The following is a 144179-nucleotide window of genomic DNA, read 5'->3' on the forward strand; positions in this document are numbered from 1 at the left end:
GACGCTGCGCGGAGCTGCCTGAAGTATAAAAGCAACACGCGTACTCTCGTGCCGACTCCCCGCTTCAATTTTCCGCACATCACGTTCGTGCGGCAAGCATAAACCAGCCGTTACAGTCAACCCAGATGTCCCATCAGCAGTGCCATCTTCATTGGACATCATACCAGTATCATATCAGTACCATTAGTGCTGCACTGTGAGGTTGACAGAGTAGTAGAGTGTGGTGTTTGTGATAGGTTAAGATTAAATACAGATTCTTATACGTCTTACCATCTTCCTTCTACGTCTGCTTTCATGGCTTCTGCCTGGGCTGCAAGATGCGGTTGGCTGTATGTGTAGTTCCATCTGTTGCTGACTGTTATGTCTTACAGGCCGCTGGAATTAAAATATACAAGTTAGGAAGAGTTTAAAAAAAAAAATAGATGCATGGGATTATAACAACAAAGGAGCAAAACACAAAAAACTATTAAAGTTACTTAATCAACAGGACTTCATTTTCTACTCCATTCAAGCCTGGACTTAGAGCTAGAGCTGCCATTAAATGAGAAGTCACTGCTTCATTGTGGGGTGAGCTCAGTCTGTGAAAACAAAATAGAAATAGTTCAGAAAGGCATACATTTACTTCTATAGAGCAGAATGGATCCAGGCTCCTTCGAATCTTACCCTTGCTCCAGTTCATACCGTCTGTTGTTTCCTTCACTGTTATGCAGAAGGCGCACAGCTTCCTAAAAAAATACAAGACAAAAAATGAGTCACTTTGGGGAAGAAATACCTCCAGGTTAAAGCAGGTCAATGTGACAGATTCATTACTTTAATCAGTTCTGTAAGTAAAACTACACTATCATACATTGTGCAATTAACTAAGAAAGTCACACAAAGATAAAATTCTTACCCAAATAGCACACATCTAATAATTTATTGAATATGTACTTAATGCGATTTTTGGATTGTGCACAAGCTTATTTTGGTTCTTGTCCACAGCCACAGTCTTGTCGGTCATCCAGCAGTGTCTGCTTGGCATTCTCCACTCACCTCCACTGTAAACTGCTTAAACTGTGTTGTGTATGACTCGGATTTGCATTTGTATACCTCACAGCAGGTCCGAAAACCTCACATAGTCCAAGGGGCTCTAAACCAGAGGTTGGGAATTCACTGCGATTCCAAGCAGTTGGAGAGAATTTTATGTGCTGACTTTAAATTCCCACTAATAGGTGTTAATTTGAAGTGCCAAAGCAATTTACAGTGACGTTAACTAATGAAAACCCCACTTTTAATGCAGTGTCTGTCATTGTTTTATGTTGGGAACTTTGAAAAATCCACAAATCACTGGAGTCTTGTCAGACCAATTTCTGCTGAGCCTAAATGTAAACCAGGAACTAGTCAGACATTTTAGGTAGGGCTGACTTTAACTTGCACAAACCTGTGCGCATCATTAACATTGTCTAACTAAGATGATGCATTTCCATGGTGTCAGGTGCGTGTCCGTATCCTCCCTGGTTCAGAGCAGCAGATGCTCTATAACTATTACCCACTGATGGCTGGTTACCAAACACTACCACAGCTCAGCATCAACCTGCCCCGCTGCTCCACCACCAACGCGCACTCACTGAGACGCTTCCTGCCCCAACGTATCTTTGTCAAGGTAACACTTACAGAGTTACCCCTCACTCAGTTCCCTTAACGTGAACAAATAAAAATGTCATCTGTGTCCTTGTCCTCAGCCTCAAGGTCGACAGCTGGATGATGCCTCCATCGCTGCAGCATGAGAAGAACACCAGTTATTTAAACCTGTAAACATGAGAACAAAGTAACACTACATAGGCTGTTCTCAGTGTGTGATTCTTGCAACAGTTCACTGTTGATATTGTTAACACTATTTGTTTCACATTGTTCTGTAAAAAAACAGCAAACAGAAGGATACATTTGATTCCAGCATTTTTTTTCTTCTCCTGACTGAATGCGATGTGTAAATTTGTGTAAAACAGAAATTTGATGAATGACCTGGTACTTTGATGTCCATTCCAATATTGAAAATCATGTGTAAGTTTGATGCAAACTACGTCGATGAGTGTGATTGAAGTTTAATTAAACTGAACTAATGTAGATTTGCTGTGTTCCAGATGTGTTTTGTTTACAACATCCATTACTAGTGTTAATCCAGTCACAGTGGAGGTATGACCAAATACCTCACACTTAAGATCAGGGGTCTCAAACTCATTTTCTTTTAGGGGCCACATTCAGCCTGATTTGATCTCCAAGCGACCCCCGTGACCCTAGTGAGGATAAAGCGGGTTCAGAAAATGAATGAATGAATGAATTTTAATCAATCTTTAAATTGTACAAAAACCAATGAACAAAACGTTGCAAATGAGTCCACAGAACCAATTTCAGTGTCCTAACAGTATGAATGTCCTCAGTGCAGGTTAAGGCTAAAGACGTTCATTTTTTCTTCTGTTTATGTAATTATACTTCTCTTTTTTCTTTTGTTCAGACAAGGTATTAGCTTTCTTTAGATGTCACCTGCTTGACAGTTTCGACTGTGACTCCAGTCTTCCTCAGAAGCATCATCCGACATGCTGCTGATGTGTCATTTATCAGCTGGTTGGCTCGACGGACCAATCATTAACTGGGACGAGGGTGCGTACACCCTCTCTCACACCTGGGATTCCTCCAGAGACCACCTAAGGTGGAGGAGGCACGGTCGGCTCGACGGGCTCTGATTGGTCCGTCGAGCCGACCAGCTGACAAATGACACATCAGCAGCACATCGGATGACGCTTCTGAGGAAGACTGGAGTCACAGTCGAAACTGTCAAGCAGGTAACATCTAAAAAAAGCTCAGTGCAGGTTGTCATTACAAAAACTCAGATGTCTAAGCTTGGATTCCTTCTATATGTGAGTATCTGCCCTGTTATCCAGAAGATTCTCTCAAAAGGAACAGATGTTTCCAGAATACAGTCTCACCTCCATCACCTTCAACAGGCATGGGAAGACTGAGGCATTGGCCTGACACCAGTTAGAACGGCTCTACTGCTGGTTGGATGAGGGGTTCCTCAGGATAAGATCTCATCTTGGCCCCATAGCCACCATGCTCACTGAGAGTGAGTGCTGAGCAGTGAAAGGACAAAAAAAATGGTCCTGTAGTGCAGTGGTATATTTAAGATGTTAATTGGCATTCATTTGACCTTTCAAGGTCAAAGGTCATGGCACCAAATGAAAGCCCATATGTTACTTCCTATCTATTGCCAATAGTAATTATATCAATATCTTCAACTGTTTTCAAGTTACAGCACTTTGAAATTTATCCCAGTATTATCCAATGGTGATTTTTAAAATTTAAAAAATTCATGTGAATTTCAAAAATCAATATTTCTCAATCCTTTGAACAAACGTGGTAGACCTTGCCCCAAGGAACCTCTGCTATGAATTTCAGTTGATTCTGGCTGACAGTTTTGGAGGAAAAGTTTGTAGAAGTCTGGGCATAGATGACCTCAGGTTTGATCTTTCAGGGTCACTCAATGTCAAAGGTCATGGCACCAAATGAAAGCTCATATGTGACTTCCTATCTATTGCCGATAGTAATTATACCAATATCCTCAACTGTTTTCAAGTTATAGCTCTTTGAAATGTGTCGCATTAAAAACCAATAGGGATTTTAAGAATTTCAAAAATTCATAAAAAATTGAAAAATCTATATTTCCCAATTCTTTGAATAAAATTGGTAGACCTTACCCCAAAGATGTTTCAAAACAAATATCAAGTAATTCTGACTGACAGTTTTGGAGAAGAATATTCTTTAAAACTTGTTGATGGACGGATGGATGGACGGACGACAGACAGATGCCAAGTGATACCAATAGTCCATCGGACCCTTCGGGCCATTGGACTAAAAAGGGGAGTGGGCTTTCACTCGATGAGTATCGGCTCTTCTGATTCACTACAAAACATCGGCTCTTAGAGCTGCATCTTTTGAGCAAGACACATCACTACTCCACATACATCAACTCTGGCTACAGATGTGGTTAGGTTGTCATGTGGTGTATGTCAGATGTTTCAAGTGGGTAGAAAAAGAAAATCCTGGCTTTCTTGTCTTGAACCAAAAAATGTATCAGAATATCAGCACTACGCTTACACAACAATATCATATCATCAGGTCAGAAAGTGGGACAAAGATGGAGGTCAATACCACCTGCATCTAACCCCACTAATGCCGACTGTGGGCTGAGTGGGAGGTGCTTTACCCTGGTGATGAAAGAGGTCACAGTGCCTGACGACCTGTATTAATGACAAAAAGTCTAATCTGTTACTCCTGTCAGAAGAAACGAGTCTTCTAATGGCCATGAAAGGCCTTGGCTCATGCTGGTAGGTGACACTGGAGCTGCACTGGTCCAAAACAACAACACACTTTATATTGATGTTTTTTCAACTTTTAAACGATGAAGTAATACAAAGTACAAAATAAGAATGCATCTTTCAATCCAACATGACAATATAACAGCAGAAGGATTCAGTAAAGGTCCAATATAGAGTCCTTAAACACATCATTGTGTCCAAGTAAGCACATAGGTAAATGGTAAATACAGTGTAAACAATAAACATCATGTACAGTTTTGTGCCTTTTATGTATAGAATTGACATTCTCTTGGAGCTGTTGTGTCTCTGACCGTATCCATTTGGCTTTAAGCCATCATGCCTTAGTGGTGCTCATTTCTGCTCCAGTCCTGGATTTCATTAAGAACCAACTGCAATACTATGGACAGCTTCACGGGTATAGAAGGATGTACGCCAAATGCAGAGAATGTTGACTATGGCTGAGGAAAGAGGATGTGAGATTGGCATTAAAGGAACTGTACATCCATCTATACCCGTGAAGCTGTCTGGAGTATTGCAGTTGGTTCTTAATGAAATCCAGGAACGCAAGATCCAAATACACTTTGCGACAAGACAGTCCTTCTCGCTGAAGAATCTTTTAGATGCCTCTCTCATCTAACCATTCTTAAGTGATTTATCAGCATTTATTTATAATTAGGGACCGAGCAGAAAGGTGAGGCCCTATTGTATTTTGTTTGTTTTTATACTATTATTTTTCTGTGACGATTTAAACATGAATTTGACCCCCTAAACATACTCAAACACTCACTAAATTTGGCACGCCCATCAGGTCTGGCGAAAAATTTAATAAAATGCAAAAATTAGCCCAGTAGGTGCCAAAATGTGCTCTCTAGCACCACTGATGTAAAAAAAAAAAAAAAGAAAAAAGCAAACTACCCAAGTGGCCAATAGGAATGCTGTACAGACATGAAGCCAACGCCAAAATTGTTTGATGATGCACGAGAGTAAACCCTTCTCAAAAAGTGATCTCGCAACTTTGTAATTATTGCCTTTTTTTTTTCAGAAGACCAGAAAGTTGCGACATCTGGAACTCATTTTTCACTTCGGACTTTTGGCCCATTTGTTATATATCTATATGTTCAAAGGACTCACCACAACTCTTGTGTAAAAATTTTTGACATAGGATGTACGGTTATGGATTTATTGAAAAAAAATTTTTTTAAATACTTTTTCCACTTTAAACTGCCATTTGACCCCCTTAACGTGCTCAAAAACACACCAAATTTGGCATACATGTCATGTCTGGCAAACAGTTTGATATACTATCAAAATTAACCCCTTGGGTGCCAAAATGGGCTCTGTAGCACCACCTATGTACTAAAAAACACACAAAAACGCCCCTAGTGGCCAGTAGGAATGTTGTAGAGACATGAAAGAAATGCCAAAATATTGGTCTGATTGAGCCCCACAAATCATATACTGACACCCCTGAACTCCAACAGGAAGTTGGAAATCTGCCTTTCAAAGTGACTCCACGTTCCCGCAATTACTGCTTGTTCATTTTGGAGTTTTTTTCACAGAGTACGTTTTTTCAAAATAAAAGCCTTATTAAAAATACTAAATAATGAGTATTAAATAACTTATGTTCATTTTTATGCCAAACGCTCAACTGTTTCTACAATTTTAGTTCATTAAAAATTATTCTCTCACAGACACACACACACGCACACATAATAGGGTTTTTCAAAATAAAAGCCTTAAATGTGGTAAATCATGAGTTTTACTCTCAACTGTTTGTATATTTTCAATTCATTCAGACTGATTCTGTCTCTCTCTCTCACACACGCACATACACACACATACACACTAGGGTTTTTCAAGATAAAAGCCTCATTAAAAGGTAATGGTGGTTTCAGCAGAGGTGGGCTGGTGTTCTGTAGGGATATAAAGAGGATGGACACAAAAGGGTGGGGGCTAGTGTCAGGACAGAGGTGTGAATAGAACTAAGGTAACGATGGTCACAGGAGGCAGAATGTGCGGGAGGCGGAAAGCGCGGTGCAAGGTCCCGCCCAATGCTACTTGCAGCTTTAATTTTATATACTTTTTCCAATTTAAACAGCCATTTGACCCCCTCAACATGCACAAAAACTCACCAAATTTGGCATGCACATCATGGCTGGCAAACTGTCTGAGACAATATCAAAATTAACCCCTTGGGTGAAAAAAATGGGCTCTGTAGCACCACCTGCGTACAAAAAAAATCACAAAAAGCAGCCAGTAGGAATATCACAGACACATGAAACAAACACCAAAATGCTGGTCTCATTGAGCCCGACTAATCATACACTGACACCTATGAGCTAACTCCAACAGGAAATTGGCAGTTTGCCTTTCAAAGTGACTCCACGTTCCCGTGTTACTGCTTATTCATTTCAGACTTTTTTCACACTTGTTATACGTTCACAAGAGTCTGCAGAAGTCAACTGCGAAAGACTTTTTGAGATAGGACATGCGGTTATGGACTAATTGCAGTCTATTTGAAGAGTACTTTTACTTTTGATTGTAACTTTGACAAATTCACATCTTTGTTAAAAAAGTCTACTAATCAGCTGGTAGCTATCAGACTGGTTAGGGTAATGGTTAGCTAAGAGGACTGTCACATAGAGGACCGGGGTACAATTTCCTGGTGGGGTTGACTTTTTTCCCCTTTATATTCATAAACAGAGGTTTGCTGCATTTCACTGTGGGTATGTCACAATTTGCGCACAGAGGAAAGAGTACACACAGTATGTTTTTTCAAAATAAAAACCTTATTAAAAATTATACATTATGAGTATTAAATAACTTCTTTTCATTTTTATGACCAAACGCTTGACTGTTTGTACAGTTTTTCTTCATTAAAAATTATTCTTTCTCACAGACACACAATAGGGTTTTTCAAAATAAAAGTCTTAAATGTGGTAAATCATGAGTTTATGCTCAATTATTCAGACAATTTCAATTCATTATTCAAACTGATTCTGTCTCTCTCTCTCTCACACACACACACATGCACATACACACAGTAGGGTTTTTCAAAATAAAAGCCTCATTAAAAAGTGATGGTGGTTTCAACAGAAAGGCTCAGTTGTTCTGTAGGGATGAAAGGAGAATGGACGCCAAAGGGAGGGGGCTGTTGCAGAGACGGAGAGGTGTGAGTGGAGCTGAGGTATCAACGGTCACGGGAGGTGGAACGCACGGTGCGAGGTCCTGCACAATGCTGCTTGCAGCTTTAATATGATACTTTGTATTTTGTGAATATAAATAAGGTATTCTCCTGTATTTAATTCACTGATCATGTAGATGTTCAGAAACGCTCAGATTAAAGTTGAGGGTTATTATTAGTTAAACAGTAAAACAGAGAAAACTGCAGAAAAAGTGACTTTTTCAGTCAAATATATTGTAATAGCCCTGCAGTCGATGACACCCAAGACAGAGTACAGTTCCAATGCTTTCAGGCTTTATTAATGGACTGAGCAGACAGGAACAAAAGTTGTTTTCACAGCCACAACTTACGCTGCAGAACTTCTCACCCAAACAACATAGCCGTAGCTCTCTTTTCTCCCACTCTCTCTTTGCACATGTGCACAAAAGGCCAAGGCACGGGAGCAAAACAGTCACTGCATTAACACGAATACTCACGTAATGCAGAAACACAAAAACAGTTTACATCCTTAACACAGGTTATCATAATATCATTAACTGACCCAGTGTGTCCATCCACTGTCACTGATCCAACTCCATGGGTTTTACTCGTGAATCAATGTTGTTGAAGATGACGGTGTTTCCACAGTAACTACAGAGCCTCTGAACGTCTAAATGGGTCATATCTGATGACCATGAAAAGATGAAGAACTGTATTATATACCAATTATTGACATGAATTAGTGGATCAATAGGTATTGAACAGTTTAGATCAGTAGATGATTTTGGTCGGTGATGGATGTTTGGGTCTTTATGGGTTAACTGAAATACTCTAGACCTTCTTCCTCCTTCATGGGTATAGATGGATGTACAGTTTCTTTAATGCCAATCTCACATCCTCTTTCCTCACCCGTAGTCCGCATTCTCTGCATTTTGCGTAGATCCATCTATATTCGTGAAGCTGTACGGAGTATTGCATTTGGTTCTTAATGAAATCAACCAGGACTGCAAGATCCAAATACGCTTTGCCATGGGGCAGTCCTCACCCCCTGAAGAATCGTGTTAGATGTCTCTACTGCGAAACACTGTTTTAATATCTTTGTATTTTAGGCTCAGGTCAAAATAAAACTCAATAAACTTCTCCTACTCCATTGTCATGTCTGCTTTGTTTTCGTTCTGAGCATGGATGACCTGGAAGAACATTACTCTCAATAAAAGCAGTTTTGCAAGATCTCGCAAAAGTATTGCGTAATCTCGCAAAAGGTATTGCAAGACCTCATAAAAGTATTGTGAGATCTCACAAAATCTTGCAAACTTGACCATATCTTTTAGTTTTTTAGTTTTTTTTCCCCCTCAATGTCCCCTAATGGGCTCCGTACTTTTTTAGGCATATAAAATTTTATGTTTTCAAACACTCTTTTTTTTTTTTTTTTTTTTTTTTTTTTTGGATAAATATCATTTTTGATGTTGCACAATTTTATTTTGAGACCTTTTTTGTGTCTTTTTTTTTTGTTTTTTTTGAGGAGATTATTTTATTTTTTAAAAAATCATACAGGTTTATTTTATTACTACGGAAGCGTATTGTACGGAAGCGTATTGCATTCACAAAAAAAAATAATTTCGGCTCTGTTTTTCTGAATTAATGAGATAATTATCTCATAATTACGAGAAAAAATAAGTTAAAAAAAAAAATCGGCGCTGTTTTTCTGAGTTTATGAGATACTGTTTCCTGAAAAAAAAAAAAAGCTCTGTTTTTCTGAGTTTATGAGATACTGTTTCCTGAAAAAAAAAAAAAAAAAAAAGCTCTGTTTTTCTGAGTTTATGAGATACTGTTTGCTGAAAAAAAGCTCTGTTTTTATGAGTTTACGAGATACTGTTTTCCGAAAAAAAAAAAAAAAACCTCTGTTTTTATGAGTTTACGAGATACTGTTTTCCGAAAAAAAAAAAAAAAAAAAAAGCTCTGTTTTTATGAGTTTACGAGATACTGTTTTCCGGGGAAAAAAAGCTCTGTTTTTATGAGTTTACGAGATACTGTTTTCCGAAAAAAAAAAAAAAAAAAAAAAAAAGCTCTGTTTTTATGAGTTTACGAGATACTGTTTTCTGAAAAAAAAAAAAAAATGTGGCTGTGTTTCTCTGTCAGTGGGACAGTGGTCCCTGGTCCAGGCAGGAGCTCCTTCTATCTGTGCTTCTGAAAGCCTCGCGGGGGAGCGTGAAGTTGTTTCCGTTCTCGTAACCGGTTCCGATTACGGATCATGGAACTAGTTTCGTTCACAGAAATCAGAACCAAGCCCCGCTTCGTGCACGGATCAAGCCCTTCAAGCACACCGGCGCTCAGAGCCTGTAACCCTGCTTCCTGACAGGGCACGACCGCGGTGATGGGAGTTGGCATTAATGAAGTCAAATAAAATGACATTCACCAGCATTAAAGAAAATATACACAGCAGAAGAGTGCAAATGTGTATTCATTTATTTGTCGGACCTGATGGAAAGCATTAGTCAGAACTAGATCCATGGAGGAGCGGCTTGGTGTACCGGTTCGTCCCCCCTCCAATAACTTTCCATCAGGTCCAGGTGGACAGCTATCCGCTCCCCGGTGTGTAAGCCGGACTGGAGCGGGTGGACGGAGCAGCTCAACTCCACAGAACCCCGGCGCTCGGAGCCTGTAGCCCGGCTTCCTGACAGGACAGGACGCGGTGATGGGAGTTGGCATTAATGACTACCACTACTACTAGGACTCCTGCCATGGGGCGGGTGTCCTGTCCCGGTGCATTGGGCCGACCAGGTGAACCAGTGTTTTCCATGGCTGGTGGTCCTGTGCCAGCTGCTCTGCGTCCTCCATGGTAACTCCATGTTGTTGGAGGTCGCCTGCAATGACGTCGAGCCATCGGGTGCGGGACTTGCCTTGTGGTCGTTTCCAGTCTGCGGCCTTTGGGTCAAACTGAAGGATGGCTCTTGTTGGATGGTCAGGAGGGAGGCGGAGGACATGACCGAACCAGCGGGGGCGACGTTGCGCGGCCAGGCTGGATGCTTTGGGCTGGCGTGTGCGGGCTCAACTCGACAGAACAGCGGCGCTCGGAGCCTGTAGCCCGGCTTCCTGACAGGACAGGACGCGGTGATGGGAGTTGGCATTAATGAAGTCAAATAAAATGACATTCACCATGATTAAAGAAAATATGCGTCCATAGCATCCAGCCTGGCCGCGCAACGTCGCCCCCGCTGGTTCGGTCATGTCCTCCGCCTCCCTCCTGACAATCCACATTTGCACTCTTCTGCTGTGTATATTTTCTTTAATGCTGGTGAATGTCATTTTATTTGACTTCATTAATGCCAACTCCCATCACCGCGGTCGTGCCCTGTCAGGAAGCAGGGTTACAGGCTCTGAGCGCCGGTGTGCTTGAAGGGCTTGATCCGTGCACGAAGCGGGGCTTGGTTCTGATTTCTGTGAACGAAACTAGTTCCATGATCCGTAATCGGAACCGGTTACGAGAACGGAAACAACTTCACGCTCCCCCGCGAGGCTTTCAGCGGCACAGATAGAAGGAGCTCCTGCCTGGACCAGGGACCACTGTCCCACTGACAGAGAAACACAGCCACATTTTATTTTTTTTCAGAAAACAGTATCTCGTAAACTCATAAAAACAGAGCTTTTTTTTTTTTTTTTTTTTTTTCCGGAAAACAGTATCTCGTAAACTCATAAAAACAGAGCTTTTTTTTTTTTTTTTTTTTTCGGGAAACAGTATCTCGTAAACTCATAAAAACAGAGCTTTTTTTTTTTTTTTTTTTTTTTTTTTTTTTTTCGGAAAACAGTATCTCTTAAACTCATAAAAACAGAGCTTTTTTTTTAATTCTTTTTTTTTTCGGAAAACAGTATCTCGTAAACTCATAAAACAGAGCTTTTTTTTTTTTTTTTCGGAAAACATTATCTCGTAAACTCATAAAAACAGAGCTTTTTTTTTTTCAGGAAACAGTATCTCATAAACTCAGAAAAACAGAGCTTTTTTTTTTTCAGGAAACAGTATCTCATAGACTCAGAAAAACAGCGCCGATTTTTTTTTTAACTTATTTTTTCTCGTAATTATGAGATAATTATCTCATTAATTCAGAAAAACAGAGCCGAAATTATTTTTTTTTGTGAATGCAATACGCTTCCGTATATTTCTTTGTACAAATTAATTTTTTATTAAATGTTTTTTTAGGAGGTAGATTTTTTTTCCATGCAAGTGTGTTTTTATTTAAGGGGTGCATTTCTTTTTTTTCAAATACTTCTTCTTATCTAAATCACAATCTCTTTTTTAGCTTACCGGCCGAGAAGCTGTAAGCTATTGTTGTCATGCGGCGTCCGTCGTCGTCGTCTGTCATCGTCTGTCGTTGTCTGTCGTTGTCTGTCGTCGTCTGTCGTTGTCTGTTGTCCGTTACAAAAATTTCAATTGTCTTCTTCTCCAAAACTACAATTCCGATTGACTTCAAACTTGGTATACAGCTTCTTTATGATGATGTCGACAAAAGTTAGTGAAATTATTTGGATCCAGAGCTGATTCTGGATTTGGTGTGACTTTGAAAACTTTCCCCATTATAAGAGATAGGAAGTGGATCAATGCAATAACTCAGTAAATATAAATGATATCAAGTTGAAATTTCTACTCTACAGTCCTGATGGGGAGATGACCAAGACATAATGGCCACATGCTGATCAGGATCTTCTTCTGGATCCAGGAACTTATGGAAAATTTAACATGGGCTCTTATGGGGAAAAAATTTCTATCGTCTTCTTCTCCGAAGCTACAGTTCTGATTGACTTCAAACTTGGTATACAGTTGAGGACAAAATTATTAGCCCCCCATGAAATTTTAAGTTTCTTCAAGATTTCCCTAAGTACTTTTTTAACAGAGCAAGGAATTTTCAACATAGCATTTCTGAACATACTAGTTTTCTTTAGAAGGCACAAATTATTTATATTTGCACAGCAAAACAGCATTATTTAGAAAAAAACTAAAATAACCAGGGACATTATTATTAGCCCCCTTTAAGAAATGACCCTTTATTAAGTCATGGCACAAACCACTTTTGTGCAATGATGTGCTGTAACTTCACAGGTGATGTGTTTAAAAGTAATCAGGTGAATCAAGTGATTTCACTTAACATTTAAGTTAAAACATGGTATAAAAGCCTCAGTATGGCTCATTGAGCTGTCAGTTGAGAAAGCACCATGCCCAAAACTAGAGAAATCCGTTTGGACCCAAGAAAAATGATTATTGATGTAGACAAAGCAGGAGAGGGGTGCACAAAGCAATCCAAGCATTTCCAAGTGTCAAGAACTGGAGTGAGAAGTATAATCCAGAAATTCAAAAACAGCCACACAGTACAGAACAAGCCTTGCAGAGATAGGAAGTGAAAGATTTCAAAGACCCTGGAAAGAAAACTAATGAGAGATGGGTCTAAAGACCCCAGAACAACTGCCAAGACACTGGTGAATGACTTGGCCACATCAGGAATCATAGTCTCTAAGAAGACAGTCACTATAGCTCTGAACTGGAATGGACTGAGAGGATGCAGACCAAGAAAAACTCCACTTTTGAAGAAGAGACACCTTTAAGCCAGACTTAAATATGCTCAGGACAACCTGGAGAAACATTATGCATACTGGAAGTGTGTCCTATGGTCTGATGAGACAAAACTAGAGCTCTTTGGCCATAGAGGCAGTGTTTATGTTTGGAGAAAAAAGGGAGAGGCATAGAACCCAAAGAACACTGTCCCTACAGTGAAACATGGTGGTGGGAGTATTGTGTTGTGGGGATGCTATAGTGCATCTGGAACTAGAAATCTGGTCAAGGTGGAAGGAATCATGAACAAAGAAAGATGTGGAGATTTTGAAAGAAAACCTTAAGCAGTCAGCAGTAACACTGGGTCTGGGTCATTGCTTCATCTTCCAATATGACAACAATCCAAAACATACATCTCTCTTGGTGAAGAGCTATCTTCAGAAGACCAAAGTGAATGTAACTGAGTGGCCTGCACAGAGCCCTGACTTAAATTTCATTGAAAATATTCGGGGTGACCTAAAAAAGAACATCCATTCCAGAAGGCCACCAAATCTGGAGGAGCTGGAAAGATTTGCCAAAGAAGAATGGGCTGGGATTCCTCAAAAAAAGTGTCAGAGACTTGTAATAAAAAAAATACTATGACTGCAGGCTTTTATCCAGCAAAAAGGATACACAATTGACTATTAGGATCAGGGGGGCTAATAATTTTGACCCTGGTACTTTTTGTTTTTTGTGGAATATTTTCATTTCTGTGTGCCAACTAAAATCATGTAAGCATCCAAAATAAAACTAGGATATCTAAAAACGCTGTGTTAAAAATGTATTGCTCTGTGTAAAAGCACACAGGAAATACCTTTAAAACAATGACATTTTTGTAGGGGGGCTAATAATTTTGTCCTCGACTGTATAGCTTCTTTATGATGACGTCAACACAAGGTATTGAAATTATTTCCATCCGGATCTGATTCTGGATTTGGTGCGACTTTGAAAAATTTTCCCATTATAACAGATAGGAAGTGGATTGATACAATAAATCAGTAAGTATCAGTGATATCACATTGGAATTTGAATTTTTTACAGATCTGATTGGAATATGGCCAAAACATGGGCTCTTTCTGTAACATAATAAATACACATAACTGAGTGATAATAAATGGCATCTGGATACATTTCCCAAAGCTTTTAATTTGGCCGGTAAACTACAGGGCCATTGATTCTATTTTTTTTCTTAAAGTGGATAATTTTTTGGGCTGTCGCACCTCTTGGCCACCGCACTGACCAGAGGGAGGCGCTAAAGTTTCGTTTCAGCAAAGTCGCTATTTCATAAAAGAAGAAGAGCCATAGCAACGACCAAACAAAGATGGCAGCTCCATCGGCCATGTTTCGGTCTGTGCTTTTACACATTTTCTGGATATTATCCGATGCGGCCGCTACTGAAAATACTACGAGCTACGGGTTTAATACAACTGTATTTGCTGATCAGAATGACATGTATAATTTTACGGATAATTACACAACCACGGAGAACACACCATTTGGGTCCACCACCCCCACACCGAGCTCCGGCACCGCGGAGCCGCCAGTTCTGAGCCTACCCGTCGAACCGCTGCCCGTCTCCGGACGCCTGCTGCCTTCAGTCACCGACGGTAACAAAAAAAAAAAAAAAAAAAAAAAGCACAAACGAAATGAAGAAAATGATGAACCGATATCAACTAACTCTGCTTCTGTATTAGCAAGAACAACGAATAGCACGGAGAAAATGCGAATGTAAAGAATAGCCTCTAATGTGCTGAATTTGGCCTAATTGACTAGAGTGGACGTTCACTTTAAACTGAGTCAAGTGTAAATCTGAGGTGTCTTTAGTTAGATAGCACTTTCTTAGCCTTAAGCCAGCACATATACATATGCACAGCAGATATTAGGGCTGCAACTAATGACTATTTTAATAGTTGACTAGTCATCGACTACTGTAACAAGTAGTTGACTAGACACTTTATGAACTGCGAAAAACAAACAAAACGAACTATGGCTCTTATTTATTGCAGCAATAAAATACATCTTCTTTCCTTTAACAAGAGCATTTGGTGCACAACAATTAGAATATATTATAAAGTTTCTTAAACAAATATTCAATTCGATATTTAACAGATATTGCAATTGGCAATAAAATACTCTTTTCCCTTAAACAAAATTACGTTTCGTGCAGAACAGTTCCAGTGCCTAACAAACTTTGTTAAACAACTAAATACTCAAGTAAGAAGTTAATATCAGTGACAAAATAAAGTGCTGTCCTTAAATAAAGTGCATGACATCACTAACAACCTGTCAACTACAAAGGTTAAAATATGTCAGTCATGTACAGGGTGGGGAAGCAAAATTTACAATGAACATTTAGTTGTTTTTTCTCAGCAGGCACTACGTCAATTGTTTTGAAACCAAACATATATTGATGTCATAATCATACCTAACACTATTATCCATACCTTTTCAGAAACTTTTGCCCACATGAGTAATCGGGAAAGCAAACGTCAAAGAGTGTGTGATTTGCTGAATGCACTCGTCACACCAAAGGAGATTTCAAAAATAGTTGGAGTGTCCATAAAGACTGTTTATAATGGAAAGAAGAGAATGACTATGAGCAAAACTATTACGAGAAAGTCTGGAAGATACTATTAAAGAAGAATGGGAGAAGTTGTCACCCGAATATTTGAGGAACACTTGCGCAAGTTTCAGGAAGTGTGTGAAGGCAGTTATTGAGAAAGAAGGAGGACACATAGAATAAGAACATTTTCTATTATGTAAATTTTCTTGTGGCAAATAAATTCTCATGACTTTCAATAAACTAATTGGTCATACACTGTCTTTCAATCCCTGCCTCAAAATATTGTAAATTTTGCTTCCCCACCCTGTATACTACACTAACCTCCTGGTACAAAGTATGGACATGGATTACAGCTATACATAGGCTACATAAACACATGTACAGTATACACTGGGTCAGTCTGTGTCCTGGATTTTCTTTAAAAACTCATGTGAAAACCTATGTTAGTTGATGGGACCGTGGAAAATCTCAAAGCTGTTAATGATTAGTATGTATATTGTAAGTGTCCCTAGTTGCATATTTTCTATTAGCTTGAAACTTAAAGTTTCAAAATTTAAGGGTAAAAAAATATTTTTTGCCTGGGTAAGTAATATTTCAGTCAGCTTGGTGATATGGTAAAAATGTTTTTACAATAAACATTTCCATATCAGTCTGCATCTATCAATATCACAGTAATATCAAATCATTTTTACGCTTTAAAGGCTGATTTTTGGATTTGACTGACTGCTATTGGCAAAAGATACAGCACGATAGAGTCAATCTAAAATGCATGTGTCAGCCTAGTACTCAATGCTAACAAAACAAATTTTCAGATTTTTTTTAGAGCAAGATGTTTTAAACAGTCTACATTTTTCCACATTGGAGAAATATTAAGAAAGTTATATAGTATAAATATCTTATATTGAACATTTAACATCATAATGAGAAAACTTCATGTTTTTACAAAAAGAGATCAAATTGTCCTCTTAATTGTTATAATAGGAGCTGTCCCTCTCTCAGTCTTAGACTAGAGGAACAGAATCTAGAATCTTATCCCCTAAAGCCTCTTGACTCAGTTCACTATTCTGCTCTCAGTTTCCTTACTGAATCCGTATGACATTCAATTCTGTATTTTGTACGAAGTTGTTAGAAGGGCCTCTAACACACAGACCTTTGTCTTTTCATCTATACTTCTCTTATTGGACACTTATCTTCTTCGTGGTCATTACATGACAAACACTTAGGGTTAGGGTTAAGGTTTGGGTTAGGGTTAAGGTAATCCCAAAAATCAGAGCATTTTACTAATTCAGAGAAAGACCATTCAAAACTATTAAAATGATATGAATGAAGTATTTGTTCAAAATTAACATTTTATATGAGTAAAATTAAGTAAACAGAGCAACATACAGAGAAATGTTGTGTATACCCAGACTAAATTGTGGATGTCTTTCTAACTTGGGCCTTCCTCTGTTTCCTCTGTTTGTGTGTCAGTTGTGATCTTGTGTCCCTGTAATGACCACCAGGATGTGTGTGATGCCAACTGTTGCTGTGACAGACAGTGTAGTGAAGAGGTGGCTCTGTTCACGGGCTGCTCTGTCCACAGTGTCAGGTGAGTCCCACAGCTTTATGATCCTGCACATCAGTATTTCTGTCTCTTTGGCATGTTTACAACAGAACAGTACTCCTCAGTCACTCCAGGCAAATCACATGTTTTCCATGAACTGACAGTAAGTTTCTACAGTACAAATAACAGTTAGCTTTTCTGATTATTGTGAGGCAAACTCTGGCGCGCTGATCGACGTCATACTCATCAATAGACCTGACGGGTACACATCTGGAGTGTTCTGTCAAAGCCTTAGTGACCACTGTAGCATAGCTTGTGTTCGCAAATACTTCAAGACACCCACCACGGATTGTTTTCAAACACCTGCTGAGACACATAATGAACAGGCTTTTCTGTATGATCTAGCAGTCATACAGTGGCACAGAATAAGTCTCATCCCTGATGTTGAATTTGCTTGGTCTCACTTTACAACTTTGTTTACTGCTATTCTCAACAAACATGCTCCTTTTAAGAAACTTAGAGTTAAAAATTGCCTCAGCCCCTGGATCGTTCCTCATCTATCAGAGCTTATTCATCAGAAACATCAACTATTGCGAAGAGCTAGGACCTCTAACAAAACATCCGACTGGCAGGTATACAGGACATTTAGAGACAGATGCACCCAGTCTATAAGATAAGCTAAAACTAGTTATTTCAAACAGCAGCTGCTCACCAATGGTACAAATCCAAAAAATTTTTTGATAACTTTCCAGATGCTTGAAAACAAAACCTTACCCTCAAATCTCCCCTCTGTAATTAAATCAGGTGGTATAATTGTCACTGACAAAACTAAAATGGTTCAGTGCTTCAACAAATATTTGTCAAAGCTGGACGTACATACATTGCTAATACACCTCCTCTGATGGATTCTCTGGTCATCTCAGGATCTGTGACTCATCCACCTGGCTCTGGACCTACTCCTTTCTCTTTTTAACCCATACATGACACTGATGTACTGACTGAACTGCTCAGCCTGGACACCCAAAAATCTGCCAGATGTGACCCTTCTTGAAAATTGGAGCTTACGTTATTGCAGCTCCCATCTGTGGTTTGTTCAACCTATCACTGCAGTCTCGAGCATTCCCCCAAAACTGGAAATCTGCTGCAGTCATCCCACTTTTTAAAGGAGGTGATAACTTTGACTTGAACTGTTGCGGACCCATTTCTCTTCTGCCTTCCCTTTCCAAAAATTTTGAAAAACTGATCAATCAACAGCTCATAGACCATCTGGAGACCCATAATGTCTCTAACCCCTTGCAGTCTGGTTTTAGATCTGGGCACAGCTACATTTCTGCCACACTTAAAGTTGTGAATGATATTATGTGTGCTAGGGGTGTAACGGTGCACTCATTTGTACCAAACCGTTTCGGTACAAACACATGTAGCCTATGTGAAGAATGCAAACACTTGCCTTAAGTTTCCACATGAACCTTGAAGCGGAATGCACACAGTATGAGCAGGATGGTCACAAGTGGAACCCATGTGCAATATTTGATATCCTAGACGGACGTCTAAGCAGTACACACACCATACACATGCTGAATGTGAACCAGCATGGCAGGTCAGAGCAGCGTCACAGGTATTTAGCCAGAGTTGTAAGACCCTCTGTTGTCTCTAAGGTGTCTAGTTTGGGAGCATTTCGGATTCCCTGTCAGTTAAGTAAATGGAGAGAGAAGTCGACAAAACAAGAGCGGTGTGCCGGCATTGTTTTGTGAGAATCGGTCATATTTAAAGTTTTTTTTTTTTTTTTTTTAATGAAATCGGTCTCCTTCACTGTACTGAAAACATATTGAAAATGCATTGAACCAAAAACCCCTGTACCGAAAACATACCAAACCGAAATTTTTCTGTACCGTTACACACCTAGTGTGTGCTGTTGACAACAGAAAATATTGTGCTGCTGTTTTTGTAGACATGGCTAGGGCATTTGACCTCTGTCAACCACTTCATATTATTGGAAAGGTTACGAAATATTGGTCTTTCTGAATTGATGGTTCAAAAGCTTTTGTTCTGAGCGCATGCAGTCAGTGAGGGTGGAGGGTCTTCTCTCAGACCCCTTGCAAATTCATAAAGGTGTCCCGCAAGGTTCAATACTTGGTCCAACACTCTTTAACATTTACATCAACAATATAACCCATGCTGTAAACAACTTTCATAGCCAAATGTATGCCGATGACACCATTGTCTATACATCCAGCTCCTCCCTCCACACTGCCCTGACTGTACTACAGATTAGCTTCAGTAACAGTCAACATGCTTTTTCTGATCTTCATTTGTCATTAAACATAAGCAAAACTAATTATATGGTCTTCAACAGAAACCTCCCACAAATTGAATGTCCAGTCAAACTTCTCTCACTTAACGGCTCTGTGATTCAGTTCGTGTCCTGTTACAAGTACCTGGGAATTTGGCTTGACTGTTCACTCTCATTCCAAACACACATCAGTTCTCTCCTGTCCAAAGTTAAAAGTAGAATCGGCTTTCTCTATCACAATAAATCTTCATTTACTCAATACTCACTCCGCCAAGCTCCTTCTTGTTAAAATGACAGTCCTTCCACTCTTTGATTATGGCGATGTGATATACAGAGCAGTTTCAAAAATACTTCTCCATAAATTAGACACCATTTACCACGCTGCCATCCGCTTTGCTACCGGAGTTCCCTACAACACTCACCACTGCAGTCTATCCTCACTGGTGAACTGGTCCTCTCTTCTCTCCCACAGACAATTACATTGGTGTCTGTACATCTACAAAAACCCTCATTGCTAAAACACCACCTTATCTGCGTTCACTACTCACCATTCATAACTCCACCCACACTCTTCATTTCAGCGGTTTCATTAACCTCCACATTGCCCGTACCACTCTTGGTCATCCTCATTCCAGTTTTCTGCCACTGATTGGAATTCTTTACTACAATCCCTAAAACTCACCTCATTCATACTGCTCTCATTTCAAAGGTCAATGAGAGTTACACTTCAGGACCACTGCACCCGTTTTTAGCCTTTGTATTTGCTATATGACATTATATGATTTGTTGTACATATAATCTGTTCTGTTGTCCATCCTATCCTATTTGTTTGTTTGTTTGTTTGTTGTACATGTAAACTGTTCTGTTGTTCATTCTGTTTGCATCTATCTCTTGGCCAGGTTGTTATTTAAAATGAGAATCAGTTGTCGACTAACTTACCTGGTTAAATAAAGGTTAAATAAAATAAAATAAAAACACATTTCTAAACTAAATTTTTTTGTTTTGTGTTTATGTACCATAGTATTATTCCATCCATCCATCCATCTATCCATCTGTGGCTGGGTGACAGCCATAAATGTTACCACAATAAAACTCTTCAGTCAGGCAACATCAATAATAAACAACTAAGAATTATAAATTCATTGTAGGGCTGCGCAATGAATTGATTTTAAATTGAAAATGGATTTTTTAAGTAGGACGATTTTTGAAAGGGAAATTGTCAAATTGATTTAATCTCTCTCGTGTCACCGGGCCTCCGGGCTACCGTAGACTCCTCCTTTTAACTCTGAAAATGGTCTTTCACAGAATTCTGTGTAATGACCATGGACATTAAATCTCTGATGGGTCTGCAGTAGTGATACCAATGTAAGCTGTGGTTTCACACACGGATCCCCAAATTCAAATATAACTGCATGGGGATCACTCATCTTATGTTGTCCACACACAGATTCGTATTGTCTTCGTCTGATCCGGGTCTGGGTCGTGAGGGCAGCAGTCTCAGCAGAGAAGCCCAGAAAGCCCTCTCCCCAGCCACATCCACCAGCTCCAGGGGAATCCCGAGGCCTTCCCAGGCCAGCCCACAGATATAATCCTTCCAGCGTGTCCTGGGTCGGTCTCCTCCATGCACAGATCCCCCAATTTTAATATAACCATATGGGGATCACTCATCTTACGTGGTCCACGCATGTATGACTGATGGCTATCACTGACTTACATTGGTATCACTTCTGTGGGCCCATCCATGATACCTTCACAGATTTGAGGTAGGGAGCAGTGCCTTGCATTGCAGGCGGCTCATGAAAATGACATGCCGATCTCTGTTGTCTTTTGTAGTTTTACCCAAATATCGGAATCGAAAATCGAATTTTTAGAGGAAAAAATCTGGATTTTATTTTTTTCCAAAATCGTGCAGCCCTAGTTCATTGTTTCGTTCAAGTTGAAATGTCTGACTTTTGGTCCGTAGTGAAAGCTGAAGAAACCAGACAGTTATTTGTGTCTTTGTATGCCACCATGCTTTTGATCATGATATAGTTGTCATTTTGTTTATTTAAATCTTCACCACATTAAATTATAATGAACAAAGTGAACATAATTTGAGTTTTTATCTATCAAGATGTAAACAACAAAACGTATATTATTATTGAAGTTATTTGTGGTTTTATCTGTTTTATTTTGTTGTCAGAATATGGCGATTACTTACCAAGAACAAAACAGAAATGTAGAGGTAGAATATTTAACACTAGAATAAAATCTTATCTCAACATCCAAATATACAATTAAATTCAGTTAACTTATGTTTATATTATGCATTTTAACAAATGTACCTCAAAGGAAACATCAAATTTTCATAGTTTTATATGTTAATTATTTTGTTAATTCACTAATTACTTGTTTGGTCTATAGAAAGACAGGAAGTGATGTCCTCTAAAGACCTCTTTCATATAGAATTCAAAAATGCCAAAGATATTCAGTTGATTGTCACAGAGGAGGAAGGAAACCAGAAAACAGTAAACGTTTACTTAACAAATTACTCATACTGATCATCAATTACTGTAGACTGTCAAATATTCTAGTTGTTAATTAATTGAATAGTTGACAGTTACTTGATTAAATGTTGAGGCTTGACATTAAAATTGGTGCTATGTGGTTCCAAGAATTTCCATTACGTTTCCATAGCGATGTGTCCTGCCAGTCGGCGGTGATGTTCATTATATAATTTTGTGTATGTACTTGTGTGTTTGCAGTGGCAGTGGGCAGCTGTGCAGCCGTGATGTGGCGTCTTATGCTTTAAGGAGTAAAGTTGATGGCTACTCAGAGCTGCAGTCATCTGTCCAGAAAGAGACCAAATATGATGCCTTCTGCATTCAATCCCAGAACCGTAAGCCTTTAAAACCATTCATCTGGATTAGAAAGGATGAACCATGTCTGCATCTATTAGAACTGATTACCTATGGATATCTGGCACTGATTGATCAGTCACTTTGATACGTTTACTTTTAATGCTGAATTAAAAGAACTGTCTAGTTGTATACCTTTCTGTCTGTCAGTATAATTTAATAAATAAATAAATAAAAACCCTCAGTGTTTTGATTAAATATTTAGTGTGCAGGATTGCGTGGCATCTCAGTGGAAAACAGCAGTGACATCAAATTACATAAATGATGAAATGATGAAAACAACATTAAAGATATAAGACAAAAATAATGTTCAAAACACAATAAGACTGCCGCTGAAAGAAAACAGAGTAAAGGAAAGAAATAGCCAAAATTCTGATAGTTGTTCCATGAAATTGAATTGATTTATTCCCAATAGACTATTCTCTTCATTTCTTAGTGTTTCTCTTGGCTTCACTGCTTCCAGTGCGTGTCTGTGGATGTACGATAATTTGTCAATTTCAGTCTTTGTGTTGCCAGTGTTAATCTAATCTAATCTAATCTAATCTAATCTAATCTAATCTGCCCTGGGCCTTCAAAATTAATAGTGTTGGCCCATGTAATTTAAACTGTATAGAACTGGGACTGTTTCTTTAACCAATCAGATTTTGATTTCACCTCACAGGGCCCGCTAGCTGGACCACAGTGTCTTCAGCATTTTTCTTTTCTCTGATTGGATTGTAAAAGCAAAACTTATGTGATATAGCTTTGGCTATATTCTTTTTGATTCATGCCAATAAAGCTAATTTGATTTGAACTGAACTATTAATACATTTTAGGTAGAATTCTTTACACCCACAATGGCTGGTCTGGGAGAGGAAAATTATTTGGTCTTAAATACTTAAAGGTCCATTTTCAAGGCTGACTTTTCCAACAAAGCTGAACATCATGAGGAAAGGTCGGCCAACCCTGATGCTAGCAGCTGGTTGAGCAGACATTCTCTGCCCTTGAGAATAAAAAGTTATGCCAGGAATAGGACTGGACAGAGGCGACTCACAGCCTAGGCCTCCATGGCTTCGAAAAGGCTAGAAAAGGATTTATTGATGGAACTGAAAAGCAGAGATAACCTCTATGACGGAGTTCATTGAAGTTTTCCTGCTCAAAAAAAAGGTGGATGGATTTTGTAAATAAATAATGAACATCTCTGGTGAGTATGATATGATTAGATAAATATTTATTCTGAACTGCTCCAGATGATGTACATGGTTGTGGTTGTAGTGCATAACTTTGGGGTTGTCTTACCTGGGTTTCTTGCTTTAGTAACAATGGTATTTCACCCTTAATACATGCAATGTATCTTTCTGTCTCTGTAATGCCACACCTTGTTAAATTGCATTTTTTGTAAGGTATTAATGGAAGATCTCCTTTGGGACAATTGATGGAAGCTAGCCATTAGCTAAAATCTGGAGAGCTTACATTCATGTATGAGAGCTTACATTCATGTATGTTCATTAATGCTCACTGTCCCGTTCAAACAAATAAATTGAATTGAATTGAGTTTCTGTAATTGTGATGTCATAGTGGTGGTATTAATGCTGCATTTCAGGTAACCCGTAACCACAACCCGTGTTTTTCCAACCTTCTACCAGTGAAAATGCACTGGAATGGCAGTCAAACCTGTGACTTCCCACCCGTGAACTCATACTAGATTGATGCACTCCCAGTTCCACGTTCTGACATCACATTGCCCGTGAAACAACAATGGCAGCCCCCAGGGATGCGGTGTTTATGCAAATTGTTTATTACCCCACCCCCCAAAGGAGAGGCAAGGGGTATTGTTTTTGGTTCAGTTTGTTTGTTTCTTTGTTTGTTAACACTTTAGCAGCAAAACTATTGGTTGAATTCATACCAAATTGGGTTTATAGATTGCCAGTGGCCCAGAATACATCTCATTACATTTTGGGAATCCCCCCCCCCCATTTACTTAGAATGGGCGCAATTTCAATGTCTGTAGCAGCAAAACTGTTTGTTAAATTCATACTGAATTGGGTTTATAGATTGCCAGTGACCCAGAACAGATGTGGTTACATTTTGGGAAGAGTGGGTCAAAGTTAACATTTTTTTATGAATTTGTGAAATCTTTTTTCTTCTCCCATTTACTTATAATGGGTGAAATTTCAAATGTCTATAAAAACATCCTCTTTGTTTCAATTTATTTCAAACTTGGCACATATATAGAGGCAATTGATATGCTGACATCAGCACACACATAAACATGATGGCATCAGCTGGATCTATGCTACAATACATGCAAGGGGTGGGGTTTGTTGTGCCTGGCACCATTTGTTTCTTTGTTTTTTGTTTGTTAACACTCTAGCAGCAAAACTATTGGTTGAATTTATACCAAATTGGGTTTATAGATTGCCAGTGACCCAGAATAGATCTGATTACATTTTGGGGAAAGTAGGTCAAAGGTAAAATTTTTAATGAATTTTTAAAATGTTTTTTTACCCATTTATTTATAATGGACGAATATTCAAATGTCTGTACCAGCAAAACTATTGGTTGAATTCATACCACATTGGGTTTATACATTGCCAGTGACCGAGAATAGATATCATTACATTTTGGGAAAAATTGGTTTAAGTTCAAATTTTTTATGAATTTTTATTAAAACAAGGTATTGTTCTAATGTTATTTATTCGCAAATGTTCTGCATAGTTTTCAGTCCGTTGAGTGCAAGAATAAATTAATACCAAATTCGTATCCAAATAATGTAACATAAAACATATAACAGCTTCTCTTTGCCTTATGCACTGCTTTTCCTCCTCTGTTTCCCTCAAATAAGTATGGAGTAAGCACCTCTGGTGATAGAAATGACTGTAAATGAGCATAAGCCCCATACAGTCCACCATGCTGTTTTTTTACACCTTGCTACCACAATTCCTTGCCCTCAGGCAGTTTGGCGTGACTTGCCTGGAACGCTACAAAGTCGTGAGTTGTGGCTTGAAGTTGTGATTTATGGGCTCAAAAACCTGCCTGGAATGCAGCATAAATCCACCTCGCCCCCACTGAAGGCACAGGTACCAAATACATGGCCTGCCACAGGAAAGAAATGTAAAAAAAAAAGACAAAAACTCACCTATAGTCCCAGATTTTTCCTGATTCCATGGTTGTTTTGTCATGTTTTTATTTTGATTTAAAGGATACATTGTCTGAAATTATATTCAGCAAGGCCAAATCAAATTAAATCTATTTAAAAGATGGTTTTGGGTTTTCAGTCGTATGTAATAATACATCTTCACACTGTGATCTGTCATAAAACAGGAAATCTTAATCAGAGAACATTCCTGTACACATCTGACAGCCCTGTTCAACCTCCTAAAACTGTCAAATGTCCTAATTCAGAAAGTTGGACATTCTTCCTGGATTTAGACATTTTGAGAATTAAGACACAAAATTCTTATTCAACCTGTCATTTGCTGGTGAAGCCCTGCCTTGTACTACAGACATAAATCTTTAAAATCCACTGTCATATATTGTGCCTAGGTTCTTTGTGAAAGGCTCAGTCTTTTCCAACAGAAGCTGGGTAATGTAGTTTTTAGTAAACCTTACCCAAAGTATGGAAGCTGTGACTTGGTGTTACTATATGTGGGGCTGAGTCTGCTCTGAAATCCCTGATGAAGCCTCTCCTTTCTGTCCAGGTGTTGATGGACTAGCTCATCCTTCACCTGCTCTCCCAACTGACACAAACTTTGAGTGGCTCTTTCAACAATTTAGCAGCTTTGTTTTAGGGTCAGAGAAGGATGATGCTCAGGTTCCTGCTGCACAACCCCAGGCTTCGTCTGGGTATCAGGTGAGTGTGTATTCTGATTCTGAACTTCAGTACTTCTACAGAATCAATCCAGTTCCTCAGATTATTATCATCGCAGTATTAAAAATGTCTGGTATTGGATGGTCAGATACAAAATTTTCAGTATTTCACAGTTGGTAAATAGGTTTGTTTCTGATCTAAAAATTTGATGTTGGAAAAAAAAAAGATGAGAAATAGTTATGGAAGCCACGGTATCAATATTGGTGGTGATATTGATCATTTTTCAATGAAACCCAACCCTAGGTTCCAGATGACAGCTTTTCCACTGATTAATGTTTTTTCAATGCACCTGGGTGTGTATGCATCTCATACTTTTGCCTGTTCCCTGATTCCGTCCATGTGCTGTGTCCTGTGTGTTTCAGTATGGAGATGTTCTAGAGAGGATATCAGACAGCGGACAGAGGGAGATCTTCTCTCTGCCGGCTTCTGCTGTGACTGCTGAGTGTGTGGATAACAATGCTGCAGGTATGAAGGTTTTTTGGTCTTTGTGCATTTTTATGTATGTATGTGTTTTGCACAATTTCCTCTTTTATTAATAATTTAAAACCACAAATAACCATCTAGTTTCTTCAGCTTTCACTTTGAACCTAACTAAACAAATACAACCTGATTTGACATTTATCCTGATAAATACTGAATTAACTATAATTACTGAAAATTCATATTGCTTAGTTGTGGCAATATGTAATACAGTCCAGTGTACTGCATTGTTTTGGAATCATTGGGAAGAAAATGTCAGTTAGCTTTCAGCATACTGTAATCAAATGGTCTCAAAGAAACAAGAATTTCACCCCCCTTCTACACAGAGGAGGGTAAATTTCTGTAAAATGTCTACCCTGTGACAGAAGAGAAGTAGGAGGTTAACACATAATTGACAGCTGTAATCAGTAGGCGTTGCTCACAATCAGTCAAGACTCTCCTTTTCTACTCTGTGGAACGACACAGAAACAGATGTCTTCCTTTTTCCACTGCAACATGAAATGATGTCAGGTCTGTTCCTTTTTATATTTGATCATTTATTTGGACACAGAAGAGAGAGCTGCAGAGTTAAGGGTTAGCTACTGAAAAACCAAATGAAGTTAATGGTGTTTATTAAAGCAATGAAAACACAGTTATTTAGGTACTCTAGACTTCATGTTTTCAAATGGAGAAATTGTCCAAATTGTACAAATGCAGACAGTATATTTTAACGCCTGAACATGAGTGTGGAAAAAAACCTCTGTTGCAAACATGGCAACAAAAGCTAAACTGCTTCGATTTAGCCCATGTTTTACTATGGAGACACAGTGCACTAGAGGGGTCTTTTTTGTCACTTTGCATACACCTGACATGTGACTCTGCACACATGCAGAACAAGTGAAAGGAAGCAAAAGCAATTTCTCAGATTCAAGAAAACGAGCCAGATCGCTACAACGTAAAATTATACAGTCCACCAGGGTTGTTTTAAAGAATGAGTGTAGCTGGTGGATGGAGTTAAAGCCAACATTTGGGTTCAGCACTCATGAAGAGACAGCGAACTTGCTACTATGAGGAATTCCCATTCTCACAATGCACTTAGTGTCAAAATTTACGAAAAGGCCCAAGTGAGTTGTTTTTTTTTTTTTTTTTTAAATTAATGATACAGTTGATACTGATACAGTTAAAGAGACAAGTAGAAAGAAAAACAACAAATAAACAAAAGACAAATCAAGCAAATAAACAAACGAAGAAAATAATGACAAACAACAATGACAACATCATATTACAATGAAAAAGATAATAAACGTAAAGAGCAACTAAGCAATATGGATTGATTAGGGGCGACAGGGAAAAGGGAAGGGGGGGTAAGTGAATGGAAGTGACAAAGGGGAGAGAGAGAGGGGGGAGAAAGAAAAAGTGAGAGAGCTAATAATTATTATAATAATTATAATAATGATAATAACAACAACACAATAATATATAGTAATAATGCTGATAGTCTTGTTTGTTAGTTTTACTGTGGCGGCAGTGGCAAGGCAAGGCAAATTTATTTGTTTAGCACAATTCATACACAGGGCAATTCACAGTGGCAGAGGCAGCCACAATAATAGTAAAAATTGGTTAAATAATTAGATTTTTAAATCAATTTATGTCAATTTCAGTTTATATTAATTAATTTAAATTAATATGGCTATGGGGGGTGGAGCCAAACACACAGAGCCCGAGGAGGGGAGGACACCATCACCTTCTCATACGAAAGCCAGCCACCCCACCCCCACCCCTCCAGCCCCGGGACCAGACGAGCTAAGACCAGCTAAGGGGTATTCCTCCTATATTGTTTGTTTGTTTTCCTTCTTTCCCCATTCTCCCCCTCTCTGTCTTATAATTAGTATTTTTTCCCTTTTTGTTTGTTTTTGTTTTGAAGATGGCCCAAATCTTGTCTACTTGATAGTTAGACCACTCTCAGACCATTTTGGAGAGAGTCTGTCCAATGGCAAGGGACTATTTTTGTTAGTTAGTTAGTTAGTTAGTTAGTTAGTTAATTCATCCATTCATTCATTCATTAACTTTTTTTTCATTTTTACAATATGAGAGATAGGGATGGAGGTACCCAAGTCAGCTACCTCCTGCCCTCGCCAAAGACTGTGGCCACACCACTAGGGGGCAAAGAGGCAGGCGTCCCCCAGCCCCACGCCCCACACCCCACACCCACCCCACACCCACCCCACACTCACCCCACACTGCCCCCCCCTCCCACCCCACCACCACCACCACTGCCTTGCAAGTATGATATTACCCAGGCTCTGGCTTTGGTTACTGATTTGGATTGGATTCTGGGTGGTTTAGGTGATTTATGAAGATGTTCCATGTTTCCTGAAAGGCTGATGTATTGTTTCTTTTACAAGCTGTTATTTTTTCTATTGAGTTGTGTTCTGAGAGTAAATTGATCCAGTGAGTGATATGGCAGGAATGTTTGGATTTCTAGTTTTGAAAAATTATTTTCTCTGCAATAGTTAGAGAAATCAGTAACAGGTTTTTGTGTTTAGTTGGAATTGTGATGTGTGTCTAGTCTCCCAGCAAGCAGAGTGATGGGGATGCTGAGATTCTGCAGCCCAAGATGCACAAGAGTTTTCCTGTAACTGTTGTCCAAAATGAAATAACTGGCTGGCAAGACCAGATGGCGTGAAGATAATCATCTCTGTGACCCAAGGTCAGAGGTGTCAAAAGTATTCCCATTCATTACTCAGGTAAAAGTATAGATACTAGGGTTTAAAAAGACTTCTGTAGAAATTGAAGAATCATCTCAAGCTTTTTACTCAAGTAAATGTGGAAAAGTACTGGTTTCAAAACTACTTAAAGTACATAAGTAAATGTGAGGGAGAAAAAATGCCATTAGGACAAAAGCTTACGCTGTACCACACGGGCCTATAGTGCACTACCCCACCTCCCCTAAAAACCTTTTTCTAAAGGCCATAATTACTATAATGTTATATTAAAATTAGGAATGCACCGATACAGGTACGAGTATCGCATCGGCTCCAATACTCAGTGTGTGTACTCGTACTCATAAAAGATATCCGATACAAATGCGCCGATACCACTTACAGCCGTTTGACATTCACAGTTCAGTGCAGCAGGTGGAATAATGTGTGGGGAGTGTGAAGAGTGTGGGTATTTTTCAAAATAAATGACAGTGATAAAAGTAACACTGACTGCAAGTAACGTTAAAGACACAGATAGATACAGACGCAGCGTTCTGTCCGTCCTCTGCGTACGTTCGATCCGTTTTCCAGGTGCTGGCGAATGCATACCCAGAATGAGAATACCAGCGGGAGTACGGAGCGGTGCGGACCCCCGCCAACGGAAGTGAAAACGAAACTTATCACTCATTTCTCTTTTCTCTACCTGCTGAAGCTAAGCTGTTAAACCTTACCAGCGAAAACGCTGCAATATTAGTATCACATTAGTGTTGCTTCTGTCACCTCCATGTTTGTTATTACTGACTTTCTTGTTCTTCTCAAAAAACTTCACTCTTCTTTGTAGTATTTGTCCAGTATGGTTAATTAAGAGCGGCGCCCCCTGGTGGATTAATTGAGAAACGCTCATTCCAACACATTAAATGTCAATAGCAGCCCTTTTTTCCAGTCAGACTAATGACAACGACAATAAAACACATTTACAAAAGGAACTAAGAACTGGAATGGGATTTTTAAGTACTTGTATCGGTACTCGGTATTGGCAAGTACTCAAATGTAAGTACTTGTACTTGTACTTGTACTCGTACTCGGTCTGGAAAAAAGTGGTATCGGTGCATCCCTAATTAAAATGTTAATGTTGAAAAATTTGGGACGCACTAGGCTACCTGATTCGTATAAGCCCATTGAAAATAAACGCACTTTAGTCCAATGCAAATGTATTAAAGAACCATATATGTGTCCTAACGAGCATGTGCTTCATGGAGTGGAAGATATGATGACTAGTTGAATATAGGTATTGGAATGGTGCAAAAAGTCAGGTGCGATGGATTGCGTACAAACCAATAGTGTGTCAGAATGATATATGTTTATACCTCTCATCCAACCACAATCAAATTCACTCTGTCTGGATGACGCTATTTATCTGGATATTTTTTTTTATTTGAATGACAACAAGATGGATTGAAATAGGAGTAACAAGGCTATTTTCAAATGTAAGGGGTAGAAAGTACAGATAATTGTGTAAAAATGTAAGGCGTAGAGGTAAAAACTTGTCTGAAAAATAATTACCCCAGTAAAGTGTAGATAACCAAAATTTCTACTGAAGTAAGGTCACTTACTTGACACCTCTGCCCAAGGTGCATTGTGAACAGATGTCTGTATTAGTCAGTCCCACTTTAAACGTTTTCCCTTGAGTGATGTGTATTCTGTGGATTGTTTCATATTCTATTAGTTGTACATTTGTATTGGCAATCATGGAAAAGACGTTTCAGTTTGTTCTGTAAACAAGCAAACTGTGTTTATGATGGAGTAATCTTCAAAGTTGTTCACCGTGAGGGAAGTGATTCAGATGTGAAGGCATGGAAAGACTAATGGATTAGTGATAATTACGTTATCACTCAGGTTTTACAAATTAAAAAAAAAAAATGTGGTGAAAGTCAAATGCTGCTTTAAGAATAATAAAGAACAAGGTGGAAAAAACCCAAAATGTTCTGTTCTTATTAGTAATTTCCAATTGCCAATTTTATTTATTGATTTATTATCTTAAAAATGTGATTCACTACTCAGAAACAAGCCCTTTCACTTTATTGAAGTACCATATTTCTGGTGTATAAACAGTGAGTTAAGATTGGGAGAGGCCATGTGACATGACTGCTATTGTAACACACAGGGTGCAAAGAGCAGCAGAAATAAAAGTGGAAGAGTGTTGTTTAGCCTGCAGCACTGTCCTACAAAAAGTGTGTGTGTGTGCGCGCACTTGTGCATGTGCATGTGTGTTTACATCACTGAATTATTTTGTTTTTATTTCAAAAAAAGAAAGAGAACACAAGAAAAGATATATATTAGGAGTGTAACAGTGCACTCATTTGTACTGAACCGTTTCGGTTCGGGGCCTTTAATACAATACGGAGGTTTACTGAACAAATACATGTAGCCTATGTGAAGAACGCAAACACTCAGGAAGCAGGGTGACTGTAAGCAGAACCCATGTGCAGGATTTCCCTATACACATTCTGCAGCAGTACCGCGGTGCTGCAAAAAACTCAAAAAAACCCTACTTTATTCTGAGGCTGGGGTGCCGATAAGGGGGTTAAACATGACATGACAACAGAGAGTATAACAGAGGCACAGAAGCTGGGTGGGACGTTCGAAGAGTGTTAAGTTTCACTTTCGGTTTTCTGTAGTTATGCAGCGCACACTCCATTCCCTGAACTGAGGGAACTGAGATTTTTCTGTACCATTACACCCCTCATATATATATATATATATATATATATATATATATATATATATATATATATATATATATATATATATATGCAAAACTACACACCAGACTGGCAAAAAAATTAACATTTCTTGCAAAAGCAAATTCTGTAAATTCTTCAAATGCTTTGCAAAACTTACATTTTGGCTGGTATTTGCTGATATCACTCAACATGGTATTGATGTCTGAAGCCAATATTTATCTTATGTGTTTTATTTATATATATATATATATATGGGTCATTCCAGAATTGGAGGACATTTGGGCTTCAAAATTCTTGAAAAATAAACCTTCACTTTTCTAATTTTCCATTATATATTCATCAATAATAGGTAATAAACTATCAAAGGCTTGATTGGCTCAGCTTACACATCAATGGTACAATTTTTATTACATGATTTATTTGGTGTTTGTAATACTTGGTGCAACCCTGTTACCAACACTAAGGAACCTGAAAAAAGTACATTAATTAATTTCTTAAATGTAATTCCTTTTCCATTAAGTAAAGAAAGTAACATTCTCTCTGAATAACCATTTGGTTTCACATATGACTTGATTTAAATTAATTTTAGCAACTTTCAAAATCTGCCTCGGCCAACTTTTCAATAGTGGCATGTTTCACTTTAACAATTTCAGGATTTATTTTACAATATTTACTCTGACACATGTTGCATATAATTACATAAACTCTTTAAAGGGCAATGGGTTGAACACTTTTGAGCTGAGAAAGTAATTTATGATTATTTTCAATTAAAATGATATGGTAACAGGGTTGAAAGTAGGGTAACAGGGTTGCATAAAGTAACAAGAATGTCTAGCTACATTATTTCTGATTATAGATCATTATATAAAAGTGACAAATGCTCAAGACACCAGAGTATTCTTTGAATAACTTTTAATACTTTCTGTCAGCACTGTTTCTCAAATAACACAACACAAAAAAAACAAACAAAAAAACAAAACAATAATAATAATAATGGGGGGGCTTATTTCAAGAAATTTTTCAGATTCAACTTTTGCCCTGATTTTCTGATGCAACAAAATGTTCTAAGCACTCCTGTGTATTTTTTTAAATTTTTTTTAAATTTTCATCCAAAAACCACCCCCTACCCCGAAAATTACTTTTTCAGCCCTGAAAACATGGGGTTTTTGGAAACTTTCAAACCTTCTTCACTTTTGATGAAATACAATGTAACAATCTGCTCATGCTGGGCCTTAGATGTTTTTTGTGAGACATGTGATGTCTTCAGAGTGCTTTGCACTAAAAAAGGTGTAGTGTAAAGGGTCAAATTATAGGTCAAAGGTCACCCAAATGGTCCAAATGCATATTTCATGGAATGAAGCTGTTAATGTGGGTTCTTCCAAATGTTGGGCTCAGGTTCTCTCCTCAGAACACATCTACTGACCACAAACAACTTCCATTCAATAAGACACATTAAACAGAACTATTCACTCATGTATTCTCCATACAGACATGTCAAAAAGAACAAACGGTAGTTTTATATGACTTTGACATTTACATGTATATGTCCTGTTGTGGGTGGTGCAGTGGATAGACCTGGTGCCTCACAGACAGAAGGTCCTGGGTTCCATTCCAACACCAGTCGATGGGGGTGGGACCTTTCTGTGTGAAGTTTGCATGTTCTCTCCGGGTACTCTGGCTCCTCCCACCATCCAAACACATGCTCTGATAGGTTAACTGGCTAATCTAAATCACCCGTAGGTGTGAATGTGACAGTGGTTGTCTCTTATATGTTCAGTCTGTGATGAACTGGCGAAATGTCCAGGGTGAACCCCGCCTTCGCCCATCAGTAGCTGGGATAGGCTCCAAGTGACCCCTGTGACCCTAGTGAGGATAAAGTGGGTTCAGAAAATTAATGAATGAATGAAGTGTTGGTGATTCCTTCCTAAATGTGTGCTAGTGTTTCCCGTCACGCTAATGGCGGCAAATTCAAATGTAAAGTACATGTTTTAATATTTAGTCTCTAATGTGTCTTTGAAAGGGCCAAAGGCCTGGGGGGGTCCCACCAGGAAACCAGAGGGAACAGAACTTAGGACAGATTTGATAAAATGTCAGAATGGTATGAATTTTTGAAAAAAACTAGGCATTTTGGTGACCTTTAACCTATAACATGACCTTGACATTAGACATTTCACTGTACAAAATACTCTTACGATACAATATGGCACTTATAAGATCATTAAATGGCCCATCATGAACAGATTTATGACTGCACTGGACAAAAGAGTGAAGAAGCTGTGAAAGTTGTAATTTTCAGAGTTAAAAAGTAATTTTCAGGGTAGGGGGGGGTTTTGGATGAAAATTTTAAAAAAAATGACACAGGAGTGCTTAGAACATCTTGTTGCATCAGAAAATCAGGGCTAATATGGTATTTGATATTAAGCCCCCCCCCCATTATTAACCCTTCAGGTAACGTTCTCCTGGCTTTACTCCTCTTATAAGCCTCTCTCCACTTTTTTTGTTGGGCACGCAGTCCCCTCTCACTGCGGTCTTTTTGAAGCAACTTCTTTCCTGTTTCTCCATCTTTCCTCCATTTCTGTCTTTCTTTTAGTAAACACTGTTGTCTCCTCTGTACATCAGCATCACACTTGGCACGGTGGCATCTCTGCTTTTCAGCAGCACTCAATGGTGGGCCACACTGTAAGAAAAAAATTATCTAACTTAATTTAGTGTCCCCTATTATGAATTGTAACTCATTGTTTATATATAGTTTGATTTATGTCGAGTTAATAATCCCATCAAGGTAGCTGCTGCAACCATAATCCATTTGGACTACCATTAGGAAATGAAAGGAAACAATACAGTCTGGAAAATTCAGGAATGTGTTTACAAGATGTAGATGAACTAAATTCTATCTCAGATAATGTAAATTATTGACTTGAACCATAAATAATAGTTTGTAAAGTCTGAGTAAACTGGAGGAGATGCAACCCTATTAATGTAGTGCAACCATGTTACTCTAATCACAGTAACAGGGTTGCGAGTAACAGGGTTGCAAATCCAGACTAATGTTATCTTTTTCTCAGGCATAGAAGCTAGCTACTTAGCTAGCTGTTACTGCTGACCAAGAGGACACACTTACTTATGTAAATAAGTAAAGAAAAAATCAAAAAGAATTTGTCTTATTCTATTAATATGGGTAACAGGGTTGCGTGAAGTAGAGTGAGACGTTCAATCAAGGCTCACAATCTTATGAAAATATGAAAAATAGAAGAGAGGACATACCTTTGCTCTACCCATTCTTTTGGAAGACTGTTTGATGATGTCAATTCCAGCATATCATGCGATTCACTGCTTTCTTCTTCTTCTACCATGCTAAAAGGTTATGGGTAACAGGGTATGTTGTGGGACACAGGTTCCATGCATAATAATTATTATTTAAAATATTATGTTTATTAAAAAAAATGTTCCCGCAATTACAAGAGACAGCAATGAAACAAGTCATACCAAAAAAAAGAGATTTAAATTTCATTTTAACTGTTTTATTTGAGATTCAATTTGGTCATCAGGGGGTTGGGACAAGAGAAAAATGGCATTTTAGGGGGTACTCCAGACTTATTTGGTATTTTTAAAACTATTTACAAACATTCTTTTCTCCCAGTTTTTTTAGATTTGGTCTCAGGACGAGTAAATTTACACAGAAACTCCATGTTTTAGTATTTTGTACATGAATTATTTAAAATTTGATGGGTGGGACGGGACGTCAAATATCCTCCAATTCTGGAATAACCCATATATATATATATACATATATATATATAAATATGTATATGTGTGTGTGTGTGTGTGTGTGTGTGTACACACACAGGGGTTGGACAAAATAATGGAAAAACCTAACACTGTGGCATCATAGAAGGTGTTTCCATTATTTTGTCCAACCCCTGTATGTATATATATATATATATATATATATATATATATATATATATATATATACAGTACAGGCCAAAAGTTTGGACACACCTTCTCATTCTTTGCATTTTCTTTATTTTCATGACTATTTACATTGTAGATTCTCACTGAAGGCATCAAAACTATGAATGAACACATGTGGAATTATGTACTTAACAAAAAAGTGTGAAATAACTGAAAACATATCTTATATTCTAGTTTCTTCAAAGTAGCCACCCTTAGCTCTGATGACTGCTTTGCACACTCTTGGCATTCTCTTGATGAGCTTCAAGAGGTAGTCACCTGAAATGGTTTCCTAACAGTCTTGAAGAAGTTCCCAGAGATGCTTAGCACTTGTTGGCCCTTTTGCCTTCACTCTGCGGTCCAGCTCACCCCAAACCATCTCGATTGGGTTCAGGTTCGGTGACTGTGGAGGCCAGGTCATCTGGCGCAGCACTCCATCACTCTCCTTCTTGGTCAAATATCCCTCACACAGCCTGGAGGTGTGTTTGGGGTCATTGTCCTGTTGAAACATAAATGATGGTCCAACTAAACGCAAACCGGATGGAATGGCATGTCACTTCAGGATGCTGTGGTAGCCATGCTGATTCAGGTTGCCTTCAATCTTGAATAAATCCCCAACAGCGTCACCAGCAAAGCACCCCCACACCATCACACCTCCCCCTCCATGCTTCACGGTGGGAACCAGGCATGTAGCATCCATCCGTTCACCTTTTCTGCGTCGCACAAAGACACGGCGGTTGGATCCAAAGATCTCAAATTTGGACTCATCAGACCAAAGCACAGATTTCCACTGGTCTAATGTCCATTCCTTGGGTTTCTTGGCCCAAATAAATCTCTTCTGTTTGTTGCCTCTCCTGAGCAGTGGTTTCCTAGCAGCTGTTTGACCATGAAGGCCTGATTCACGCAGTCTCCTCTTAACAGTTTTTGTAGAGATGTGTCTGCTGCTAGAGCTCTGTGTGGTATTCATCTGGTCTCTAATCTGAGCTGCTGTTAATTTGCGATTTCTGAGGCTGGTGACTCAGATGAACTTATCTTCAGCATCAGAGGTGACTCTTGGTCTTCCTTTCCTGGGGCGGTCCTCATGTGAGCCAGTTTCGTTGGAGTGCTTGATGGTTTTTGCGACTGCACTTGGGGACACATTCAAAGTTTTTGAAATTTTCTAGACTGACTGACCTTCATTTCTTAAAGTAATGATGGCCACTCGTTTGTCTTTACTTAGCTGATTGGTTCTCGCCATAATATGCATTCTAACAGTTGTCCAATAGGGCTGTCAGCTGTGCATCAACCTGACTTCTGCACAACACAACTGATGGTCCCAACCCCATCAATAAGGCAAGAAATTCCACGAAGTAACCCTGACAAGGCACAGCTATGAAGTGAAAGCCATTTCAGGTGACTACCTCTTGATGCTCATCAAGAGAATGCCAAGGGTGTGCAAGGCAGTCATCAGAGCTAAGGGTGGCTACTTTGAAGAAACTAGAATATAAGATATGTTTTCAGTTATTTCACACTTTTTTGTTAAGTACATAATTCCACATGTGTTCATTCATAGTTTTGATGCCTTCAGTGAGAATCTACAATGTAAATAGTCATGAAAATAAAGAAAATGCGAAGAATGAGAAGGTGTGTCCAAACTTTTGGCCTGTACTGTGTGTGTGTGTATATATATATATATATATATATATATATATATATATATATATATATATATATATATATATATATATATATATATATATATATATATATATATATATTTATTTATTTATTTATTTATTTATTTATTTATTTTATTTTATTTTTTATACATTTGTATTTTTGAGTTTTCTGCTCTTTCAAATACTGTGTGTATATGCAGTATAATGAAGACGTCATTTGACAGAAGGGGAGATAAATGTCAAACTAAATAGAGAATGCCATCTACTGGCCAAATTGTGGTTTTTAATTTCAGTATTGGCCCAAAATTGCACCCAGATTACATCCCTTCCATAAAGAAATAACACACCTGAAGTAGAAGAGCACCACTGGCTTTTGCATTTTTTTCTGAAGTATTGAAGTTCATTCACAACTTAAGAAATGGAGCTTATTCATTTGTTTCACTGTTCATGCAATAAAGGCACAATAGAAGAAGAAATTAACAGAAAATAGTAGGTTAAATTTTGGCACAAGACTTATCCATCACATGTACAGTTTTGATTGAAGTGTGATTAAATGAGTAACTAAATGTAAAGAGGGTAAATGCAAGTGAAAATAGATGATAGAATCACTGTTAGTGTTTAAGTGTTCAGTTGAAACTGCAGTAAGTAGATAAGATCACTGACAGAATTGTCAGCTCTGTGCTTTCAGTACCAAGCAGATCTATGATGGGTGAAGTGTAGCTTAGCTTAGCAGACTGGAAGTGATAGAAAAAACTGCTGGCTATACTCTTCCAAAGCACAAAAAAGAAAAGAATTCCAATAGTTAGTGCAAAGGTGGACAAATGTTAATAGGTTAGTGAAGTTAAAATCACCAGAGCTGACATCAGGGGAAAATACAACAGAATTAGAGAATACTAACCTTCCTTCATCAGCACGCATCTACTCACGGGCCATTTTATTAGGTACACTCAGTAGTAACAAGGAGTACCCGATAAAATACTTCTATGTGAAACTATAGAGTATAGCAGCATATGTGCGTCTGACGCCAGGTTAACACCTATCAGAAATTAATGCTGTTGGTCACATTTTCAACTTCCCTACACTCCTGAAAATACCCATTATCAATCAAAATCTTACATCATGGGGTATATTTTCTACAGCCTGTAGAGAATAGAGTGATGAAGAGATGCAGAAGTCTTGTTTCCTCCTGAAAGAGGAGAAGTTATTTGAATTTTTGTACATAAAATTGTAGTAGTTGATTGGAAGTTAATGTTTACATAAATGTATGTATTGTTGAGCGAAAGTGTCTTGCATGACACTAATGTCAAATGAATTACTCTTCCAAGACATTTGTCTGTGGCTGAGGTATTACTGATGTAGTTGTGGTGTTGCTTCACAGCATTCCTGATGGAGCAGAGCAGTCGGTGTTTCCGTAGTGTGGACCTGCAGCAGGACTGCAGGCGTCTGCCACCCCTCAGCGTGGACGCCTACACTAACATCCAGCTGCTGGCCGTGAGTCCACATTTACTCCAACACAAACTGTTCATGTAAGCATCTAGGGCCAGATTTACTAACACTCTGATAATTCATTTTACTAAAGAGGCACAGACTAATGTTAGCTCTGGAAAGGTGTGGAGAGAGTTATTTTTGCACCAGGCATATTTATCAGAGTTTACCTTTCAGAGCACGATATTCAGGAAAAGAGAGTTGTTCAGTGATTCATGCAATCTGATTTACTTTTGTTTATAAGAGCTAATTTACTACCCATTGTAACATTATTTAGCACATAAAAACTTATCTTAAACCATTTATACACAGAGGAGGCACTGCCAAGAACAGGAAGGTTCAAAGAGAGATTATTCAATCCACTTTTTTCACATTTATTTGGAATGATAGAGGAAGGCCTTAGCAGAGCAGGTCTATTCCTAAACAGTCCGCATATGCATAACGTTGCCAGATATCCAAGAAATCACACATGGGTTTAATGAAGTGTGGCTTTCATATGGTGTCAGTGCTATCTTTACATCATGTCACCTTATTTCATTTCCTCAGTTGTGAGCTTTTCAGCAGTTCCCTCTGTGTCCACGTGTCTTCGGACAAAGTGGGGATAAAAGTATTTTAAGGTTCTGAAATAGTTATTTTCATCCTGTTCTACTGCAGAATATTTCTCCTTTTACAGCCTCTCCTTGGTCTGCATTGATGTTTCCTGAGAAAAACAAATGCATAAGACTTCCATGTATATTTGTCACATTACTGTAGTAAGCTGTCTGTGTGATTACAATCCCCAGGTGGTCAACAGGTATGTAACTGTACAATTTGGTGCTGTGCTAATTTTCATTGCTCTTGGTTGTTAATGAAATGAATTGGCTGCATCTGTGTGCATAAATCTGTAAATTAGATCACCTGCAGACATGCTGACTCTCATTAGTGCCTTTTCTGAACTATGCCCTTATACCAGTGTACACTGCTTACTAAATCTTGCCCTAGATATATACTTTTAACACACTACAGAACTTTGAAATATGCACAAAGCATCTGCAAATATAGTTAAAATGACTAAATGTGTTTTCACTCCACAGGGGAAGAACAAAGATGCAGTGGTGAGTACAACTCTTTATTAAAGGTGTGGGAAACATTCGTGACCAATTTTTCATCAAATCTGTAAAACCTCAGTCATATTCTCAGTATCATGAATCTTTAAGTCTTTCTGTGATTACTCACCTGAATGTCTTGCATATGCACAGAGGGAAGGGAGCTCCTGCTGTTTCCGCGTCGTGTCTTTAGCAGCTGCCACTGGGAGGCAGCTGCGTAAAACTCTGTTTCCCACAATGCACGTCGCGACAAAATTCCTCAGATGCCCGAGTTTCCTCTGTTTGTAAACACATGGTTTGTTTCTGGTGGATGACACTTCAAAATTGTTCACCGTAATGCAAGAGATTCAGGTGAGTAATCACAGAAAGACTTACAGATTCGTGTATCACGAATCTGCAAGTCTTAGGCTATGACTGAGGTTTTACAGATTTGATGAAAAATTGGTCACAAAAGTCTCCCGCACCTTTAAGCTCTGACCCTGTGCTTGCAACTTAATGGAATACTGCTAGAACTATTAACACACGCATGAAGATGGTTTAGACTTGACAGATCTTTTACTTGTTAAACAAGTATAAGAACAACAAACAACTTCGCAAGACAGTTTTAAGAAACAGTTTAGGTTCTTTTTTTTTTTTTTTTATCTTGCTTTTAATAATTTTTTTTTTTAAATGACTTTTGATACTACTTTTATTTTAACATTTGAATGATTTCATTTTAAAATCTACCCAATTGTTTTTAACACTATTTTTAGCTTACCGGCCGACAGGCCGTGAGCTATTGTCATCATGCGGCATCTGTCGTCGTCTGTCGTTCATCATCCATTAAAAAAATTTCAATCGTCTTCTTGTCCGAAACTACAATTCCGATTGACTTCAAACTTGGTATTCAGCTTCTTTATGATGATGTCAACAAAAGTTAGTGAAATTATTTGGATCCGGATCTGATTCTGGATTTGGTGCCACTTTGAAAAATTTCCCCATTATAAGACATTGGAAGTGGATCGATGCAATAACTCAGTAAATATAAATGACATCAAGCTGAAATTTCTATGCTACAGCCCTGATGGGGAGATGACCAAAACATAATGTCCACATGCTGATCAGGATCTTTTTCTGGATCCAGGAACTTACGGAAAATTTAACATGGGCTCTTATGGGGAAGAAAGTTTCAATCATCTTCTTCTCCAAAACTACAGTTCTGACTGACTTCAAACTTGGTATACAGCTTCTTTATGATGATGTCAGCACAAGGTATTGAAATTATTTCCATCTGGACTTGGTGTGACTTTGAAAAATTTTCCCATTGTAAGAGATAGGAAGTGGATTGATCCAATAAATCTGTAAGTATCAATGATATCAAGTTGGAATTTGAATTTTTTATAGATCTGATTGGAATATGACCAAAACATGGGCTATTTCTGTAATATAATAAATACACATAACTGGGTGATAGTAAATGGCATCTGGATACATTTCCCAAAGCTTTTAATTTGGCCGGTAAGCTACAGGGCCATTGGTCCTATTTTTTTATTATTTTTATAAATATAGTTTTTTAGATTTATTTTATCTCTTCTTCTTCTTAGCCATCAATGGCAGCTGGTGAAATTTTTTTTCGGGATCTGAATAAAGTAGTTTATGTTTGGAAAAAACAGATCTATGGTGCTCAGGTTGGACATGTTCCTGTGAGTGTGTCACATGGTGGGGGACTGTCACATCGACCACAGGGTTAACCACTGGGATGAAAGACAGGAAGAATTACAACTGTCTCATAACTACAGAAGAAGGAACTGATTTGCTGTTGTCACACTGGTCCCATCTGTAATGCATATGTCCCAACACATACTGCAGCTTTTGCAGCATTTCTTTAGTTTCAATATAATTTACTTTTTTATGTTGAAGAAATATCTGGATTGTTTTTTTTTTTTTTTTTAAATTTCATTTGAGTGTTAGATTGAGGTTTTTTTTTTCAAAAGATGACTTTTGCACCGGTAGATTTAGCCTTTGTATTCATTCACTATTATCCCTATAACTGTTATAGGTAATGATAGTTTTCATTAAATATAATAAAGGGGTGACTTAATAGGTCATTCTAAATCGCACATTGGTGTGAATGTCAGAGTGATTGGTTGTCTCTCTCTATATGTCAACCCTGTGAGGAACTGGCAACACACACAGCCCGAATCACAACTGATAAATATAAATAAATTATATAATATAAAAAGCACATCCCTTGGTTCTGCCAAACCAGAAGACTAAATCTAAATATCAATGAACTGTTTCACACTGACATAGAAATGTAGACATTAGTTACATCTGACTGAATCTGAATCTGACCAGCCATTGATAATCAGCACCATCAGTCACATATTTACCCAAACCCCCTGTCACTGCTTACCCACAGCCTACAGATTACAGAGGAGGGGTAGAATTAAATTACAACATGCTGAAATATAGTTACACAATTCACAACCAGTGACGCCATGAAGCTGTCACACACTGCAGCTTGGAATGATGATGGAAAAACGTTACAGTAATCAGCCTCTGTAAGTAAAGGTGTCCTGTTCTTTCAGGTCGTCCCTGTGGAGGTGGGATCTATTGTGTTGCAGTCACTAGATGGGACTAAGATTGAGCTGGAGCTCAGTGGTGGAGAGGACCTCCGCCCGGTTCTTGTGAGCCCCAGTGTGTGTGCTAATGTGGTGCTGAAGGTGAGTGGGCCGACACAGGGATTTAAACAAGTTATGAAAGAAGCTCCACATAAAACCAAAGGACCGATCAGTCATTTGTGTCCCCCTCAGGTTGTTTATGCAATCACACACAACCCAGCTGGAGAGATACTGAGTGCCATGCTGTCTCTGGTCCTTGGATTTGTCCAAGAAGCTCTTCTGCCTCTGGAACAGACATTTCACGTCATGTTTGTCCAGGTGGGGACAACCATTTTCTACACATGATAAGATGGAAACAAAGGGCACAACATGCCACAGATACTTGAGTGCTTCAGACTGGTTCTCTCGTTAACAGTCCACATGACTGACATGCTGTGGTTTTTTTCTGTGGAACAGGAGGTGGTGCCACAGCTAGCGGTCCGTTCCAGTGGAAATCCAGGATATGTGGTGGGACTGCCCCTTGTATCTGGACAAAGAACAGCAGAATATCCTTCAGATACATCCATTCTGGGGCCACACGGTGGTGGAGTGCATGGATTCGATTCTAACCGGAGACCTTTTTGTGAGGAGTTTGCATGTTCTCCCCGTGTTTGCGTGGGTTCTCTCCGGGTGCTCCGACTTCCTACCACCATCCAAAGACATGCACTGATACAGTAGGTTAATTGGTTAATCTAAATTGCCCATAGGTGTGAATGTGACAGTGATTGCTTGTTCGTCTCTATATGTTCAGCCCTGTGATGAACTGGTGACTTGTCCAGGGTGTAGCCTGCCTTTGCCCATAGGTAACTGGGATAGGCTCCAGCACCCCCTGCAACCGTAGTGAGGATAAAGTGGATTCAGAAGATGAGTGAACGAATGCATCCATTCTATCTGCTTCCTTCATCTGTTGGCCAAAGCATTTCACTTACACCTCAGCCTTTGTAGCAACTGGTTTAGTATGTTGATTTCATATTGATGAAGCTGTTCCAGACGAAAGATAACCAACATGAAAGAAACATGGTCATGACTACCAAACTGTGGTTTTATGTCAGAGGCCATATAACAATTGTGATGTGATTGAGTCAGTCTTGCAATGAAAGACATTCTCAGACAAAACTGTCATAAATTTAGGATAAAAATAATAGTGTGACTGACCTCAATTTACAGTATTTCTATAAACCAATAGACACATGGAAGGATTCACTGATCAATATATACTCATGTAGCAAAATAATGCTTCCCATTAGCTCATTTCTGAAAAGTGACTCATCCACTAAAACACACACATTTTCCCTCTAAATGGCATGAATTGACTTTCTCTGTCACACAGTCATAAAAACACATCTGTCTGCCTAGCTTCAGAAGTGCATTGTGAGTTATGCAGTTATCGTTAATTTAGCCGCTTTGTTGGTATGTTTTGTGATTTTCCAGACCCCTCTAGTAACTCTTTATCAAAAAAGTGACTGGTAAGAAATCTGTCAACTTTTTCTGGTGCTATTGGAGACTTTTGGAGACTCTGATGTGAAAGCGCATATCATTGTTTGTCTAAAACAAATCTCTGCACTAAATACAAATCAGTCCCATTGCCATTGACAGTTTTCTCTATTGTCTCTTTGTGCTCCATTTAGATTGTTAATGTAGACTGAAAATTAAAAATTTTGTCATTCAAAATGTTCATGTTTTACTGTGACTTGTTGTAGGCTCTGAAGTGGACCATAAGGTTAAAAACCAAACCAAACTGCAGAAAAGGAAGCTAAAAACTAAACAAACCCATAAATAACTAACCTAAGTAACTCCTCCAGAGTGTCTCTTTTGGGTCACTTTAGCCGGTCCCCAAGCCAAGATAAAGGACAGTTGGAATTGGGACATTAAAAAAAAACTAAAATTGACAGTGTATAGTACATTTGTAGTTCTAAACATATTTAGGGTGTTTTTAAACTCACTTTTTGTCTCAAACACAATGTTATTCCTCTCCTGCATCCTTCAATACAATTACATGCTCATTTCCAATTGTGCAAATTAGGTGATAAGGTCATTTAGCAAATCTGACTGAGTTTTAGGACAGACAATAGATACTTTCACTCCTGAGGATTTGGAAACACTATCCTGTCCCAGTACTTGTCCTTAACAGTTGTCCTCACTGGGATTGTTAGAAGCATTGACCCCAGGAATACACTGTCCCTCCTCTACAGTGGAGAGCAACAAGACTGTCTTCAGGGTTCATATCTGCGCTCCCCTGTTCTGTTTGGGCTTGATTCTGCATCTGGCTGCACATTAAGGTACAATATTGTCCTTGTTTGGACCAATCCCAGCACTGTAATCTTTTGTCTTAAAGTGTAGCTGATGATGACTTGTCTTTATCTCTTCAGACTGGAGGATACCTCCAACTGTTCCCTAATCTCTCAGGTGCTTCTGGATGTTCTGCGAGGCCAAAATTATCCCTATTATGTGGCTTCCTTCGGAAACTCCCCATTAGATAATCCACTGAACTGGGTGGCTATCAAGAGCAGCTTCAGCCCAGGGGTGAGCACTGTGTTAGGAAAGTTCACTGCCAGATTTCAGACAAGAGGCAGTGATTCTAAAAGAACATTTTCATTTGCAGGAAACCCAGAGCTGCAGCATTCCACTGTCACTTCATTTAGAAATTGAATGGACTAAATACGGAACCCAGGTGAACCCGCAAGCTCAGATTGTGAGCGTCAGAGAGGTCATCCAAACAAACAACAGCATCTTGGTAAGACTCAGTGACTGTTGACACACTAGTATTCCACTACTATTCTGAATTTCAATGGGGCCATGTTATTGGAGAATTGACCAACTTTTCAACAACTTTTTCTTTCTTTTTTTTTTTTTTTTTAGTTCTTTTTATTGAAAGAATTCAGTTTTTTTTTCATACATTGAAAAAACAAACAAATATACAAACTATACACATCCAGAGAGTGGGTGTAAAAAAACAAAACAAAAACATTTACAGCAGCTCATAATGGTCCTGGCATACAGGATCTCAAAGTAAAGAATCAATGTATAAATAAAGATAAATAAAAACAAAAACATATTTCCTTTAGAGGATTTTTGGGTTCATATTCATGCATTCATCTCAGCAAAATCAGATCTCAAAGGCCTCACATATCTCACCCATCTCTCCCAGTGTTGCACAAATACATCCATCTTCCATCTTTCCATCCTATAAATTCCCATGGTGATGTCTATCCAATTATTTATTATTGGTTCTTCTTGTGTCATCCATCGTTTAGTTATTGCTTTTTTTCCTGCAGCTAGTAATATGCTGATTAAGTATCTGTTTATGTTTTTGACCTCTGGAGAAATGTATCCCAAATACATTGTTTTGAAATCAAAAGGTAAGTAGGTATTAAGAATGATTTCTATGGCTTTATGCATTTCTTTCCAATAATGGTTAATTTTTGAGCATTCCCAGAATATGTGGAAATGATGTGCGGTGTGGCAACCACAATTCCTCCAGCATTGTGAATTCCCATTTGTATAGTGTGACTTATGGCTAGGGGTAATAAAGAAACGAGTTACGTTTTTCCAATAGAATTCTTTCCATAAGTGAGACTTTGTACTTTTCCATTGAAATTGGCAGATGTTTTGCCATTCTTTATCCATTATTGTTAGGCCTCTCTCTTTCTCCCATTTGTCTTTTATGAATCTTGTTGAGTTATTGTTAAAGTTATGGAGACTTTTATACAGTTGTGATATAATGTTTCTTTTCACATCTGATTTGTATGCTTTTATGAATAGCTGGATGATACTCTCCTTTTTGATGTTTTGGTTGTGATAGTTCCTTAATTGAAGATATCTATAGAAACCTTCTTTTTCCAAAGAGAACTTTTCTTTTAATATTTGAAAACTCATCATTTCATTTTTCTGTATGATGCTACTCAATGATGTTATACCCTTTTTAATCTACAATTTAAATCTGGAGTCTAATTTATTTGGTAGAAAGTCAGAGTCATATGCACACCAACTGAGAATTTTAATATCTTTTACTAATTTATATTCTTTTATTGTCCCTATCCACATTCTTAAGACAGATTTTATCCATTGATTTTCTATTTTGTCTATGTAGTCCTTCAGGTTTTTATCAGGTAATAATGCTTGAGTGGGGATGTCAGATAGTATTTTACATTCGATGTCTTTCCATTGTGCTTCATAGGATGGATTACACCAACATAATAATGCTCTAACCTGTGCTGAAACATAATAATTTTTAGGGATAGTAGCCCCCATCCTTCATTTTCCTTTGGCAGTTGTATCAACAAGTTTTTCAATGTGTCCATGGCCCATTGCATTTAAAATACATCTGAGGATCAGCTTGACAGAATGACACAGAATGTGGCACAAATATTCACTTGGATTCAGCTGTGCACTGATTAGAATTTGGTGGCTAAAGGTCACAGTTGATGTTGTCACTAGTCTACAAATTTTTGGAACATTTCTGCTTCAGTGATAAAATGTGCTAAATCTTAGATACTTAGATGAGGTGAATAAGAAAACAAATATTTTGAAGTCAAACTGGTAGCTCATGGAAGTCCATTTAATTTGAGGCATACCCCTTCTTTCAGTGATTCATAGAATTTTGACTCAGTTTGACCCTGAACCGTATCTCAGAAACTAGAGCCAGCAAGTCATTTGCTTTATTAGGTTCTTTGTAAGTGATCCACATCTGGTTACATTGCTTTTATTTTAGAAGCATTTTGGTATTAAACCAGTAATTTTAGCCACAAATACTAGTAACTGAAAGACCTGCATGAATGCATGGATGCATCACACTGAACTTACAATGCCTGTTATTACAAAATGTGGTTTACTGTATCTAAACTCATACAAAAGCCCAGTAACATACAACAGTAGGTCTTAAATATTTCAATTTCAAAATCAAACCTTACAGTCAAAACCTAACAATGCAATGACATGCATGCACCATTTAAATGACATACATATACACTCAAAAAAGAAAAGTAGACTAAGGTCACAGAAATAAACTGTGCCTTAGTGCAGTGTGTTCAGTTTTATTTATTAGTAGTTTACTTGTCAGTTATTAAATTACACTGAGGACAACCAAACATTCATTGTGACATTTATCAGCAGCCTATTTTGCTGCATTGTAAGCAACATGTTGTTACTTCCTCTTCTAATTAAAATTTTTTATCTGCTTTGGTCTTAAACTGTGCAAAATTTAGTTGACGTTTATCCCACTTCCTGTACCACCATATTGGCCTTTTCAGGATAATTTCAATAATTAGTTATGCTTCAATGCCTATGTATCTTCACTCACTATCTTTTCCCCCTCACTTCTCAGTCACTCCTATCTTTCTGTCATCAGTTTTAGAAAAAACAATGCGTCTTTTCTACATCTTGTCTAATCAGGGAAGTTAGTTTTTAGTTGTAGCTGCTGCAGACATTCTGTCAAGTAGAAGTGTTTTCACACAGTTGTGTTGCCAGATGTAGGTTTGTTTCACACTTTCAGTAGAGAGTGTTATCTCTGTGATTGCAAGAGTTTTTGTTTTTGGATAAAGACTGTAATAACAAAATGTTATCCAAGAAGTGTGTTGCAGAATTGCAAACAAATGGCAAAACAGAAAATGTGTTTGTACTTGTGATGCCTATACAAGACCATAACTGTCTTGTGTATTTATTCTGAGCACTTTACAGAGCATAAAAAAAGATTTTTATTTAATCTGTATTACCAATTGTCATTTACAAATTTTGTTGTACTGTAGTATTTTTGCAATATCAGTATATTCTATTCTGTACATGAAGAATGCTAGTAGTTAATGTCTGTAAATATGACTAATATCGACAAGAAGTGTTAGTTAGCGAGTGGCACTTCTGCCATCACAACACTGTCTCTACACAAAAGACGACTTTGATTTGAAGTCTGTCCTCTTTGTTTATTTTTGGCATTTTACTGCAAACAAACCCACATAAAACACACTGAGACCTATATCCTGCCTTTTGGACAGCTTCATTGAAGCCATTATTTACAGGTCATAGTGAAAAAAACATTATTCCTCTCAATGGAAATGAATGTCCTTCTTATTGCAGTGTTTAATAGACGCAATGACCTCTCTGAACTGCCTCTGGGTCCACAGATGTATTGGTATACATGTACATGCAAATACACATTAAATCAGAGACAACAGGTGTTGTTGCAGGTTGTGAGTGTGTGTGCGTGTGTGCGCGTGCTTAGGCCTGTCAGTTATTACACCAGTCATGTCAAATGTTTTTAGAATTTTATTATAAATTTATAGTTACAATTGTCTTCCTTCACTTGTATAAAAATAGATGGGTAGAACAGAATATATTTCATCATCATTAATATTTATTTTTGTTATATATTATTTGTTATAATTTATCACTGCTCTTGTTTATTGATAACATCTCACTTCTTTTGCTCAGTCCAGTGGAGACTTAGTGCTCTAGACAATTTTATTTTGGTAAAATTTCTTAAGGTACTGACACAGTTTGCCTGGTCTACAAGTAAAATGCCTCCAGAATTAAAGTATTGAAACCAAGAGTCAATCAAAAAGAAACAAGTCAAAAATGCTGGTTAGTTGTTTCCAAGACACAGTCTTGGATCAAAATGTGAAACTCTGACAATTAATGAGAGGCTTGGTTTTATTCAATATTTGTGTCAGAGTGACCAGATCAATATATATGTGTGATAACACTTAATCAAATACATTGAAAACATCAGCTAACCAGCACTTTTGTTATTTTTCCAGTTCATCTTATTAAACTATGCAAGATTTAACACTTTTAATCTCTGAGGAAGATCATTTCTAAAATATTGCAGATCAGTGAGTATAAACTTGACACCTCCTTACATGAAGCCAAGTGAATAGACAATATTAGTGGGACTTAACTCAAATGCAGTGGCAGTTGCTCGTCTTTCAGAGAGGGGAAGCTCATTGTAGGCTTACATAAAAAAAAATGTCAAGTTATTTAAACATAAATTCGGCCCTCTGTTCCTTTTTAAGAAAATGGTCAGTGACCTTATCGTACCAAGTAAACAAGAAAACGTTGAAATTATGTTAAATTGAAACAAGGAAGTACAATGAGTGTGTTTTATTTACAGTGCAATAAGTGAACAAGTAATTTTGTAGTGGTTTCTCTCTTGATTTCACAAGCAGAATGCGAAACGGTATTAAACTGAACTCTGTCAAGTGAAGGAGTAGATCTCAAACTAGCTGTCAATCAAACAGGATTCAGCCTTTCAACTGGTCCTCCAATCAGCGCGTGGAAGCCTGGTGTCCAGCCTGACCGAGGTCCGCCCACAGCTCCATTCACCCCCAGACACGCTGGGCGTCCGGGGGCGGGACAACATCATGGCATTTATCCAATTACCGTCAAGTTTTGAGGCAATGAAAAAAACTGTTCCACTCAGTCCCATTGAAGTCCATGGACGCCGGGCGTCTACGGGCAAATGCATTGACCATAGATCGTATGAGAAAACAGCGCAACGCGAATGTATGACAAGTGAACAACATCGAGTCCATTGATTTGTGATAAAGCTGATTCTGAACGAACTCATCTGTGAGATGAACGTGTTCTGACACATTTGTAGTCAATGAAATGTCAACGCAACTGTACATATTTAACTAATGTTTGTAATTTTAGGGGAAGCCGGGCTTCCCTTGCAGTCTATGAGAAATCGCCACTGCTCAAATGTCACTAAACACGTGCCTTCTTGTATCTTACATTTACTTTGTTTTGTATAAGTTCAGAAATCATGATTTGACGTGATAATATTTTCAACTGCATCACCCAGTCTACATCTGACCAAAGTCGGGCCCTCACCCTGCATTTGGGAGAGGCAGCGTTATACTGATGCGATGTCACACTAAAGTATAAACATGAAAAACATCGACAGAAGCCTATTTTGTACATTGTAACTGAGCTCAGTAACTGAACATTATCATTTATATTTGTGTGGTGGTGTTCTTCAGGTCCAGCTGAGCGGAGGGGCAGGCGTCCTGCCAATCAGAAACTCTGTGGCATTCATCCCAGTGTCTGCCACTGCTCTTCCTGGATACAGAGCCATGCCCACCATCAACGTCAAACTGCCCTTTGACTTCTTCTTCCCTTTTGAATGACTCAATTCCACAACTGCACAGATTCAGTATTTCACTCCCTATTTATGACCCCAAACAATGTTTATCTGTGTAAATAATGTAGATGTGTGAAAACATGTTTCATAAATGAAAATATTTCATTTATTCAAAATTTCAAGTAAAACTGATTTTTCTATACAACATATTGTATTCTGAATCATCATTTCATTCTAGTTCATTTTTATATACATGTTATCAGACATGGTAATGTTCCAGCTATTTATATGCAGATGAAGGGAAAGGCCTCAAAGCTTTAAAAAATCATGTCCAGCAGCATCCAAATGTCTGAAAATCATCTGCCACATGCACACCTCAAACTGGTTTCTATTGCCGTGTTTCCACTACGTGGTATTGGCTCGACTCGACTCGACTCAACTCGGCCATTCCATTATGAAAAAGGACCTGGAATCTGGTACCTGGTACTAGTTTTTTGGTATGACTTCCACCGAGGTTCCAGGACTGGGGACCAGATACTAAAAGGTGACGTGTAAACACTGCAGACCACAGATTGGTCGGAGTTGTCTCTGTGACCCGCCGTTCTACAAAAAACAGATGCGGAAGTTGACAGTAAATATAGCGGTAGGTTAATCCACATGATGACAGCCCGCAAAACTACACCATGGTTTGTCGAAGAGATTCAGATGTAAAAATTCAGCATGAGCTTGATGAGACAACAGGCAACGAGTGAGTTTATCAGCAACTCTCTGAGCAGACAACACGGAAGTAACGTGCCGCATCGCTATGACGTCTAGGTACTGCAAAGTCGGTAGTATCCTGTAATGGAAACGGTCTCCAGGAATAGGACCTGGTACCTGAGTCGAGCCAAGTCGAGCCGGTTCCACGTAGTGGAAACACGGCATATGACAACTACAACAGAAAGCCTGCATAAGTTAGTCTAAAGGTAATGTGCCAAGTAGTACAGAGTATGATTACGAGCAGTGGCAACTCAGTCAGATGTAAAAAGCGTATGAAGGCATGAATTAAACCCACGTGGTGTGGAAATGCAGAACAGTGACTTCACAACAGGCTGATGATTCAGTAATCTATGCCATGCTTCTTCAGGAGCACTTGGAGTTTCTGGTTCTCTTGTCCCTACAGCAGATGGAGATGGAAGAGACACAGAGGGTGGGTCAAGGACATCAGAATATTTACACTATTTATTTATTAGGATCCCCATTAGCTGATGCAGGGCATCAGCTACTCTTCCTGGGGTCCTCCTATTCCAAACAGACATACTGTATCAATTTACAAGCATAAAAACAATGTGATTCACCCTTACATTTCCTTCTTAAGAACACTCAACAGTCAAACAAAACATTAACAATAATAACGATACTGCAAGATAACATTAAAAACAAACAACCCCCCCCCCAAAAAAAAAAAAAAAAAAAAAACCTCCCGAAGTAATAATAATACTAGAAGCACTCGGAGAGCGCAGACCTCCGCCAAGGCTGATCAGTGGCCCCTTCCCGTGGGCCCCCCCCACCCCCGATCACCACCAAAATTTAATCATTTCTTCCTTATCCCATTTCCAACAAACCCTGAAAATTTCATCAAAATCTGTCCATAACTTTTTGAGTTATGTTGCACACTAACAGACAGACAAACAAACCCTGGCAAAAACATAACCTCCTTGGCGGAGGTAATTAAATAAATAAAATAATAATATTAAATAAATAACACTAGTTTTAGCTCTGTGAGGACAGGGACATTAGAAATATCCCATCCCAGACTCCCACAAGTCTCTCAGTGAAGGGTGTTTCTAACTTCATGGAAATGAAATAAAGTCAAACTTATAACCAACATAACTGACATAAAACTAATCAGTGTAGCAGTACTTGTTACTGTTTCAGATTTAAGGTAATGGATCTACATGAGGGTGCATCACTTCCTTAAAAGTTCAGTGTTTGGATACTAATATGACCCTAATCCAGTGGTCCAGCTCCACATCTGGCTGAAATAGTTATTGATTTGTTTGACTGGACTTGAGGCTTGTTACCTGCTGCCTCCATTTAGCTGGTTTTGGAGTTATTACCCTAAGGATTCACTTACTTTTCCCAGCAGTACTGTGTGTGTTTAATGGATGTGTTCAAAATTTTAAAACTAAATATTATAACTGATATGTGTAACTTGGTTAAGAACATTGTGTTTGTACTTGACATAGATGCAGATCACATTTTATGACCTATTCATGTAGAAAACTAGAAATTATCAATGGGTTCATATACTGTTTCTTGCTACTGTACATGATGCCAAAATGAAAAATGGTTCTGTTCTATTAGTATCAGCATGCCCAGATCCACCTAAATGGGATGCTGCCTTTTCTAAATATACCAATTAGACCTGTGAATTTTCTGCCTTAGCGAATCAAAAGTTATACCAGCTATCATGCTACTGTCTTGCTAATGCTATACTGCACAGACTAAATATTCAATCTTGAGGCAATCCAGTAAATCTATAGAGGTGCTACATATTTTGCATAGCTGTCTGTGAGCAGAGGCAGATTAACTGTAAAAATATGAAGGAAATGATGCAACCTTATGCAGAGTATTGGAAATCTGAACCCAAGTTGATTGAATGTGGACAGAGTATGAGGAGTCACCAGTTTGTCGTTGCGCTCCTGTAGCTCTGTGACTCTCTGGACGAGGTGGTCATAGCTTTCCTTCAGCTTGTGGAGCTTCTGGTTCGCACGGGTCTTCACTGAGACCAGGATCCCTGCAGCACATTCACAATACACAAGAATACAGTCAGAGTCCAGCTTGCAACGAGAGTGAGCAGTGAGCAGGGATTCTGCTTTAGGAGGGTCTGCAGTGCATCTCTAGAAGACGGTGTTCAGTTGGTCCACATTACTATCTCAGGAATGGGTTGACAGAAATTCACAAACCTTTCAACACATATGCTCTTTGGGAGGCCAGGTTGAACAAACTACATGATAGTGATCATAGGTAGAGTATTTTTGTGACCTCAGAAACTCATATTTGCCTTTAACTGCTATAAAGTGAGAAATGTATGAACAGATTGTAATGCAAGAATAATTGATGAATCTGATATTTATGGTTCCTGTTACACCTCTTACAACTCCAAATGCCATTTATTGAGAACCATGTCCCATATTTTAACTTCAAATTGAATACAAATGTGAATGCAATTATATGTTAATGTGATACTAGGAGGGTTTCCATCAAGGTGGTCATAGCTGGTCAAACTGGATGCAGTTTTATCCCAATTTTCAGAAAACGAAAATTGAATTTTCAGAAAAGGAAATTTTATCCCAATTTTCAGAAAACGAGCAAAAGAAAATGTGAATGTGTCTCTTTTCATCCATATGATGAATTTTTCAACTTTAGACACATTAGATGTAGTATTCTGTACGATAACATTCAACCTGGGAGGTTGACTGAGGAGGTGACAGAGTAAATAACCAGTCCATTTTACCCATTGTGTCCAAAAACCTGAAGCTTGCTTGACCTTTGCCATCTGAACCGCTGAACAATGTCTGACTCACTCTTACAACACTGTCAAACTTCCCTGTCAGACTTAGACTTTATTTGTCCCAGAAGGGATATTTGTTTCCATATGACTGTACATAGGATTTGTCACAACAACACACACATCGACATCAGATAGAAAAGAAAAGCACACAAGAAAGACACACACATCACGAAAACACTTAGTTGTGGCAGACATGGCAACAGATATGGGAGGTGGAGAATATCAGCAGGGTCTGTTGTTTAAAGTGGCTATGGCTGCAGGGATTTAACTCCTTCCCAAGCGAACTCTTCTGAAGGATAATGTCTGGTATCTATGGCCTGAGGGTAGTGGGATGAGGTACTGATTGAGTGGGTGTGTCCTGTCCTGTTCTATTGAGACTGCAAAGTGTCTTATGGATCTGTTGTTGAGTTCTGTGAGGTTAGGTGTGGGAAGACCGATGATTTTGGTGGCAAGGTGTGTGATGCGGGCTAGTTTTGTTCAGTTGGTGACTGAGATCATGGAAAAGAAGCATGCGGAGCAGTAGAGGAGGACCGGTTGGATGATGCTCTTGTAGAGAAGTAACAGTAGGTGGGAGGCAACACAGAGGGCTTTCAGTTTTCTGATTACTGTCAGTCGTCGTTGGCTTCTTTTCTGAATGTCTGTGATGTGGTGAACAAAACTGAGTTTATTGTCCAATGTTATTCCAAGGTATTTAAAACTGTCTACAGTTTCAACTGTCTGGTTGTCAGTGATGGTGGGGTACTGAGGTGAGGGGGGGGCTGAACACTATCTCTTTGGTTTTACTGACGCTGATTTGAAGATCGTTGTCAAAGCACCACTGGGTGAAATGTGTGACTGTGTTGTGATAGTCCGGAGTAGAGTTGGTGTCAGAAAGAAATGTGAGGATTGCTGTGTCATCTGAATATTTGAGATATGTGACAGTAGGTGATGGGCTTATGCAGTCATTGGTGTATAGAGTGTACAGGAAAGAGCCCAGCACACATCCCTGTGGAGCTCCGGTGTTAAAGGTGAGCACCGGGGATGTGGCTGAGCCCACTCTAACTCTTTGTTTGTCAAAGCCTTTTGTCTGACATTTGTTTCTGCAGCTCTTCATACACAATGGCATTTTGTTGTCATTTTCATATGGTTTTGCATTTTTTGGCAGAGACATATACATCGTTTTTATAAGCTTTGCTTAACTTTTTTGGCATGTGTCATAGAGGTAACTACACATGGTTTAGAAACTTCAAAGACTTACACTGGCAAACAAATCACATTTATGCAAAAAGTCAATTTGTGTCACTGCCAAAACTTTTATCCATGACTGCATTCAATGTACATCACAGTCTCCTGATATTTTGACATTTTCCCCCAAGGACATTTTTTAAGTGCACATTGAAAATTCACACAAGAACAACTGGCAGAAAGTCAAAAATGATACATAAGACTGTAAGAACTGTGAAACTTCAGCATCTGTTTACTATATTTACTTAAAAAATACATTTATGGCATTCACATGCTGAAAGTCTAACCTGTAACCTGCAGAGTTTATTGTGCATACTTATTTTTAAGTTAGACAGACATATCAAAATTATACAGCTCAGCATTGGTAACATCATCCATATTGTTCAACACAAACTCCACATGTTGTTTGATGAAGTTTGGTCCCCCATATGCAACTCAGAAAGACCATAGTCCATCCACTGTTTTTAATGGAGTAAAAATTGTGCTAAATCATCATTTAACATATAGTTTACAATTATTCTGTAATAAAAGTATATGTAACTGAAATATATATAAGATAAAAATACAATTAACTTTGCAAGACACATGGATGTCAGCACCAAGTCTCATGCCAGAACATCCAACAAAAAATAAAATGAATATATTTTCTGTCAGACTGGTGGAATGACTGTTCTTGTTATGGCGTCCACACCTTCTACATGTGCACTCACCATTGATAATTCTAGCCACTCTCCAGAGTCGCAGCAAAATGAGAAGACCCATCCCATCAAAGGCATCCTCTCTAAAGATGAAGACGACATCAAGCACGAAGGACACGATCACCACCACGCCATCAAACACTTCAAACTTGTGCTGGAAGAACTCCAGGCGGTAAGCATACAGCTTTCCAACCAGTTCCACCATGAAGAAGGTGAGGAGGGCCAGGCTCAGGTAATGAAAGACCTGCAAAGGAACATCAACTTATGGAAACTGTACAACCAGATTGTAAGGTACCCCTGGTATTTGAAAAAATCTTTTAATTTTAACCTCCTGAGACCCAGGACAGTACAAGTTTATACTTTTTTTTACATGAAAAACATGTCTGGAGTGAAAACATGGAACAACCATTTTACATTTTTTTTAAAAAAATGTCCTTTGCAGTGGACAGCTTTTTTTTAAACCCTTAAAAACCCACAACAATTTCCAATTATTTTTTTTTCTCTCCCAAGTGATTTATCACTATTTATTGCAATACAGGGTGTCCCAAAAAATGTATACACACTTTAAACAATTGTAAAGTAGCTGTTTATTAAAATTCATTTAATTTTCAAAATGTAATAGAATTTACAAACATCATTTTATTGTTTTGTCTGTTCCTCCTGTTCTCAAACTGACGTCCGTTCTGGTCCAGACTCTGCTGACAACGCCAAGCAATGGAATCGCATGCATCACAAAACAATTCCCTTGGTATTTGTGTGATTTCACGTTCAGTGGCTGCTCTCAATTCAGCGACTGTTGCAGGTCTCATAGCGTGGACTTTGTCTTTTAGGGATCCACATAAAAAAAAAGTCTAGTGGTGTGAGGTCTGGTGAACGCGGAGGGTATTCAACCAAACCCCTCCGTCCAATCCACCTGTTTGTCCAGTTCTCCAGACCTCACACTACTAGACTTTTTTTATGGGGATACCTAAAAGACAAAGTCTATGCTATGAGACCTGCTACAGTCGCTGAATTGAGAGCAGCCATTGAACGTGAACGCACGCAAATACCAAGGGAATTGTTTCGTGATGTGTGCGACTCCATTGGTTGTCGTTGTCAGCAGTGTCTGGACCAGAACGGACGTCAGTTTGAGAACAGGCAGAACACACAAAACAATAAAATGATGTTTGTAAATTCTATTACATTTTGAAAATTAAATGAATTTTAATAAACACCTACTTTACAATTGTAAAGTAGTAGTTTAAAGTGTGTATACATTTTTCTGTATTATCCTCTACATTTTGCATTTTTCAGTGTAAACCCCTGTATTTTCCTATATTTAATTCACTGATCATGCAGATCTTAAAGCTCAGAGTAAATTTAAATGTTATTATATCACATTAGGAAAAAATAAGGAAAAAGTGACTTGTGTGTCCATCCAGTCGTTGATCAAACTCCATGGGTTTTACTAGTGAATCAGTCTTGTAGAAGATGACAGTCTTCACATTCACTACGGAGCCTCTAAATGCCCAAATGGGTCATATGTGAGGACCGTGAAAAGATGACAAACTACTTTTACACCAATTATTTACATGTATTGATACGATTAGTGGATCGACAGGTATTAAACATTCACATCAGTAGATTGTTTAGGTCAGTGTTTTTCAACCTTGGGGTCGCGACCCCACGTGGGGTCGCCTGGAATTCAAATGGGGTTGCCTGAAATTTCTAGTAATTTATAAAAATGTAAAAAAAAAAACAACAACTTGCTAATAAAAAATTTATGGTGAGTTGACAGAGACAATCCCAATACATAAAAGACATGACAAACTGTCCATAATAATATACATTATATAGACTAAATGTCCTCTAAGATTAATGTTTATTTGTTACATAGTATAGCAAACATGACCAAAAACACATTAATTTTAGAAAAAAAAAAAAAAAAAAGTATTGTTTTGAATGTCTGGGTTCGCCAGAAATTTGTGATGTTAAAACGGGGTCACAAGCCAAAAAAGGTTGGGAACCACTGGTTTAGGTGGATCGTTGATGTTTAGGTCTTCATAGGTTAAATAAAGCTGTGAAACTCGTCCACAAACATACAAAAAACTAAGTGTCTTGGGAGAATGAAGGTTATTGTACAACCCTAATTCAGAAAATGTTGAGAAGTATGGGACGTCAACTTGTAGGCAGCACATGTGGCTCCAAAATCTAACTGTGCTTTTCAGGATAAATGAAGCATCACAAAAGAAACTATGACCTTCAAGGACCTACACTGAATCTATACTTTTCATTTATACCAAGAATGTGTGGATGTTTGACACTTATGCTGAAAGTGTTTGAAATTAAAATTTCCTACTCACCTCGGGAGCAAGATGGCCATGTTCCAATTCAATAACAGAGAGATCTATGAGCAGCTCTGCCAGAACAAAGATGGCATCTAGGATGACCAAACACACGACCAGCACCTGAAAGCAAAGAGTCAAGACAGATGGGTCTCCTTTACACATGACTTTCATTTGACTGTAGAATTTTTTTTTTTTTTTTTTTTTTTTTTTAATGATTATTATTTATTTTTGAGCCGGAGGTAACCATATTTTGACAAATGGAATGGGATGTAGGTTTGGGAGCATGAATATGTATAGCTCTAAATACACACACACACACACACACACATGCACATACATACAAATATATATATATACAGGGTGGGGAAGCAAAATTTACAATGAACATTTAGTTGTTCTTTCTCAGCAGGCACTACGTCAATTGTTTTGAAACCAAACATATATTGATGTCATAATCATACCTAATACTATTATCCATACCTTTTCAGAAACTTTTGCCCATATGAGTAATCAGGAAAGCAAACGTCAAAGAGTGTGTGATTTGCTGAATGCACTCGTCACACCAAAGGAGATTTCAAAAATAGTTGGAGTGTCCATAAAGACTGTTTATAATGTAAAGAAGAGAATGACTATGAGCAAAACTATTACGAGAAAGTCTGGAAGATACTATTAATAAAATAGAATAAAAACATTTTCTATTATGTAAATTTTCTTGTGGCAAATAAATTCTCATGACTTTCAATAAACTAATTGGTCATACACTGTCTTTCAATCCCTGCCTCAAAATATTGTAAATTTTGCTTCCCCACCCTGTATATAATCAGTGGCAGCTGCTTGTCCTTCAGACAGGGGAAGCTCATTGTCGGCTTACATCAAAAAAAATTGTCAAGTTATTTAAACATAAATTCGACCCTCCTTTCCTTTTTAAGAAAATGGTCAGTAACCTTATCGTACCAAGTAGGCATCTTTTCCAGGGACTTGACCAGTGTCCTGTCAATGACCAGCAGAGGTGGGCTGTTTAAATTGCCTTGGCCCATTGTGTTGCGAGTGTAAGACTTCAGCCTTTTCAAACAAGAGATGCTCCTTTCACTCCGACCTAGCCGACAGTTTGATTGATTTAACTGTCTACAAAACGATATTAAACTCGAAGAAGAAATGATTAAATTATGTAACTGAAACAAGAAAATGCTTAAATTATGTTAAATTGAAACAAGGAAGTCCAGTGAGTGTGTTTTATTTACAGTGCAAGAAATGAACGAGTAATTTTGTAGTGGTTTCTCGCTCGATTTCACAGCAGAATGCGCGACGGTATTAAACTGAACTGTGTCAGTGAAGGAGTAGATCTCAAAATAACTGTCAATCAAATGTGATTTGGCCTTTCGACTGATCATCCAATCAGTACGTGGGATTCTGGCGTCCAGCCTGGCTGAGCTCTGCCCACAGCTCCATTCACCCCCAGAGATGCCCAGCGTCCGGGGACGGGACAACATCGTGGCATTTATCCAATCACCGTCCAGTTTTGAGGCAGTGAAAAAAACTGTTCCACTCAGTCCCATTGAAGCCCATAGACGCCGGGCGTCTATGGGCAAATGCACTGAGCAGAGATTGTATGAGAAAACAGCGCAATGGGAATGTATGAGGAGTGAACAACACTGCGTCCGTTGCTTTGTGATAAAGCTGATTCTGAACGAACTCATCTTTGAGATGAACGTGTTCTAACACATTTGTAGTCAATAAAATGTCAACACAACCGTACATATTTAACCATTTAATTTTCGGAATTTTAGGGGAAGCCGGGCTTCCCTTGCAGTCTATGAGAAATCGCCACTGATATATATATAAAAATACTCAAAACAATTAGAACAAGCAATTTCTATGATATGTATATATGTATGTATGTGATATGTATGTATGTATGTATATGTAAATATCAATATGATAAGTAAAATAAATATATATAGATAAGTGTGCAGAAATATTATTATGTATAATTCTAATTATGTGGTTATGTCCACGGTGCGATTTGCTGAGGGGGATGGGGAGGATCAACCGCCCCCCTCTGGTTTCCACATCCCTACTTCTGCTGAATGAATTTTACCCTCCCTCATCCCCCCTCTGTTTTTTTGACAAATCGCACCCCGGTTATAACTTACATTTTACATCGGTCAAAAATGCTATTGCAGGGATTAAAGCAAAAATTTTTCATCTGACTGAAAATTTTCTTCTGGTCAAAATCATTGGCCACTATTAAAAATGATGCAATACAATACTACTACAGCGTACAAGTTTATATAGTCAAATTTGGCAATACTGTAAAACCCACTGAATGGGAGAGTGTACAGGTGTAGAAGATTAGTAACATGGATAGAAAAAATGTCATGAGTGGTATTGGTGGGGGGTCTGGGGGTCCTCCCCCAGAAAATTTTTAAAGCTTCAGGTCAATTTTGGTGCTCTCTGGTTAATTTTAAAGGTATGAAAACCTTTGAAGCAAGTGAAAATAATAACTAGAAGAAAAGCTTACTGCAAAAAATGAGAGAAAAACTTTTTATTTAACAATTTAGGAACTCCTAAAACATAACTCCAACTCCAACAGCACATGAATTTTGGGGAAAATGTCTGTGTAAATGTAACCCTAACCAACTAATCTTCAGCTTCTCAGATTGATGGCGGATCAGGACTTTTTTATTTACCATTGGAACCATACAGAATTTTCTTGTGGCAAGCTACGCACATGCAGGCACCAGGCTGCTTCATTTTTTTGCACCATGATCTAATTGGAGTTCCATCGTCTCCCTTCTCATCAAGCCACGCCCACCTCCATCTATTTTTCACGCATCTCTCAATAGTTACCACTTCAGCACCTTCCTCTACAAACGTGTCCATGATGTCGTATATGCTAGCCAAAATAATCTGTACGTCGTCAAACCTGCGTCCACAACCCCCCCCCCGCCAATATCATGTTCTGATTGGAAGAAATTACGTCAACTGAAACAGAAATTATATTCCGTTCCAGATCCTCTCTGAGGGTATTTAAAATACAGTGGCTTTGCAAATAGCAAGGGTGTTACTCATTCATTCAGTTTTATCTTCGTACTGTACCACACAGATAGAAATAAGATGCTAAACGGGTCAAAATAAAGCACTTCCGCAGTCGGGCGCGCAACCGCGTGAGGCCGCGGCGCGCACAGCCGCACGCACGGGAAGGGCACATACACACAAACAGAAACACACACACACACACACTAGTCATATACCGGCAAGAGGAGATAAGCTATGAACCCAAACATGAAGATCCATGTAGATCAGTTGTGTCTTCTTCCCTTTTCGCTGTGGTTCTTTCATAATGAAAGCTTCTTGTCTGCACTAAACTACAGTTAGTCTGGAGGCTGAACTTCGGTAAAGCTGAACTTGTCCATGTGTTTCTGAGGCACAGAATGAGCAGCGTTTCCTTCCAAAGAGAAATAGTCATCAACCTGTCCTCCCGACATAAAAATAAAGAAGTCATCTTATTATCATCACTGTTAAACCTATCAGCCCCCTGTGCCCCCTGTGCCCCCTGTGCCTGTGTTAAACACCTGCACACCCAGGACAGGATCGACTGGACTCCGCTGAACACGTGGGGAAGTTACTTCAATCTGACTTTTTCCCCCCCTCAATTTTTCCATTTGACGGAAATCCGTTGTGGTGACGGAGAACTTTAATCCCTGTGCTATTGCCAATATTGTATCCATGTCACTAGCAGCTGCTCATAACTCACCACTGTTGGCTAGGATTCAATGTAGTATTGTAGGTTATTCATTTTGTGTATTATTCACAATACAGTTTGTTTAATGTGGATAAATCTAAGTCATGAGTTTAATTTAAGCAGGTTTAAACGTGTTTTACAACTCAGTCCAGATTGAGAAGGAGGAAACCAGAATGGCAGTGATGTTAATGAATGTTATCTTTAGCCACATGTGTGTTGAGAATGGAGGAAACAGTACAAAGCAGTGTCTCTGTTGACCGCACTGACACAGTCTGGCCTGGATGTACCTGGAAACGCTCAGAGCTGTAGAGCCTGCACAGGGACTCCCTGAAGGTGAGAGTGGTGGGGAACTGACCGGTGGCCGGACTCAGCTCCTCGCTGGCTTCGTGTAGCTCCTCTTCCTCCCACTGACCCGGCTGCTCGTCACCCACGGTGGTGAAATACCTCAGGTACTGAGCCATGACTCAGGCTCTGAAGGAAACAACCACTTCCACGACTTCAGCTCACCTCTGCGAACAACACAACCACCTCATTCATTTTCTGTTTATTCAGGAAATCCCAGGTGCTGTCACCTGGGAAATAGGACTACAATCCTTATCACCATACAAATTTTCATATCATCTTGTACATTGTGTTAATTTTTTTTACTTCCTGGCACATCTTTTGTTTTGTCAAATAAGAGCCCAGATTGTTGTCTTTTTTATTCAATGTTTCACATAAATCAATCATCAGGCTAATCAATGAGTCAGGTTAGTAGTCTGTTTGAATAGCCTATAATGCGCTTGTTGACTTACCTGCATGTTTTACTTTTTTTGATGATACTGTGTGTAATTGTACAGGTATATGCCTGAATGACCACATTAAGCTGCTTGCATTGACAATATATATGATATCTGAAACAGCTGATGTCTTATATTGTACTATTGTACTATGATTTACTTCATCTATCTATCTATCTATAAAATGAAAAAGAGAACCACTTAATCATTTGTTGTGTCAATATGTCTTACTGTTGTATCTATTAAAGGTTAAAATTAGTTTTGATGATATGAAAGAGTGTGGCAAAATAAAAATAATGCATAATTCCCCTCACACATTAATATTAAAAACTAAATGACACTGTTTTAATAAGCATGAGTAGAGCTTGGCTGAGTGGGTGTTTTTTTTTTTTTTCAATCTTATGAACGTTTCTGATTTTAATTTGCTATTCTCTGGCTACATGAACTTAGTAAATTTTGTGTGCAAAATATAAACTGAAAAGTGCCCTCTTTCATTGATAAGAAAAATAAATAAATTGGTCATGAATTAATAAATGAACCTTTCGGCAACAAAAAAAAATTACTTAGCTACTCAAACTCATTTTCAACAAGTGGTGCCAAGCACAACTAACCCCGCCCCTTGCATGTACTGAATCTTATTTTTTGGCATTGATCCAGCTGATGTCATCATGTCTATGTACAGTATGTGCTGATGTCAGCATATCAATTGCCTCAATATATGTGCTAAGTGTGAAGTAAATTTAAACAAAATTGATGTTTTTATAAACATTTGAAATCTCACCCATTATAAGTAAATGGGAGAAGAAAAAAGATTTTAAAAATTCATAAAAAATGTTTTACTTTGATCTACTTTTTCCAAAATGTGACCACATCTATTGTGGGTCACTGGTAATCTATAAACCCAACTTGGTATGAATTCAACCAATAGTTTTGCTGATACAGACATGTGAAATTTCATCCATTATAAGTAAATGGATAAAAAAAAAAAAGATTATAAAAAAATTCAAACTTTGACCTACTGTTCCCAAAATGTATTCAGATCTATTCTAGGTCGCTGGCAATCTATAAACCCAATTTGGTATGAATTCAACCAATAGTTTTGCTGCTAGAGTGTTAACAAACAAACAAACAAACAGAACCAAAAAAATACCCATTTCTCCCATTTACTTATAATGGGCAAAAGTTCAAATGTCTATTAAAACATCAATTTTGTTTAAATTTACTTCACATTCGGCACATATATAGAGGCAACTGATATGCTGACATCAGCACACACATAGACATAATGGCATCAGCTAGATTGATGCCAAAATAAGTTACAATATGTGTGAGGGGCAGGGTTTGTTGTGTCTGGTACCACGCGTTTATTTTGTATTCAGTACATGATGACTTATTTAATGTATATTTCAAAAAAAAAAAAAAGTCATGTACCCCTTGGGCTTCTTCCAAGTACTCCTGGGGGTATGCATACCCCACTTTGGGAACCCCTGCTCTAGAGAAATAATCTTGTTTTTCAAGGAAAACCTAGATTAACTAAATTCATTCAATATATTGCCCAGCCCTTGTAAGGTGTAGAATGTACAGATATTTCTGTTGAAATGGAGAAGGTAAAAGAAAAAAAAAGTTGATGAAAAAATTAATTCTCCAGTAAAGTCCAGACAACTGAAACTATATTGAACTACAGTAATGTTGTATGTATAACTAACTCACTTCTGACCTCTAGCTTTTAGACTATGGTCCAAATATGCCAAAACTAGGAAAAGAACTGTTAAATTATCCTAATATATGACAGAAAATAATACAGATTAACCAAAATATCCATAAAAACAAAATGTGTACCATATATTGTAAATTACACGACAATTTAATATTAGATTCCAAAAATGACCATTGTTGTTAAATTAAATCAGCTTGTCCCAGCTATGATGACAGCTGTTTTTATTGTCAGTGTTTTGCAATTGCTGTCAGCATCCGGCCACATTACTCCACATGTTAGACAATCTAAGTTAGTTCTCCTTTTTATGGTTGCAACATATTTTTGAAACAGCAATGATTGAACCACTGTAGTTACCGGGAAAAGCTAAGAGACATCTGCAGAATATCACCATTCAATCTATGCCTCTGAAGTCCTTCTGCAAACTACTGTATCTACACAGAAGTGAAAGAATCTAAATTCTTTAAAATCACAAACAAGGATGAGAAATCATGAGAAAAATGTTCAGAACAGTCCAAAAATAATAAAATCACTTTTTATTTTACGCTCAAAAGCTGATTTTGGTCCTAAAAAAAGCTGATGACAATTTTTTTTATTTGAATGATTCAGCGACTATACATCAACATGAAAATTGCATAATAGATGCAACTAGAGTTTGTCCATCCAGTCCACAGGTTTTGTGGATTTTGTAAAGGCATTGGACCATATCCTTCTAGGTCTCCTGGAAGGGATGCTCCAAGACTATGGGGTTCATGCACCACTGCTACAGGTTATTTGGTCCCTGTTTGAACAGAGGCAAAGCTTCATTCAGATTACCACTTGTAAGTCAGACTTGTTACTGGTGCAGGTTGGACTCATCCAGGACTGCCCTTTATCACCGATTATGGACAGAATTTGTGGGTGCAGCCAGGGGATGGGGGGTGTCTGATTTGGTGACCTCGGGATAACAACTCTCTTTTTTTGCAGATGATGTGGTCCTGTTGGGTTCATCAAGCTAGGATCTCCAGTTCTAGATAAAAAACAAGATGAGCACCTCCAAGTGTGGAAAATGGAAGAATGCAGCTTTTAGGTTGGGGAAGAGTTTCTGCCAACAGGGGAAGGAGTTTAAGTATCTTGGGGTCTTGTTCATGAAAAAGGGAAGGATGGAGCGGGAGACTGACAGAAGACTGAGTACTGATCAGACATGGCGAAAAGGCGAAGCTCTGAATGTAGTAGTCAGTCTACGTTCCTCACCTATGGTTATGAGCTATGGGTAAAGACCCAAGAACAACAATGTGGATGCATGCTGTGAAAATTATTTTTCTCCACAAGGTGGGTGGGTGAGGAGTTTGCCCATCCGGAAGGGGCTTCAAGTAGAGCTGCTGCTCTTAAACATCCAGAGGAGCAGCTGAGGTGATATGGGTATCTGGTCATTACGCCTCCTGGATGCCTCATTGGTGAGATGCTTTGGACATGTCCAAATGGGAGGAGATATTGGGGAGACCCAGGACAGCTGGAAGGATTAGATCTCTCAGCTGGCCTGAGAACGCCTCGGGTCCCTCTGGAGAACCTAAGAGGTGGCTGGGTAAAGGGAGGTCTGGGCTTCCCTGAGGTTTCCACTGTAAAAGCCCAAAAAGTCAATATAAAGTAGGGATGCACTGATCCAATACCAGTATCGGGCATCGGCTCCAATACTCAGTGTGTGTACTTGTACTCGTACTCGTAAAAGTAATCCGATACAACTGCACTGATACCACTTACGGCCTTGTGACATTCACAGTTCAGTGCAGCAGGTACGAGGAGGAGGAAAAATGTGTGGGTAGTGTGAAGAGTGTGGAGATTTCATGAAATAAATGACTGTGATAAAAGTAACGCTGACTGCAAGTAACGTTAAAGACACAGACAGATACGGACGCAGCGTTCTGTCCGTCCTCTGCGTACATTCCATCCGTTTTCCAGGTGCTGGTGGATGCGTACCCAGACGGAGAATACTCGCGGAACCGTGGAGGTGGAGGATCTGTTCAAAGAGCCACTGTGTGAGTTAGGGGAAAACTACTGACAGATTTAGGACAACTACCCAGGGCTGGGCCGGTTTCCATCCTACTGATAATATTATGGGGGTACGGAGCGGTGTGGACCGCCGCCAGCGGAAGTGAAAACCAAACTTATCGCTCGTTTCACTTTTCTCTACCTGCTGAAGCTTCGCTTTTAAACCTTATCAAGAAAACGCTGCAATATTAATATCACATTAGTGTTACCTGTGTAGTCTACATGTTTGTTATTACTGACGTTCTTCTTTTCATTAAACTTTACTCTTCTTTGTGGCATTTATCCAGTATGGTTAATTCAGAGCGGTGCCCCCTGGTGGATTAATTGAGAAACGCTCATTCCAACGCATTAAATGTCAGTAGCAGCACTTTGTTCCAGTCAGACTACTGACACCGACAATAAAGCACATTTACAAAAGGAACTAACAACTGGAATGGGATTATTAAGTACTCGTATCGGTACTCGCAAGTACTCAAATGTAAGTACTTGTACTTGGTCTGGAAAAAAGTGGTGCATCCCTAAATAAAGGAAATAAACTAAACACTAAATCATGAGACAACAGGTGGGTTATTTTTCTACAAATATTTTCTAAAAGAAAAAAAAACCAAAAACTTCAGTTTGACTCGAGGTTAAAGATCAACAAAAAGATGCAAAATAAAATCGACCAAAGAGAAAAAAGGAACAACAAACAAAACACGCAAAAATGTAGAAGTTGGTTGGACTCATCTGGATGTAAACCTGACTTTAACCTGTATAAACTCAAAACTACAGACTGTGAGTAGGACCGGGTACAGAAACCCGGTCCAGTCCGTTAGTGAACGGGTTAGACCTGGTCGGTTCGGTTCGGTCCGGCTCTAGTGCGTCCTGATACACAGTAAAGAAGGAGCAGAAATATGGGGTAAATTCTAGTTAAAGTGTGTCCTCCTGTCCAGGAAATGTTCAATTTGGGGTTGAACTGATTTAACTAATCCTCGGGTGTAAAACACAGATTTATCCTGTTTGTGTTTTTTAATAGTTAAACATGATCTTACTCCTTCTCTCCATTTCTTAATCAGGACGCGGAGACTCGTGATGAAAACATCCGTTTCATTTGTTTTTGCCAACCAAGCATTTTTTTTTTTACAGACAGTATAAAGTTTAGTAGTCAGATTTCAGCTCCAGTTCACTGACTTGTACCCGGAGAAAATGTGACGCACTAGTAGAATAAAAGTACTGGCGTGGAAGCCCTTACCAGATTTATCTCCACTTTTGTCCTGAAGACGTGCGTAAAACAACTGCGGTATGTTCAGAGGAAACTGTTCAAGTCACAGAAGACGAGACTCCGCCTTCCTACCATCAGACCAGCCCCTGGTCTGTCCTGATCCCACAGAGTCTCACTCCTGGAAGGCTCTAGAAGTCCATCATCACTCCGAGGCACTGTTACGCACACAAATGCATTCAACGACTGTAACTTGGCTTGGTTGGAGTTTATCTAATGTTCATTTTCCTAGACGAAGTTCATCACGTCTTCCATGTTAAACGCTTAATTCCTCAAACTGAACCACAGAACATCATTCAGCCACATCACATCCTTTTGTTAAATAGGATCATTACTCCAATGGAAATCATCACTTCTAATGCTGTTTCCTCATTCACACATGTAAACCTCAAATCAGAATCTGTTTAAATCAGAATCAGAATATATTATTAATCCCAGGGGAAATTGTTGTGTGTTACAGTTGGTCCTTGTAAGTACAGTATGGCTCCATTTCCCATGGACACGCTGTTAGAGTGGCCTCTGTATCCTCATGAAATCATTTACACACTTGTAAAGTGTAATATTCAAGCTACATCTCCTCCTTTTATCTGCCTATAAAGTTTAGGTCTGAAGACAGTGCTCCTGAGTCCAGAGGTGCTGTTGCAGCGACACATATGTAGGAAAACATTGAGTAAGGATGTGTTCAAACTTGGACCTGCCATCCACACTTAGATTGAAATTCCATGTCCAGAATGTTCCAAATTCAGGTTTAGTCAAGCCATTTCCTAGATCTCTTCAGTTTACTGCTGACATGCATCAGGGTTTCATGCCAGGAAATTGTGTGGACAGAAAATTAAAATGTTGTAAACCAAAGTAGATTGGTTTCCAATCTCATTTCCTCCATTTTCCCAAGTGTATATGGAGAATTATTTTTATCCCTGATAATTACAATGACAGTATCTTTTTATGGTCTCACCTTAATGGGGATGGTAAGTGACCGTCACCTTTTCCTGGTTCCAAAATAAATTCAAGACCTGCAACCTGCAATGCAAATGGCTGAGCCTGTGACCTCTGTTTTTTACCATCACAAACTGCTTTTCTGATGTGCCAGAGCAGATGAAAAAGGGTTTGAACTCTGTTAAGTCAAACTGTTAGTTCTGTAGTTGTTAACCGTTGCAGTCTGTTTTTCAATCATGCTTTGTTCATGAAGACCACTGTGCATGGGCGTAAATTTTTACTTCATTTACCCTCCACTGAACTGGACAAAACAGATAAAGGACTGATAAATAAAATATGAAGTATAAAGATGTGGAAATACCTCATGAAAGCCTTCTTCTATATCAAATAAATACATGAATATCCTAAGCAGATGCAGTGGGCACGAATAAGCTAAGATGTTAACATTCATTACCACGAAACCTCCTTATTTTCTCATTTGTTTAATACTTGTAACTTTACTTACAATTCCATCCTCTTCCTCTGTACGGTCTCATCACATGTTAAGCGATAGAATGACAACTGGATGTGTTTCATGGACTCAGGGACACAACTGCAGAAGACTGAATACAAATGAACAGAAGTGCATCCAGAAACAGGAAAAATGGACTTGAATTTTTATACATACATATTTAGAAAATGTCTTTGCCAATCCTTTTACACCTTTTTTCAGGAAGAACTTCACCTTCAATATCTAGCCATTAACCATCAGTATTATATGTAATAAATGCTTAAACAGTGTGTTAGAAAAAAAATGATTAAGTGGACTTGATTTTTATATGTATTATGAAAAACAACTGCAAATGAGTGTAACAAAACTAAGAGATTACAGGAATAAACTTTCAAGTATTTTACATGTGCTCAAACATTGTTTGTACAGATCATTCTATGTCCACGTTAGAGTTTACGGTATTTTTATTTTTGTATGTTTATATATATATATATATATATATATATATATATATATATATATATATACACACACACACACACACATACGGGTGATTCTCCAACTACAGGCAAATTTGGTCTGGAAAACTGTAAGAAATTCTAACACATTTTTAGAAATATTTTGATGTTTTACTTCTCCATAATGTGTTGAAACACATTCTGATAGTGGTTGTAATGTAATTATAGGATTTTTGTCATTTTAATCCAACATTCAGAGTAAAGTGTCATTTCCATCACACCACAAAGAAAGTGTTTTTCAGACAAACTTACTAATACAACTCATGTTTTGAAACATTTAATGAAATTTCACACATAGATGTACCCAAATGTATAATTGCTTTTATTTTAACAATCACATTGTGGACTGGGGGTATACTTCAGCCTGTTACACCAGGTCACAGACACATACACACACAGTCTTTCATAACCTGAGTGCATGACCTTGAAAACAAGCATGATTGGTTTGATGTTTTTATTTTTTTATTTTAATTTTTTTATATGATGCACAGATTGGATGGCACTTTTCATTTTGTTGTACTTGTCACAGCGACATTAAAGATCTTCTCTTCATTGTTATCAGTGTTTAACTTTGAACACTTTTGTAGTGAAGACTAGTTTTAGAACTTGAAGTTTCAGGACTTTTATTATGTAATGAACAGTCAAATTAATTAAACATTATGTTACAATTGCATTATAATGTTTTGTTTTTGATGTGTTTTTATTTTAATATGTAAACACTACTGAGAAGTGTGGTAATAATCTTTGTGGAAAATTCATGCCAGTTGACCAAGTGATAGAAGCCCGCAGATGGACATGGCTGGGCACATCTGTATGCTGTATGACATTTACATCCATAACAACAGCTGCCTTAAAGGAGGGATATTTTGCTTTTTTAAATGGAAAAAATTTAAATGCATTTTAAAACATTTCCCTGTGGTCTACATATACTGTAAATGCTATATTTGGGTCTGATTTCTTCATTAATTCAACTCCACAAGTCCATCTTCAACCCTATTTCTGAGTAATGACACAAGAAAGGTTGTTTTGAGCGCTGGGAGGTTTGCACAGCCGCCTGCACCAACAGCAGCAGCGCAAACCCCCGTTTCCCACAATGCATGTCACGACAAAAAATTCTGAATATGCCCAAGTTACTTCCCGGCTCTGAATGTAAACACATGGTTTTGTTTATGGTGGATGGCACTTCGAAATTGTTCACCGTAATGCAAGAGATTCAGGTAAGTAATCACAGAAGGACTTACAGATTCGTGATACTGAGGATATGACTGAGGTTTTACAGATTTGATGAAAAATTTTTCACGAAAGTCTCCCACACCTTTAAGAATCCAACAGGGAATTTTGTCTTACATTTAAATCTATTATTTAAGTTTATTTCACAAAAAGAAATGAGTATTTGACAAAAGAATTATATTTTTAAGATAGCCACAATATTTCCTGTAAATACCAGTGAGAACATTTGAGAATGGAGCAATTTTGCCCATCAGTTTCAAGAACTTTTATTATTACTCATTCTAACTCAATAGTCTTCATCTCTAACAACTACTTAAGAAAGTAAGTTTTGTAACACAGAACATCATGACGCGTGCCATTCGTGCACAGAGTGGATTATAACCCTAACCCTAACCAAGAGTTGCAGATTGACATGAAAGCCAGTGCTTTGCCTTTGGCTCACTACTTTCAATTGTCTGGCCAGTTGGACTAGAGGAAACAACAGAACACGATGAAACAATGAGTTTATTTACATCAGAAATGTTTTAGCTGAAAAAGAAATGATCACCACTGCGACATGAAATTAAACTTATAGTTGGTTTTTTATTTCCTTGTCCTGTTTATGATTAAGGGAACACGTCTGTACATTCTCTGGGGGGGGGGGGGGGGGTCATCGAATAAGTCATTCTGAAAACTTACCCTATCCCATACCTCCATACCTGAAGTACTCATAGACTAGAGTGAATACATTTACTTAATTTTTTTTACAAATCTAACATACTGTGGTGTGTTTGCCGCCTTGCATTGTGGGTATTGGGCATGTTGGTTATGTGATATTTTTTATGTGAAGGGTTGTGGTGTTAGTGTGAATTTGGGGTTAATGTGTGTATGGCAATATTTATTGACCTTTCTGTGAAAGCTGTCGGCCCAACAATGCCTTACCTGTTCATCTGTGATTGTCAATGACTTGAACACTGTTAAACTATACCGTTCAGCACATCTGACGGACGTTATCAGGCTTCTGGAGAACTGGATGATAGGCTCATCATTTGAATCAGGTGTGTTGGAAGAAGCATACAATTAAAACATGCAGGATAGTAGATCTCGAGGATCAGGGTTGGTGACCCCTGGCTTAGAGGAACCCATGGCTGCTGATGGTTGGGACAATGTCAGAGGAGTCTGGGTATTTATAAAACTTTGAAACTTGCACCACCCGATCTTTCCAAACAGTAATTGTGAACAAGCCATGACCCCATCAGGCTAATAAAGGTATTACACTCCTTTGGCAAGCTGTGATACTTGCCAAAGGGGGTGCTGCTAGGTATTAACTATGCAGGGTGCCCAAACTTTTGCTGTGGCCATTTTTTCCTTTTGTATTATTTTTGACCGGCACTGCCCAGACTTTTGCATGCCACTGTACATTACCCAATCAACAGATACCCAAGATGACCCCCCCCCATTTAAATCTGATGCATTTTCACACTATTCCTCTAATTTATTTTTGCAGTGGATATTACTGCTCAAATCTAGGTCACTTGTCAGTTCACCCCACAATAAACCTCAACCTTTTATTGACACTCCATTTCTTTTTAAATTAGAAGGCGTTTGGCATATCCGCATGAGTTGCAGCCATCGGTTTCTTTTTCTTAATGGAAACAATGGAGGGAGAGTTCTGGGCACGCCTTGGAACAATTTACAACACAGCACACAATACAGTGGTATGGTGAGCCAGTGTTAAAGAGTAGTGAAAGTTTGGATCCAGAAACAGGAAAATCACATGAGTTATGTCACACTTACCATCCCCATACAGTGTTCTGCACTTTGGTGCCTTCATCACCAGCACTGATTGGCCTTGTAGTTAGGGATATCCAGTACAGAAGATATTGTACAATGTCCTTTGTCACTGTAAAGCCCGTTGACCTAATTTGGGCTAATTAATAAAAAAAAAAAAAATTCCCCTCTGTATTGATAACATGTACCATGTTGTCTGAACACATACAGTGGACCCTTATTTTGTCAAAAACATCCAAAACAGAACTGTTGAGGTTGGATGTTGTCAAAAGGAACATCCAATACCAAAGAGCCACCTGCAGTATTTGCAAATAATTTTTAAATTAAGATCTACTCTGGGAGAAAAATTGATTCAAATGCTTGTGATATCCAGACAAAATGGACAAAGGTTTAAATTTGTTGAGTTTATTCAAACATTTATGCAGTTTTGAGGACAACCTGAAGACATCAAACATCAAAAAACAGAAATGCAGTTTGAGATTCTCCGTGAGGGAAGAGTCCCCAAATGATCCATCATCTAAATTACTCTAAATCCAAAATGTTCGTCTAGCTACACAGAAATATGTAGTCTCACTTAAAGTCTTCTGTTGTCCCTATCCAAACATTTTGGAAACATGCTGCTACAATCCAATTTAAAAAAGGAACACATTAACTCAGTTTAAAAATTTTGTATGTTTTCTTGAGATTTACCAATCAGTGCATTCCGTTTACACAGAATCCAAACATTTAGAATCTGTACCATATGCACTTTTAATCCTGAAATAACTAAGCTTGTTGACAACCTGGCAGGCTCTCCAAACACCTGTGACCTCCTAAATAGTTTCTAGTGCATGCAGTTAATTAATGTTATGGCAGCACCTTTTCCACTGGAATGGAGTCGACGAGACCAACGCGTCTCCGGATAGAGGTCCAGTTATCCAGGACCACAGCCAGTCTCTAGAGCAAACAAGTCAGGCAGACATTGAACCCATTTACATGATCAGAAGAATCCGATAACTTGGAGTAATGGGATAATCGTTAAAAATCAGATCTGATGTGTTTAACATCCACTTAAGAAATTCAATAATTAAAAAAACCCTGGTTTAGACACTCCAGTCCATTATCAGATTTCTTTTGGACTACAGACATAGCTACAGTAGAGTGAAGTTTTCTACAGTTTAATTTAGTGTTTTTGTAACATGGGCCACTCTAACAGCAGAACTACATAAATCAGATTAACAAGTATCCTTGCATTAAGACATCGGAGTATTGGGAGAAATCCAGGTGTGTTAATCTGGTTTCTCAAAATCAGATTACTGCTGTTTACATGATCACTTGAACAATCTAATAAATACAAAAAAAAAAAAAAAAAAAAAAGATCAGAGTTTTAGTGTGCATATAAACATGTTCATTCAATGATCACAAACTTCTCAGTAACAGTAAACTTGTGGTATTTTTTGCACATCTTACAGGTTTGATCGTCTAGCAGAGCTCCAATGGTCTGTTAATCCAGATCACCCTGCGTGAAGACACAAAACCAAGCATTAGCAGAGAACTCAGGCAAATGTTAAAAAAAAAAAAAAAAAAACAAACAAACAAGAAAAAAAAAAAGTCTGACTCATCACAGTAGAATTTTACTGCTGTTTCAGAACTTCAGTCAGGTTTTGGTAAATTTATTTTTTTACTTAAACCTGTGCCAAAGTCCTGATGTTTTCTCTCCCAATACTATGATTCCACAACAGAGAGGATGAGGTCTCTGACATGGCAGTACAGGATTGGGTTGCATGAGTTTCTACTAGTGTACACTTATCGTCACTAATACACACCAAATGTTGGTCTGCTGGAGGGCTTCAGTGGTCCTCGAGCTGCGGAACAAACACAGTGGTCAGAAAAGACAAGCACTGCCATTCTCCTCTGGGTCTGTTCCTATGTGCTCAGGGTTCAAAGTTCATCATGGTTTTTAATGTCAGCATGATGTGTTATATTGTCAATCATCACAGCACATAACAGGACACTTAGTTCATCTTTTCACACTTGCACCTCAGTAACTAACAACTGTAAACACTGCTGAACACCAGCAAAATTATGTGCGGCTATGGCCGATTTTGCATACGCTGTCAGTGAATTTTTAGTGCAACAAACCAAAAAATTATAGATCGCTGTTGCTGGAAATCTGCCAGTTTAAATTTAAAATATGTACTTCCAGAGGACATTATGAGTGACAGTCACATCTCAGCCAATGGAAAATGTGGAAATAGTGATAAAATCTGGCCTGTGTGTTACTTTCCTCCAGCAGAATTGACCTATCACTCCAATAAGTAACTGCAATAAGGCTGTTTTGTAATTATTGGAGGCCAACGGTTGTCTGCACAGTTATCTTAAAGCGGCGCGTCACTTTCATCACTAATTTTTCTTCAAATTTGTAAAACCCAAGTGATAGCCTAATTATCACTAATCCATTAGTTTTTCTGTGCTTACTCACCTAAGTCACTTCCCTCACAGTGAACAACTTTGAACATGACTCCATCACAAGCTGTCCGTTTGTTTACATACCAAACCGATACGTCACTAAGGCCTTTTGGGAAATTTTGTCGCAAAGTGTATTGTGGGAATGGGAATTCCACACAGCCACAGCAGTAACAAACATTGATACAAGCAATGAAACCATGTCTGCTACCGGGTCAGAAGAAATGGAAGGAATCACTGCAAGTCAGTTGTCATTAGGGATGCACCGATCCGATACCAGTATCGGGCATTGGCTCCAATACTCAGTGTGTGTACTTGTACTCATACTCGTAAAAGATACCTGATACAAATGCCTCGCAAACATACAGGGTATGGCCGGGCCCTCACCGCTCTTTACAGTATGTGTATGATAAGCCTACACAATGACATTCTAAAGAAGGCCATGAAACTGATGTCCAAGTATTGTTTCACGATCACACCCCCCATATTATAAGATGACAAGTGACTTACAGTGATTCCTTCCATTTCTTCTGACCCAGTAGCAGACATGGTTTCATTGCTTGTTCTCTCCATGTTTATTGCTGCTGTGGCTGTGTGGAATTCCCATCCCCACAATGCATTTCATGACAAAATTTCCGAAAACGCCCAAGTGACATATCAGTTTGGTATGTAAACAAATGGACTGCTTATGATTTTGTAGTCTTTGAAGCTGTTCACCGCAAGGGAAGTGATTTATGTACATAAGCACAGAAAGACTAATGGATTAGTGATAATTACGCCATCACTCAAGTTTTACAAATTTGAAGAAAAATTAGTGACGAAAGTCATACGCCGCTGCCTGAGAGGAATTTAAAAAAAAAGCATTTTTAATTGTAATCATCAGATCATCATAAGAGTCCCTTCTGACTTAAGTAGGAGGAGTTTTGGCAGTTGTGCATCTTGTACCCCGACTTTGGGGGAAGAAAAAAAGACATGGCACTGACAAGTGTGATGATGACCGTTTAAACAAAAAAACTGCTCATCACTCACCTGCCATCAGCCTGCAGCTCTACCCTGCCTGGGAGGAATTAAAAAACACATTTTTAAATATAATTGTTTGAGAAAGCCCAGCCATTTCCCCAACTCTTTCACAATCAGGGAAAATGCTTGCAACCATACCACCTACGGAACCTTAGGGAAACCCCTTCATTGTTAAATTGTAACACTAGTAACAAAATGAGTAGACACAGATCATGTAGATGTTGATTCAAAGGTTCTTATAGCAAGACAAAGAAAACTGAAGAAAGTGACTTTTTCAGCAAAGGTATCAATAACCGAACATAAAAACAAGCCTCTCCATCCACTGTCATTGATCAAACTCCAAGGGCTTTATTGGCAAATCAATATTGAACATGACAGTGTTTCCACATTCAGTACAAAGCCTCTGAACATAGAAATGGGTCATATCTGATGACAATGAAAAGATGGCAAACTGCATTTTACATCAATTATTTACATGGGATTTCTGGAACAATAGTTATTTAACATTTTAAAATCAGGAGATTCTTTTGGTCAGCGATGGCTCTTTGGGGCTAAGGGTTCATAATAAGGGAGTTCTGTAATGTTGAGATGTTGAAATATGGAGTCAAATGAGATGTCAATACTTCACTGTCTGAGTTAAAAGAAGGTCTGGCACTATGTGTTGGGCCCTCAACTAGGCCTGTCCTGCTGTAGGTCCAGGACAGGCCACTCTCAGTGGGCCATGCTCTGCAGCGTCTCAGCAGCAGCAGAATCTAAAACAGAGCCTGCTGTGCTGAGGACTAAGTACAGAGACTTCCTCTACCAGCACTGTAACACTGAGCCAGACGCACAATGTCTGGACAGCTGACTGAGAGCTGGAGTGGGTCTGCTCAAAGGAACTTGAAAAGACCATTTTACTAAAGTCACTTCATTAGGCCTGTGCTCTTCAAGGATATTTAGAGTTTTAAATAATTACCTTCAGGCGACGCAGCAGACATTCACTTCACCCCATGGTTCCAACTCCAATACCCAGCATCTCTGAGAATACAATATCAATTTACTATCAGGAGAAGTCAGTGATGAGCAAATCAGAGCCAAGAAAAATTCTAATAATTCACTGCACAGTCTTTTAGCTGCCTGTTCTGCTGCCTCTTGGCCAGGTAATCATTGTAAATGAGACCTGGTTCTCAACTGACCTACCTGGTGAAATAAATAAATCACTAGAGGTGGGAGTAAGTCACAACACATGAAATGTTGTAAATCTTGAGTCATCAACCAAGTCTCAAGCAAGTCTTACATTTAATGTGGTGAAAATCAAAACAGTCAAGTCTCTGCTTGAATTCAGTTTTATTTGTATCACAACAAGGTTGCCTCACAGGGCTTTACATTCAGGCAAGACAAGTCACTGTTCAGGTCAACCAGGTGACAAGTCAGGTCAGTCTTTTCAGTCTAATCAGAATGGAAGTCAACACATCAATTACAAGCCTGTAGAATAAATAATAATGACAAGTGGCATTTTAAAGCAGCATATGACTTTCATCACCAATTTTTCATCAGATCTGTAAAACCTGAGTCATAAGTATCATGAATCTGTAAGCCTTTCCGTAATTACTCACCTGAATGTCTTCCCTCACAGTGAACAATTTCAAAATGTACTCCACCAAAAACAGTCCATTTGTTTACAAACAGAGCAAGTAGGTTAGTCGGCATTTTCGGAAATTTGTTGCGATGTGCATTGTGGAAAGTGGAGCTGCATGCAGCTGCAGTAGCAAGAGGCAATGAAGCCGTTTCTATGTTTGTGCCCCTGTGACCATAATGCGGCTACACTTGGAAACTGTACATCGTGAGGAAAGACATTGAGGTGAGTAATCACGAAAAAGGCTTACGGATTCGTGATACTTAGGCTATGACTCAGGTTTTACAGATGTGATGAGAAAGTCTCGTAATAGTTTGATTCACTGGAATCCCAAGTAGGGCTGCACAATTTTGGCAAAAAAAAAAAATCCCGATTTTTTCCTCTAAAAACTCGATTTTCAATTTTGATTTCGATTTTTGGGTAAAACTACAAAAGACAACAGAAGTCAGCATGTCGTTTTCGTGAGCAGCCCACAATGCAAGGCACTGCTCTGACCTCAAATCTGTGATGGTATCACGTGATGAACCCACAGAAGTTTATTTTTTCTTAATTAAATCTTTATTGAATTAAGTAGAGTATACAAACAATGTATACAACAAGAAAATAACATAAGTTTGCCAGGGGGAATACACTATAATACAATGTCCAAATCAGAGCAAATACTGATTGTTTTTACACCTTTTTTATATCTGCCTTTTTGTTTTCAGATTTATTTAACACCTTTAAAAAAAGTTCAACATCTTTCAAAAAATAAATAACATTTGGTTTTGTGTTCCACAACTTACATTTGTGAATGAAAAATTTAGCAAGTAAGAGGACTAAATTATTTATTTATTTATTTATTTATTCATTCTGGGTATCTGGGCCCACAGAAGTGATACCAGTGTAAGTCAGTGACAGGCATCAGTCGTGCGTGCGTGGACCACGTTAATATGAGTGATCCACATGCGGTTCTATTTAAACTGGGCGATCTGTGCGTGGAATAGACCGACCCAGGACACACTGGAGGGATTCTATCTGTGGAGCTGGTGGATGTGTGTGGGCACAGGGCTGTGTGGGCTCCTCTGCTGAGGCTGATGACCCCGAGACCCGGACCCGGATCGGAAGAAGACAGTACGGTACGGATCCGGGACAACGGAAGATGAGTGATCCGCATGCAGTTATATTTCAGTTGCGGGATCCGTGCGTGAAGCCACACCTTACATTGCTATAAGTCAGGCATGTCCAAAGTCCGGCCCGGGGGCCAATCACGGCCCGCGGTCAGATTTTATACGGCCCACAGCTTGGGTTTTATATTATATTATTTATGGCCCACTTGGACTGTTCAACCGAGTACATGAATCATAAAAGGTTCAAAATGCAGTTTCTCCTTTCACCTCATGGTGGCAGCACCACTCTAACTCTATCTGGCTCTGTGACCTCGCCGTGAACCTTTTTCGTTAATTTCTAACCACGGTGCCTGTAAATAAAAAAATGAAAGTTGACAGTGAGGGCCGCCGCTTCCAGAAGAGATGGGAATTACAGGGTTTTTTTACTGAAAATTGAGGCAATTATGTTTGCCTAATTTGTCAAGAGACTGTTGCCTTGTTTAAGGAATTCAATGTAAAGAGACATGAGCAGACAAAACATGCTAACACATACGACAAGCTAGCAGGGAGTGAGCGCTCCGAAAAAGTGAAGCAAATTCAAGCTGCTTTAAACTCACAACAGTGACTCTTCATGTGAACCTCAGAGTTCAATGAATTCACCACCAGGGCAGGCTACCAAGTTGCCAGGTTAGTTGCCTCTAACTGCTGGTGTTATGTACCTGTAGATGTGACACAAAATATTACTTTCTGAATGATTTTGTGAAAGACAAGTAAGAGTCATATGTTTTCATCTTAAACGTTAACAGACTTTACATTACTGAGTAATATATGAGTAATGATTACTCATATAAGTCATGTTTAAAATGAATGTGGGGTTAAGATTTTTATCAACTTGGATGTTTAAGATACTCTATACAGTTTGTTCTATGTTATCTGCCTCCAGATATGAAAGGAAGGCAGAATTGTTTTTTTTTTTTTTTTTTTTTTAATTAGTTCACACCTGAGTGACTTAGATTTGGTTACATTGCCATTTAAAAAAATGATATTGTGACAATGAAAATAAAATTGTTGTAGAACAGCGCATTTAGATGTAATTTTTACTGTTTAAAAAATGTCTGAAGGGACCACTGGCCCCTGGCAATGTCCACATTATCAGATCTGGCCCTCGTTAAAAAAAGTTTGGACACCCCTGCTATAAGTACTGTGGGCTCATTAACACATTTAAAGTCCGGTCATTACACGGACTTCTGTGACAGACCGCTGTCACTGATAGGAGGAGGAGCCTACGGGAGCCCGCAAGCGCGCGGCCCGCAGGCACGAGAGAGATGAAATCGATTTTACGATTTCCCTTTTTTAAAAATTGTCCTAATTAAAAAATCCGATTTCGATTTAAAATCGATTAATCGTGCAGCCCTAATCCCAAGTAACAAGACATTTCGAGGATCTTCGGCTAATTTATCTTAACCATGGTTTAGCTATAGCCAGTGACTGCAAAGCTAACCGGCAATGCTAACCCCGTGTCAAATAACATGCTTCACTTTGTCCACTTTTCTACAGTTTGTAAACTTGACAAAACTACAATCGCACAACATGCGCGCACACAATTACAACCCTGGCTGTCAATAAATAAGTCATTTAGCATAAACCATCAGTTCCTGCACAGAAAGTGTCTGGAACTCCCTTTTTGAATAACATGACTTAAGTCCACAAATCTCCCCTTTCTCGTGAGAGTACTTTTTTCTTGTAATAATATATTGGGTGCACATTTTTATTTTAAAGGCAAAAAACTTACCACGTTTCACGAAAGGTCGAGAAATGGTCGGTCCCACATGGTCACAGCGGACAAAGAGAGAGAGAGAGAGAGAGAGCGGAAGTCACGGAAACTTTTATTAGGTGGACGTGCCGCTGTGCATTGTGGGAAATTGAGTTGAAATGATGGTTCACAGAGTGAGAGGATGCTCTCTGCAGTGTTGAGCCGAATTCTGCTTCCTGCCGAAAACTGCATCGCGCAGCAGCTGCCGAAAACAGCTCCCCCTTCCTAAGTTAGCCATGAAAAGGACAAAGTGTACCGAATTCACCCTGTCACACCAGAATAGCTCCAAATATGAGCTGCTAAAGTAATTTCACTCCTTTTGCTTCGCAGTCTTATTCTGATTGTGGATGTAGTTTTCAGCAGTATCTGGTGCCGAATTCTGCTCCCTGCCGAAAACTGCATCCCCAGCCGCAAGTAATGTAGTTTTTGGCAGTATCTGTTTATATTGTTATATATTTTGTGTGTTGTGTATCTAAGATTTAACTTTAAAAAGTTTTATATACTTACAGTTTATACATTCTTTAATATTATACAGAAAAAACATAACTGCAATATCTTACAATATTATTAATTACTTAATTGCTACACAGGTATGATGGTGTTAAGAGGTTGAATATTCCAGGGTGATATCCCATCATTCCACAAAATGTTGAGGGAATCCACACCAAACTTTAGACAAAACATCTTCTAAAGCATCAGGTTCCTTATAAACTTTACATATTTACATACATCAGTTATAAGTCTTCCACATATTAATTTAGCTTTTTTGATATAAACACTTCAATATTCCTCATTTTCAAGAAAAAAAGAAACAAATTCACTAAATACTGTAGATTTCTGGCCTTTCCTTGGCTGCACCACATCCTCCTGTTGGACCACCTGCTGTGTTTGATCTGTAAATAAATTTAGTTATTTATCTATATAAGAATATATGTATTTATTTATTTCATACTAAAGCCAAATCAAACAGTGTCTTACCTGTGTCCCTGCTGACATTATGGAGCTGAATCTGTCCTGTGTCCACAGTCGGAATCTGAACTCACACTGTCTAACAGATGCAGACTAGCTGTCCTTTGTCTTGTCCCACGTCTGTGTGTCTGTCTTCTCCTTGAATGTCCACTATAAATATTTCTTTTCTCTTCCTCCTGTCTGTCATTGTCTCCGTGTCGCTCCGTGCCCTTCCTCTTCCTCATCTCCGTGTCGGACCTGAGCCGCTCCGTGTTTCCCGTGTTCCGTGTCCGTCTCCCTCACCTTCTATTTCTCCGTTCCTGTCTCTAAATGGTTCTTCTGTAGCTCCATCATATATTGAATTGTCAGACTCTGTCTCCATAATCATCTTTAAGGGTTTTGAAACTGCGTGTGGTTCCTGCAGAGTCTGCATTTCCTCATTCAGTGACTGCCGCTGGATGCGTTGCCATGGGATACGGAGACTCCAGTGCAAAAACATTAAACCCGGTCCTTCATTTTTCCGAAAAAGCTGCTTAATTGTTTGTTTTTGGACTAAAGAAAGTAATTCACACGATCCGCAACAGCTTCAACTACAGTATAACAGTGAAAACACGGCGTGACGGAAAATCTCATCATTGGCGGGGAAAGAGTTAAGTCATGGAAAAAATGCCATATTTATTTATTTTCTCTCCCTCCCTCCATGAGTCTATTACAGTGTGGCAACTCTACTGTACAATTTTGAAAACTGCACATTTCTTTCAGCTACAAACAATGCTTCATTTACGCGTTGGTAAATGAAATCAAGGCATTATTTTATAGGTTTTAATGATAGGCAAAAAAACCGATAACGATATTCACCGATATTACATTTTTATGCCAATATCGGGCCGATAATATCGGTGGGCCGATATTATCGGACATCCCTAGTAAACACACATCTTTTTTGGCCTTTCTTCATATCACTACCACTACACAAAGTAAACCAACGGTCACTATTGGCTGTATATTATGTATTATCAAATAAACTGTGGCTGATTCAGCTTATTTGTACCAAAGCATTTATTAAGTCACTAGTGAACAGTCTCGTTAACAGTGTACAGTCATACATCCTTTTTTTCCTTTGTTTTTCCGACTCCTCCTCTCTGATTGGCTGCACAGCATGTCTGTCTTTCTATTGTCCAATACCTTGACATGTATAACCATTAAAAGTGGTGAACAATAGGGATGCAATGGTACAGGTTATCCACGGTTCAGTACGTATTGCGGTTCTTGAGTCACGGTTCATGGTACGGTTCAGACGCAAAAGCCAGCTGGAGCCGGAAGTAGAGATCGGCTGTGCACTGGCCAGAGTCCTGGCTGTGCACTGCCCCCAGCCCCATTTGAGCCCCGGGGATTGGCACACAGCCGGTCTCTGCATCTGGCTCCAGCCGGTCTCTGTGCGAATGGTTTCACTTTTAATGGTTACACGTAATACAGCCGACAGTTGACAATAGGTCTGCTACCATACTCGGTACTGGCCTAGGTTATTGAGGTCAGCAATCCATTCCCTCTGTCTCTGGACACTGAGTTCCTTACGTTTTTCTCCCTGGTTGGTTAAAACAGAGGGGATCCTGTGGAAAGACTTCATTTCACCATGCTTCGCTCTGTTTGAGCAGCCTTTCGCTGCACAAAAGTTAACCATAACTACAATATAACTCCAATTCTCTCCCTATAACAAGCCTGGCACTCCTCTTTCTCACTTGTGGTTTGTCTTCCAATATGGCGACATTTAAACATAAATCACGTGACCCCTGACGTCATGCGGTAGCGGTCTATACGTTTGAAGTAGAAGTTATGCATAATCCAAATGTTAATTTCTTATTTTTCTCAAAAATATCCTATAATTGCTACATAATATGTTTAGGGGTCTGGGAACTACACCTGCTTTTTGTGCATATAGTCACTTTGACTAAATGAAAATGCTGTAGAGTACAAAACAAGCAATATCACTCGGGGTGTGGGAAATCATGGCAAGAATCCTTCACCATTTGACAACTACTTAACAATCAATTAGGCTAATGAACAATTAATTGGAAGCATTATCAGAATAATTTACATGCCTAATAATTTGTAGCCACACTGGAACATTAAAGGCCTTTAATGTGGGTGATCCTGCTGTAAGCCCTGTTGCCAGTCTTGTAGGTACTCTGTGTTACAGTATATATTCCTAAACTGGATGATGTTTGTCCCAGTTACCATAAATAAGGAATTAGTTTGAGGATCCAATGAGAGAATATAATAGAAAAAACATTCACAGCTTTTTTCAGTGGTCTGTCTCCACCTATGCAGTCAGTGCCCCACCAGCTTACTATAAACAGAGTTTCATTTCAGCTCTTGTATGGTATTGTTTATTTGACAATGAAAATATTACAGATTTTCCCAATACAAAGCCAGGAAAGAATTACAGAATTGCAGTTCAATGAAGGTTCACACAAGAAGTCTAATGAAGCTGGATTGTCATTATGTTGTGATGCAAGCTGTTTTTGGTTCATTCAAACTCATTTAATAGCATGTAAAAGAGAGAATTTAATCCTATTGCTAGGGCAGCATGGGTATTGTAGTCAGAATGTCATCACAGCTGGGATGGTTGAAGTGTAGTTTGCAGAGTGCACATTCCTGAGACAAGGCAAAAAGATCCTTTTTAGATATTGCAAAAAAAAAGCTGAAGTAAGGGCACTGTCACACCTACCTTGTTTGGTGGTAGGCAAATACACAACATGCAACATACAAGTCAGATTCACCGGTCTATAAGTCAACCAAATAATGGGTTTTCATCCAAATGTACAGCAGCTTTTAACCAATTTTTGTTAAAATACGTTATGCAAATATATAGAGCTGATTCTTCATCAACATAATCATAGTCTGAAACTTTACCTTTTGGATATAGAGTTTCATACAGTAGCATACCTGAGCTGTTAATTGTGGTGATCACAGATGTAGGTGTTTTAACAAAACTTCAAAGTTTGTTTGAGCCTCTAACATTTGTTACCATGATATTTCAAGGTTTATTTTCAAATTGTTGGTATTTTCATTTTTTATATGGTTAAAATCAGCTGGATGAACATGCACCAAGTACAGGGAAACATGATATAGATGGTAGTATATGGATGTATCATGCAAAATTGTTTTATCCCACCCAAAATTGTAATGTAAAAGCTAAACTGAAAACATGGACAGACCTTGATCAAACTTTCGAGAGTGAAAACGGCCTTAAATGAAAATGCTCTGTATGTGTCCATGAGGCGGAATAAAATTTTTTTGTATCTTACTTAAAAGGACACCTTATAAGAAGATACACAAGGTGGGTGATTTGTGTCTTAAAAGACTCCATGTCATAAGAAAAATAAAGATGGTGACTAACCTGTTAACGTTGACAGTGATAATGCTCTTAACAGGGGTGCTCTTAGGACCAGGAGCTGGATGGAAGATTGGTTCTTGATTGGTGAGTTTGGAACGCCGAATGGTGTATGGATCTGCAGAATGTGATGGGTAAGTGTCAAATGTCCCCGCTTTCATTCCTCCAATCTGTCACAGGAGGCATTTGGCATAAAATACGCAGAAAAGCTTTAATAAAACAAACATCAGAGCATCCATCCTGATGCAGTACAGACGTACTCACATGTTTACTGGGGGATGAAGGCTTGAAAGGAACTGGAGAGACTTTCTGTATTGATGGGAGGGACTTCTGTGCAGATGCTGGTGGAGGTGGTTTTTCGTTGTGATAAGGATTGCTCTGGAAAAAGTCTTTGGGGTGGAGGTTGACCTTAAAGGGACCACCCCTTAACTTGGAACGATGAACTTCAATCTCTTTCTGTAACACACATAACAAACTTATTATTGGTTTAACATAATTACAATAAGATAAGAGTAATAATAAGATATTAAACAAATACAGTTTTTAGGCCCTTTCCCACCAAAAGGCCCAGGAACTTTATTACCAGGAATTTATTTACCAGGAACTTTTTGGGGTAAAAAAGTTCCTGGTAACTGCGTTTCCACCGCACCTGAAAGTTCAGGGTAATTTATTCAAATCAGGTTGATGATGTATGAGGGAGCAGTAATAGAAACTGTAGCCCTGTTCATGTCCATTCACAAACTAACCTCTAGTTCAATAAAATGACACAGTACTGAAGTGGACAGTTTGGGTTTAACATTTTACTGGTTGTTGAATCACTTAATCCATCTGGAATACATTTTAAATGAAGTTAACCATCATTACATATCCTTAATTTGTATTTAAAAATGGTGGAACGTGTTTTCAACTTCTCATTCCTTAAACTAAATCACATCTAACTTTAAGTGTGATGGATGGTTCTGTTTCATTTCTATTGTTTTATGTATATAGTCCAGGTTCAACCCTAAAGTCAGACAGATTTACTCAAATGCCTGCATTTAATTCGACTGCATATTACTGATAAAAGTACTTATACTCATATTTTGATGCCTTGTAAATGAACGGACAGTATTAGGTTTTATATGTATATATATATATATATATATATATATATATATATATATATATATATATGGTCCTTTAGTTTCTTTTAATCCTGCATATATTTCTTCTTCTTTCCTCGTATTTCTTTAGGCTCGTGTCTTATATTTGGCTCCGACAGCTTTTACTCGCTCATTTCGTGTTGGCAATTCAAAGTTCGTCTGAATTTCCTCATCATCCGTCCACTTGTTGTAGCTTCTCTTTTGGTCCATTTTCCGAATTATCAAAATACAAAGCTTGTGGAAATTACATGAGTTAAATATTGGCGGTGAACAGAATGCGGAAATGCTGCCAGTCTAGTCCACCACTCAGCCTTCTCCAGAGCACAGCCCCGCCCCTTAAAGTTCCTGGTAATCTGGAAAGTACTACCTCTCGACCAGGAACTTCTTCAGGGTAAATTCGGGGCCTGGGGAGGGCCAGTTACCAGGGTAATTTTCGGTGGAAACGCACCAGGAACTTTGAAAGTTCAGGGTAATACAGAAAGTTCCTGCAAAAGTTCCTGCGGTGGGAAAGGGCCTTTTGATTTTATTTGTCATGGCTGTCCTTTCTTTTGATGAATATAATAATGATATTTTACTAATCTTATCTTACCAAGAAGAAAAAGACCAAACTTAACACTATGAAAACAACTTTTAGTCTAAGAGGACAATAAAATGAACTAAACCCCCCCCCCAAAAAACATCCTTAGATCTATCATCTAATATATTTTCTAGATAGGTAATAATGACACTGATGATGCTTTGGTAGGTGTTGTAGTTGGCGTCCTCTGATCTGTACCAGTCTGTTGACACTGCTCCTTTTCTTTCAGTTGTTATTACCTTTAGTATTTCCTTGGCTCTGTCATATGGGTCTGAGGAATACATCTCCATTTTGGACAGGGTTAAGTTAGGATAGCTGCAGTAGACAATAAAAATTAAATTCCTGTGCATGAAATATCACTGATGTCGTCATTTGACAAATAATAGCAGTTATAAATTTTTGTTACTTATACATAGACTAACCATACAACTGACTGCTGACTCTTAAGTGCATATTAAATCTGTATTTGTAGACATTTCAGGGCCTGAAGTATTTTGATAATTACCAAATATTCTAATATGCTAGTTTCCTGAAAATGAAACTTTACACTGTATACTTTTTAACTGTTACAAAACAACAGAATGCAGATGTGTGTGGATTGGTTGTTAACCACTTCTGCTTGCAGTGAACCTGAAGCCACTGCCTTTCTTAGGCGGCGAAGTGATGATGTTGCGTCCATGGGACTGACGGGGTTTTCGAGGCACTAACTGGGAACTCATGGCTGGAATAGGTCCTGAAAGAGTTCCGTAGTAACTGCCTGAGCCACAACTGGAGGTACAGAGAAAGATGGAAGTGTCATGTTTCAGAGCTATGTCGTCAGACAGAAGAGTATTTGTGTCCTGCAAACTGATATTACTACACCATAGACTGTATATAAAGATGTACTTGTAACTCCCCCCCCCCCCCCCCCTTATTATAGGTCAAAAATCCTGTGTCTGTATTTTTCTATTGGACTATTTTTCTAATTGCAACTGATGCATTTTTCTCAAAATTAAGTTCAGGCTCTTTAGGTAGATTTAATGAGATATATTTTTGTTTAGGCATCTTAATATTTAATAGTCATCTTGTCTGTTTGTTTTTGACACATTATTTGATGTGTTATGACCAATGTCACAAATCTGACACAAAGTTTCAATCCAGTCAGACTTGTATCCTTCTGATATGACATCCCTGCATCAGACAAACACCAAAGGATTTTGGCTTCTTTTATCAAAGTGAGAAGACACTGCTTTGTTGCATCCACCTTCATATTCAGTCTATGGTTTTACATACATCTTCACTCACAGTTTCTTGTTCCCATTACTGGGTAGGAAAGCCTTGCCCAGGTTTTTCTTAGCTTGCTGAAGGCGATTCTGCCGGACCAGCTTCAACGGCTCATTCAGGGCCTCATGCTCAAATATTCTATTGAAGGACTTTTGGAAATAGCCGCTTTGCAGGGCACACCGCTGTTTGGCAACACCTGCCTGCATCTGCCGATTACGGTAAGCTGCCTCATTGAATGGACCTGGATTTTAGGGCAAGACATTAAATGTTTACAATGTTAATAACACTGAACAGTCTTGGGAGAATTACATATGGTCTAGTTCTTCTCAATTCTTCTAGTTCTTCTCGTTTTTGCTGCATTAACAACATGGCGCTAGATTGTGCATGGCAGATGGATTGTAATTTAAGTTTGCTTATGAAAAAAGGTAACACCTGCCCACATACAGTATGTACTCCAATCTATGAAGGATTTATTGAAATATTTCTACTTTACATGTTTGTTTTTCTTCACTTTAGTTTGTCAGTGACAGAGACATAATCAACAGAAACAAAAGACTCTGTAAATGAGCCAGAGTTGGCCAGCAGGACTAATTTTCATCTTATTTCTGGCCAGATGTTAAAGGTGTGGGAGACTTTCCTGACCAGCTTTTCATCATATCTGTAAAACCCCAGTCATAGCCTAAGAATCACTAATCTCTAAGTCTTTTTGTGATTACTCACCTGAATTTCATGCATCATCGTGAACAATTTTGAAGTGTATTCCACCATAAACAAACCATGTGTTTATAAACAGAGCCGGTAGGCAACTCAGGCATCTTTGGAATTTTGTCGTGATGTGCATTGTGGGAAGCGAAGGATCATGCAGCCGCCTGGCAGCAGCAACACAACCATATGATATCATATGGCTGCAACAAACACGACGCAGAAACGGCTGAAACGCGGAAATGGCTGGAGGGATAAGCATAGAGGGAAGGGAGCTCCTGCTGCTTCCGCGTTGTGTCTGTAGCTGCTGCCAAGCAGCTGCATGAGCCTCTGTTTCCCACAATGACAAAATTCCGAAGATGCCCGAGTTACTTAACGGCTCTGTTTTTAAACACTAGGACTGTTTATGGAGGAGTACGCTTGGAAATTGTTCACCGTGATGCAAGAGATTCAGGTGAGTAATCGCAGAAAGACTTACAGATTCGTGATTCTTAGGCTATGACTGGGGTTTTACAGATATGATGAAAAGTTGGTGATGAAAGTCTCCCGCAGCTTTGAAATGCAGATTAAAACAATCACAGAAATTAAATAAATAAATGAAAATTTAACTATTTAAGCATGACCTAACAAGCCTCAAGTATAGTCTGGGTTAACGGTTCATTAATACGACTTCATACCCATAGCATGAGTAGTGAGCTACTGTACCATCTAATCTGGCATCAAATCCACAATGGACTCTTTACTCATTTGAGTAAATGAATGAAGATGCTGAACTCATAGTATTTCTTCTACACTGGTAAGTTGTTGATGTAATGAGAACTTATTAAAGTATAAAGTTACTCACAGTGATATTATGTTTGATTAATTTTCCATTAGTTAATGCATGGTTCAGACCAAATGTGTGTTGATGTTATTGTGAGTCATGACAATTACATGACAGCAGTGTTATTTTCAGTGACTGAGTAGCTGTGTTGCCATAAAACAGATGCAGGGAGCACTCCACCAAATTGAAGTGCAGCATTGTTATTATGTAGTACACTACTGCCCCCTGCTGTTGATAGTTGGAATTGAATTTTGAAAATCAAAATTACAAATAACTCCTTGCTGATAATGTTTCACCTCACATAGGTCTTCATTTCCTTTCTCATGTGAAACAGTGTTGTTTTAATAGACTTATGATAACGTGTTAATACATAGGATACATAGGACCTTCATTTTCATGAACACATACAGTATTACATATACCTACTTTTGTAGTTATAGCAGCAAAATTTGCAAATGTATGTAATTAAGTTGTACATTCTCTGCAGTTTTCCAAACTTTAAAACAAAACTTGAACGTTACACTATAATGATGTCTTTGGTGTTGACTGAAGTTACTTTTGACTTACTATGACACTGTTTCATAAAACAACTAATTACCAACTTGAAAAAAAAAAAAAAAAATCAAAAAGTGGAACAGTATGGTTCTATAAATTGTTTCTATATGCCTAATGCAAACTTTCCCTTCTGGTTTTCCAAAACATTGAGGAAAAATTCATCCATGGTACAAAATTAAATTCATAAAATAAATATTTCTGTGTAAATTCAGGATTTTACCATGAATACAGTTATTGCTGGAATCTAATCAGAGATCCATAAATCACATGCTTACGGTTGGTGGGAGGGGTGTACTTGTCTTCTATAGAAATGTAACTCATCTCTTTAAAGACACCCAGACGCTCCATGTCACTCTTCCCTTCACCTAGTGGCATGGTTGCACACTGGAAGCACAAGCACACACATAACATATAATGAACAATATAGAGATGAACAAATAAAGATGCACACCTACCTTTGGACAGAGCTGCAGTAAGCTGACTATCTATCTGTCTATGTGGGTTAGAGTTAAAGTCTATTGTCTGTCAGTGTATCTTGGTCAGTTGCCTTGGAGAAGAGGAAGTAAACAAAATGTGTGTTATGCTACACAGGAAGTGAAGTACATTTACTCTGCTTTCAAAATAAAAATCAGAACAGAATAATAATAGTATAAGCATTACTTGAATGTGTGATAGATAAATAAATGTGTCTATACATGGACAGCTGTAGGGCGTGTACAGATGTATAGGGCATTAACAGAAAAGACGGTTTGTCTACGTGTCGACGTCTGGCACAAGTCGCTGTTACTTTGGAGGAGTTTTCATGTGTTATTCTCTCTCTCCCTCCCATCACCGAACAGCACGTGAGCCTTCATTCAGTGCATGTGGATACTCACATCTTTCTACATGAAAACATGGAGTGCAAGGTAGTGATGCGCAGATCAGCGGACCTGGGTCAGATTGGTGCAGGCAATGTGATCTCATGGGATGGCATAGGAATAACACGCCAGATTTAAAGCATTTTCGCGTCTCATAAACACGGTGTGAAATGACATGTAAAAAACAAAAAAATAACACGCGAAAAGACTTAAGGAACTGGCGTGACATTCTACGTCGTTTGATGAGACCAGGCTGGTGCGGGGGCAAAAAATGTCACTTTATTTGCAGGGCGGGTCAAATAATTCCACAAAAGCGGGTTGAAAGAAAAAAAAACCCAACAACCCTAGCATCACTAACACAAGACCAAGACTGAAGGAAGAAGATTACTCAGTAGGATTTTTAAACTGATTGTGATGTAGAAAAAGTATCGTCTCAGTTATGTTCTGTGAACCATGTAAGCAAGACCAATACTGAATAATAATTTGGGCCGCCAGTGTTTTCTGATTATTCTGTTCATTTATTTCATGAAGACAATGTGCTCTTGTCTCTAACATGCAGTGTGTCTTGGCTGCCGCTGTCTTAACCTTTTCCCACTTTATGCTGTTCACTTAAATTTAAAAGCAAATTCAAAGTGTTAGCCTATGTTTTGTATTGGTTAAAATGTCTGAGAAGGACTGTTGATGCTTGTGTCTTTCCAGTTTTTTATTCTGCTCTTTACTGTACATTGTTAATGTTACAGTGAACATTAGTACAAGTTGCTCATTGTTGAACAGCTGTGTGTCTGTGTTCCACCGCTGTCAATGTGATGACATTATCATATGACTAGTCGACTTGACTTCGACTATATTGAGAAATAAGTTGATCTGAAAAAAATCTGAAGTCATTAATGCCATAGATAGATAGATAGATAGATGCACACAGCATACGGACGCTAAACCCATAAATCACCAAAGAAAGGCAATACAAGGATGCCATCTACTGACATTAAAATAAACTACACTGTGGTGACCTCATTGACACACGACTTAGACCTTACACCCATCCCCACATTAACATAACAATGAATAACAAGCGTTTTAACTTTAGATGACTATAATATGCAAATGTTCATATCTGAATCACACACAGAGACTCAACTTATTCTGACATTTATACATTTATGTTGTAAATTCTAAGTTAGCCATTATGCTATCAGCTACTTAATGCCATTCATTGTGTTATCAGGAGAGCAGGGCTTGGCAGGTGCAGTGTTCACAGCTAACCACTGTTTTGTGCTTGTACCTCAGTCCTGTAATAATAAAACTTAAAAATGGTAAATTGTCTATCTCCTTGCGTGTACATTACAATTACAGAATGAATGAACTTGTAAGTGGCCTACTCAAGCTAACCTTTCCCTCTAAAATTTTTCAGTGTAATAAATGCAGTCCTTTCAGTGGTCAACCCCACTACTCAAAAGTGTAATTGACATAATGATACATTCAGTAGTGCAGGGGTGTCCAATCCTGGTCCTTGAGGGCCAGTATCCTGCATGTTTGAGATATTTCCCTCGTCTAGCACACCTGACAGTCGTTATCAGGCTCCTGCAGAGCTTGATGATAGGCTTATCATGTGAATCAGGTGTGCTGGAAGAGGGATACATCTAAAACATGCAGGATACATGCAGGGTCCTCAAGGACCAGGACTGGACACACCTGAAGTAGTGCAACAATGGTTGTGTGTGGTTTATTTTGAGATTTACCATGCAGTAACACACTCACTGCTGTCTGTCCCATAGAAGAACATGACAGCGCTTGGTTTGTTTGGAACTATTCAGGCTTACACGAACCATGTGTTCACTAGAGTGGCGACATCAAAGTGTGCCGTAACTCTCTTTATATGGCTCTGGCTGTATCGCGCTTCATATCAGAGAAAGCAGGAAATCAAAACTCAATAAGTAACAAAGTGAGACCATGAACATGACCTCATGGGACTACATTGGTGAAGGGCTGAGTCTTTATTACATTTATGTACACACACACACCCTCACACACACCCTCACACACACACACACACACACACACACACAAACACACACACACACACACACACACACACACACACACACACACACACACACACACACACACACACACACCAGTGGTGGCTTGTAGTCTTTAAAACAGGGGAAGCTGATCTTACATCATAAAACATGTTGTATTATATAAAGCAATTTTTAAAAATGGAATGCTTAATTTAGGCTGTTATACTTCATCTATACCATATAACCACAGCAACACACACTTGCAAGTGTATGACTCGGCCCTTTTTCTCTTCAACTGATGAAGTTACGGAACTTTGTCAAACAACCTCTCTTCAGCTGATATCTGCATGGGACTGAGCTCCAATGTGCTGTTGTTATGTTTCAACATCACTGTCTGTCAAAACAAGTTCAGCCTTTCGGACCGATACCTACTTGTAGCATCATGACGAAGGGAGTGAGTGGAACAGAACAAAACAGAGTTATAAATAATGCATCTTGACTTTTCTTGCCATGACCAAATTCCAGAAAAGCCGTGTTGATTGGTTGGTATCAGGTCAAAGGAAGGACACCATTTGCAAGCAACATTTATGGTGACAAATGGGCCTAAGTAATGGACCCAAGACAACAAAACCTAAGCCCACTGGCATCGGTTCGTCATCAGAGCCATCTTCCCTGTCGTGGTATATTAAGGAACACAGGAACTGGGTGTTAACACTTTCACCTCCTTAATTTCAACATCTGTGTCGTATTATGTTTGCTTATCCAGAGGTGGAGGTAAACCTAAGAACAGAGACTAAATAACAAAATCTTTATCTGTTGCCATGTTAATAGTGTCACAGTAATGTGTTAACATTGATTGTACTCAGCATGTTAACCCTTTTATGCATACCTATGCAAGAGCCCATTTGCCTGACCTCTGACTTTATATGTTATGTCCTGTTCATGTCTGTTGAAAGTAAGAGTAATACTGTTAATAACATGTCTGATAATAATGCTACTATCTTACTGATGCTGAGTGAGGTTACAGCTGACGTATAAGTTTAATGTTATTTAAGGATGGAGAAGTTTTCTTACAAGTTTGTACATAGTCCCCTATCTCTCTCTCCCGAAGAAAAAAGAAACGTGACACTTTTGGGAGCATGCAAATGACCTGCGAGGTGGGCTGGACTGGCGCCAAAACAGACAAAGAAGACAACACCCAGAGGCATCGATTAACTCATCAATATGCATGAGGAGGGTGTTGGTTCCTGGCAAAACTATAAAAGAAAATGAAACCAATCTCTCATCACAGCTTTTTCCATCACTCTCGGCTCTCAAACTTCGCAGCGAGAGCTGTTCCATCTCCTTGGCTCTCAAACTTCCCAGCGAGAGCTTTCTCCATCCTTCTCGGCTCTCAAACTTCTCCTGGCGAGCTTTCCAGAACCCAGCCGCCAGGGCCAGCTTTCCACCTCCTCCGGCCACCAGAGCTTCAGTCCTCCTCTGCTCGGGCCGCTCCGCAGCCTGTTGCCATTTCGAACTCTGTCAGAAGATGTCATCCCAAGTTCATCCATTCTCTGTCAAGGCCTCTCCAGCCCTGCATCCTCACCGCTGCCGTGTCACTCCAGCTGTGTGCCTGCTCCTTCTCCAAAGTCAAGATCTGCATCCTTCAAGACCTGCAACTTGTAAGGAAACTTGCTTCTGACTTATCTGAGTTGGTGTAATTTCCAATTTAAGTAGAGTTACCTCAACTTAACCTCACTAACATTACGATATCTTTAATATAGCCATCTGCCAACTTAGCCTACGTTTCTCCTACCCATAATCTCCTGCTCTATTTGTCTTTTGTCTTTGTCTTATTATTATGTCTTAGTTTAGTTAATAAATTCTTTATGTGTGTAGAAATCCCCTGCTTCAGTTATTTGTGTACTGCCTCTTCACACTCGGGTTCCCTGTAGAGTCAACGGCCCACTAATTTTGAAAGGTTTCCAAATTATTGGTTTGGGTTGTGTCATATCAGTCCCTGGTCTCTTGTATGTTTTGTGTGTCGTTTCCTGTTTTATTTTGTTAAGTACTCCTCTTGTGTCATGTCTGGTGTCTTTGCTTCCCTTCCCTGATTGTTTCACCTATGTTGATTACCTGTCCCCGCCCTGATTTGTTCCACCTGTGTCTCATTGTCTTCCCTCCCTTCTGTGTATATAAGCCCTGTTTTCCCCTGTCCTGTGCCAGTTCGTATTCCTCCCTCGTGGTGTGTCTACCTACCAGCGTTTCTTCTGATCCTGTTTGTTTGCCTGCCTGCCTGCCTGTCTGTCTGTTCCTGACCTGGATTGTTTCCTCGACTACTGAGATTTGCCTGAACCCCTGCCTGTACTTCAGCCTGTTCTGCCACTTCTGTGTTCGACCTTTTCGCCCGGTTTTATGGTACATGACTCAGCCTTATCCCCTATGTACTGTTGCCTGTCTGTCAGTCTCCCCGTGCATGACCTGGTCTGTCCCCTGACTTTCCTTTGCTTTTTCCTAGTCGGGTTCCCCTTGTGTGCTCCCGACCTGGGCCGTGGGTTTTCCCCCCTGGATTCGGACGACGTGACGAATCCACAGAATCAATACACCGAGGACTCACTCAAACCCTCTTTTTGTGAACTGTTTACCCTGTCTGTGTTTATTAAACACTGCTTAACTGTATTTGTCTGCGGGTCATGCATTTGGGTCCAGACCTCGAACTACTGGTTCTAACAGGTTGATGTAAGTTTAAGCTTCAGTTATAAATCTGTAATTAAATTAATCAATTAATCAACGCTCCTTTCTTACATAAATTGGGTTCCTTTCCTACATACTCTTTTGAACAATTCATCCAGTCCAGTGTCCTGGCCCGCCTACTGACCCATTCATGCTGAATGTCTGTGGGAGGGTTTTGGGTGGGATGATTTGATGCATTTAGCCAGTGACTACCATGCTTCCCTGCAGTGAAAAAAGACAGCTCAGTGCTGCCACATAGACAACCCACTGACACTCAGCGTCAATGGGGAATTCAACAGTGTAGGCCACTGATACGAGAATGCGTCTGGGACAGGCACGGAGTCACTTTAATTAAAGGTCAGACTATAGAGTGTCATAACCCGGCTCTAGGCCATGACAAAAAGATGGGAGAAGTACACAGTGCTAACTTAATCCAAAATATTTATTAAAGCATAACGCAAAATAACCAAAGTTTACAATAAATATGAGGTGTGTAAGTCAGTAATATCAGTGGTGTGGATAGTATAAGGTTGTGTGGCTGAAAGAAACAAAAAGTGAATCAAACAAAAGATGCTGGTCGGCAGGAGAGAGAGAGAGCCAGAGACGCCACGCTGGATCTGGCCCTTTTATGGTCCTCAGGAACACCGGGCCCAGGTGCTCCCAATCACCATGATGTCTCAGCTGATCACCTCAAGAGAGAACACAGAATGACATCACCACCAAGCACACTCACAGACACCTAAGCAGGGGCCGTCACAAGAGCAAGTGCAATCATACAAATACCTTGGGACGATAATTGATGAAAAATTGAGTTTTAATGAAAACTGTAGATCTGTGTGTAAAAAGGGCCATCAGCGCCTCCACTGCCTTAGGAAACTGGCACACTTCCACACTGACCGAACCATTTTAACTTTGTTTTATCGTTCCTTTATTGAGTCTGCTTTATCTTTTTGTCTGGTGGCGTGGTTTGGTCAGACCTCAGTTGCAGAGAGAAACTCACTAAATCAAATAGTGAGATGGTCTAGTCGCCTGATTGGTGAGTCCCAGTCTTGTCCCGCCTCCCTGTACACTAAACAGGTACAGAGGATGGCTTCATCAGTTCTTGACAATGACTCCCATTCTTTACGAGGTGAATTTCAACTCCTTTCCTCTGGACGGAGGTTCTTAGTCCCAAGGTGCAGGACACAGCGTTATAAAAATAGCTTTGTTCCTGTCGCCGTCACTGAGCTCAATAAGAAATAGTGACATTGCACTTTACTAACTTATTTAGTTATTTATTCCATTTCTTTGCTCTTTTTATTATTATTGTGACTTCAAATTTTTAAATTTTTAAATTTTTAAATTTTATGTTCTTATCCAGGTTTTTATCCCAGATTGTTTCTATTTTATCTTTTCTGGTTTTTATCGTGTTTTATTGCATCTGGTTTTTATTTATTGGATCTTATTTATTTTATTCTTTTACTTATCCATGCTGCTATACAGATGAATGGTGGAACACTGAGCACTTTTTGTCCTGTCTTTTTGTCCTGTCTGTAAGCGTGATCAAGTGCCTGTCTTGCATGTTTAATGTAAGTGTTGTTGTAATGCCAAGGCAATCACCTAGACTGCAAAACAAATCTACCTACGGGTATAAATAAAGTAACCTTGACCTTGAATTTGCGTTGCAAAGCAAACGATAAGCTGACCAGAATGACATAGCCATAAAGTTACGTGCATGCTTGTGCAATTTTAATGTAAATGTAATTCGTATTAGCAGTGCAATTCTGCCCATTCATTTTGGGGAATGTTAGGGGAAGTTTAGCTTCCCTTGTTGTCTCAAAGCAATTGCCACTGACACACACACACACACACACACACACACACACACACACACACACACACACACACACACACCTTGGTAATATGAGGTGTCCCTAATAAAGTGGCCAGTGAATGTAAATCCTGCTGCTGTAGCTCATCTGCTTCAAGGTTTGACAGGTGCATTCAGAGATGCTCATCTGCATACCATGGATTGTAACCTGGCATTATTCAAGTTACTGTTGCCTTTCTATCAGCTCAAGCCAGTCTTGCCAATCTCATGTGTCCTTTTCATTCAGAGAACTGCTGCTAATATTTTCTCTTCTTCAGACCATTGAGGTAGTTATGCATAGAAGTCCCAGTACATATGAGCAGGTTCTGAAACATACACAACTACAACATTTTCAAAGTCACTTCAGTCACTACTCCCAACCCATGCTGATGCTCAGTCTGAACTTCAACACATCCCCTTGACCATGTCTAGAGGCCTAAATGTGTTGAGTGACCACCATTTCATGTACCTAATAAAGTGGCCAGTGAGTATATATACAGTAATTACACTGTTTGACTCTCATCTGATTTCATTTATCAGGCATGGGCAGCAAATAATTAATCTAATGAGAGAAATCAACTCTTTTGAAGTGTGTGATTCAATTTAATTTGTTGGTTTGGTTATCCACCTTGACTTTTTGACCTAATTCTTTAACCTAAAGACCCAGTGGCAGCTTTCACATGAATATTTGTCTCCATTGAACCTTTAAGTGATTTAGTATAATTTATTTTAATATGCTCCTCTATTTTGCATTTTTCCACCATTTTTTTGTTTTGATCTTCATTTAATAGTAATAATCAGGCTCAATCATCAGATTTAGTGCAGAAACTTTTGAGTTTTTAACCTGTATAACCACATGAAGAGAGAAAAATACTGTTGATGCACCAAGGTATTTAACCATTTAAGACCTAGGGCTATTTTTGTAGTAACATCCATTCATTTTTTCTCTACATCTAATTTATCACAATTTATTATAATATTCATTCATCATCTGAACCCGCTTTATCCTTGCTAGGGTCGCGGGGGGTCACTAGAGTCTATCCCAGCTACTTATAGGCAAAGGCGGAGTTCACCCTGGACATGACATAAATTCATCGCAGGGCTGACATATAGAGACAAACAATCAATCAGTCTCACATTCACACCTATGGGCAATTTAGATTAACCAATTAACCTATCAGTGCATGTGTTTGGATGGTGTGAGGGAGCCGGAGTACCCAGAGAGAACCCACGCAAACACAGGAAGAACATGCAAACTCTACACAGAAAGGTCCCACTTTATGATAATATTTGAATTTTACATTTTTCAGTGTACATTTTGTAGTTTCCTATATTTAATTCACTGACCATGTAGGTATTCATGGAAAGGCAGAGTAAATTCAAGTATTGTTATAACAGAAAAAACAGAAGAAAAACTCACTTTTCTTAGCAAAAACAAGCATTTCCATCCACTGTCATTTATTAAACTCTGTGGGTTTTACTGATAAATCAATGTTGTAGAAGACAGTGTTTCCACGTTCACTACATAGCCTCTGAACGTCCAAATGGGTCATATCTGATGACCATGAAAAGATGACAAAGTGCATTTTACCTGAATTATTTCAATGTATTCATAGGATTAGTGGTTCAACAGTTAAGATCAGTAGATGATTTTAGTTGCCAGTTGTTAGGATTTTTCGTGTTCATTGATTGGAAGCTCCAAAGATGAGTTCAGGATGCACTTGGTCTCAGTTTAAGAATTTATTCTGATCACATGGGAAATATAAAAGCCAGTGCTGGTCTCTCTGGACAAGAGCTCCTGTAGGAACTCGAGTCAAAGAGCCCCAAATACCGAGTTTGGTTGACAATTATCTTCTTGAGTGACTCCACCTGGAACAATGGGTTGGACTTTGCAACTTCATCTGACTCCGTCTTCTGATTGGAGCTCACCTGCTGACGTGACTTGCCAAACGTCAGTCCACGTCTTGTAGCTGGGATGTGCTACGTAAAGTGTCATGACTGTTGTTTTAGACGTGTATCTACTGGAATGCGAGGTCCGAGCTTCTGAAGCCACATGTTCTTCAGTGAGGAGAACTGACCCTGAACTTATCAGTAGTGACGTCCATGAGTTTACTGGGAGACAAGCTCCATCAGTAGAGAAATATGTGACATTTTAGAGCAGTTCAGAGCAAAACTGTCATTATTCTATAATTATTCTTCACAGTGGTTGTTGAGAGTTATGCAAGAAACTGAATACAACCTGTCACATGATTCTATTCCTTTGGCCCATCTCCTGTTATTACAGTATATTACAAAAATGTTTATCCTTGAGTGCTGATGTGAAAACCCCCCCCACATCATTTTAGCAATCAAAGTGGTAAAATATAAAAGAAGAAATTCACCTTATGAAGTAATTAAGCTAAATTTTACAGTGACATTTAAAATATATGCTATAGAAGCCCCTTCCAGCATATGTCAGTGCCTCTCTGCATTGAGTTTGTGTGCTCTTTCCGTGCCAAAAGGGTTTTGCTATACGTCCTCGAGTTCCCCTCTCTTTTAAAAACCGGTATTTACATGTTAATTCTCCTGTCAGTTCCTTTGACCACAGTGTTCATGAAGATCTGGAGTTGGTCCCTGAGTGCAAGTGCAGGAGAGATATAGCAATTACGTGATACAGTAGTTCTATAGAGTGAATTCTAAGTTAGTTTTGGATCATACTGTGTCTGTTAGCTAAGCATTGCCACATTAATTTCTCAAATGAAATTCATTTTGACCCTCTCAGTTCAATTTTGATTTCCAAGAGCAGAGTAAAAGGTAGCTACTTTGAAATATGTAAAATACAAACAATATTACAGTTTGACATTTTTGAATGTTGAATTTATCATAATACATTTTTGAATCTTTAAATGCAAAAAAATTGTATATGAAGCTGGTTGTCCTCAAACAATTGAGTAGAATCTTAATTAAGATTTACAGTGGTGGCACATGGGGTTTGTGTGGTCTGAGGTAGCAAAAATAAATAAGATGGTTGATTCAAAATATAAAACTCTAAAGTTAAATAATACAGTATGCTTCACGCACACATCAGAGGCCTACAAGCAGTACATATTATTTGTCAACCAAAGAAAAAAAAACAAAAAACCCTTACTCTTGCTTGGGCAGGAGAGCATGTTACAAAGCATCACGTTGTGTTCAAATACTTCTCCCAAAGTAGGACAGTAAGGCTCTCATACATAGACAAAAGCCAAGGCTCACCTTGAAGGCCTGCCATCATAACAAACCACATAAGAATGGGGACAGAGCCAGGCAGATGTAATGCATCTGTAGCAGCCCTTGGCATCAATGAAATGGCGACTGGTACAAATCTTTATTTTGTCATCGAGCACCGTGAAACTAAAACACAAACATTTGTACATATGTTATTTTGCAAAGTTTACTTAGGTTACATTTTCTTTAAAAGCACAGACATTATTACAATCAAACAAAACATATTACTCATAATTAAAATTGTAATTTAATACAGACAAATATTTCAAACAAAAGAACAAAACATGCTACTACAATTAACTACCACATACCTTGCTCCGCCTACCAGGGGTGCAAACTTCTCATTCATCCAGTGAATGGCAATAGATACGTGAACCAAACTGCGCTTTGACAAAAAAAAAAAAACAAAAACAAAAAACACATTCCACATGAACATCAAGCTTGATATATTTGTAAAAATTTAATTTATATGTTAAACAAATCAAACTTACATGTGCTTTCTGCTCTCTTCACTTCTCTGTTCAGCACAATCCTGCTCTGCTCTGTGTGACAACCCAAATGAATGTGGCAAAACACAATTGAGATCTAACTGGTTTACATGTGTATGTATAGAACCTGAAATAAAATGATTTTTACACTATTGATTGTTAATATCTTCAGTGTAGTTTTTGCATTTCACAAATTCATCCTATGGGCCAGATTGGACCCTTTGGCGGGCCGGATTTGGTCCCCGGGCCGCATGTTTGACACCTGTGATATAGTCAGTCTGGTCAATATGAGCCATCATTGAATGTATAACAGTTCCCAGTAACACCTGTATACCATACCACACCATGTGATTGTGAAACTATAACATGTAATTAATATTAAAACCTAAATTTATATAAATAGCACATTTCTTTTTTCTCTGTATATACTGTAAACCCAAATTTGTTGAGTTTACTAGAAATTTGCATGGAAACACGTTGCCTTAAACCACTTTAGTTTTTACACGTGTTGAAACTTGCTGAAACATGCTAAAAGTTGTACTGTATCGGATGATTGATGATCATTAATATTTACTAAAAATCATTAGTTCACTTAACATATATTCTTTGCAACCCCGAGGTGTTTGAAATAATTATCTTAAGCTAAACACACTTACACATTACATTTATCACTACTTAAATTAATTTCTTAATATAAATAATGAGGTTTCTTCAAATGTAATTATACAATTTTGTTTTGTATTGTATGTATTGAAGGGAGGAACTTAAACAGATTTAAATGCACAGAAAACATTTATTTTTCAAAAAGCAGTGCAAGACAATATTCTGCTGTCATGCAGTATTGCACAAACCCTGTCAATGAAAAGACAAGTAAAATTAAAGCTGCAAGCAGCATTGGGCGGGACATTGCGCTCCGGCCTGGTTCCGCCTCCCATCACCATTGACACCTCAGTTCCACTCACACTTCTCCGTCCCTGCTCCAGTCACCACCCTTTATGAATTAAAATTGTACAAACAGCTGAGTGTTTCATCATTAAAATAAAGAAATCATGTCGTTTCATGTCTGTACGGCATTCCTTCTGGCTGCTAGGGCCACTTTTGTGTACGTAGGAGGTGCTACATTTTGCCACCTAACGGCTTAATATTTATATTTTATCAAATTTTTCACCAGACTTGACATGTGTGCCAAATTTGGTGCTTTTGAACATGTTTAGGGGGTCAAATTCCAATTTAAAGTGGTGATGATATAATAAGAAAAGAACAAAATACAATAGGGCCTTGCCTTTTCAGCTCGGTCCCTAATTCTATAAAATTTCATAGCAATAATTTCAGCCACTTTGCAATTTGACTGGGGAAGACAAATGAACACAGTATTTACAAAATATCTGACTTTAAGACCTTGACATAACTTAGAAACATCCATAAAATTTGATGCTTACACATTTCTTTATGAGTTGAAAATGGATGCCAAGGGGTCATGAGGGGTCAAGTTGTTGTGGATTTACATGTTAACTCAAGCGCTTGCTGACTCTTCTAGACTTTTACCTGTTGGATAATACAATAACATATAACTTTATTAACTGGTGAAACAGGAAAATAATGTTCAGTAGCTAACAGTGTTAGCTACCTGATATTATGCCAGGTTAGCCAGCTCATTCTAATGTTCATTCAGTATTTTTTTCCCCATATAATTTCATGTATTCCATAAGTGTTACCATGAACGCTAAATAAGAGCAAGTTACGTAATGTTATGCCATGTTAAAAAGCTCAACCATAAGTCATATTAGATTCATTTGGTTTGTTTTGACCCTTGAGTGACTGTTCTGATCCATCATTTTAGGGAAAATAGAAGGCTTTAATGTCAAACTTTGATTTGCAAGGGTGCGCGATAGCTCATTTTTCTGCTGAATCAGTCTCTCGGAGCTTCTGTTAATTTATTTATTCATTTACTCATTCACGTTCCAAATCACTTTATCTCCTGGAGGGTCACTTAATCTACTGATACTGCACTTTACAATTATTTCACAGAAAGACAGTGGATGTGGAGATCTTGTGTTCCTCTTTCATTGTGGCCACAGGGTGGCAGGCCAACCCTGAAAATGTGTGGAGTCGTTAAAGGTTTCCTGTGGGGAAAAAAAAAAAAAAAATCCAAAATGTTTTCAACAAGATTCTGAAAGACTAAAAGCGTACCCTACACAAAGATTTTAAGTAGATCCTAGTGCCTTTAAGTACATCCCTTGCAGAAATTTTCTTCAGTTTGAAACAAAGCACAGACACACAGAGATGGAGAGAAGAGAATGAGTGAAACCTAAAGAAAGGCAGAAGCTAAGAGGGGAGAAAGGCAACAGCCAACATGGAGATGGAAAGATCTAGAGAGAAACACAGAAACAGACACTGATCTAAATGCAGAGACACAAAGACCCAGTAGACAAAGGGACAGTGATGGGAAACATGGCTGCTCGTAAAATTGACGGTGGTAGAGACATTGGGAGACAAAGGGGTTGACTCCCATGATGACTAAATGTCCTTGGAGAAGGGGGAGGGCAGCTCAGGAACAGCTGGGTCACACACATATGCTGATCCATGTGCACACATGCATATATAAGGATACCCTCCTTTTTAAAAAAAAAAAAAAAAAAAAAAAAAAGATGCCTGCCACTGATTGCACAGCACAGCAAAAGCAGACATGGCTCTGATTACTACATGCTGACTGTGTTTTCTGTTGGGTGGATAAAAAGTATCATCTCACTGCCATTAAAGTAAAAAAGTACAAATCTAAAAAACCCCTAAATCTATAAGGACATGTTTTCCCTCAGCTTAAATGGCCACGATATCATTTTTTTCACAGACTCTAAGCTTACATGTGGTGCCTTATCACAAGCTAAATATACAAAGATAAATATAAAAACTAAGGATTGATTTTTACAAAACAGCTAACCATGAACGTAGAAAGTATATGAGGGGAGCTTCAATATAAAAGTAAATCACAGCAATTTCTCACCATCTGATAACAAATCTGCACTGAAAAATGAAAACAAGTGAAAATCTGAATGTAAAGGGGACTGGTAAATGGAAAACATTTACAGCAAGACTGACACTTGTTTTTTAGACTTTCTGTATATTTAACCCTTTAACAGCTGAGACATTATTTCAATGAAATGGGCTGCTTTTAATTGGCATCTGTAGAAGTGTCATGAAAGCTGCTGTGAGTATGTGCTTGTGTTCCTTGTCTTCAGTGGTTTTGTTTTACTGTGTGTTTTAGGGCCAAAACAGGTGGAATAACAGAAAAAGATAAAGAGAGAAACTGAAGTTTTACAGTTCTTTCTTTCTTTCTTTCTTTCTTTCTTTCTTTCTTTCTTTCTTTCTTTCTTTCTTTCTTTCTTTCTTTCTTTCTTTCTTTCTTTCTTTTTATACTAAAGAAGGCACTTAGGATGTACATCAATAAGAGATTTAGGATGTTGAACATGAACTGTGAACTGAAACACACTGAACAACAACAACTATTTGAATTCTGGCCCAGCAGTTTTTGTTTTGGGGCTCTTTCTTCTACATCAGTCCAGCTGCTTTTTGGTAGTTACAGGGTAAAAACACAGTAGAAAAAATAAAGGAAAATCACAACAACACTGAAAACAACAGTAAAAACAAAAAACGATGAGGAAAACAATTTAAAAAAACCCCAAACCAAAACAAAAAAAAAACATAACGAGCTCACACTTGAAAACCCTTGGCCTGACTTATGAAAATCTTCAAAATATTGACGTTCACTGATATGTTGATTTGCAATTTGTAAAATGTTTGAGACTGTGAATTAATAATGGAAATGGTTTGTGCAATAGATAAATAATAATAATAATAATAAAAGTAATACATTTTATTTGTACAGTGCTTTCCGTGGTACTCAAAGACACTTGACATATAGGTGGTGGACCGGACCCCAATATCTCGTTTTTAATCGATACCGAGAAGCTGTGCACAATTTCTTTCAATGATGTTATAGTAAAAAATCATTTAAGCTTCACAGAAATGGTTTCCTTTGTTGCCTTGCACACAGACGTTAAATATAGTGTTTTAAACACCATTAGTTTTGAGCAGGCAAACCTGCAGGAAAGCTAAATGATAATAAGCGATTTGCGTCACATTTCCTAGACAACCAGGAAGTAAACAACTCAGCTTGCCTCTCACTCGGCTCTCACTTCTGTCTCCTGTTAACACCATGTCTTTGCTATCATCTAAAACAGTGTGTTGCTGGGAAAATCTTTTGTTGGGATGTACTTGGAACTGATCTGCCAGAGGAAACAGACAGTATACAAGCAGTCAAACAGATTAGCTTTGCATTTTAGTCATGTTTTCTGATGTGATGGTGGATCACGAAGGTATGGTACGAATGTTTGAAAATGCAGTAGGTTATTGTTATGACCCATTGGTGGGTCGTAGTGTCATTCTGTGGGTGTGTCCACTTTTGTCTTGTGTGAGTGGATTATGTGTTGCAGGTGCCGAGCCAGATGCTCCCCTGTGATTGGAGCAGCGGCTGGAGGGGGACCTTTAAAGACCATGGAGCTGGGCCGGACCCCCGTCGCACTTCCTCTACTCCCAACCCCGCCTCCATTCCGCCAGCGTTCCTGTTCAGAAGTAGGGGTGGGCTACCCTGTTTGTTTTATGTCGTTTTCTCCTATTTTTGGTAAGGAAGGTTAGACCTTGTATTTTGGTTTCTTTTATTTTGCAGGTCAGCCTAATCTCTCATTAGTGCAGTTTTGTTTGTTGTTTTGGCCAGAGCCCACCCCGAAGTTTCAGTTGCCTTTTGTCTAGTTTTCAATATCCTTATGTAGCACCTTGTAAAATAAATCACCTTTTTTGTTAAACTTGCACAACCTGTGTCCAGGGTTTTTTTTCTCTGTGGCTTGGGAGTGAGGAAAAATGACAACACTCTTCATGTTGCACCCTAGGGTCCCCAAGCCACGGTGTAACATTATGTCGATAGTATGTTGTATCTTATGTATGCAAGTTATATGGTTTTTGACTTTCCAGATTATTCAAATAAATTATATCTTGTTTGATGAATAACTCGTGTATCTCTCCTCTCAATCAATGCATTGTAACCTACACAACACACTTAAAGGTGGGGTATGAGTGTCGTCGTTTCACAAAGACCAGGTGAAACCAGTGGATCATCTCAAAAAGAAGGATTTATTTGGCACGCAGGGTAAAACAGGCACTCACAGCATGTCAGTGTCCGGAATTCAAATTGCCTCTAGTGTCCAGGCTTTTTCAAGGAATCTTCAGAGTTCTTACACGTATATGTTTACGTAAATGGTAGATAAGTCCATGTCTCAACTGGCACCACTGTGTCTTTAAAGAAGCCTTGTCACTGTAAGATGGCTTTTCACAGCTTGTATGAACTTTATACAGAGTAAAAGTGTGTACAAAGTTCACATATAGCATAGTATGGATAAATAGTGACACAATAGGAATATAGGTTAAAGGAAATTACTAGCATACATCCACAACTCCCCCCTTTGGTCACATCCTCATGTGATCACCATCAGTAAGTCACAAAGCAAAACCTTCTCAAAAGGCGCAAGATGCTACCCATTTCAGCAGTCTGCAAACATGTACATACAGGATCCATTTAGAACAGAATAATCTTACATAAAATATGAATCATACAATTATCACTTGACATGAGTAACTTCCCATTGCTAACTGATTATCCACAACCCTTGATTAGTCTCTTTTACCCAAATCACATAATAAATCAAAACTTAGCATATCTTCTGATCTCAAAAGTATGAAGCCCGAAAACCCACGTGCAGTTCTTAGTGCCATGTCACAACTATATGTAATAGTTGGGAAGTTATTAATGTGGGAGAGACAACCTCATCGCGCTGCTGCACCCAACCACCCAACCATCAGCCACGTCCCGTTAAGGAATCCCTTAACGGGCACCCTTGAGATCAGACCAGATTATGTGTGATTATAAACATATGTAAATGGTTTAACTTTCAGTACCTCAAATATATTTCAAAAAAAACTTCTGGTCTCTCATAAACAGATTCCAAATGAACATAAAGAACATAACGGAGTGAACTAAAATCGTGAAATCTTGAGGCCAATTCTCCGCAGTCATGTTGTCTCGACTTTTTTGGTGACAGGTAGAATTCAGCATCCCTTTATGTCCACATGGCGATCCAGAGAGACACCAGAGGTCTACAGGCACAAACGAAACAGACAAACAGACAAAAAGATCAGCATACATGTAATTTCTCATCATGTAAATCTAAGATATTCAAAACCATCATAACAGTACTCCCCTGTTTTCCATTCTGCTGCTCTTGGGGGTTCCGGGTTGGGTGGCAGTGGAGGGGACTCATCAGCCGATGCCAGTGTGATCCGTTGGGCTCCTTGGACTCTTGTGCGTTTGTCTCCCCGTTAGCAACATGTGCAGAGAGTAAAAAGTGGTGCAGTTCACACTGTTTCTGATGTCCATGAGGAAAAAAGGAAGAGCTGTGACCCAATCAAGTTTTGAAGTTTGCCAAACCTTAATCAGTTTTCTTTTCATAGTTGCATTCATTCGTTCTGCAACACCTTGGCTAACTGCATGGTAAATACTGCCTAACTTTTGTGAGATGTTAAGATATTTTAACACACCCTGTACCATTTCAGCTGTGAAATGACCACCATTATTAGATCTGATTTGAAACTGGACACCAAAACGCAGAATTGCATCACATGCTAGTCAGGCGACAGGAGCCGGTTGCAAAGTCTATGAAACTACTTGAGGTGCTGCGATTGGAGCTGACATTTGAACAGGGTGTGGGACAGAATATGCCACTTGAGGTGCAGTAACTGGGGCTGTCATTTGCGAGATAGGTGGGGCGTTGATTTGAGACATTGCGAGTTTGATAGCTGCTACAAGCTGTTGAGTGGAGCCTGAGTCTGTGGGTGTTTCCGATTTCTCTTCCACCCCAACTGCCATCACAGGGATGGGTTTTTTTTTGCCTTCCCTGCCTTCTGTATCATCCTTGAGTTCCTTCAGTTGTAGTTTTAGTGTAGCCTCTTGCATCTTACTTAAGTCGTCACTTTCTTTTTGTTTTTCTTCTCGGAACTTGGCTACATAGTGCTGAAAATGTGCATCAAAGTCTTCTTCTGTCTTCAAGTACAAACCCACGATGTTGGCCAGGCGGGGTTGGACTGACTTAGGCATGCCTTTTACAAGACTGATAAAGAAGAGGATGGTGCTACCGGTGCCTTGACGTACAGGTTCTCCAGTTGTATCATGAAACAGGGCTTTTGCTCTTTGTAGGAGAAATCGTCTTCGCTGTTTTTCATCTGTAGAGCCATTAGAATTTCAGGAATGCATGTGGGATACATTTCTTTCATGACGTATTAAAGCTGGGACTTAATTGTGTCATATGGTGTTGTGGTCTTAATTGGAAAGCCGATGCACCTGGACACTTCTGTGCGGGCTTTGTCTGTTGTGGCCTCATCTGTTGCTCTTGTGATCACTGCAGTGACATCTCCCCAACACAGTTTATCTTGGGTGGGCAATGAGATCAGAGCTCTGAAGAATGCTGGCGCACCTTGGGTCAGTTTTGGCAATTTCAGCATCAAGCCCTCGATGTCTTTGAAGACAAATGGCGTGTGGACATTTTTATTATCCACAGTCATTCTGAGAGGGTATGCCCTCACAGCAGATGCTTCTTCCATAGCAGCAGGACTGCCTTTGTTGGGTAGTGCAGGTTCAGGAAATGAGTTCAAGTCTCCACTCATAAATGCCTTATTGATCTGTTACTCATCCACCGTACCAGAAAACTCTCCTGCTATGAATTGGGGTGCTGCGGATTGGGGTGTTGATGTTGTTGTTCTTGGCAAAAAGGGGTTGAGGTCAGTGGCACTCCTTTAGTCGACTCCTCTTTGTATGTGGAGATCTTTTGTTGTGGGGATCTTTTGATTGTCTTTTGATTGTCACTTTGCCTCTTTCTTCTGCATTTCCTTGGTAACTTCTTGTTCCTTTTCTTCCAATAGCTTTTGTAGCCTTTGTGTAGTCTCCGGGTCAGGGGATTCTGGGCTGGCGTCATGTCCTGGTGCAGCCATGGATGTAGAACATGAAGGGAGCAGTTGGCCAGCTTGTGGTGGTACTGCTTGGTCCATCATGGAGACTGTACTATACCATCTGGAGACTATACTGGTCAATGCCCCTACTTGTTCTTGCAAGTTCTTTATCTGCTGTTGGGTCGTATCTGTTCCTGTCATTGTCAGAGATCCGCTGAGGATGGCGTGTTGGACTGGCTCTTGGGATGTAGATGAACAGGGCCTTGATGGATCCATTGTTGTGTATAGTGGAGCTGGCTGAAGTTGGATGGGAGTTGATGGGGCAGATACGGCGTGATCCTTTGCTGCCTTTTTTAATCTCCGGCTCACCTCTGTGTAGGGTCCTTCCGTGTCAGATTGAGGATAGAACAGGCCTAGGTCAGGCATGGGTGGCAGAGATTTTTGATTCAGGGACTTCTGATTTTGAATCAATGACTTTGACCTTTGTCCCTTTGTCTTGTCTCCTTCTTCGACGTCCACTTCTTCTTCGTCCACTTCATCCTCATCTGTGTCAAACTCGTCATTTCCTCTTGCTGTGTTAGCTTTATACTGGTGTCCAGAATGTAGACAGCCTGAGCGTCATTGACTGAAAGTGACTGAAGGGCATTTGACGGATTTGTTGGCCGTCCTTTTGACACCGTTGAGGGGCATGACGTGTTGTGTTATCTTCTTTTGGTTTTACTACCAGCACGCTGGTGAGGTGTTTGCTTTCATATGTTGTCATGATAGAGCGTGCCATCTTGTGTAGCCCTTCAGCAAACCATTCCATTTCTTCACTTCGTCGTAGCTTCTGAACATCGGTGACCCTACCTTTAATCGTCCACGTGGGGTTAGTCCAATAGCCTTTCCTCGGTGGTACTCCTTAATTGAGTACCATTGTTGTTCTGTAGGGGGCAATGCTCCTGGACTGGAGTGAACCAGCCTCTTCTTTGCATATTTCTTGAATAAGTCTTTCATTAGCTGAACTTCTTTCTTCGCTGCTTTTGGATCGGGTTCACTTGTGAGCATACTGTTCTCCAGTTCTTTCATGAAGAATCTTGTAAAGTTTTTTATTACACCAAAATTGAAAAGCAAACAGCTACAGATGCATCAGAGGTGTTGGTGTGAATGTGGTAAAGTCGATGTAGACCAGCGGTGTAGAATTGCATAGGGACTAGGGATGTAAACAATTAATCGACTAACGATTAATTGTCCATAACAATTCGCTCGATTAAATTAGTAAATATCAGTTAATTGCCCTTTTCCGCCCATCCACACCTGTCCGAAGGCGGCCAGTTTGTCCGCGCTGCGCCACAGCTGGGATAGCCGGTCATTGAGCCGGATCATGGCATTGATGAGTTAGAATGTCTTTATGGACATGGTGGTGCCAAACACAGATCAGCCAGTCGGTTTGTGGGAGTGATGCACCCCCGAATAAATACACGCACAAATGCGGGGTCGGTATCGGAGCGTTTTCCCTGGAGGTTGGTGTAGGCTACAGTCAGTGAAAAGTTTCACTTTCACTTCTGCGGGGGCACGGACTGCCCAGTACCCCTATATTACTGAAAGTAGGACGGAAAGTGATGCATGTATACGTGCAGTTACCAACCAACACACACGCATCCCCCGGCTGTACTGTGCACGTGCGGGCACCCCCCCCGATGAAACACACGTGTGTGCACCCCCCCTCATTACACATCGCCACATCAACAGATGAATTCCACAGGAAACACTGACTGTATCCAATGGTTCAATAAATCAATCATTAAGCAATATGACATGGTTTTTCATGAAGTGTATAATCAATATTTAGCTTTTATTCTTATAGACTGTATTGAAAAAGAAATTCAGGTTCTCAGGAAAATCGCTGCTTATCAATTAATCGTTAATTGATTAATAAGGGCAACCAATTAACGATTAATGAAGTAATCGATAATTTGCATCCCTAGTAGGGACGCTAGGGACACGTCCCTACCAATATCCAGCCACTACTGTGTTGTCCCTACTAATCCAACCACTGTCTTTTGTGTTTAGTCAATGATTATGGCACACAAAGGGTTAATAGTCGGTCTCTGCTAGAAGTCCCGCCTCTAACCTAATTATCACTCTCTGATTGGCTCTGCAGTTTTGCTATCATACATGTGATTGGCCGTCCCTGCTGTTACTCCATCTACTTGTTAAAGCTATAGTTACCGCTAGTTGGACAGGAAAAAAAAAAGTTGGACCAGACAGGAGGCAGTTCATATGTATCTCCAACTGCTTAGCATAAGTTGTCAACATGTTTGCATTTGTTCTGCCTGGGTCACGTTGGCTAGACAGATTTTAATGTCAGAGGTGTCATTTACATTTACATTTGTACATGTGTCCGTTTGCCTGCATGTGTGCGTGTGTATGCATGTCCGTGCATGCAGGGCCGATTTGTGGCATAAGCTGATAACTGATAACATGATAATTGCTCATTGTCTTAAAAATAAAGAAATAAGAGGAAAAAAACCAAAACAACAACCCCCCCTATAATTTCTCAGGTGAGCGCTCCCTGACCCAGTGTTCACTGTGTGTGTGAGTGACAGAGACAGAGCGGAGCTGAATGACAGAGTCAGACAGGTGTTGAACTAAGCATCCAGGTAAAGGTTGAATAATTTATCACCATGAAAAGGCCTTCCAAGTCCTTAGCTGCACAGTTTGGAAGCTGAGGAAAGAGGAGTCAGAAAAGTAATCCAATTATAGAGGGATATAACCTTTTATAATGTTAAAAAACGTTTGATGTTACTCGCAACAGCTAGCTGAACTGAAATGAAGCAAAGTTGGCTAATAATGGAACTGTAGATGATTAAGATATGAGATATCTGATAAGGTGTGTGGTTTACTGCTGCTGAACTGGGTTATATATGTTTCTATCTGGTTTACTGCTGCTGAACTGGGTTATATATGTATTGATGTGGTTTATATATGTTTCTATCTGGTTTACTGCTAGTTGGCTGGTTTATATATGTTTCTATGGGGTTTATATATGTTTCTATATGGTTTACTGCTGGCTGTCTGGTTTCTATATTTATCTATGTGGTTTATTTATGTTTCTATATGGTTTACTGCTGGTTGGCTGGTTTCTATATGTTTCTATGTGGTTTATTTATGTCTCTATATGGTTTACTGCTAGTTGGCTGGTTTCTATATGTTTCTATGTGGTTTATTTATGTTTCTATAAGGTTTACTGCTAGTTGGCTGTTTTATAAATGTTTCTATGTGGTTTATTTATGTTTCTTTATGGTTACTGCTAGTTGGCTGGTTTATAAATGTTTCTATGTGGTTTACATATGTTTCTATATGGTTTACTGCTGGGTGGCTGGTTTATAAATGTTTCTATCTGATTTATTTATATTTCTATATAGTTTACTTTTGGTTGGTTTATAAATGTTTCTATGGGGTTTATATATTATTGGATTGGTGATGGTTGGAAGGACTGTATTGATTGATTGGTTCGGATGACAGCTATCACTGCAGGTAGGACTGGATTGATATTGATGACTGGTTAGTTGTTTTGATCCACACAGAAATGCCACTCCAGGATGTTGTTAATTAAAGGATCAGTGTCCTCCTGAATATTTATTTGCCAAACATGGTATCTATATGAATAGACAAACACACAGAATATACATTAATTCTGCAAAGTTGCTTCACAGCACATAACATAATGTACATACAAACAACAGGAGGTTAACATTAGCTATTCAAAAAACAGAAGGTGAAATATAAACTTTGTACAAATGAATATGAATGAGTAGATGGCACAAAGTGACGATGAGTCAGGGTGCCAGATCTTAAACACTGCCGTCAATGGCTGTAGGAAGCCTGAAACAATCCACGAAGTGGCCACATGTGTAGCTAATTAGCCACTGATATTTAACCATGTGGCCACCTAAAGGCACCAACTAACAGATACAAACAATATAATATCCCTAACATAATCTGAACAGTGGCAAAGTCACGGAGCAGTCCACCATGGTAGCAACCACTCACAAACTCACGTAACATGAGCAACGGGTATTCACATTTTACCAGTGCTATTATACAGCTTCACTAGCTTAACAACATGAACATGAGACCATGAATAGAACGTGGCAAATGCTAAACTGCTAAACATGATAATACTGATGCTAACTACGAACGTCACACAACAGAGAGAAACCACATACACACAGCACCTCAAATGAACAAGAAAGATATCAACAGTGAGAACCAGTAGCAAACTTACATTCATTGGATGCATGATGGCAAACACATGAAACATAGAAAGTGTCCGTGAGGCACATTGTGTGTTAGTTCCACCCAGCTTCGGGAATGAGCTCCGACTGACTGGTGGGTGGGTCCGATAGTGTGAACAAACGCTAGCTTGAATGACAGATGGGTACAGGTTGATGATCGACTGGCTGATACAGGTGGGATAATTAAGAGGAAAGGTGATGACATTAGTTAGTCAAGAGTGGTTCCTACTGGCTAATGAAGAGGATGCACAAAAAACAAACACTGCCCACAGGGTTGCTGTACAGTCATTTGCCAACTTCTGAACATATATGTTTTTATATGGTTTACTGCTGGTTGGCTGGTTTATAAATGTTTCTATCTGATTTATTTATGTTTCTATATGGTTTACTGCTAGTTGGCTGGTTTATAAAAGTTTCTATGTGGTTTATATATGTTTCTATATGGTTTACTGCTAGTTGGCTGTTTGATATATGTTTCTATGTGGTTTACTGCTGGCTGCTTTGTGCATCTCCTCTCATGCTTCATGTATCTCCTCTTTGTGCCCTTCGTGCCCTACCAGCTAACTGCTGGTAACCTGCTCAAAGCGACAGAGGGCCATAAAGATGAGAAGCTTCTCATTAACTTACGTGGGAGAGATCTTGAAGCTTCAGAGGCCATGTATCATCAGAGCTGCTCCAAACTATACATTTACTACCTTTACAAAAAGGTCAATGCTCCCTCAGAGGTGAACCCATTTGAGACAGGCTATGAACATTTCTGTAAGACTGTGGTGGAAGAGAGACTGTTGAAAAAGCGTGAGGTTCTACGGCTATCCCATCTAAATGAACTGTTCAAGAAAATAGTTCAGGAAATTGAGGGCATTGACATTTCGTCCTATTTGGCCACACAGTTAAAAAATAGAATGCAAAAGTCCCATCCTTGTCTGAGATCTGTGAAATCATCATGGAATTGCCTAGTCTTGTTGATGACTTGTGTGCAGAAGAATTGCTCAATGATGCGCTAACTCAGACCATCATCATCCTCAGACAACAGCGAAGACGAAACTGATGAGGGAACTGAAGATGACATAGAGCCTAGATGTGATGACACAGAGCCTAGCGGTGATGAGGCAGTGCAGAATAGGAGAGTTCTATATCATGCAGCCATGACTCTCAGAAACATTATCAAAGTCAAATCCAAAAACACCCCTACAATGCCATGACCTCCCACAGTAGAACACCTTAACATGGACATGGCCTTAAGTATGATTCCAACTGAATTATACAACATGATAGCCTGGATGACGAGTGTAACAACAGAATTACCAGCTGGTGATTCATGTGTCCATGTTGGAGAGGATGAAAACCAGAAATTGTATCTATGTGCCAGGATGTCATGTCTCTTGCAACGAGGGGCAGTTGCTCATGGTCAAACATTTTTCATTGGCCTTGACAGTGAGACATTTGACGGATTCAGCACAGTTAACAGGAATACTCAATGGTCTTGGGCACTGTAGTTCACACAGCCAAGCTCTAGAGCATGGCACTGCTATAGCTGAGCTTCAGCTAGAACAGGGATGGGCAATCCTGGTCCTCGAGGGCCGGTGTCCTGCATGTTTTAGATGTTTCCCTCTTCCAACACACCTGATTCACATGAAAAGCCTATCATCAAGCTCTGTAGAAGCCGGATAATGACCTTCAGGTGTGTTGGAAGAGGGAAACATCTAAAACATGCAGGATACTGGCCCTCGAGGACCAGGATTGCCCACGCCTGAGCTAGAAAGAGGGGGCACTTACATCCCAACAACAGTTACTACTGTTGTCCAAGCAACTCTTGTTTGGGACAGTAATGATTTTAGGGAAGAGACCCTAACAGGGAAGGGAACAACCCACAACATGAATGGAATAATAATTCAGAGGCCCATTTCCACTCGTGTACATAAATCTGAATTTGTAAGTTTACATAAAAGTAGACAAAGGTCTCTTCAACCTCCTCCTGTCCAGCTGGATATCTCCACAAGAAGAGATAGGACCAGTCCAAAATGTTTTGCCTCATCACTAGAAGTTGGACATGACAAACTCGTTCATGCACTGGAAAAAGCAAAAAGAGTAGATGGTGCCTATTTCCTCCTTAAATCTCAAATGGGAAATAGTAATGTGCTACCTAGCTGGACAGCTACACAGGGGGACAGTTTCTCAACCATCCACCAATGATTACTTGTCAGTCATTGATGCCAGTCCTACAGACATGAATACAGTGCACACTATCCTCACTCGCTCCCTCAACATTGCTGACCAGTTACAGCTGAATGAGGTTGTCACAGTAATGGATCAAGCTACATATGCAAAGGCACAGGAAATTTGCTGGGCAAATAACACATTCATGGAGCGCCTTGTTCTAAGACTGGGAGAATTTCACACTGCAATGGCTTATCTAGCCTGCATTGGGAAATGCTTCGGTGATGCTGGTCTTCAAGAGGTCATCATTATTGAAGCTGAGGTTGTAGCAGAAGGGTCTGTCGAAGGAGTAATCAGTGGTCATCAATACAACTGGAGCATACGAACACACAAGTTAATGCGCGAGGCTCTACAAAGGCTACAATGGGAAGCTCACATTGATAGCCTTCAACCTGGTGAATGTGAAGCTCCTGTGAAAATTGCCATTGATCTGCAAATGACTTTTCCTGCTGAGTCTTTTGATGACTTGGTAATTTCTGAGAATTTCCTGCAGGTTACGACCAGGTATGAAAATTTCATAAAAGACAACAACAAATAACAAGACATTTCACTTTGGAGCACTTACATTGCAATGGTTCAGGACTCTCTCTTCTTCATCAGAGGAACACGAGAAGCTGATTGGAATCTCCATCTGTCAAGTGTCCGTTCCATTCTGCCATGGTTCTTCTCTTATGACCGGGTCAACTATACCCGCTACCTGTCTGCATACTGTATGGAAATGATCAGTTATGAAGACACCCATCCAAACATAAGCCACCTGATCCAATCCAGCGATTTTGTTGCTCAGAGACATGAAACATATGGCTTTGCATGTACTGCTTGTGACCAAGTAATAGAGCAGACAGCTAACCGTGACTCCAAAACCAAGGGTGGTCTTTTAGGGTTTTCACTTAATAAAGGTGCAGTACACAGGTGGACCCTGACTCACCATGAATGCACAGCCATCACCATGGATTGCAAAAACATGGCCGATCACAGCAGCACAACAAAACAAAGAGCTGAGCTAGATGACACCCGAAAAGAAAGAGATGAAAAGGACACTCAGAATATCATGTCTACCATGAAGAATATGATGAATCCATTTGATCCCATCATGTCCTTTATCACATCACCTCTGAAAATGCGTCTGGAAATGATTCTGTCTTTAAAGACCTAAAGGAGGCAAAAGAAAAAGGTGAGAAAGCCTTGTTAGAGTTTTTTGAAAAGAGGCTACAGAAAAATGAAGTGGGTTTCAATCAGCCTATCAAAAAAATGATGCTGAAAACCTTCAAAGATCTCTCAAAAACATCTGTAACCACAACAAAAGGCAGAGCGATAGCACTAAAAGCTGACTGTGACCTCTTTGCACGGTTAATCATAATTGGTACCTCCAGAAAGATAGCCTCAACCAAATTCGGGATATTTGCAGACAGCGTGCTGAGGCAAATTGTCAGTGTGGCTGCCAAAAACAAAGCCAAAATTGTGCATTTTGTTACAGACACATACAGAGTGGTCAGTATAAAAAATGCAGAAAGGGACAGACGTGCCACAAAGGCCTGCCAAGTATTAAAAATTTACTCTGATGACCAACGAGCCCCTAAAGAATGGTCCAGGTTGTGGAGAAAATAAAGAGAACCTTTTGCAGTTTTTCTTCACAAGATGGAGCAAATCTGGAGGCCAAATTTTGGAGAACATCACTCTGGTTGTTGCCCGTAGAGAGGAGTGTCACGCTCTGAAAAGAAAAAGAGATGCACTTGAATTGGAAGTCCCACCGATGCCAGAGCTGTTTTCCACACAGGAGGCAGCAGACACCAGGCACCTGCTGCACTGTACTCATGCTGCCAATTACAGCCACTGTGTGGTCATTAGAAGCCCTGACACTGATGTGTTTGTGCTGTCCCTTGCTTTTTATATTGATATCAGAACCTCACCTGCTGTTTCAATCTGGAAAAGGTGTGAATGCCCGAACCATAGAAATCCAGTGCATCCACAACCATCTGGGAGCTGATGTCTGTCAAGTTTTAGTAGGCCTCCACTGCTTCACCGGATGTGACACAGTTAGTTCCCTGTACAGAGTTGGCAAGGTAAAGGCGTTAAAGACACTTATGTCGACTGCAGAGCATTGCAAAACTTTTAAAACTATGGGGACATCCTTCACTGTCACCCCAGACCTTTGTGAGGCAGTGGAAGCTTTCATATGTGCCCTATATGACCTGAAAAGTGTTACCAGTGTCCATCAGGCGAGGTGGCTCATGTTCAAGTACCTGGAAAGAAGCCTGCCACCCAATAAGGACTCTCTTTAGCAGCATATACAATGTGCAAACTACCAGGCTGCAATACACAGGTACTCCTCCTCTCCTTAATTTCCTCCCTTCCTTGTCTTGATCAAGGGGGAAAGGTCTTGGTTCCTCCACACCTTCCTAACTTGCTTCCTCCACAGAAGGAGAGCAAGGATGGAGGGGAGGATGGACATATTTAAAACTGAGATTCACCTACTAAACATGCAAGAAACTTCACTATAGGTGATGTTACATTACTTGTTCCATAATAAGCCAGAGTGTTTACTCTTTTCTAGGCAAAGTCTGCAAAGCTCACCTGTTGTGACTCCACCAGAGCAGCATGGATGGAGGATGGAGGGAGAATCATTAGCTGTCTGCTGGATGACTCTGCACCCTGCTCCAAAAGCAGTGTTGGAGTTAATCAACTGCAACTGCGAAGCACGTCAGTGTTTGGGGGGACACTGCATCTGCAAAAACATCAAACTGCCTTGCACTGACTTGTGTCTCTGCAGACTGTCGCAACACAGCACCACGGTGCTTCATGAGAAGCATCTCTCCCTTTTATTTTTTATCCCCCCCCCAACTATCCTTTAGTTCTCCTTCTCTCAACTTCACCACAATCCGTCAGCCTCTCTCTCAGCTTGGTGCCTCACCAAGCTGGGAACCAAAAAGTGTTCTGGTTGCAAGAATCTGGGGTCCTTTTCCAACATAATACATCGTGGTTTGTTTACTTTGTTTGTACTGTTCTGTAAAATATGACAATGGTAAAAGAAAAAAAAAAAAGATATAAAACCATTTTAAGTTCATGCCTTTGACTATTTAATTTAATTTCAGTCTAGTTTGCAATTGAGCTACTGGCTAGCTTGCTGTAGAATAGCAGATTTCACGGCTATTGTTGTCACCAACTTAAGGCGGCCATACACTGTGCGATTATTTCGATCGTTGCACGCAGCTCCATCTCAAACTGTGCGAATCAGTCGTACAGTCAGGCTCACGATTCATGTTCTCACACTGCACGGACCGACGCTCGTATGCGACCTGACTGCTCACACTGTAGGACCATACACCACAGGACGCACGACACGTTTGAGTGTTGTATCCGGAAATAAAACGTTAAAATACCAAGGAATCCGTAAAAGTACATAGACGATTGTGTATTGGCATGAGCCACGAAATGGTAGTGCTAAACAAAAACCAAAGAGCTGCTTTGGTAATATGTGCCATTATCTGCGGGGAATCACAAAAGAAGAAAAGACAACGATGTGTTTGGTGCAGGCATTGGTTGTCCAGACGTGGACAGTATGGGCTGTCATCCTACAGCAAAGAGAACAAGAGGTAAGCTGCAACAGCTAAACTACACTAGGCCAATAGCCAGCTACTGTTAGCTTGTATGCTACTGTACCCGTCTGTGTTTGCGCATGCACAGTGTGAGAATTTGAGGCACATTGGTTCGTGGCACTGCTTTGACAGTACGATACACTCACGAGGAGCAAGTAGGATTTCAAACAGCTCCGTTTTCCTTGCGAACACACGATTGCTGGTCGTGAGGTGGTCGTGAGGTGCTAATTGCTTCTCTTTACCCCATGTACACTGCACGAAGCACGACACACGATTAGAGGCACATCGGGCCCGATCCCAGAAATAGTCGCACGAGTGAGAAATCGTCTCTAAACTCGCACAGTGTTAGGCCGCCTTTAACACATTCAGGGAAAAGCATGGCAAGCATGGCTCACAGTCTTTTTATCCTGTAAAAATAACTACAAAAATATGCACATATTCGAGGTATATGAAGGAAGCCATACCTGAATGTTGTCTCAGGACAATGAGTGCATCTGCAGACTGCTTGTGTTCCGGATCTGGGATGATGCTCTTTCAATGATTGGCCAAAACAATTACACGAGCTAACAACATGAATTCTAATTGGATCTTATCCCGACACACTTTTGTATTCTGCTTGTAAAGAATTTCAATTATTATTCTTTACGGAGCAAACGGTCAGCTGGGAAACAACCAGGAAGGCTTTTCAATTTATTTTAAGAAGTTGTTTTTTAGAAAATCAGCTAGACAGCTAAGGTGATGAAGGTGTTGTGAGGAGTGTTGGATGGTAGATGGGAGGGAGTTCCAGAGGATTGGAGCAGCAATAGAAAAGACTCTGTTCCCCCAGGTTCGGCGCTTGGTTTTTGGTGGTGGGGCAAAGAGGTGAGCAGCAGAGGATTGGAGGCTGCGAGAGGGGGCATGGGGCTGAAGTAGGTCGATGAGGTGGGGGGAGGGGCCTGGTGATGGAGGACTTTGTGGCTGAGTCTGTTGAACTGCTGAACGAGACTAGATGCCCCTACCATAAGATGGCAGAAGAGAAGCTATATTAGATAATGAACAAACAAGGTGATTGCAGCAATCTGAAGTCAACTATTTTTGTAATGTTTAAAATGTTAAAGTTTAATTGCAAGAAAGCACAGAAATAAAATAAAATTAAATACATAGAGCACAATGTTATTTTAAGCTACATGAAGTAGATAGATAGATAGATAGATAGATAGATAGATAGATAGATAGATAGATAGATAGATAGATAGATAGATAGATAGATAGACTTATGGTCTCCAAACAATAAGAACGTAAATCGGCTCAAAGGGGAAAGGAGACCCCAACATAAAGGAAGGACACAATAAAAATGTAACAATTTTAAGGATTTTATTAATCCAAGTTAAACAAAAGTAAATCAATGAATCAACAATAAAGTCATTTGAGAAAGTAATGAACTCAGAAGGCAATACATACCAGAGGGAACTCAATGAACCAAAAAGACCTGGGGGTGCTGGCAAAAATAAATAAAATGGAGGGGGAAGGCAGGCCACCCCCTATAGGGACGTAGAAGCTGCTCCCCCTCCCTAACAGAAAAGAACTTATTCAACTAAATCTCAAACGAAAAGTTTGACCACCGGCCACCCCCAGGCCAAACTAAAAGAAATTAACTTAAATGTTAACCAAAAGCAAAAAGCTTCAAAGCCTAAGGCTCAGCTGGGTCTGGAGTGGTTTGCTGTGTCTGGGTCTGGTGAGGCTTGGATCTGACTGGCTTTTGTGGCAGGCTGACAATCAGGGTGCTGGTTCATCAGATTATCATCAGGTGTGTGAACTGATTGAAAAAGCCACAGACAGAGTTAGACAACATGTCATGGCCCCATGCAACACCCCCACCCCACGATAATGAATAACGGGAGTGCAACCTGAGGTCATTCGTGATCAGAAAAAGAGCGTGACAATGTGTCGGCCAGGACATTATCCCTGGCACGGATATGCCTGACCTCCACACTGAAAGCTTGCAGGAAGACAGACCATCGAGTCAGCCTCCGATTTGTGTCTCGCATCTGGTTCAGAAAAACAAGAGGGTTGTGATCAGTATAAACAACTGTAGGCTCACTAGAAGAGCCCACATAAACCTCAAAATGTTTCAGGGCCAAAATGAGCGCAAGCGCTTCTTTCTCTACTGTGGAATATGCACGTTGAAGGCGATTAAATTTTTTAGAGTAAAACGAGACCGGGTGCGCAACTCCATCATCCCCATCCTGAAGCAGGACAGCACCCGCCCCCGCATCACTCACATCCTCAGCGAGTTTGAATGGCTGCTTGAACGCAGGTGCAGCAAGAACCGGAGCATTGGTTAACAGGGCTTTAATACTATCGAAAGAATGCTGACAGCTCAGAGACCATTTATAATGCACTTTGCGGCTCAACAGGTCGGTTAATGGGGCTGCAACAGCAGAGAAGCTCTTGCAGAAACTTCTGTAATACCCTGCCATCCCCAAAAACCCCATTAAACCACGACGAGTGGGAAGGGGAGGGAACGAGAGGATTGCTTCAACCTTTGAATGTACAGGCTTAACTTGGTCTCGACCCACAATCTTGCCAAGATATGTCACTGTAGCCTGCCCAAACTCACACTTGGCGAGATTTAAAGTGAGATTAGCTTCACCCAACCTGCCAAACACTGTATGAAGCTGTTGTATGTGTTCCTCCCATGCTTTGGAATAGACCGCTATGTCATCCAAATAAGCCTCACAGCCCGATAAACCCGACAAAACCATATTAACCAAACGCTGGAACATCGTAGGAGCATTTCTAACACCAAATGGCATTACGGTGTACTGTAAAAATGCATCAGGGGTCACAAAGGCAGATATCAACTGAGCCCTTGGTGTTAACGGGACCTGCCAATAACCTTTTAGTAGGTTGAGCTTAGTAACATATTGGGCATGCTCAACATTATCAACGCAGTCATCTACCCTGGGCAGGGGATAACAGTCAGGTTTCGTGACCCCGTTCACTTTGCGGAAATCAGTGCAAAAACAATCCGAGCCATCAGATTTTGAAGCTAAAAGACAAGGTGAACTCCAAGCACTTGTGCTTGGCACAGCAATGCCATTGTTCAACATGTAGTTCACCTGCTTTTGTAGACGAAGACGCTTATCAGGATTTACACGGTATGCATGTTGTTTGATAGGCAGAGAATCACCAACATCAATATCGTGTTGCAGCAGATGTGTACGAGTTGGCACATCTGAAAAGAGATGCAAATTAGAGCCAATTAGACTGATCACATCATCACGTTCGGACTGAACTAGATGCGGGAAACAATCATCAAGATGAGAAAGCATTTCTGAGTTTTTAAGTCGCCCATGAATGACATCACTTGGTATACCCACGACATCATCATGGTCATTGTAAGATTCTGGTGGGAGGGTGCTGGCACCACCAGACAAGCGCCAAGGTTACTCTACCCCAACCCCCCCCCCACACACACACACACACACACACACACTGGACAGCTTCATTGACCCGCTGGCTTCTGCACCATCAGGAGGACGGGAAACAGGCTGAGAATCCCTGTCAAAATAAGGCTTCAACATGTTAATATGGCACAGCCTACTGCGTCACCGACGTTCAGGGGTGTCAATAATATAGTCGTGATCGCCCGCCTTTTCTTTAATCAGGTAAGGGGTGCTATAACATGCCTGCAAAGAGGAGCCAGGAACGGGCAGTAAGACCAGCTCTTTATCGCCAGGACTAAAACTCCTGCTTTTTGCATCTTTGTCAAACCAGATCTTCATTTTCCTCTGTGCATTAGTCATGTTTTATTTTGCCAATTCACAAGCATGTTGAAGCATGAAACGGAATTTTGACACATAATCTAGCAGATTTTGAGGTTTGCTATCACCCAGCCACTTCTCCTGTAAAAGCCTAAGGGGCCCTCACACCGTATGCGCAAACACTAGCTCAGCCAGACTAAAGCCAAGGGACTCCTGGACTACCTCATGAACAGCAAAGAGGAGGAGATGGAAACCCTTATCCCAGTCTCTGTTAAACTCATCACAACAAGTACGCAGCATTGACTTCGGTGTCCTATGAAAGCGCTCGATGACACCCTGACTCTCTGGGTGATATGCACTCGAACACACATGAGTTATGTTAAGCTGCTTCATAACTTGTACAAAAACACGAGACATAAAATTCATTCCCTGATCCGATTGGCAGATTTTTGGCAAACCAAACACAGAGAAGAATTTAATCAAAGCTTTAGCCACAGCGGGAGCTGTAATGGAATGCAAAGGAATTGCCTCGGGAAAACGAGTTGCTGTGCACATGATTGTTAAAAGGAGTTTGTTGCCACTTTTAGTGCGAGGCAAAGGCCCAACACAGTCAATTTGCATGCATTCAAATGGTTCACCAACAACAGGAATTGGATAAAGTGGGTATAGGGGAATAGCTGTACTTTTTTTAGCAACCTGGCATACATGGGATGTCTTACAGTGGTGCCGCACGTCTTCTTTCAGATCCGGCCAGTAAAAATATCGCAAAATACGATCAAAAGTTTTATTAATACCCAGATGACCAGAGAGTGGGTTATCATGCGCCAACTTTAAGATTTCAGCTCGATAGGCTTGAGGAATAGCTATTTGTTCCACTAACCCCCAGTCATCATTACCAGAAAGCTGTGGAGGTGCCCACTTGCACATGAGCACATCACCCTTCAGGAAAAACCCCGCTGACAGATCAACTAACGCCTCTGCTGACACAACATCTTCGAAGAGAGGATTTAATGTTACATCTCGTTTTTGATCAGCAACTAATTGCTCACGTGACATGCATACCTTTGCGTCCAGCTGGGGCAATGGAAGAGGATGGACAGGGACCTCCAGAGGGGCAGGTGGAGATGTCAAGCTGTCCACCAGGAAACTGTCAGACAGATCCACTTCCTCCCCCAGTTTCTAACGCTTGGCCCTCACCCGAGTCATGGCGCAGACAGAAAACACCTTTGGAAATTTTAAGGCCAAATCATCAGCGTTCTCTGGTAGAGAGACAGCAACTACTTCTGGAGAAATGAGCAGTTTACCCCCAGCCAAATCATTACCCAAGAATAACGTTACTCCCGCTATAGGAAGTTGTGCACAGACCCCCACTTCAACATACCCTTTAACCAAATCACAATCAAGATAAATGTTATGAAGCGGCAAGCCCACATTTCCCATGTCAAACCCCTTCGCAGATACTTCGGAGTTAACCACGGATTTGTCTGAGAATGGCAACACATGTTGGAGAATTACAGATTGGTTGGACGCCGTGTCCCTGATGATGTTAACTGGTACTTTTGGATCCCCCTCTGCCAGAGAGACAAACCCCTTCATTAAAAAGGGCTGCAAATCAGAGTCAGGAACACGCTCCGGTTCATCTGAAACAGAAGGTAAGGACGTGAACTCAGTTTTAATCAGTGCAACAGCTTTAGAGGATTGGGCTGTTTATTCTTTAAGGTAAAACACCTATTTATGGTATGACCAAGTTTTTTACAGTAACTGCAAGCTAGCTTGTCCTTACTACCCTCCCCACTACCTAATCCTCCTAACTTCTCCCCACCGTCCCGTTTACCGGGCGGGACATTAGCTTTTATGGAAGAATCATCAGTAAGGGGGATTCGATGTACACCAGGTGGAGTAAGAACTACGGTCAGAGAATGAATGAGTCTTATCAAAACTATCTGTGAATGAACACATACTCGTCCGCGAGGATGGTTGCCTCTGCAAGAGAAGACAGCTTTTGCTCATTAACATAGGTTGTAATCTTAAAGTCTTCCAATAAGATGAGCTCACGCAGCTGACTGAACTCTGTAACTTTTAATGACTGGCACCAGCGCTCAAATAACACCTCCTTTTCCTGACCAAACTCTACATGTGTGTTATTATCCAACTTCTTATACTGACGAAACTTTTGCCTATAGGCTTCAGGTACCAGTTCAAATGCTCTAAGCACAGCTCCCTTGACTTTATCATAATCGTGGTGGTCATCAACTGGCATAGATGCATATGCCTTCTGGGATTTCCCAGTCAGCACACATTGCAACAATAACGGCCAAACTTTCTTACGCCATTGTAAAGTTTCTGCCGCACTCTCAAACAGGGTGAAGTAACTATCCACATCCTTATCATTAAATGGAGGGACCATACGGCTACATTTGATAACATCAAATCCAACACATGCATCACTTGAATGTCGTGTATGGGAGGAATAGGTCAACTCCAGCTCTTTTATATTTATCTCCCTTTTAGTCTGTTCTTCCAACTCAATCTGCTTTATGTGAACCACCAACTCCTACTCTTTAAGTTTAGCTGCCCTCTCACTCTCCTTGTCCTGCAGCTCTATACAGCGCAGCTCCAACTCAAGCTCCACCCTCCTAAGATATTCACCAGGTGCAGCCTGTTCAGCCGACAAGACGGCTGTGACAGGGTCAGGCTGAGGCAACAAGCCTTTATCAGACAAAGCAGACCACAACTCATGTTTCATAGCTTTCTTTGTTTGAGTCTTTGAGAGTTGAATACCATAATGGAATGGAATGCAATAGAAAGCAAATTATCTTTTGTACACTTATGAAAAATATCAGTGGAAGGCTGATTAACAAAATCCTCCAAATCAAATTCCATTTCAACAATGACTATTTACCTAATTAAATTGAAACAATGTGGCAAAGTGAAAAATCAAAACAAGCACATCAAAATTCTGCAAAAACAAAAAAAAAAAGAAAAAAAAAAAAAGCCAAACAAATGCCTTAAAAAGAAAGAGAAAAACAAGGCAAAATAGCCACACAAGATGAGACCCAGACCAGCAAACATAAAACACTAATTCTAACACAGCACTGAATAAAGTAGTGTCCTACAAAGGGGTATGCAGTAATGCAAACATAGGTATCAAACTAATAACCACAATACATATACTGGGGAAAAACACCATTAAAGTTTGCCAAAAAAAAAAAAAAAAAAGAACCAAAAAAACCCCAAACAGTTATATTTAAATCAAGAGGGGAAAAATAATTCAAAACCTCAAAAAAATTTTTAAACTGCACACCACCAAAATTGAACTGATCTTAATTTAAATTTAACTGGGGAAAAAGAAAATTAATTAGATGAGCCCCCATTATGTTACAATCTCCAAACAATAAGAAAGTAAATCGGCTCAAAGGGGAAAGGGGACCCCAACATAAAGGAAGGACACAATAAAAATATAATCATTTTAAGGATTTTATTAATCCAAGTTAAACAAAAGTAATTCAATGAATCAACAATAAAGTCATTTGAAAAAGTAATGAACTCAGAAGGCAATACATACCAAAGGGAACTCAATGAACCAAAAAGACCTGGATATGCCGGCAAAAATAAATAAAATGGAGGGGGAAGGCAGGCCACCCCCTATAGAGATGTAGAAGCTGCTCCCCCTCCCTAACAGAGAAGAACTTATTCAACTAAATCTAAAACGAAAAGTTTGACCACTGGCTACCCGCAGGCCAAACTAAAAGAAATTAACTTAAATGTTAACCAAAAAGCTTCAAAGCCTAAGGCTCAGCTGGGTCTGGAATGGTTTACTGTGTCTGGCGAGGCTTGGATCTGACTAGCTTTTGTGGCAGGCTGACAATCAGGGTGCTGGTTCATCAGATTATCATCAGGTGTGTGAACTGATTGAAAAAGCCACAGACAGGGTTAGACAGCACATGTCATGGCCCCATGCAACAGATAGCTAGCTAGCTAGCTAGATAGGGTTAGACTTGTTACTGCTTCTGCATGTCAAGTGCCATAGTGGATTAAGCATACACTTGGAAATTTGGCACTGGCAGTTCGTGACTAATGCCCACAAGATGTTTTTTTTTTTTTTTTTTTTAATTAAATTGGTGAGTCAAATGAATTGATTCCCAACATATCAATGAACCAAAAGAATCAAGTTAGTAAAAAGATTTGGACTTCCCATCACTACTGGAGAGGATGGAGAAAATGGGGGTGTTTGAACCAATTGAGGAACCAGCAGAGTGGTGTGCAGGAACGGTCGTGGCCCCTCAGCTTAATGAAAAAGTTAGGATTTGCCCAGATTTGTGTATGTATGCCGAGAGAGACATTTACTGCACTCTGTGGATGAAGCCCTGGAAAAGTTTGCAGGACCAATAGTCCTCACAAAATTGAATGCCACAGCAGGATTTTGGCAGGTGCCTTTACATCCAGAGTCAGGTTTTTTTTTCTAATAGTCCAGAAAAATGCCCTGTTTTAGAAACACTGACATGTAAGACTACTCTATTTACTTAACCAAAAATCTTTTGTAGTATTTGCTCACTGTTATAAAATTATCTTGACTTGATTAGGAGGACTTGGAAGATATTCCTGGTCACACAAGCAGACTGCATGAATGTTAATGTATTCATCATGAGGCAAACATGGTGTTTCAGTTATTTTCTGAACATTTATTTAAATAAAATGCTTAAATCTGAAGTTGACAATGCATCCTTTTTCAAATTTCACCTTAAATAAATTATTCTCTTCCACACATCAAAATCAATCAGATAAACTCAAAAATGCACTGTGCACAATGTGTGTGATGCAGGATGTAGAGGCCTGCCCCCCAGGTGAAATGCCAGGTTTTCAGTGTGTCCCTGGTGAGCATCGTTAACTACATCCTCATCTGCAGATATCAGTAATTGGCTTAATCCATCCATCCATTATCCTCCGCTTTATCCAGGGCCAGGTCGCGGGGGTAACAGTCTAAGCAGGGATGCCCAGACTTCCCTCTCCCCAGACTCCTCCTCCAGCTCTTCCGGGGGGACCCGGAGGTGTTCCCAGGCCAGCCGAGAGACATAGTCTCTCCAGCGTGTCCTAGGTCTTCCCCAAGGCCTCCTCCTGGCAGGACATGCCTGGAACACCTCCCCAGGGAAGCGTCCAGGAGGCATCCGAAACAGATTCCTGAGCCACCTCAGCTGGCCCCTCTCGATGTGGAAGAGCAGCGGCTCTACTCCGAGCTCCTCTCTGGTGACTGAGCTCCTCACCCTATCCCTAAGGGTGCGCCCAGCCACCCGACGGAGAAAACTCATTTTGATCGCTTGTATCCAAGATCTTGTCCTTTCGGTCATGACCCAAAGCTCATGGCCATAGGTGAGGGTAGGAACGTAGATTGACTGGTAAATCGAGAGCTTCACCTCTCAGCTCAGCTACTTCTTCACCACGACAGACCAGTACAACGACCGCATCACTGCAGACGCTGCACCGATCTGTCTGTCAATCTCATGCTCCATCCTTCCCTTACTCGTGAACAAGACCTCGAGATACTTGAACTTCTCCACTTGGGACAAGGGCTCCCCACCTACCTGGAGAGGGCAGACCACCTTTTTCTGGTTGAGAACCATGGCCTCGGATTTGGAGGTGCTGATCCTCATCCTGCTCACTTCACACTTGGCTGCAAACTGCCCCAGGGCACGCTGGAGGTCCAGGCTCGATGAGGCCAACAGGACAACATCATCCGCAAAAAGCAGAGATGAAATCCTGTGGTCCCCAAACCGGACCCCCTCTGGCCCCTGGCTGTGCCTAGAAATTCTGTCCATAAAAATTATGAACAGAACCGGTGACAAAGGGCAGCCCTGCCAGAGTCCAACATGCACCTGGAACAGGTCTGACTTACTGCCAGCAATGTGAACCAGGCTCCTGTTTTGGTCATACAAGGACCGGACTGCCCTGAGCAGAGGGCCCCAGACCCCATACTCCCGAAGCACCCCCCACAGGATATCACGAGGGACGAGGGCGAACGCCTTCTCCAAATCCACAAAACACATGTGGACTGGTTGGGCGAACTCCCATGAACCCTCGAGCACCCTATGGAGGGTATAGAGCTGGTCCAGTGTTCCGCGACCAGGACGAAAACCGCATTGTTCCTCCTGGATCCAAGGTTCGACTATCAGTCGGATCCTCCTCTCCAGTACCCTGGAATAGACTTTCCCCGGGAGGCTGAGGAGTGTGATCCCCCTGTAGTTGGAGCACATCCTCCGGTCCCCTTTCTTAAAAAGGGGACCGGTCTGCCAATCCAGAGGTAGTGTCCCCAGCTGCCACGCGATGTTACAGAGACGTGTCAGCCAAGGCTTAATTGAGTCGTGAACTAATGAAGAAACGAATATCAAACTAATCCCTCTCTCTCACACACATTTTGACTGGTCACTGGGGAATTCTGAAGCATATTGGCACATCCTCTTTCAGGGGATCGGTATGTTAATGAAACAAGGATGTTTTTTCTAAAGTCCTACTACTGGATGGTTTGACTTCTGTACTTTTGTTTGTTGAGCCTATATTTCAGTCAATATTCGTCATTGGCTGGAAGGTTCTAATAACGAAATTGAATCTCAGCAATATTTGGTCTTTAATTATAGTTACTCATGAATATTAGGCATGAATATTGATAACCCGATGGAATTGATTTTGCATAAATTTGGTAATTGAAACATGCAATTTCATATGATTATCGGCATGTTAAGTTGGTGTGACTTAAAGTAGCTTCACATGTAGTGAGCTACTTCTGTGGTGTTTGTGTAACTTAGCTTGCTACATTTGACTGAGTGGTAGCTTTGGTGTAGTGAAGCTTCATTCATGTCAGAGTAACTGGTAGTTAATTAGCTCACTACATTTTCCAAGTAGCTTACCCAACACTGATTATATGTTGCTCATGCATGGATATGAATAAAACTATATATACACACAAAATAAGTAAATATATTTTATATATCACACGCACTGAGGTTTCAGTCCCTTTTTGTTGTCACTGTGGGAATAGATGTGGTCAACATACATATCATCATTATATTTAGCCATGGATTTTGCCAGCAAATGTTTGTGCAACCATGACAATGAGAGGTATATATTTGTCAAAATTAAAAATCTGATATCAGACAGTCTAGCACTTCACATAAATTTTTATTTTTACCACATACCTTGTGATCCATTCAGAACAAGGCTGTGACCTACTCTCTACCACATTAATTTAACAATATTTACCATTATAACATATTACAAAGCAGATTTTCATTTACATTATTGCTGAAATCCACCAGTGTTGTGTTGCTCTTATAATGAAAGTTTCAGTGTGATGGACTGTGGCATGAGTGGGAACAGATGACACAGTGTCAGAGCTGACATCTTACACCAGGAAAACACATCTAATTCAATATAAACCACAAATGAGGCACAGCTGGAGCTATGATGTTCCATGCAGAGACAGTTCTGATGAGCTCAGTGGTGATTTGTCATTCTGGACATTTTCAAAAATCCTTTGACTCACAGAGTGCAGTCAAACCTGAAGGGTCTTCATCCACAGAGGAACACATGGGTGAGAGGAGACTGTCTGTCACAATGGTTACAGGCAACAGAAGTAGTAGAACAGTAGAGGTAAGTTTTCATTGTCTGGGTGATAAGGGCGCACACACACACACACACACACACACACACGCACACACACACACACACACACACACACTCAAGACAAATGATAAACTCAATCATTCTCAAACTAAACATGCAACATGCACAATCACATTCTTAGTCAAAAGTCAAAGGCCGTTTCTAAATATGCATTCTTGTCTGTTCTTCTGTTCTTGCATTCTCATGAAATGTCATCAGTTGTAGCCCAAGTACTTTTCCAATTGAAAGTTCGCAAAAACCAAGAACGCATGGAATAGCCAGATGTTGTTCTTGTCTGCTAGTTTAAACCAAGGATGCACTGGTTGGTGACTTGTGTTAAATTGAGTAGATGACCGTAATGAGATGATGTGCTATAATGTTAGAACACGAGGGAGAGGCAGAATAGCGAGAAATATGTCTTTACTATCATGATATGGAATTCAACAAAATCTATTAAAGTTCTGAATAATACAAAAATATATAAATGACATGTAAATACTAGTATAAATGTATTGAAATCAAATCGAGTGACATTGTGGTGATTGGAAATACGTTAGGTAGCCGATGGCCGAAATACAGCAGAGACAAGGAGGAAAGTTCACAAGTACGCAGCTGTTCCAGTTACACAGAGACTTTTGTTCTTAGGAAGTCTGTTCTCTGGGACCATTCTTACCAAGACTGTACTCACTGAGTTCACAAGACTGTAATCTGCGTTCTTTCTATTGACAAATGGCCACTGATTACTGGGGGCATCCAAGGTGGATGGTGGGGGTGGTCAGAGTCCAGAGTTTGTGTTTGTAAGGGGTAGGAGGGGAAGAAGGGGCAGAGCAGGAAGGGGGTTCAGCTTCCTCAACTCCCTTAGGTCACACAAGAGCTTAAAAGTTCCCCATGTTTTCTCCTCTAATGAACTAATGCTATGCAGACTAAAGGCCTTTCCATACCAAGTGTAAAGTTTTTGTCAAAAATTGTTGCACATTTAAAGAACAAATCAGCCCTCATAATATATCATTTACAAATGCTTCTCCATGCTTCCAGAAAAGTAGGGATGCTGTTTAAAATATGGATAAAAATAGAATGCAATGATTTGCAAATCTCTTAAACACACATTTTATATCATATTTTATTCATATAGAATATAAAACACATGAAATGTTTAATATGACAAAATGTCCCATTCTAAGAAACAAAGTAATTTTGAATTTGATGACAGTAAAACCTCTGCAAAAAATTGGGACAGGGGCAACAAAAGGTTTGAAAAGTCAGTGTTGCTAAAAGCTGGAGGAACAAAATGTAAATAGGTCAGTAAAATGATTGGAGAGTTTGTCAGTAGTACAGATGTTTCACCAAACTGAGAAAATCTGTGTCTACAAACTGAAACAAATTCAGAATAATATTCTTTAGTGTAAAATAACAAAGACTTTGTATATTTTATCATCTACAGTGCACAATGTAATCAAAAGATTCAGAGAATCTGGAGACATATACTTTACCACATGCCTTGTCCAAATGTCGGTACAGATTGTTGTGGTACTATATAAACAAAATTTGATTGATTGAAGCATTATTTGTCAGATCTTTCCATTTTCTCTGTCCACATGGATATATACAAACCTGGAGTTTAAAAAAATCTTCATATATGAAAAAATGTCTCCTAAAATGCCATTTACTTTAGAATGAGAGACTCATAAGAAGAGAAAAGTGTCTGTATTGTACAATATCCACATTAATTTGGAATAGGTCCATCTTTTAGTTCATAATAGGATATTCACAGTGTTCTATTGTAAATGAAACATGAGCTGATTGTCACAGGGGATGAAGGATCCACTAGCAGACTGAAGAGTTTGACAGAAAAAAGCCTTTCATTGACCTCTAAAAACGTAGAGGAAAAAAAACCCCAAGACAAGATGCTTAGTGCAGCGCAGGTTGCTGACAATTACCTGACTGACTGCAAGCAGGTGAAAGAGAGGCACAAACAACGTGCTGGTAGATGGCAAGCCAGGCAAGGCAGCTTTATTTATATAGCATATTTCATGTACAAGACAATTCAAAGTGCTTTACATAAAACATTAAAAGAATTACAGTGGGGTGCAGGAGAAGCAATAAAAGTATAGGCATGAAAAAAAGGATAAAAACTTTAAGCTTTAAAGAAACAGAGCGGATCTGAACTTCTGAATAAGAACTCTATTCAAATGCAGCTGAGAACAGGTGGGTCTTTAAGCTGGATTTAAATAAACTGAGTGTTTCAGCTGATTTGAGGCTTTCTGGGAGTTTGTTCCAGACATGTGGGGTTTAGAAGTTGAACGCAGTTTCTCCATGTCTGGTTCTGACTCTGGGAACTGACAAAAGACCAGATCCAGGTGACCTGAGGGGTCTGGTAGGTTCATACTGGGTCAGGAGGTCACTGATGTATTTTGGTCCTAAACCATTCAGAGCTTTATAGACCAGCAACAGAACTTTAAAGTCTCTCCTCTGATGAACAGGCAGCCAGTGCAAGGACCTCAGAGTTGGACTAATGTGGTCTGGTTTTTGGTCTTAGTGAGGACTCTAGCAGCAGAGTTCTGAATGAGCTGCAGTTGTCTAATTGATTTTTTTAGGTAGACCTGTGACACTGTTACAATAATCAAGCCGAATGAATATGAATAGATGAACTAGTTTTTCCAGGTCCTGCTGAGACATCAGATCTTTTATCCTTGAGATGTCCTTAAGGTGATAGAGGGCTGATTTTGTGATTGCCTTAATGTGTTTTTCAAACTTTAGGTCTGAGTCCATCATTACACCCAGATTTCTGGATTGATTGGTGATTTTTAGGTGTATAGATTGAAGCTCTGTGGCAACCTGCAGCTGTTTCTCTTTGGCTCCGTAGACAGTTACCTCAGTTTTGTTTTTGTTCAGCTGAAGAAAGTGTTGGCACATCCAGTCATTAATCTCCTCAATGAATTTACTCAGAGCCTGTACAGGGCCTTGGTCTCCTAATGACATTGTGATATAGATCTGTGTGTCACCTGTGTAGCTATGGTAACTAATATTGTTGTTCTTTATAACCTGCGCCAGTGGGAGCATGTAGATGTTAAACAGAAGAGGCCCCAGGATGGAGCTTGGGGAACCCCATATGTAATTCTTGTCTGATGCATAAAACAAACAGGGAGTGAAGGGGAGACTGAGCGGTGATTAAGGGAGGGTGTGTGATGCTGATGAAGAGCAGGTGTGCACAAAAGATGGAAATAAACGCGTGGATGTGACAGTGCCCCCTCCTCAATGGCCAGCACCCGGCAGCCCTGGAAGCTCCGGGTGGTCACGGTGGAAATCTGCAAAAAGTGATGAGAAGGGAAAAGGACTGATTAACCTTAGAGCCAACTTATGGTTCTCAACTTTGAGTGACAGGTCCCGGGTGAAGAGCCACACACTCTGCCCCACCCAGTAAGGAAGAGGATCGGAGCGATGCCTGTCAGCCCCCCCTTGATGTTAGTAGGGGCCTTGTGCGACCCCCGATCCTCCTGCACCTCTTGATTAGGGCTGCCAAATAGGGGACTCTGATCTCCCCCTCCTGCTCAGGAAACAGAGGAGGTTGATATCACACACTGGAGGGGGGAAACCTGGTTAATGAGGAGGGTAGAGTGTTATGAGCAAACTCCACCCAGATGACTTGTTGGCTCAAAGTAGCAGTATGGGATGAGGCGAGAAGGAGCAGGCCTGTCTCCAGAACCTGTTTGGTCCTCTGGGTCTGCCCATTAGATTGGGGGTGATAACCTGAGAAGAGACTAGGTTTGGCCCCAAAAAAGCCATCAGAATTTGGCCCAAAACTTTTAACACAAATTGGGGGCCCCAGTCCGATGCAGTATCCCTGGGGAACCCATGAACACAACAGACATTACTGAACACGACCCCTGCCAACTCCCTGGTAGAGGGGAGTATCAGCAAGGGGATGAAACGTGTCATTTTAGAACAATGATCCACCACTGTCAGAACCACTGTCTTACCATCTGAGGAGGGCAGCCCAGAGATAAAGTCTATGGAGATGTGGCTCCATGGATGTGTGGGCATCGGTACAGGATGCAGCAATCTGGTGGGATGCTAATGGGACAGTAGAACAGCGCACTAACAGGACAGGAAGAAACATACTCCCTCACTTCTCTCTCCATTACCCCCCCACCAAAACCTCTACTGGATGAATGCTAAGGTTCTTCTGGCCCTGGGGTGACAGGCTAGCTGGCAGGTGTAGCCCCCTGGGACCTCAAGGTGGGAGGAACATGCAGGAGACCCTTGGGACAGGCAGGTGGTGCGGCCTTACCCTCATTGGCCTTCCACACCAGCTCCTCAAACTCCGCCATCACTCCACCAGTGACGTAGGATTGGGGCAGGGTGTTCTCAGGCTCCTGCTGTGGAGAAGGAGAGTACAGACGGGACAGAACATCTGGCTTGTCTTATAACTGGATCTATATGAGAGATTAAAATTAAACTGGGTAAAGAATGACGCCCACCTAGCATTCAGGCGCTTGGCCCTCCTGATGTACTCTAGGTTGCGATGGTCTGTCCACACCTGAAAAGGATGTTTTTCCCCCTCCAACCAATGGTTCCACTCCCCAAGGGCCTCTTTGACTGCCAACAGTTCCCTGTTACTGCAGTAATAGTTGTGCTTCGCAGGTGTGAGACGGCATGAAAAAAAAAGGCGCAGGGGTGAATGCGATTGTCCTTAGGGGACCATTGAGAGAGGACAACCCCAACCCCCACCTCAGAGGCATCCACCTACACCAAAAACTGGAGGTGAAGATCAGGCATTTTAAGGACAGGTGCGGAGGTGAACAGAGACTTAATCCAAGTGAAGGCTTCGTTGGCCTGAAGGGACCACGAGAACCTGGGGCCTCATGTATAAAGGGTGTGTACACACAAAAACATGGCATACGCCCTTTTCCGCACTCACATTCAGATGTATAAAGAGTGAAATGACTGTGGAAATGTGTGGTGCTCCATGCCATCTTCATGGCTGGCATATGCACATTTCTAGTGCTTTTGAACCGTTAGCAACACTTAGAGGGGATGCTGGAAAACTTAATAATGAGAAAAAGGTCATTCCTCAGAGGGGTGTGCACATCAGTGATACACAGATGAACAAATAACACACCCAGGTGTTTGCAATTAGATGAGTGGATATAAAACTATGCATATAATGGTGCAGAAAATACCAGTGACAACAATGGCAGCTTTGGCACTATTGAAGGACATTGCCAATAGAGCAATGCGAAGAGAATGGGTTTTCAGAGACTGAGAGGATTTCGTGGCTCAGGACAATGAGTGGGTCATCAGCCGCTTTAGGTTCCCGAGGGCAATCCTCTTGGAACTGTGTGCGAAGCTGCGGCTATTCTTGGAGCGCAACATGGCCAGGAACCATGCCCTACCTATGCCCATACAGGTGCTCACCACACTTGGCTTGCTAGCCACAGGGTCATTTCAGAGGGAGCTAGCCAACCTATTGGGACTGTGTCAGTCGACACTGAGCTGAGCCATGTTAGCTGTGTGGGATGTAGTTATTGGAATGTCAGCCAGGTATATCAAATGCCCATACACTGCAGTTGAACAACTTAAACCAACATAAAAGAGCAATTTGCAGGGAAAGCCAGTTTTCCTAATGTAATCAGAGCTATCGACTGCACACACATTGCTATACAAGTACCATCACAAGATGAATTTATGTAAACAGGAAGCATTTTCATTCCATTAGCATACAGATCTTCTGTGTTGCACAAATGCAATTATGTAACATCTTTGCAATGTGGCCTGGATCAACACATGATTCATTCAGTCTGACTAACAGCATTTTTGGGAACAGGCTACAAACTGGCATCGTGCGGGATGGGTGCCTTCTTCGTGAGTAAATCATTTAATTTTTGTCCTAATGTTAGTCCCCCCTGATATGGATTGAGCATGTGTGCCCCCGAATATTATCCTGTTTTCACAGCGTTATTACTTGTCAGTGGTTAAAGTTAATGACTTGCTGTTCTTTGCTAGTTTAACTACAGAGACAGAGCTTTCCAACAAGCTCCTCATTGTCTCTGCGTGTAAAGTGCTTATATAAACAATATAAACAAAGTGACTCGATCATCCTCACATTTTCCCCAGCACACAACTGCATTCCCTCACAATAGTGTGTGATCCATGTTAGTGGTGTGTCAAATTACCCATTGGAAATTGGAAAGTCATAATGTACAGATGTAACAGGGTCAATTATCTAGCAGCAATGTGGGTACATTATATTGTGTATTTTTATAATTACACAAAATCTGTGCATTTTATTTTAATTTCTTTTGGTTTAGTACCTGACATTGTGGGCCTCCGGATCAGTGTGTGTGGAACTTTTTGTTTTGGTCTGTTCCCCATCGAACGGTTTACAGTGTGACGCTGCGCACTGTAACTTGAGTTTTCGCGCCTTTGCCTCCTCCCTTTTGTTCCGGTTTTCTGTGGGAGAGGTAAGCAGCCGTGTAGTTAGTGAAAATTTTTGGTTTAACTTCTGTTAATTTAATTTTTTTACACGAACCAACTAGTTTAGGCTGTATTAGGCACTTATAATGTATTTAAACATATTTCTTTATTATTTGGTTTGTGCAGGAGTGCACTTTACGTGGGGTACTGACCGGAGGTCTTTATGTTTATCATTTCGTCAGGTATGTTGTATTTTGTTTTAATAATTCAATGTATTTTGTGCCCTTTTGTTCTGGTTTTCTGTGGGAGAGGAGTGCGCTTTACGTGGGGTACTGACCGGAGGTCTTTATGTTTTATCATTTCGTCAGATCAATAAACGGAGACTATCTCCAAAGACACACACGTGCGGGTCTCATCATTAAAAGAAAAAAGAAGACAACGCAGAGTCCGACACCACCAGTTACACAGAATATACCAAGATCTCAACTCTGTTTAACTGACCCCAGGTGACTGTGGTTACCCACTGAAAACCTGGCTGATGACCCCTTTCACCAACCCCCAATCTGACCAAGAGTGGAGGTAGAATGATGCTGATGCCCATTCACGCATTCGATCAGTCGTTGAGAAGACAACTGGCATGCGGAAGGGGCAATTGCGCTACCTGGATCGGACTGGGGCTATGCTGCTCTACACGCCTAAAAAAGTGTATTGCCTTGTGATGGCATGTGGCATCCTCCACAATGTGGCACACCGGCACGCCATCCCACAGCCAGAGCAGCACATCCCCCCACCAGATGAACCAGATGCTGAACCAGTCAATGCCAATCCTGCCTGGCAGGCCATTTAGGCCCGGTAACATGTGATTTCAACCATATAATAACGAGGCAAGGATACAGAATTCACTTGTTAAGAAATGCATTTGATGTGGTATTAATGTCTGTGAGCCCATTTACAAAGTGGTCCAGCTGCTCAATGATGCTGCCGATTGCCCTAACGATTTCCTCTTGCGACTCCAGCACAGCATGGGTGAGGACACGGCCAGTCAGACAGGCATCAGCAGCTGGGTGTTGCAGCAGACCGAAGGACTGGCTGACACCGGGGAGGCTGTGAGTTACACAAATACACAATATATAATTACCTTGGTGGTGATCAGAGTCATCCACATGTTCTCTCACCAACCCTGTGAGAGCAGTGTCACCCACAATCATGGTGACTCTCAGCTCAAATGGGGTGAGCTCATCCTCTCCTCTCCCCCCGCCTGTTTTGGCCACACTTTGACGGTGGGCAACACCTCTCCGCTTCACATCCACCTTGAGGTCCAACTGCTTTTTCTTTACCATTATGACTGTGCACTGCTCTGACCACACAGCATTCACTGCCACACACTCTCCCACTCACTCCTCCTGCATTTAGTGCTGATGCCAGAAGACAGCGTGCCAAAAATAATATTTGACAGGCCTCGACTTCTGTTACAAGCATCCCTAACTCACATTCGGTGAAATTCCTCTTCTTACCTCTTTTACTTATGGCTTGTTCTTGTTATCGGATCATGCAGAGAGGGGAATCTCACCTGCAGGCCTTATTTTTACTTATTTGCACATTTAAATGGGGGCATGGAGAAGGAGGAGTCTGGTACTCCAACATATGCAGCCAATTCCATGCTGATTGGGATGTATAAGGGAAATGTACTTGGATTTAGGTGTGCACTCAGTTTTACTTATCTGGATTTTTTTGGGTGTACAGTTTTCTGGATGTAAGTCTATATCAGGTTTCAGTATAAAATCCACGAAAGTCTTTATACATGAGGCCCCTGGTCTTTTCAGAGGTCAGGGCATACAATGGACACTACAGAACTGTAGCCCTGAATGAAGCAGCGGTAGAAGTTCAAGGAGGGAGCGAAGTTCCCTGCGTGACTGAGGGGGAGCTCAGTTGCTTTCACCTTCATCCATTGACACCTGACCCTCAGACACAACAAAGCAGAGAAGTGTGACAGAGGGGTGTGAAACTCTCCCTTCTCGGCCTTAACAAATAACTGGTGCTCTAACGGATGGGTGAGGATTGTGTGCACGTGCTATTGCTGTGAGGACAGATCAGGGGAAAGAATAAGAATGTCGTTGTTAGTGTGTGCTTTTGTTGGACGCTCCAAGAATAAGTCCAGATTCTTTTCAAGGATCCACACACCAAGCAGGAAATGGATCCAGACATTCCAAAGCACATCACTTTTATAATACTTATAAACTGATTTTCAAACTATGGACTGACCCCTTGGGGCTAAGTGGGCTGGGAAACAAAAATGGGCTGGTGTTACCTGACTCTAAAGTTAAACAGATGTTTAACCTTATATTGACAATGTGTTTACTTCTTATCTCCTGTGGTTTACAATCCTATGTGGGCATGTGTATTTAAAAGTGTGCCTAAGGTAAAACCTAAGTCCTGTGTTCATAAATCTGTCAGTTTAGTATGCTGAGCAAGATGTGACTCATACTATCCTAAGAACTTTACCACTCACTAGTGAAACAAAGAAATCTAGTGAAACAAAGAAATTATATCTTAAAACATTACCTACACTCTAATATGTGATTAAACTTAAGACTTCAAGTATCTAAATTAAAATAATGTTTAATCGTCCAGTAAACAAAACAAATTTACTCAGAAACTCCCAGAGAATGTCATTAACGAAGCTCTGGAACACAGTGGGTGCATTGGTGAGTCCGAATGGCATAACTAAATACTTGTAGTGATCAGAGGGTGTTGAAGATGGTCTTCCACTCATCCCCCTCCCATATTCCCACCAAGTGATATGCGTTATACAGATCAAGCTTGATGAAAATATGGCTGCCCTGTAGCTGTTCGAAGGTGGAGGAGATGAGTGGAAGTGGGTACCTGTTGCAGACTGTGAGGTTATCGAGGCCCCGGTAATCGATGCAAGGGTGTAGGAAGCCATCCTTCTTCTCCACAAAAAAGAACCCGGCCCCTGCAGGAGAAGAGGAGGGTCAGATTAGCCCGGCCCGGAGAGAAGAAGTGATGCACTCAGACATCACTTGAGTCTAGGCACCTGAGAGGGACCTTCCCAGTGGGGATGATGTCCCTGGCAACAGGTCAATGGTGCAAACGTATGCTCTGTGAGGGGTAAGGGTCCATGCCTGCCACTTGCTGAAGATTGCAAGTGGTAGTGGTTGCAGATTGTGGTAACAGGTTGGATCCCTGGACAGGTCTGAAGGGATGAGAGGCTCAGAAACAGATTACTAATATTGGACCTGGGTTCCCCCACCCTGGTGGATATGCAGTTCTTCTGGCAGCTGTTTGACCAGGCTACAACTGTAGTTCCCCTCTAGTCAATGTGAGGGTTGTTTAACCTAAGCCAGATGGAAGGCCAACATCACCGGGTGAGAGAGGGAATGAATCAAAAAGAAACAAATCTGTTTAGTGTGACCATCAGGAAATGTAACTTTTTCTTTTTCTCTTTTAATTCTTTTATGGGCTCAGCTGGCTGACAGGCAGCTGTCTGTGCCGATAAGACAGCAGCCGACACCAACTGTACTCCCGGTCATTATTGCCCATTTTTCTAACACCTTTGCTTGTGTATCCTCTTTGATTTGGACATTTTACCAGGGAGTATCTCACACTACTTTTTTTTTTTCCCTACTTGTCCTGTCCAGTGTCCTAACAGCAGAATGGTAGTCTGGTTCATTTTGGTGCTGAACAAATTTGCTTTGCCAAGGGTAACTTCATAAACTATATGAAGTGCCCTTTGATATTCTACTGTGTTTATTATGAGTTTAGTTGAACCACATTTCGATGCCGGACCTGACATGGGGGGGGGGGGGGGGGGGCGGTAGAAGAAGGGGAGAGAACAAGAGAGAAGAAGGTGGCGAACACCCTCACAAGAAGTATCAACAATACAAACAGCAACAACCTTGGAGACAATTATAATGGTGACAATAACTACAACCAGAACTGAGTAAACTGGGCAGAAGAGAGAGAAAAAGAAAACAAAGAAAAAAAACAAAACTACAAAAAAAACCCCAAAACACAACAATGAGATACAAAAGACCTATGAAATGAAGAACATAAGAAAGCAAGAACAAAATGTCGTATACCACAATTCGCACAAATAATACCTATAACAATAATACCAGAAACAAATCCACACAACTCAGTTGTTCACATTAATCTGCTGTTACAGAGTGAACAAGACAAACAGAATGAGGTGAAGAACCAGACATGCAAACGCAACCGCGCTCCCTCCAAGGATCAGGGATGACCAAGAGGGCCCCAAGACCCGGCTATACCAGCAGACACACAGAGAGGGGGAGCCAGCCCCCCCCGAGAGGCAACAGTGTGCTGCCCCGAAGATGTTTTGAGGGAGGCCCCCCACCAGAGGTCCACAGCAGCTGAGCAAAGGTCCCAGGAGGCCAGGGATGCCAGCACGCCACCCCCACACCGGGGGCTGGCCACCCAGGGGCATGCAAGGCGGCCGGTCCCCGAGCCCCACGAGCCCAGGAGACACCTGTCTCCACGGGCAGGTGTCCACCCAGCACACGGGCGGCCAGGCTGGCCCAGACCACCACCCGCTGCAGGCCATGTTCGCGCCCCGATGCCACAGCAAGTGCCCTGGGGGGCCCGGAGGCCCACCTCCCCATCCCACCAAGCCCAACCCCCAAACCCACACACCCCCCAGTCCCCCACTCCCCACACAAGCATATGCACACACACCAGTGACTCCCAGACATCCAGCCACCCATCCCACACAGTTCGACCATTCCACACACAAACACACACACCACACACCTCCACCATGCACATTACACCCACTCTATCCCACATGCACGCCCACACGAACACATCTACATGTACACACATACCCACACATGTACCCACACCCATCAACAGCCCCTCCCACCCACTGCACACACCAGACACGAAGGTATCCAGAGTGCCACCCCCCCCAGCAGCATAAGCAGCACTGCTGTGAGTCCCCCAAGGCGCGGCACCCGAGTGCAGCCCCAGCACCAACCGCAGCCCAGGGCGGCAACACCAGCCGCCAGGAAACCCCACCGTGGTCCACCCCCCTGCCCAGCAACCACCACCCCCCGATGCCTGCATACACACACCTTTCCCGGTCCCAACACGACCTGCGGCGGGCAAGAGAGCGGCTAGCCCAGCGTGCCCCCCCCCCCCCCCGACCCACAATCCCCATTGCGCACACATCATTATCAGAGGGCGGCAACCCCCCAGCAATGACAGCCAGGTGAGCCCCAAGCCAATGTTCCAGCCCCCCTCCCCAGGGCCCCCTGCCCCAGAAGGCATCCAGGAAACAGGGGTGTGGGAAGACCCCCCTCCCCTCGCCTCCCCACCTATCAGTGTTTTGAAGTGTGAGGTGTGTATGCAAGCAGTTAAAATTGAGGAGCATAACTGCGCACCACTGAGGGTGACCCACCGGCACAGCACCACCCATGAGGCGCCACGCAGCCCGCCCCCCAAAAGTGAATGTGTGGTGTTAGTGTTTCTGTGTGTTGTGTTGTGGGTGGTTGTAATTACAATTGAGGAGTTAGCCACCCCAGGGTACCACAGAGGGAGGCCGTTTTAGTGACCCCCCCCTGCCGTACCCCCTCGGGATGTGCACCCTCCCCAAGACCCTACGTGCTTTGCGTGAGGGGGGTGGGGAGGCGAGGGGTTGAGGATAGTATGACTGGGAGGAAGTTTCCTCCCAGAAGATGAGCCAGCCGGCATTCGGCACCCCCGTTCCCCAGTACCCGTCCCCAGGCAGGGGCCGCCAAGGAGCGGGGTAGCCCAGAGACCCCGGGCACCCAACGACTGCAGCCAGAAAGCCACCACCCCCCCAGAGGCCACTCACACACTCAATCATCCTATGCAGTCGAGGGAGCACGGACCCGGGACCAGCTGCCCCAAAGCCCCCCAAACAGGCGTGGGGACCCACCACACTCCACACCTCCCCAGTCTTACATGCACTAGGGATGCAGCGATCACCGGCACAGTGCCATCCCGCAGCACGAGACCCAGCGACCAGCGCCCCCGCCCCAGGTCTCAATCACCACCACGGCCGCACCCCACCACTGCACCCCGAGAGAACCCCCAGCGACGCCCCCCACCCCCCACAGGGGCCACAACCCCCCAGGCACACCTGCACTCCCCCTCCCCCACCACCACCACACCACAACCCTCTCTCATTCACCAAGCATACATGTACACCCACACCCACACACCTGCTCCATCAGCTCCCCCACACACCCGCACACACAGACTTGCACGCACAATCCCTCATTCATACTCTAATGCACACATGAGCACTCGTTCACACACACCTACACACACTGACCCACCCACCCC

The 144179-nt window shown here is 40.2% G+C and overlaps 4 protein-coding genes, 1 long non-coding RNA gene and 2 other non-coding genes across 11 annotated transcripts in view; 2 read left to right on the top strand and 5 right to left on the bottom strand.

The window, feature by feature from the left end:
• The window catches only part of trappc11 (trafficking protein particle complex subunit 11), a 25892-nt gene extending 23787 nt beyond the window's left edge, over positions 1-2105 (top strand). Inside the window, exons 29-30 of the mRNA XM_030146269.1 lie at positions 1475-1642; positions 1722-2105. Of these exons, the coding sequence (XP_030002129.1) occupies positions 1475-1642; positions 1722-1766 (213 nt within the window). The 3' untranslated portion in view covers positions 1767-2105. The remainder of the gene's footprint in view (positions 1-1474; positions 1643-1721) is intronic.
• A 12294-nt stretch (positions 2106-14399) lies between these two features.
• LOC115427536 (tectonic-1-like) lies at positions 14400-51249 on the top strand. The gene is made up of 14 exons (XM_030146120.1): positions 14400-14700; positions 17127-17244; positions 22237-22370; positions 26070-26221; positions 26602-26704; positions 39135-39247; positions 40315-40335; positions 42897-43031; positions 43122-43247; positions 43386-43474; positions 45110-45247; positions 45338-45491; positions 45571-45702; positions 50942-51249. Exons 1-14 carry the CDS (start codon positions 14415-14417, stop codon positions 51086-51088), a joined length of 1848 nt encoding a protein of 615 aa, XP_030001980.1. The 5' UTR covers positions 14400-14414; the 3' UTR covers positions 51089-51249.
• A 593-nt stretch (positions 51250-51842) lies between these two features.
• On the bottom strand, positions 51843-68488 carry hvcn1 (hydrogen voltage-gated channel 1). Its single transcript, XM_030146125.1, has 6 exons — positions 68345-68488; positions 62880-63101; positions 58863-58967; positions 56533-56764; positions 53709-53821; positions 51843-52198 (listed from the first exon to the last, which is right to left on the bottom strand). Exons 2-6 carry the CDS (start codon positions 63051-63053, stop codon positions 52142-52144), a joined length of 681 nt encoding a protein of 226 aa, XP_030001985.1. The 5' UTR covers positions 63054-63101; positions 68345-68488; the 3' UTR covers positions 51843-52141.
• Positions 68489-73704: 5216 nt separating this feature from the next.
• On the bottom strand, positions 73705-81350 carry LOC115427542 (uncharacterized). 2 transcript variants are annotated; one of them, XR_003936503.1, is made up of 6 exons: positions 81276-81350; positions 77736-77797; positions 76790-76817; positions 75121-75159; positions 74765-74813; positions 73705-74638 (listed from the first exon to the last, which is right to left on the bottom strand). It is a non-coding gene; the product is annotated as an uncharacterized LOC115427542 (long non-coding RNA). The 2 variants fall into 2 exon arrangements; XR_003936502.1 differs by having other exon boundaries at positions 73705-74251; positions 81276-81349.
• On the bottom strand, positions 75224-75297 carry LOC115427755 (small nucleolar RNA SNORD63). The gene has a single exon (XR_003936548.1). It is a non-coding gene; the product is annotated as a small nucleolar RNA SNORD63 (small nucleolar RNA).
• LOC115427754 (small nucleolar RNA SNORA74) lies at positions 77438-77639 on the bottom strand. Its single transcript, XR_003936547.1, has one exon. It is a non-coding gene; the product is annotated as a small nucleolar RNA SNORA74 (small nucleolar RNA).
• A 3258-nt stretch (positions 81351-84608) lies between the features above and the next one.
• Positions 84609-91263, bottom strand: cfap96 (cilia and flagella associated protein 96). Of its 4 annotated transcripts, none has more exons than XM_030146122.1 (7): positions 90976-91248; positions 88642-88861; positions 87988-88125; positions 87597-87672; positions 85903-86094; positions 85645-85808; positions 84609-84899 (listed from the first exon to the last, which is right to left on the bottom strand). In XM_030146122.1, exons 1-7 carry the CDS (start codon positions 91109-91111, stop codon positions 84845-84847), a joined length of 981 nt encoding a protein of 326 aa, XP_030001982.1. In that variant the 5' UTR covers positions 91112-91248; the 3' UTR covers positions 84609-84844. The 4 variants fall into 4 exon arrangements, with proteins under 4 accessions (XP_030001982.1, XP_030001983.1, XP_030001981.1 ...); XM_030146123.1 differs by lacking the exon at positions 84609-84899 and having other exon boundaries at positions 84992-85808; positions 90976-91084; positions 91156-91263; XM_030146121.1 differs by lacking the exon at positions 84609-84899 and having other exon boundaries at positions 84992-85808.
• Between the last annotated feature and the right edge of the window lie 52916 nt (positions 91264-144179).

This window comes from Sphaeramia orbicularis, chromosome 10, assembly GCF_902148855.1.
Source record: "Sphaeramia orbicularis chromosome 10, fSphaOr1.1, whole genome shotgun sequence".
Taxonomy (NCBI): Eukaryota; Metazoa; Chordata; class Actinopteri; order Kurtiformes; family Apogonidae; genus Sphaeramia; species Sphaeramia orbicularis.

What these genes read in the sequence shown, in the direction of transcription:
- cfap96 (XM_030146121.1), bottom strand. Translation starts at nt 91,111, where the DNA reads ATGTTATGTGTGTGCTTGTGCTTCCAGTGTGCAACCATGCCACTAGGT. An exon ending in AGTAATGGGAACAAGAAACT is followed by an intron (nt 88,126 to 88,641) that starts GTGAGTGAAGAT and finishes CTGTACCTCCAG; the next exon opens with TTGTGGCTCAGGCAGTTACT. An exon ending in GAGCCAAGGAAATACTAAAG is followed by an intron (nt 86,095 to 87,596) that starts GTAATAACAACT and finishes TGTGTGTTACAG; the next exon opens with AAAGAGATTGAAGTTCATCG.
- LOC115427536 (XM_030146120.1), top strand. Translation starts at nt 14,415, where the DNA reads ATGGCAGCTCCATCGGCCATGTTTCGGTCTGTGCTTTTACACATTTTC. An exon ending in GCTGCCTTCAGTCACCGACG is followed by an intron (nt 14,701 to 17,126) that starts GTAACAAAAAAA and finishes TTTGTGTGTCAG; the next exon opens with TTGTGATCTTGTGTCCCTGT. An exon ending in AGAGCAGCTTCAGCCCAGGG is followed by an intron (nt 45,492 to 45,570) that starts GTGAGCACTGTG and finishes TTTCATTTGCAG; the next exon opens with GAAACCCAGAGCTGCAGCAT.
- hvcn1 (XM_030146125.1), bottom strand. Translation starts at nt 63,053, where the DNA reads ATGGCTCAGTACCTGAGGTATTTCACCACCGTGGGTGACGAGCAGCCG. An exon ending in ACAGCTCTGAGCGTTTCCAG is followed by an intron (nt 58,968 to 62,879) that starts GTACATCCAGGC and finishes CTTTGCTTTCAG; the next exon opens with GTGCTGGTCGTGTGTTTGGT. An exon ending in AGTGGCTAGAATTATCAATG is followed by an intron (nt 53,822 to 56,532) that starts GTGAGTGCACAT and finishes AATGTGCTGCAG; the next exon opens with GGATCCTGGTCTCAGTGAAG.